This window comes from Triturus cristatus, chromosome 11 (genome assembly GCF_964204655.1).
Source record: "Triturus cristatus chromosome 11, aTriCri1.1, whole genome shotgun sequence".
In the NCBI taxonomy this organism is placed as follows: Eukaryota; Metazoa; Chordata; class Amphibia; order Caudata; family Salamandridae; genus Triturus; species Triturus cristatus.
This window is the reverse complement of record NC_140594.1, coordinates 96,758,669-96,902,847: the sequence shown is the minus strand read 5'-3', so window position 1 is coordinate 96,902,847 and position 144,179 is coordinate 96,758,669. Positions and strand designations below refer to the sequence as shown.

Sequence of the window (144,179 nt, the reverse complement as noted above, 5' to 3'; positions counted from 1 at the left end):
AAAGTGAAGCGATGGCTAAATGTCTTTTTCCTAAGTAGCGCATGCGCGCTGCGTAAGCGAGACCTAAAAATCATTTTTAGCATCGCAAGTGGTCCGATCTGCAAAATCAGGTTGTTTGCAAAAGCAAAAATGCTTTTCCTGATGTACTAACATCCAAATTGCAGTTCTCCAGAATTGCAGTTTTGGCGTAGAAATCGCTGTTTGGAAAGGGCGTGTTTAGGGAGACCCTTCCAAATAGCGATTTCTAGTGTTATGTATCAATGTTTAGCTAACTCAAAGTTTATAGCAGTGCATTTGTAAATGGGAAGGGGATCCCTGCGGTATCTTATCTCCTTTGTGAATACTGGAAAAATATTTTTAGGAGCAGGTAGAGGTCCAACAGACATTTTCAAGGAACACCCTGGCACTCACAATATCACAGGTTTCATTAGAAACAGTAATCTGTCAATCTGACCCCAAGACTAATAGATGAAGCGAGATTCCTCATAGCACAGGAAACATAACAAGTATAGTCATCTATTCCATTAATGATTTATTTTTTGTATGTCAGCTGTTAAATGGTAGAGGCAGTCGCAGTCGATAACCTTCCAAGTATTGCCCGGCGGTAATCGCCCCTTATACTATTCGATATTTAACCAACAAAGAGGCAGGCGCTGGAGACTGGAAGGCAGGAAACAAAGGTTTATTCTCTCCGGAGGAGGACACATCAGATCAGAACGCAAGGTATCGTCACGAGGTGCTCTAACCACATCTCTGAGGCCTGGCCTCTTATACACAGGTTTATGACTTTATTGCAGGTTTATCATAGATGGCACATTCTTGAGATTGCTTTGATACATGAAAGAACATCCTCGGAATCCCCACTTCGAGCTCGTTCCCACACATATCTACAGTGGAAGTCCCCACCCCACCCACAGTAGGAGATGGCTATCACACAGCTGGACATTCCGTCAATTCCTGGGGGTGTGTGCGACTGGTCGGGTTTCAGGGGGTAGGGGGGCCTTGATCTACTGTAATCCCTTTGATGTGGGGTGTTTCCCTTACAGTAGGGGCAATAAACTGCATCCGCAGGGCTAGGTGATGGCCTGGGATCGGTTCGGACAATCGGGCGCAGAGGAAGGGGGTTATCAAAGAGATGTATGACCATGTATGGGGTGTCGGTCAGGCGTGGGATGTGGTTCCATGGCAGGGTCGCGCAGAAGGAGAGGGTTTATGGCCCGTGTATGAGAGAGCGGGGGTGGCCGGCACGCGGGGGGGATGTTCGCAGCGCCAGAGGGACGCGTTGGCGATCGGCAATGAGCAGGGAGAGAAACCAGGATGCCTAAAATGTCTGCCGTGCGTTTTCCCCGTGTGGCGCTTGGGGAGAGACAAGATGGCACAGATAATGTTCAGTTACGAACTAAATTTCCACAGTCCTCCCTTTTAACATATCTCGCCAGCTTGTTTAGTTCGGATCTATCCCCATAATACCACGAACTTTTATCTCGTATAGAGCTTTCATATGTTCTGCTTCAAAGTTCAGAGTTTTAGGGCGGACAGGAATAATCTGACACATTTGTACATAATTACATGTAGTTGATGGGATAGGCGAGGAGGCAGTGCATACAAAATTACATCAGCTGCGTCACATGTCAGACCCGGAGATAGGAGGAGGGAAGCTTGCTTGAGCACAAACATGATACCGTAAAGTAAAAAATGTTTCTGGCAAAACAAGGAATATTTCGCACATTACTTAAGGCCTAGACTTCGTGTGGATCAAAAATAGTCAGCATAGTCATGTGCACGGCTGGTGTTATACAAGTGTCATTATACAAAGTTAGAGTTTCTTAACTATCAGTGTACAGTTGGAAGTGACTGATGCAATATCATGAAAACTCGATTGGAAGATAGTCAATACGAAAGCGGTTGGGAGAGGAATTCAACTTAACATGAGTTACAGTCAGGGAAGGGAGTTCTTCTTTCCAGTGTCTTATTATAACGAGCCATCACTGGTAAGCTCTTATTGTTCTTCTTCTTTTGTTGGCACTGTTGAGCACCGGCGGTGGAGCTAAGGTCCAGCTCAAATCCATATTATTCGCGTTGCAGGGTGTGACCATTCTTTGCTCTTGGATCACAGCCCTGTTCTGTCCGGTCCCTTGACTGGTCTTATCATAGGTACCTTGAGACGGGGTACCCGCTTCTCATTCTTCTCTTGTCAAGTCAAGTTAAAAGAAAATAGGGGTGCTTTGGGAGGCCGAGGGGAGAGGGGGTGGAGTGGGATCGGATCAAAAAGCGGACCAAGGAGAGCAGAACCTTTTAGCACTGGGCCCATTAATCGGGCTCGGCGGGCTGGGACTTCAGGCATGAGTTGATCAGCGAGCAGGGGGCTTCGGGATAGCCCTTCTTTCTATCGCTTTCCATGCTGAGAATGGTGCCTCGTCCCGCATCCCTTTGCTCCGTGGCTCCCCCTTGGTCGATGCCATAGATGTTCCATGATCCGCAGCCAGGTTGTGCGTCACGTCCGACCCCTCTCTTCCGACGACCGCATGTTATCTTTGAATGAGCACAAGAGAAACAAAATCTTAGAGAGCTGGTAGGGAAGACATTTACACACTTCATTCTCTCTCCCAACCACCGAGTAGTCGGGAAAATGCTTTTATCGGTCGCTGTATGATTTGATGTCTATTCACTCTTGTGTCGGTGTATGTTACTAATTTATTAATCATTGCTGCGGTACAGGTTTCTGTGGGTGTACCTGCAAATTTCCCTCGTCTGGCCTGCTAGGTGTCGATTCCTGTACCTTATAATCGTGGCAGGAGGCCTGACATCTGTCAACTTTTTGGTCTATCAAAGTTTGAACCGGCTTCTCCGGTAGAAACTCGTTCTTCTAACACAAGCTCTGTTAATTCACATTTTTTTTTCTCCGACGACTGCTAAGTTTATGAAAAGTGCGAGGTGCTACTGTCATGGGTTCACAATGTCTATTTTCGGGGAGGGACACAAGCTAAGGACAATAGGTAACCCTCATTAGTTTAGACGACGTGTCTTCAGAAAATAAAGTCATCAGCTGTACTGTTCTAAATACCCTGGGACGGCTAGTACAGAACTGGAGCTATTCTGGGAGGATGGGGTGCTTAGATATTCTAGTTCTGAGCAAGTGGGCGGGGCGATTCTGAGCGGGGAAGGGGGTGTCGTTAAAGCTTCTAAAAACGATAAACCACTGACATATAGTCCCCGAGGTGAGGGCCAGATTGGGGGACATCAGTCGTCTTACCTGTCCTTTCTTTCTCAGCCAGTTAAGGTCAACGTTTTACAGAAAGGAGAGGTAGTATCGCGGTAGAATGCGGTCGTTTTGCTTCTGTCAATTTGTTTGAACACTGTCGTGTTTAAGGCCAATTATACATATTCTGAGGAGGTATAGTGTCGTTAATTTATTCAAAAAGAAAAAGGGGGGCAAGAGAGCCTTCGGCGGGGGAGGGAGAGAGAGAGAGAGAGAGAGAGAGAGAGAGGGAGAGAGAGAGAGAGAGAGAGCGTGAGAGAGAGAGAGAGAGAGAGAGAGAGAGAGAGAGAGAGAGAGAGACGTGCGCATCAAGTAGGCTATTTGGTATACGTACGACATAAAACGAGAGAGAGAGAGGCATGTGTACGATAATAGGCCACTTGGTGCACACACAACATGGAGTAGCACAGGTCAGTTCTATGTAAGAAAACACAAGCGGTAAAAAGACATAAATTTGGCGATCACGTACACACAAATACCGGATAGGGCGTGACAGTATATACATCGAGCGTAGAAACTTAAGACGAGGACACAGAGCTACGTTGAGTATGGGGACCTCTCCTTTCCTGTCCTCTTTCTTATGCATGCTGCGTTTTTTTTTAGTATTTTCCGTAATTCATTTTGGGGGGGTGTCGGACTTTTCACTCCCCTCCCTTTGATCGATAGACAAGCACTTCAGGCATGCGATGACGTTCTCTTCCAGCGACCCAAGCATACACATTCATACCGTATAATCATGGCACATACGCACAGTCATACCATACAGTTTTTCACGTTCCCAGTGGTGGTCTGCACTTCGCGCACCATCCCACAACGTTTGCCTATGTTTTTCCCTATATTGAGCACGGTGCGGTCCATGTTCACTCCTTTCTTTCTAGTCGGAACTCCGATGTGACCTACAGAGGAGAAAAGAGGGGGGTGTGTAGGCAGCATTCAAAGTACGTTAGCGCGCGTAGACACGAAAAAGTTCTACTTACCAGGTACCAGGGTGGTTGCAGGGGCGGATAATACCACAGACCTACTATATCCTTCCTTTCGACTATACAAGACGCTCCATTTTATTAGTCTCCTAAATTTGGGTTCCCTTGTCGTGCATTTGTTTCTTAATCGGTCGCATATTATAGGGCAAGGTACCGTACCTTGCATTCGGCAGATACCTTAAGCTATAGTCAATCGTTTTCTAACAATTCTGAAAAGGGCGTGATGGGTACAAATTTCATTGATCCGAAGATTCAGGTAAAAAGAAAAAGGGTCTACATTATCTGCCTTCTACTGCCTGTTAGTAACAGTCATTAAAAAAACCTCTACCAACCTAGATGATTTGTCATGACGCTGATTCCGTAATTCCTTTAAGAAGCCCTTTATTTAAAACAATGTCAGTATACAAATACGGGCCTACAACCGCTACAGGCCGGCCACGGTGTGAGAGGCGTCGAGTATCATGAGCAACACTACTTTAGCATAAAATCAGTACCCTCCCCGTCCCTCCGACCACCATGTGTGGAAACATCGCATACATATCTTTTTTAACATAAATGTCAAGTAACCGGGACGCCATAAGGCGTTGCAGGCCCCTCCTACATTGGCGCCATTTTGGGGCGAGGTCGGGTGGGTCCAGTGCACAGTCCCACTAACTAGCTGCCGGACCAGAATCCCTTTCGGTAGTTCGAGAACTTTCGTTAGCGTCAGCTTGCGTCAGCATGGCGTCACCGCGGTCTTGTAGCAATGCCGTGGTCCGTCCTTGGGGCGGGACAGCAGGCGGGTTCTTCCGCCGACGCCTTGAATCAGTCTTTCTTTTACGGCACCAAATGGAGGCAAGATGGCTGCCGCCCGGGGCAAAGACAAGTTAATGTGGAATAATCAAGCAAATAGCGGCGGTTGCCCCCACCGGAAGTCCACGGGAGTCGAATGTCAATGACTCCCGCAGAATCTGCAAAGCTGAGAGGGCGTTTTTCAAGGGTGGGGCCCACGCCCGAGCAGACAAGCTTCCGAGTCCAGAGCCGTCTTTTGGTGGGCCAGGCCTGAATCTGAAGAACCGACCGCCAGAGTCCAGAGGCAGCAGCAGCAGCATCTCTTCGTTACAGCCACCGGGGTGGGTCCTCCTGACCACTTGGCTGCGGGGGCCCACTTCTTGCGTCGGACGCTAATGGCAACCTTGGTGCAGAAAGGAATCCGTGCTTGGGTGGTCGTCCGGCAGGCGAGACGTAAAGGGCTGTCTTGCTGCAGCTGACCGGTGAGTGCAGGGGTGCCTTCTCAGCGGGACGGCGAGTGAAACGGCAGGGGTGCCTACTCAGCTGGTGAGCCTCCACCTGGGGAGGCGGGGGAGGCCCGTCCGCGTCGCTTCCCCCCCCCGCCAGGGCACCCTTCGTCATGCAGAAGAGGAGAATGGGAAGACCAGTACAACTCCACCTCGGCGCTGCCAGACCAGAACTTTCTGGACACCACCTCTATGCCGTCCGGATCTCGGCACGTCGTGTTGCCTCCGGCCTATTCGCACAACACCCGCCACTGATGCCGCCTCACAGGCCGATGGATTCCGCAGGCCCTTTTATAGCCCAAAGTCGACCAAAAGGACCGCCCAAAACAGGCCAATGTTGCAACTTCGAGGAAGGAGAGGCGAGGACGGTGTCACACGGACGTAAATGCTTTGGGATGGAGGTTGCAGCAGACTGTCATGTAAATAGTTGTTTAAAAACGTGTTTTAACTTGTTCACCCTGTCGGAATGTTGTTATACCTATAAGTTATTAAAATGTTTTAATCATACTACTTTGTTGGAGTGTTGTACGTATTTGCAATCTGGCAACGAGCACAAGGATGTTACTGTGTAATCGGAAAATGGCATAGTCCAATTGTGCGTGATCTAGCCCAGTTCGGTGACGTCGATGGTGGGTATCAGCAGGCTTCCGGTTGTGCAGGATTTTGTCGTGTTTACTGGTGTTATCTTCTAAGTCAAAGGAGATTGGTGCTGACAAGGGGTTAGTGGAGGGTGTTCCATCGAAGCCTATTGAGGTTACGTGTGAGCCAGACAAGGGTGCCCTAGGAATCAGTCGTTTAGATAACGCACTACGTGTCGCCCCAGTATCTACCAGAAATGGAGACTTTGTGCCCAAGACCTTAGCAGTGACGTAAGGGCCTTGCTGGTCAACACGGAGTTCGACTGGATCCCTTTCTTGCCCCTGGCGGTCCTATGCAAAGTCATGGGTGTTTTCGTAGTCGGACTGCTGGCACTGGTTCTGTCGGGGGCGATCAAAGGTGTTTGGTCTGCCTGGCCTATCATTGGCGGTGTCGTTCGTGTACCCTCGTCCCTGTCCTCTACTTCTGGGGTCATATACTATGTCTCTGGTGTCTCTATTTTTGTTCATCTCCAGAAGGACCGGGCACTGGGATTTCCAGTGTCCGAACCCTCTACAGAACGCACATTGGTTCCCGTCTAAGTCTCTTCGTCCAGTGTAAGGTGTAGGTGTATGGTCTCTAGGGGGTAGCTTTCTAGGGGCGGCTGGTTGGTAATTTCCTTTAGGGGGCTCCCTTCCTATGGTCACTCCTTGCAATTGTGCTATCATTACCCTCTTCTTCAGTTCCTTTTTCTTTTTCTCGGACGCCCTATCGTTCTCATTCTTTTGATGTTCGTAGTATTGGGCCATCTGGAGGATAGCAGCGGGTTTGGAGGCTGCCCAACTACTCTCGCTGGTCTGTAGCTTCTGGGAAACTTCTTGTGACAGACCTTCACATAATTCTGGACAAAGAGGTGATGTCCGGTTGCAGTGGTCATGTCCTGGCCACTATAATCGGAAAACACTGTCTCGAATCGAGAGAAGTATTCAGACACATCCTCCTGGGGTTTCTGGCGACAAGCCGTCACTATTGACCAGTCTACCTTTCTTTCTGGGATTAGAGTCTTCAATTTCTGTACGATCTTGTCTGGGAGTTCCAATATGGCTTTTAGGGGTTTTTGTCCAGGTTCTCGCTGCTTATCTATGGTATCGAGTTGTACCCAGGTATATCCGAACGGCTCAGCGTGGTCGACTTTCCGGATTTGCTTCCACACATCAGCCGGCAGACATAACCCGAAGAACAAATCGATATCCGCTAAGGTCATTATGGTTGAACCTAAGGTCGTACCTAGTTCGGTGTAGAAGGCCGTCGGGTTCTTTCTTAAGTCGGGTAGGGTTTTTCTAAAGGTCAAGATGTCTTGTCGGTCCCATGGCTGGTAAACCCAGTTATATACAACCCTTCCCTTCGCATCTTGGTGGTTGATGTCGTCGTGTGTTCCCTGACCTCGTGGGGGGGACCCAGTGGGGGCGGCTTCTTTGATGGGCATCATGATATCAGCCTTCCCTGCCTGGGGTTCAGTCGCTATGGGGGTCTCTGCTTTGGTTGTCTGTCTGTGTTCTTTATGATACCGGAAGACTTCGAGTGTACGAGTGAAGAGGTTCGTCACATCGCCCTCTCCTTCCTCCCCAATGTCTACCTTCCTATACAAGGTCGCTAAGCCTTCGGGACCTCTATCTTGGTACCTATCCTCATAGGCATTCAGGGTGTGATAACAAAGTCGTACGACAAAGTGTCGTCTGCGGTTGTCGGCATACGAGTTATACATGTCTGTTACATACTCCTCACTTTCCTTTCGTTCTACTAGTGTCCTTACTACCTTATCGATTCCGGCTCGTTCATCCTTTGTTAGTCGATTCATTCTGGCGGAATCTTTCTTTCTCATCTCAGGGTCATCTAACGTTATTGCTAACGTTGTGTTCAGTACGAGAGGCTCGGCCGGCGCGGAGGCCGTGAGGACCGAGGCCCTGGTACTGCTTTCACTTGCGTTTGGGGGTTGCGGGTGCTGTACTACAGGTTGGGAGGGGGTGTATGGAGGGGGCATGTAGATGATCGGGGGACCTAATAGCACTTCGTCATTTGCCCGTTGCTTGGAAGGTAACTCAGGGTAGAGCGTAGAGGAGGTCCTAACAGGGCACTGGCCTGATGTTTCAGACTCTTGTTTTAGTTTAGCTTCCTTTCTCTCCTTTATCTCTTCCTCTAACTTTCTAGCGGCAAGGTGAGCTGCCTTTCGTAATTCCCTTTCTACTTTTACTTCTTCCCTCTTTTTCCGTTGCATTGCTTCTTTGCGCCACATGCCGATACTATCAAGCATAGTAGGCGTTGTTTTATTACTGCGTAGAGCTATTTCTAATGCTTCTATTTTATGATCATCGAAGGATCCCATCAGTGGCCACTGACTCTCGGGGTCCCTCTTTGTATATTTATGCCATAGTTTGCTATAAGCTACGGCGACTAGTCCATATTTAGTGAACGTGTCCTTATTAGGGGTGCCCTCCAGTGGAGCCGGATGGTTCACCTCTAATAAAACGGTCCGGGCAGAACCAACTACCAATCGGTGGGGAGAAGATAGGCATGACAGGTTACAACGGGGACAAAAGTCTGCACTACCTATCTTTTCACTGCTTGCAAAGACTAGACAGAATATCTCTATTCCTCGTTATTTGCAAGCAGAGAATACCTCCAAAGAACCAATATCGAACAACTAGTGTTCGGACAATCAATCAATCAATGGGGAGATAAAAATAGGCACGACGGGTTACAATGGGGACAAAAGTCTGCGTTACCTACCCTTCACTATTTGCAAAGACTAGACAGAATATTGCTATTCTACGTTATTTGCAAACAGAGAATATCTCAAAGAGCACTATTCTTCAAAACAATCAATGTTCGGACAATCAATCAGTGGGGAGATAAAAATAGGCACGACGGGTTACAATGGGGACAAAAGTCTGCGTTACCTACCCTTCACTATCTGCAAAGGAAGAGAGAGTATTTCTACTTTTCTCCGTTTGTAGACAGCGAATATCTCAAAGAGAACAATCAATAAGCAATACTGGTATTTTCAATCAATCAATCAATCGCTTCGCAATTTGTCGTGTTTCACGACCTTACCCAGACCGTATGGACAGTTTCTCGTCTTCTGCCTCCAGCGCCCGATCGTCCTCTACTCTCCGTATTTGCCGCGGCACTCCTGATGGTTCCCAGTCAGGACCGTAGATCACTCGAGAGAGGTCTGCTCGGAACCAGTGAAGTTCGGATGATCGGCTGCCAGACGAGGGTCTATCGGGCAGGAGCTCTCCCGATCGTTGCAGTCGTTCACTTTGTCGTCAGGACCTCTCCCACTGGATCCACGTGTCGCTGATGGGCCCCACGCTTGGGACGCCAATTGTTAAATGGTAGAGGCAGTCGCAGTCGATAACCTTCCAAGTATTGCCCGGCGGTAATCGCCCCTTATACCATTCGATATTTAACCAACAAAGAGGCAGGCGCCGGAGACTGGAAGGCAGGAAACAAAGGTTTATTCTCTCCGGAGGAGGACACATCAGATCAGAACGCAAGGTATCGTCACGAGGTGCTCTAACCACATCTCTGAGGCCTGGCCTCTTATACACAGGTTTATGACTTTATTGCAGGTTTATCATACATGGCACATTCTTGAGATTGCTTTGATACATGAAAGAACATCCTCGGAATCCCCACTTCGAGCTCGTTCCCACACATATCTACAGTGGAAGTCCCCACCCCACCCACAGTAGGAGATGGCTATCACACAGCTGGACATTCCGTCAATTCCCGGGGGTGTGTGCGACTGGTCGGGTCTCAGGGGGTGGGGGGGCCTTGATCTACTGTAATCCCTTTGATGTGGGGTGTTTCCCTTACAGTAGGGGCAATAAACTGCATCCGCAGGGCTAGGTGATGGCCTGGGATCGGTTCGGACAATCGGGCGCAGAGGAAGGGGGTTATCAAAGAGATGTATGACCATGTATGGGGTGTCGGTCAGGCGTGGGATGTGGTTCCATGGCAGGGTCGCGCAGAAGGAGAGGGTTTATGGCCCGTGTATGAGAGAGCGGGGGTGGCCGGCGCGCGGGGGGAATGTTCGCAGCGCCAGAGGGACGCGTTGGCGATCGGCAATGAGCAGGGAGAGAGACCAGGATGCCTAAAATGGCTGCCGTGCGTTTTCCCCGTGTGGCGCTTGGGGAGACACAAGATGGCGCAGATAATGTTCAGTTACGAACTAAATTTCCACATCAGCAACGTATTATTTTAAATACGAAAACACAAGGGCTAGGACATATCAATCATGCATTCGCATAATCCTAAGAAATTTCTTCCATGATGTCCCTCTTTCAAAGAACAAACGAAAAACAGCAATGCTCGTTTCGTCACCACCGTGACTTTCTCAAGGCTCCAAGGACAATAGTAGAGAGAAAAAATCATATAAGCATTTCTCAGTTTCCAGAAAATTTACAAAATGTAAAACCTTTTTATATCCACATGGGACAATATATACCTAGAATCCAGTGAGAGAAATAGATATAAAAAGTATTGCAAAAATTGTGCAACAAACCGTTTCAACCAAAGTGAAAAATAGAGAAAAGATGAAAAGGGAGAAAGAAAATGAGAAGACCCGAAACCAACCGACAAGTGAACATGTAAAGAAGAGCACAGAAGAAAAGACAAAATTCGTGCTTCATATTCTAATCTTTAAAATGCTTAAGATTAGTGACAAATCATTGGGAAGAAAAAATGTTTAGCTCTTATTGCCAACCAACCAATGTGGTAACCATACTGTGGTCATGTAGAGGAAAATAATGAATTGGAACAGTAACCTTTACGTTGTCCAGATTAATACGGAGAAGTTCAACAGCTCAAAAGACGTAATGCAAATAATTCCTAAAAACAGCATTTAATGCTTGTAATAAATACAAATATATTCATCAGTAAACATCAAAAAGATCTAAAGGACACAGATATCTCTAATGCTTATAAATATGTGTGGGTCGCTGATTTAGTTAGAATAGCTCACTTTAGAAGTAGCAGTGTCTCATTCATCTTCGGTCTCCGTTACCTCTGATGATAAAGTAAGCCAATGTCCATAAGGGTTTCTAATAATACGCTCAGTGAGAGAACATTGCTCAAATTAATTTCATGAATAGTGATTTGTGTCTTCAGGGGTACTGAATGTGAATCATTTTAGAATTAGCAGGTGGTGGTGAATCAGTTAGCTTTTTTTTATTGGAAAAGGGCTGCTGTGTAACCTTCATTTCTAAATTGGACATAATTGAGCCTTGGGGCCTGATTATGAGTTGGACCGCCGAACCCATGGTTGTGGTGCAGTGGCAGTCGAGGACCATCGCATCAGTGGTCCGACGGCTGTATTACAAGTATGGCGGTCAGACCATTTTAGGACAACTGCAACCACCAAGCATATTACGAGTTTCCTCACAGACATTGGTCTCATTGCGGTGTCCACATCATGAAACTGCTGGTGGTGAAAAAACAGGCGGCCCCTAGATGGCCCCCTGTTGCCTCTGGCCATGGGGATGCATGCAGGGGTGCACATGGTGTACCCCCGTCTGCATGCACACCCAGTTCCTACACGTCATGGACTTAACAGTGCGTGCCGTGCAGGAACTCGCTTTGGCGTTTCTATTGTGAAGGACTGCCCGTAGACAAGAAAAATACTGGTAATCTGGCACCCGACCCACGGTCCAGTTTGGCTGTGCAGGAGTGGGGCGGTGGCGTTCCGCTCCACTTTCGCACCAGCAAACTCGTGATCAGGCACTTTGTGTGAGACAGCAAGATCCTGAGGGCAGCAGCTCAATGTATTCCTTAGTGTTAGAAATGGGGTCTCTAGTTGGCAATAGCTGGCCACTGTCCAAGTAGGGACCCTTCTTCCTAAGTCAGAGTAAGCAGACTACACGCTTTGATAACCCCTGCTCAACCCTGTGGTAACGTAGCACGAGCAGCTAGGCTTATCTCAGAGGCAGCGTGTGAAGCATTTATGACCATACACTGTAACACAATGAAGAACACTACAAAGGGACGCCACACAAGTAGTTATAAAAAATAAGTATCTTTATATATCGACTTAACACAAGACCAATAACAGTAAAAATCCACAATACTAGTAAATAGGGTTACTCTTAAATGCTGCAAAAATAGTTCAGGGTGTGCAAAGAGGAGTTCAGTTCAAGGCAGTGGTCTCTGCGACCCTTTTACTCACAAGATACCTGGATTCTGTAGCAAAGCAACAAAAATGTCGCTAAGGAGTTGTAGCGATGATTTTCCTTACGCTAACCAGCGATGCGTTGAATCCTTGACGCAAGGGAGGATGATGCGCTGGTTTGTGGGCAGGACAAAGCGACAAACTTCTGCACGCTAAGCCAGCGATGCGATAAAATCCTTGCCGCGAAGGGAGGATGATGCGGAGAGCCTTTTGCGTGTGCGATCTCGTTGCGATGAAAAAAAATGGCGCTCCGCGAGGGAGCGACGATCCTGATGCGATGCAATGCAAATGGCGCACGCTCAGCGTCCGCTCTGCAATGTCGTGAAGCGATGAACTCAATGCGATGATCTTTGGTTAGCGAGCGCTTTCAGGCCCGCCAACATGCAATGCGATAATATTCGGGTTAGCGAGCGTTTCAGGCCCGCAGATAGGTGATGCGATGATCTTTGGTTAGCGAGCGCTTTCAGACCCGCCAACATGCAATGCGATAATCTTCGGGTTAACGAACGTTTTCAGGCCCGCAGACTGGTGATGCGATGATCTCCGGTAGCGAGCACTCGGCGGCAGCAGAGCAACAATTTTTCTTACGCTCTCCAGCTGCAGCGGCTCGCTAACGGGCGTTTATAGTTTCTATTTGTTATGTGTCGTGTTTTGGCCACGACCTTGGGAAGGGTGGTGCGACTATTGAGGTTATTGTTTACGTGGACCGACATAGTTGGGCAGCATATACCACAGAGACCATTCGACTGGCTGGGCATGGGGGTGGCAATTTGTGGGAGATGGAGAAGACACCACATGGGATCGTACTGTTCTGGAATGATAGCCAGATATAATGTTTTAACCTAGAACATGTTGGGGATGGCTACTCGAAAATAAAACCAACAGACTTATGCATACTTGACACATAGACAGACACACATTGCATAGTTGCAAGAGACTCACATGACGGCAACAAAATGGATCCAACACTCTAAGCGATGGAGGGGAAAAACAGCAGGCAACAATTTATCTGCATATGTGATGGGGGTCCTGATTTGAATCTTACGTACGGTCCCAATGGTAATTCCAAGCCATCAGGTGGACGCAGAAGGAAGGTATGTGACCACTGAAGGCACTCTAGGTGGGGTGAAATCTTGAAGGTGGCGCTGTATGCCCCTAACAACAATCATACACAGTTTTTCAATAGCCTCCGAAACAATATAGTACAAGATTTGAAAGTGCCAAGTACATATGGCGGGGACATCAATTGTGTGCACAATGTGTAGGCCTGGGCTAAAATTCCCTTCCGCTCGCGGAAATTGCGATAATTTGACATTTTCACGTTCCGCGGAGAGCGCGAAAATGTCAAAATTTACGCGATCCGCATTTTAGCGGAAATTTTTTGCTTGCTCGCGCTGTAAAATAATACATTTTCGCGTGCGCGCGATCGCATTACCTGAATCCCCGCGTTCGCCAACAAGTTTTCCCGATCCGGTCTCGTTCTCCACGAGATGTTGGATTGTTGGTAGCCATTTGCGCTGTCTCGCGACAGTTCGCTCCCGCAGTAACGTCATTCGTCGCGCGATCAGGTCTTTCCTCTCGCGATCATGCACTGCGAGACAAATGAAAACAAGATGGCCGCGCCCGCGAGCAACCGCATGGGTTAGTCGGCGAGCCGCGACCACGCAGAAAATACCGCGAACGGGCGGGAAAGAAACTTCTGCATCTTCGCAATTTTTCCGTGTGTTTGCGGAGATTTTTAACATTTTCGCGATAATTTGCGAAAGTGAATTTCGCAAATTCCGCCCACCCCTAACAATGTGGCACTGGACTAGTCGATTCTCCCCACTACTGGGCCTGGCAAGCATTAAAGCCCCCACCTCCCTCAGAGAGTGGGTACAGGGTAGATAGTTACAAGACATTTGGCATAACATGCACCGTAGACAGCGGGAGACTCACATTACTCCCATGTACAACAATCACACACTTGGATTGACATGTTGTTCTGCAACACAGCAACGGCTCCTCAAAGACTCACCACTGAGTGCCTTGGTCACACCCTCTCTGACCACAGTCCTCTAAAAATGGTGGTGCAATGGGGTGAACGCCGTGCTCCAATACTCACATAGGGACTACATACCCAGGTGCGACAGAACACCACCCCCGAGCCATGATAGGAAGGGGCATAGTTCAATATTTTGAGGAAAATGAGGAGTCAGCATTGGGGGGTAGAATGGGCAGTGATTTGTGGCCTATGTATTAAATCCCAGTTAGGGGTTAAGACCAGGATCCAAACTCAACAACCCATTTGAAACATACTATGCGGGAGGAATGTGAAGAAGTGAGAGCTGATGGGGGGACAGGAACTCAGATTTCAGGAAGGAACAGATTGGGCAGGCTAGATTCCCAAACCACAATCAGAGAGCGGCAAGGCCTGTCACTTGTTTACCTGGCTTCTAAAGGCAGACCTGGACAGGACTCTGTTGGGAACTATAAAGTCCCTGAATGGAATCATGCTATGGATATTAACAAGGTGTTCCTAGACATCTATAAAGCACTTTACACTGCAGTGTCCAACAGTGTGCCCCTCCCGGCCTACGTTGAGGGGATTCCAGTACCACACATTGATCTGGTATAGTGACCAGAGGTGAACAAACGATTCACAAACAACGAGATTCAGATGACAATAGATTAGATAGCCTGGAATAAAAATCAGGGATGAATGGCTTTCCGGTGGAGTTCTACTCCCCCTACATGATTAAATTGTCACAGAGGTTACTGCAGCTGTACCGAAATGCTATGGAAGGAGCAGTCTGTCGAAGGACCATGAGAGAAGCCCTGATAGTAGTACTCTTGAAGCCGGGCGTGTGCCTCTGGAGGTGAGCTCGTATAGAGCCCTCTACCTCTTAAACATCAATTGCAAATTATTGGGGAACGTTATAGCCAATAGACTGATCCCCTGCGTAGCCACCCTAGCCTACCCAGACCAGAATGGTTTTATCCTGGGCCTCAATACGTTCCTGAACCTGTGATGATTATTCCACCTGACATCGGAGGCACCCCAGGAGGGTTGCCATACAAGGCGATGTCACTTGACATTGAACAAGCTTTAGATACACTGGGATGGCCATACCTGTTGAAGGTGCTAAAGAGAAAGAGGTTGGGGTGAGACATTATGCAATGGATTCAACTCATTTACTCCAATCCGAAAGCCAGGGTCCAGACAGGGGATGAAATCTCAGACACCTTTGATATACGTAGAGAGACTAGGTAGGGCTGCCCACTGTTACCGATAATATTTGTCCTTGTCATGGAATCGTTGGCGACCTTAGCAGTACAAAAGAGGGTGGTGATGGACGGAGTATCAGAACCAATCAAACACTCACACCCAGACAACAGATCTGGGATTGATCCATCACCGTTCTTTAGCCCACTCTGCCACCCCAGTTCAGACATGGCCATATGCAAATCAGTCTGACCCTGTGCCTCATGGGAACAGTCCAGCCTGAACTGCCAAGCCATGCCTTCCCTGGACCGGAAACAAGCTTCCTAGGACCGTTTTCTGACATTTCAGCCGTCTTCAGCCAGGCTTGCTTGAATCCAGTGGCAAAGTGAGCAAGGGACTCACGTCTGAGCATACCCTGCCAACTTATGGCGAACAAAGCAGTACAAAAGAGGGTGGTGATGGACGGAGCATCAGAACCAATCAAATACTCACACCCAGTCAACAGATCTGGGTTTGATCCATCACCGTTCTTTAGCCCACTCTGCCACCCCAGTTCAGACATGGCCATATGCATTGGCGACCTTATTCAGACATAGGCAGCTGGACTGGGGGTGCTGAATGGCAACTCATGGGAAGTAGTGTGCCTGTACGTGGATGATGCTTTAATGTACATGTGTGATGTGCAAAGAGATTTTTACCTTGTAATAAAACGTTTGAATGAATTTGGCCCCTTAATAGGCCTGAAGTTTAATTGCGCAAATAGATGCTAGGTTATTGGAAGCAGAAAGGGAGATGCTGCCAAATGCAGGCCCAAACTAGTGGCCTGACATGATCTACTATATGGATGTCAACGTATATCATTTGGACAAAGCAACCTCACAAGGGAGACAAGGGGAAGCGCTCACAGGAATATACCACTCTGGCCTTCTGGAAGTCTATGCCTCTCTCTCCAATGGGCAGGGTGTCAATTACTAAAATGTTGGCTCTGCCCTGACCATTGTACCACTTCTTGGCACTCCCAGTAATACTACTGAAGAGTTTCCTTAACAGCTTAAATAGTCTACTCTCCAAATTGATATAGGGGGACAGGCAGGAAATGGGTGGCTCGTTGTAAATTGTATAAACACATGGAAAAGGGAGGCCTGGGTGCCCCACATTGTGAACTATACTACGCAGTAGCCCAATTGAAATGTCTAATAAGATGGCTGTCAATGGTTCTCAGCCCAGGGAAGACACTAATAAGGCAAGACCTGGAGGGACAGTCGCTTCTTGAGTGTCTGTTGTATTCTCCCAACCAGGTGTATGTATTGGGTGCAAGTTGGACAGAGTCACTAAACACTGTTGGCACAAATTAGTGCAGCCCAGAGGGGGCCCCCGCACAGTACTCTCTCAGTCTTACTGTGTGGGCACACCTGGAGCTCCACAAAATAGTGAACCATCTTAGTACTAGACCATGGACATCAGCAGTAATTACCATCATAGTGGACCTATACTCACACATCATGCTTGGGACATTTTTTACATCATGACAAGTGATAGCCGTCCACCCACTGCCGGGCAAAAGTCAGTTGAGGGCCTGGTTATACAGTGGGCCAACCATGGTGATGTGACGATGGCATGTGCACTAATATAAGATTGACGTGTTACCAATCTGTCTCTTTTAAACCCAACAATAAACAAGCATTGGCATAGCCAAAAGGTCTCACCTTTCGGACCTTCTAAGAGTTTAGCCATGCAACAGTTGATGTTGTTGCACCAAGGATATTGTGCTGCATAACTAAATACTTATAAGGTCCCAAAAGCGAGACCTATTGGCTATGCCATAGGGTTGTTTTTAAATTGATCTTTGTGGGACGATTTTTTGGGGACCGGGCATCTGCTCCAAACCTACTGAGGCGAACTTGTAAATGGGGCCACATCTATAGAGCAGCCATAATTATTCAGCACAGCCATAATGCAGAAGGAACCACCCCATATCATCACTAATGTAAATTACTCTGGGCCTGAATGAGGATTCAGAGGAACATTTGAACAGGAATGGTTTGAGAGATCAAAGGTCAATAGTTCAATTGGTACTCTCCACACTTGTAACACGAGATTCCACACCCCGGAGCAAGAAGAGAGAAAACGGAGGCTGTCCTAGAATGCAATTAGTCACTCACATGGGTCAAATGGGATAAAAAAGAACCAGGCTTCTCCAGATACCATGCACATTGAGCATTGAGATCTGTGTGCACTGAACCAAGAGGAGAGCTCTCAGCAATCTAATCCCTTGTGCGGCGCAGTGGCATGATATGGGATGACCGTTAACCTTTACCGCAAATATAACTAGAAATACTGATACAATTCTGGCATAAGTCTTATAAATACTATTTGTGTCCGGTGATGATATTATTAGCAAATAATTAGTTCAGGAACAGCTGTTTAAATGCTTTGATTAATCAAAACAGGAGTCGAAGTTGGCAAAATGCTTGCCAAGGAAATACATATTATCTGTGGAACGAGGTGAGATGTAACCAGATAACTGGCACAAGGTGGGGCAATGAGGGGCGCAAATGCCAGCAAGGGGAACGTTGGCACAAGGCTAAGAGAAACAGCTGAAGCCAAAGGGAGGTGTAGGCTGCCCAGAATGGAGGGAAAGACAATACTACACGGCTGCCACAGCACCCGTGGGAGGGGCAACATACGCCCCAACCAATGAGGACAAGAGTCTCTATAACCAAGGAAATGAGGCGATAACATTAATTTTGCTTCTGACGTCGACCTCACCAACAGTCAGGAAGATAGAACGTGGAAAAGAAGGATCAACCAGCAACAGCGGAGAGGATTGTGGAAAAAGGAAAGTAGGAGAGCCCAACAAACACAGATGATTCACCCTGAAAGTTATAACTGCATCACTGCTAAACATCCCACAATGGCAGAGGATTCGGTATTCCTACAGGCTACAGCCCTAGAAATAATCCTGGCAGACAGATGTTAGGAAGCTGGTGAATTAATAATACCACTGGAATTTAGGGAACTCATTAAAATAGACGAAAGCATATTATGCAGAATCAAGCGCATTTCATCTCCCTGAGTTTGGGAATTTACTGACTAGGAATGCACAGGTGAAGAGTGCAGGTGTGCAGCACGCCCTGAGCAGTAGATTCCCTCATTGCCAACTTCCGATCATGCACTTCTGCGCCCCACGATGTGGTATGAGGCGCTATATATGCAATTACATTACAACGCAATTGCTAGGGAAGAAGGTGTGTGTAAACAGAAGATACTGTAGATGTAATCGTGCTGAGTGTGTGGGCAAGGGAGGCTGGCAGTCACGGACGCAAGCTGCAGTCAGCTTCATCGGGAAAGTGATACATCTCATGAGTGGTACAACATGGCTTCTACCAAGGTTCACAAATAAAGAGGAACAAGCGCGCACGCGCTTCGCGCAGCATCAGGGGGAGGGGAGAGAGGAGGGGGCCTGCGTCGGTTTCCCTTGCGGGAGCGAGCAGCAAGACGCGATAATTGCTAACATATGGCGCCGCTGCTCGCTCCCGCAAGGGAATTGCCAAACGTGCATGCGTTGCCATTGAAAGCAATGCAACGCGTGCACGTTTTTGCCTGCAAAAGTGAAGCGATGGCTAAAGGTCTTTTTCCTAAGTAGCGTATGCGCGCTGCGTAGGCGAGACCTAAAAATCATTTGTAAACAAAAGTGTGTCAGTTTCTTGGGAAAAAAAAACCTGTTTGCATTTATGTAAATAATCTTATATTTTCCTGTTTTATTGGGTGACGTAGGCCTTTAACATTTCAAAAAGCTATTTTTAAAGTATATCTATTTGCCGTTGTAAAAAAATATATAGAACAGTATAAAGAAGAGGCTAGAGGATTTTAGCTGAATACAATAAATGAACAGAGTAAGTCGCACATATATAACAATAAACAAAACATACAAGACAGACAAACCAAAAATAACCCTATGGGAAGAACACACTAATTGATCCATTGAGACTCCAAAGGTACAATCTGTGATGGAGACAGGAGGCAATGGTACCTGCTATAGAAAATGAAAGTGGTTACAAGAGTGATATGGCTGAAAAATATCATGCGCCAGTCATAGAAGCTTGAGAATCCATTGCGAATGGAGCAAAAATTCCAAATCAGCAATCAAGTTAGCTGGTGAAGAGAAGGACCTAAGGTTATATGTATGAAGCATTTTTACCATCGCAAGTGGTCCGATCTGCAAAATCAAGACGTTTGCAAAAGCAAAAATGCTTTTCCTGATGTATTACATCCAAATTGCAGTTCTCCAGAATTGCAGTTTTGGCGTAGAAATCGTTGTTTGGAAAGGGCGTGTTTAGGGAGACCCTTCCAAATAGCGATTTCTAGTGTTATGTATCAATGTTTAGCTAACTCAAAGTTTATAGCAGTGCATTTGCAAATAGGAAGGGGATGCCTGTGGTATCTTTTCTCCTTTGTGAATACTGGAAAAATATTTTTAGGAGCAGGTAGAGGTCCAACAGACATTTTCAAGGAACACCCTGGCACTCACAATATCACAGGTTTCATTAGAAACAGTAATCTGTCAATCTGACCCCAAGACTAATAGATGAAGCGAGATTCCTCATAGCACAGGAAACATAACAAGTATAGTCATCTATTCCATTATTGATTTATTTTTTGTATGTCAGCAACGTATTGTTTTAAATACGAAAACACAAGGGCTAGGACATATCAATCATGCATTCGCATAATCCTAAGAAATTTATTCCATGATGTTATAATGGTCCAGTCCCTGTTTCAAAGAACAAACGAAAAACAGCAATGCTCGTTTCGTCACCACCGTGACTTTCTCAAGGCTCCAAGGACAATAGTAGAGAGAAAAAATCATATAAGCATTTCTCAGTTTCCAGAAAATTTACAAAATGTAAAATCTTTTTATATCCACATGGGACAATATATACCTAGAATCCAGTGAGAAAACTAGATATAAAAAGTATTGCAAAAATTGTGCAACAAACCGTTTCAACCAAAGTGAAAAATAGAGAAAAGATGAAAAGGGAGAAAGAAAATGAGAAGACCCGAAACCAACCGACAAGTGAACATGTAAAGAAGAGCACAGAAGAAAAGACAACATTTGTGCTTCATATTCTAATCTTTAAAATGTTTAAGATTAGTGACAAATCATTGGGAAGAAAAAATGTTTAGCTCTTATTGCCAACCAACCAATGTGGTAACCATACTGTGGTCATGCAGAGGAAAATAATGAATTGGACCAGTAACCTTTACGTTGTCAAGATTAATACGGAGAAGTTCAACAGCTCAAAAGACGTAATCCAAATAATTCCAAAAACAGCATTTAATGCTTGTAATAAATACAAATATATTTATCAGTAAACATCAAAAAGATCTAAAGGACACAGATATCTCTAATGCTTATAAATATGTGTGGGTCGCTGATTTAGTTAGAATAGCTCACTTTAGAAGTAGCAGTGTCTCATTCATCTTCGGTCTCCGTTACCTCTGATGATAAAGTAAGCCAATGTCCATAAGGGTTCCTAATAATACGCTCAGTGAGAGAACATTGCTCCAATTAATTTCACGAATAGTGATTTGCGTCTTCAGGGGTACTGAATGTTAATCATTTTAGAATTAGCAGTTGGTGGTGAATTAGTTAGCTTTTTTTATTGGAAAAGGGCTGCTGTGTAACCTTCATTTCTAAATTGGACATAATTGAGCCTTGGGGCCTGATTACGAGTTGGACCGCCGAACCCATAGTTGTAGTGCAGTGGCAGTCGAGGGCCATCGCATCAGTGGTCCGACGGCTGTATTACAAGTATGGCGGTCAGACCATTTTAGGACAACTGCAACCACCAGGCATAGAACGAGTTTCCTCACAGCCATTGGTCTCATTGCGGTGTTCACATCATGAAACTGCTGGTGGTGAAAAAACAGGAGGGCCCTAGAGGGCCCCCTGTTGCCTCTGGCCATGGGGATGCATGCAGGGGTGCACATGGTGTACCCCCGTCTGCATGCACTCCCAGTTCCTGCACGTCATGGACTTAACAGTCCGTGCCGTGCAGGAACTCGCTTTGGCGTTTCTATTGTGAAGGACTGCCCGCAGACAAGAAAAATACTGGTAATCTAGCGGCCGACCCACCGTCCAGTTTGACTGTGCAGAAGTGGGGCGGTGGCGTGCCGCTCCACTTTTGCACCAGCAAACTCGTGATCAGGCACTTTGTGTGAGACAACAAGATCCTGAGGGCAGCAGCTCAATGTATTCCTTAGTGTTAGAAATGGGGGTCTCTAGTTGGCAATGGCTGGCCATTGTCCAAGTAGGGACCCTTCTTCCTAAGTCAGAGTAAGCAGACTACACCCTTTGATAACCCCTGCTCAACCCTGTGGTAACGTAGCACGAGCAGCTAGGCTTATCTCAGAGGCAGTGTGTGAAGCATTTATGACCATACACAGTAACACAGTGAAGAACACTACAAAGGGACGCCACACAAGTAGTTATAAAAAATAAGTATCTTTATATATAGACTTAACACAAGACCAATAACAGTAAAAATCCACAATACTATAAAATAGGGTTACTCTTAAATGTTGCAAAAATAGTTCACGGTGTGCAAAGAGGAGTTCAGTTCAAGGCAGTGGTCTCTGCGACCCTTTTACTCACAAGACACCTGGATTCTGTAGCAAAGCAACAAAAATGTCGCTGAGGAGTTGTAGCGATGATTTTCCGTACGCTAACCAGCGATGCGTTGAATCCTTGCCGCAAGGAGGATGATGCGCTGGTTTGTGGGCAGGACAAAGCGACAAACTTCTGCACGCTCTTCCGGCGATGCGATAAAATCCTTGCTGCGAAGGGAGGATGATGCGCAGAGCCTGTTGCGTGTGCGATCTTGTTGTGATGAAAGAAAATGGCGCTCCACGAGGGAGCGATGATCCTGATGCGATGCAATGAAAATGGCGTACGCTCGGCGTCCGCTGTGCGATGTTGTGAAGTGATGAACTCGATGCGATGATCTTTGGTTAGCGAGCGCTTTCAGGCCTGCCAACATGCAATGCAATAATCTTCGGGTTAGCGAGCGTTTTCAGGCCCGCAGACAGGTGATGCGATGATCTTTGGTTAGCGAGCGCTTTCAGGCCCGCCAACATGCAATGCAATAATCTTCGGGTTAGCGAGCGTTTTCAGGCCCGCAGACAGGTGATGCGATGATCTCCGGTAGCAAGCACTCGGCGGCAGCAGAACGACGATTTTCCTTACGCTCTCCAGCTGCAACGGCTCGCTAACGGGCGTTAGCAATGATTTTCAGCACTCTCTCCTCCACAGTAGAACTAGAGGCCCTGGAACTCACAGAGGCCTCACCTGCAGATAGAAATCCTTGCTGGGAGGAAACAGGAGGCTGGTGGTGGAGTCTGATGTGCCTGAGACTCCTGCAGGAGGCTAGCTCTCGTCTAGCCCTTGGGTGATTGCTGTAGCAAAAATAAAAGTTCCTTCAAAGTCCTTTTCCTCTTCTTCCAAGTCCAGTAGTAACCACTGCAGGCCAGTCGAAGAAACAGCACACAAGCACAAGGACAGTCCTTCTCCTGCAGATGCCTTCAGTTACCCGGACAGAGGTTCTTCTTGTTGTCCAGGAGCAATACAAATTGTAGGGGTTTGGACACAGATATTTATACCCCAAAATTCTTTGTTCTCAGAAGCTACAAGTCACTGAACCCAGCCAGAACCGGTTCTGCCCAGTCCTGGAGCACTTTGTTTACCAGGGTGCATCCTTCCTTTCAGAAAGAGGGGCTCTGCCATCAGACTCACAGTGGGAGGTGGAGCCAGCATTCACCTTGCCCGGCACAGCCCTATTCAGGTCCAGGAGCTACCCCTCCCCATACTCCAATGCAGATCTCTCTATTCAACCCAGGTCTGACTCAGCCTGCCCTGTCCCTCCAAAACCAGACAGCCAATACACATAAGAGCAGAGCACACTGAAAGGCTTAGGCAAGAAAATACCTGCTTTCTAAAAGTGGTATTTTCAAACACAGAATATAAAAATAAACTTCACTAAAAGATGTATTTTAATATTCTGAGCTCAGGCATACTAAATTCGTTTTTCTACCATGTTCTGTGGGTCAGTTAGGACTATAGAATGTAATAGCCAAACCTCCCATTCTGGCCTATGGAGAACAGGTAGCCTTACAGTAGTGAAAAGCGAAATTGGGTGTCATTCACTACCAGGACATGCTACACACATCAGAGCATGTCCTACCTTACACATACAATGCACGCTACCATAGGGGTGGCTTACATGATGCCAAGGGAAGATTCAGGGGCTGGGAAGTGGGTGGACTTCACAGCCAAGATGGCAGTTCTGGACTTCACACAGACACTGCAGTGGCAGGTCTGAGACACACTTTACAAGCTGCTTCTGTGGGTGCCCGCATTTGGTTTACCAGCCCTGGGCACACACAGGCCACGCTACTGGGGACTAACAGGTAAACCAAATAAGCCAATCATGGATATACCAATTCACATGTCATCTTTACACAGGGAGCATTCGCGCTGTGGCACTGAATGGCAGTGGCACAGCGCCCAGAGCATCTATTACCAGCAAAAACAGAGGAGACATAGCGAAAAATGGAAGGGAGACTCGCCAATGGTGCCAGGTCTAACACTTAGAATATTAGTCAAGTGACTGAAAGCATAAATGAAATAGTTTAAGTTTGCCTGCTAATATCAGGGTACACCTTTAAGGTCTACGGGACAATATAGAAGGCAACACCTTTAAGAAAAGCCAAGAGAGTTGCAAATCTGACTTTTCTCCTCAGGCAAGCCCTCCTCTCATCCAGTCACCTGACAGGAGCTGCTGTTGATAATAGTCCGTCTCCAGCTGTATAAAAACACAGAAAACACCAACAATCTGCAGCTAGGAGCTTCACAGCAGCAGAAACAGCAACTAAGGAGTCCAAATTGCCTCAAAGTGGTGATTTAAACTTGTCACAGCTTTGGGCTTGGAACAGGACTTTAAATCTGGCAACACTGCATGCCCCACTTCTCTCCAGTCAGCCTCAGTACAAGAGCGGCACAGGACACTTTTCTCTCTCCTCCAAGCAGTGCCTGCAGCTGGGCTAGAGGCAGACTGCTGCCAGCATGGTGAGTGACTGGACACAGGGTGGTTGTGTCTCTGCGCACAAAAGGCCGGAATACCATCCTCGAGCGTTCTGTATCTCAAAATGCGACAGTATGTCAGAGCTAGATGCCAGATGCTGTCTCCCCCAACCCCTTATAATATCAAACGCAGGACTTCCACCTGAAGCATTCAATAACAATAGGCGGACACTCTGGCTAAGATATGCTTTCCCTTTTCAAGTCGCATGCACAGGACCTGCACTTGTGGCCTTATGTTAGATATGCCCCATTCCTCGAGGGCATTGACTTTTTAGAAGCGGTGGGCAAACAGTTATAATAATTAACATTTCTTTCATACCCATTTGTCATGGCATGCTGGTGTCAAGTCCTTTTCTTGTGTTTGGCCCTACTTTGGAGCATGGGCAAAGTAATTGTGTCCATCCATTGTCCTCGTTTTTGGAGCTACTTTTTTCTTTGTGTTCAAGCACTGCATATGAGTACTTGAGTTTTCAGTCCGTCTCCCATATCCCCATCCATGTAGCTTGTATTGCCACTGCACTCTATGCCACTGCACTCTAGTGTGCACTGCTTTACTGTATGCCATTGAAATGTAAGTCACTGTACTCTACTCCACTCTACTCTACGCAATCATACTCTATGCCATATTCCTCTACTCTGCACTGCTCTACTCTATGCCACTGCACTTTACACACTGAACTCTATGCTACTGCACTTAATCCTACTCTACTCTACACAATGGTACTCTATACCACAGCACACTATATGCCACTGCATTTTATGCCACAGTACTTTGCACCACTCTACACCACTGCCTTTATGCCATGCCACTTTACTCTGCAACACTGCACCCTACGGAACTGTAGACTGTGCAACTGCACTCTACTCTGCACCACTCTATGTCATTTCACTCTCTACCACTGCAGTCTATCATACTCTACTCTGCACCACTCTACTCTGCGCCACTGCATTCTACTTTGCGCCACCCCACTCTAAGCCACTGCACTCTATTCTGTGCCACTCTTTGCCACTGCACTTTACACCACTGCACTCTATGACACTCTACTCTGCACAGCTCTAATCTACATCACTGTACTCTATACCACTGCACGTCATGCCACACCAGTCTATTCCATGCCACTGCACTATATACCACTTTACTTTACTCTTCACCACTCTATGACACTGCACTCTACACCACTGCACTCTTTGCCTCTCTACTCTGCACAAATGTAGGTCACTGTACTCTACACCACTGCACGCTATGCCACTCTGCTCTACTCTGAACCACTGCATTCTACACCCCTCTACTCTATTCTGCACCACTCTACTCTATGCATGTGCACTTTATGCCACTGCACTCCACGCCATGGCACTTTACTCTGTAATAGTCTACTCTGGGCCATTGCACTTTATTCCACAGCAGTCTAGGCCACTCTATTCTGCGCTACTCCACGCCACTTCACTTTAGACCACTGCACTTTACGCCGCTGCACTCTACGATTCTGTATTCTGCATCACTCTACTCTACACCACTCTACTCCATGCCACTGCACTCTACTCTGCACCACTCTACTCTAGTCCACTGCACTCTGTGACACTCTACTCTGCCTAGCTCAACTCTCTTCCACAACACTTTACACCGCTGGGATTTCTGCCACTGGACTCTACAACACTCTATTCTCCACCACTCTACTCTATGCCACTGTACTCTATGCCACTGTACTTAATGCCACACCACTGCACTTTATTCCACACCACTCTACTGTTTGCTACTGCACTCTATGCCACTGAACTTTACGTCATTCTACACCACTGCACTCTATGCCACTTCACTTTACACCACACTATTCTATTCTATGTCACTGTACTCTCAGCACCCTACTCTGCCACACTCTATGCAACGGCACTCTTTGCCACTCTAGTCGACTCTGCACCACTCTACTTTGCACCACTTTATGCAACTGAATTGTACTCCAAGCCACTGCGCTCTTTGCCATTGTACTTTACTCTGCATCTCTGCACTAAATGCCAATGCACTCTACACCACTCTACTCTTCACCACTCTGCTCTACGCTACTGTGCTCTAAGCCAACCTACTCTCCTCTACACCACTATTCACCACTATACTCAGTGACACTCTACTCTGTGCCACTCTACTCTGCGGCACTCAACTTGACATTACTGCACTCTACTCTACGCCATTGCACTCTAAGCCACTCTACTCCACTTTGCACCACTCTAACCTATGCCACTGCACTCGATGCCACTGCACTCTACACCACTGCCCTTAGCACCACTCTACTCTATACCACTGCACTCTACGCCACTCTGCTCGCCTCTGCACCACTCTATTCCACTGCACTCTACCCCAGTGCACTATATGCCACTCCGCTCTGCACCCCTGTACATCACTGCACTATACACCACTACACTCTATGCATTCTACTCTACACTGCACTCTGCTCTGTATCACTACTCTTTGCCACTGCACTCTAATCCACTTTATTTTCTGACAGTCCACTGTACTTTACTCTTTGCCACTCCACTCTACTCTATGCCACTTCATTCCATTCCATGTCACTCTAAGCACCCTACTCTACACCACTCAACTCTATGCCATACCACTCCACACACTGCCACTCTACCCCATTCCACCCCCACACAATGCCACTCTACTGTATGCCACTCTACTCCACCCCACTTCACTCTACGCCACTGTACTCTAAGCTAAGCTACTCTACACCACTCTAAGGCACTCTGCACCTCTCCCTCTACGCCACTCTACTACATTTTACTTTACTCCATTCACCACCACTCCACACCACTTTACACCATGCCACTCCTCTCACCGCCATTCCAATCTATACCTCTCTAGTCTACCACACTCTTTCTATCCATCTCTACTTTACTCTACTTTATGCTAACCCACTCTACGGAGCAGAGATGCGGGACCTGGCAGCGGCTAGGTAAGTGTTATTTTATTATTATATTTTTTTTACATTGAAGCCGTGCCCTCCCATCACCTCAGCGCGCCCGCCTTACCACCCACATGCCATGCTGGCCGCTACTGAGTCAGGGTGGAGAACTCAGCACATAAAAAGATAAGACTGGCCTATCTTATTTTGTGCAGAGTTCTCCGCCTAACTGCAGTCATGAAGTCGTAGTTTGTGAATACTGATAAAGAGTAAGCTCACACAAAAGTGTAAGTTTACCTTTGTGAATCAGGCCCCTTGTCTTTCGCTTACCTCTGCTTGCAAAGTGACTCAGGTGGAGGCTAGGCCTTTACAAGGACCTCGTCCCTGTCTGGAGGCCTCCTGTGGCACTGATTGACAGCCTACATTTCCTCAGGTGAAGGTGAAAAAGAGGTGCGGCATTTGGTAAAGGAGAAGCAGTGGGTGTCTCAGGACTGAGGACCAGAGGTACTAATCATTTTAGGTCGAGCCTAGACAGCACATGCGCTGTAGCAAGACCTGAAGTAAACAGAATATAGAGGGTAATCCCGCCTGCCGCTTGGCATTGGGTCACTCTTGCGTTGCTCTGCTTAGCTGGCTCATTATTGGCTGTCCATGCGAAATGTCACTTCCGTTTTGTCTGATGCAGCACCGCCGAACTACAGTTTAGTTACGCTGTAGGTCTCTTTTGTTTTGGGACTACTTCATCTTCTCAGTGTCCGCGGCCTCGTAAACAAATGCTTGTTGTTTATTGAGTCGGGACAATGGCAGTCGCTTGTTTGTATTCAAGGGCGCAATAAGAGCTTTCACTTTAAGAACAGCTGCAGTCCCTAACCCCACTCGCTTCATAAAGTGAAAGCGCCCACGGTGCGCTGCAAATACAAACAAGCGACCGCCATTGCCAGCTAACAGACAAGGAGCTTGTTTGTTTGGTGATGTGTGTGCTCACTTTTCAGACTTTAACTTGTAACTGTTCAGTCTGGACACAATAGGTGTTCAGTTCCGCCTGCTGTACCAAGATATGTAATTTACCCCGGATCATACAGTGTCGGCGCATGAAGAAGCCGGGACTCGTACTTTCATTTCCTGGTTCTGCTGCAAACCTTCTGATCGCTAGAGCACACAGTGCTGTTGTAGTGGCCCCAGGGCACATTCACTATGTTAGAGGCTGCAATAATCGTCACAAACATTTTGGCGGCACCTATGACTCATGTGAGGATGCGCTTCCGGCTGCAGATGCGGCTATAATGAATGGTTAAATACTAGGCCTGGGCGAAGCACTACGCTACGCTCGCGTAGTTTGCGAAGTTCGCGCTACTTCGCACTACGCGAACTGCACGTAGCACAGTGCGAACACGCGTAGCGTAGTGTTGCGTAGTGCTGCGGTCATTTTTTGCTTGCTCGCGGTCCTCAACGTCAAGTTGGCGACCGCGAGCAAGCAAAATGACATCCTGGTGAGACTTTTTCCTTGTTCGCGATCGCGAGCATGGAAAATAAACCTCCCGGCGAGATTCCCAACGCGAGAAGGTCAGGTTTCTCATTGCGAGGGGTCGCGTATGCTCGCGACCGCTCGCGATGAGAAACTACCAGTTCGCGTTGAGAAAGCTGCAGCTCGAGGAAAAATCTACTCGAGCAGCAGAAAACTACAGCTCGCACTGTGCAAGATGCCATTTTCAATGGTTGCACAGTGCCGGTTGCTTGTCCGCACTGTGCAATCATTGAAAACAACATCTTGCACAGTGCGAACATGTTACTTCGCAGTTCGCGAAGTGCTACGCGTAGCTCGCGTAGTGCGAACTTCACTTTGCGTAGCTTCGCGAAGTGCTACTTCGCGAACTACGCCCACCCTTATTAAATACTGGATGAGCACTTTAAACGCAGCGTCTAAACGAAATCTCCCACAGGCGCATTGTATGCAGATCGTGTGCATAGCTTAGCATGGATTGCTCAGCGGGTCATGCGCCGCCGGCAGAGATCTTTCTCTTCTCTTGAATTGAATCAGTTTATCTTAAAAAAAAACTAAAAAAGCAGTGAATTATAAAATTACATTTAAGACGGGCTCCATTGTGGTCCACTGGCACGGAGTCATCTGGTCGTCACCCTCAAACTCTTTTGTCTGTAAGTATGCGGTTTAGAAGTAAAGACGCACTGTGTTCAAAATTCAGAAAACAGGTGTACGGCGGTATGCATTTACAGACGAGGAAGGTATGCATTTTCAGATAGAAAATCCTTTTAGGTGTAGGGTTCGCAGGTTTGCTCATCTTCACTGCCTCTCTGTGTCACTGCATCGTTTCTAAGTCAAAGGCGTCCCTTCCATCCCGTTTCTGTTCATAGCTCCACCACACTCATCTAAGTTTACATTACAAAAATACTACCATAACTAATTTTAAGGTGTACCAGTCTACCCATCTCATGCTGCTTGCAGGTGTGCTAACCCTAATTACTTTGAGGAAACAGTTTTTCAGCAGTAAATCATTTCCATGTCCCAGATGTGCTGCCTTAACCCACCCCCCGAGTCACGTATGAGCACCATCAAACCATGGCCAGGTCCTGGGTGCCCCATCGTAAATCATTTCCGGGTGACGGGTACATTTCGAGGTGCTGTGCACTCCCATGCCCCACCCACGGTGAAAAGTGTACGCGATAACCATTTTCAGATCGCGCGTTTCCTACCATAGGTAAACCTACACAAATAACTCGCGGGACACATATTATGTGAAATCGTTTCCGGCCAACATAGACCTGTTTGATTGATTTATGCGCAAGCCCTCGGGGCTAGGCTTTCCTGGTGGATTTTTTGTTTTAGTTTGTTTTTTGCCTTGAGCGGCACCCTCAGAGCATGAGGTGCATAAAGTTTCAGTGCCTGCAATAAAGTTTATGGCACTCAGCAGCCATAGCTACCGACCCGGGAGCTGGGGATCCGGGTTCGAGTCTTGGCGTCGACAAAGCATCCTGTGATTCTGAGCATATCACTTAATTGCCATCTGGATGCCCCCACCGGTGGTAAGCGGCGCTATATACATCTGCCCATTCATTTCCTTTACGTGCAATATAGGTGAAATGATTCAGATCATTCGGCTGTGATAGAGCACAGGTGGGTCGAATTTGTGCGTAGTGATGCAAAGGGCGATTGTGGGATGAATGTGCTCTAACAGAGCCGGGTACGTGCTGCAGCAAAGCGGAGCTCTAGCCGTGGTCTCCACTGTAATGCCGGGACTGTCGCTTAGGCCTCTAGGCTGCAAGACAGTAGAGGCGGCTGGGGGCTCTGAGATCTGTGCTAACATATTATTTAGCAACCCAACTCTGTGCTGTAAGTCTGAATGTCGAGGACAAAAAAACTGTCCTACAAAAATAATATTGCTAAATATTGAGAACCAAAATATCACGAAGGTAAGTATATATAGATAAATGCAGATTTACTATTCCTAATTCACATCTCTTAAAGATACATAGATCATCAGGTTACATAAATGAGTTAAATACAGTCAGCCTAAAGTGAGTTACCTTTAAGTACTTACCATCCTGATATCTTGGCAGTCCATATTTTGGCCGCAATACTTTTGTAGGACACCATTTCTGTGATGGTTTTCCAGTCGTATGTGACTGTAGCTAAGGTGAGCGGTTGTCTTTGTTCTAGTAAAGAGGAGGTGGGCCGGATCTTTGGGACATTGTTTATCTGAGTGAGCCTGGCCTCTGGGATGGATCCGGTCAGATGAGTGGCCTGAGCAAGCTGCTGTGCTGTATGCAGATTCAGTGCAGAACAAAAGGGCTGTGGCTTATTAAGGGAGTGCGCAATGAGGCTGTAAGTAGCGAAATGTAAGATAATACAGCCACAAAACATTGATACAGGGATTCCAGGATCAGTCGCTGTTCCTGTAAGTTCTCATCCTCACTTGGAAATAACAGAATCCACTTGTACCTTTATCAAGGTGTTTGTTATATCATAAAGAACGCACTTTAAAGTCTTATTTGTACAAGCGCGGACATATCATTTAATCAATGCAAACATGCACATATGTTGTGGTGCAGTGTAGGCTGTCACCGCAGACACTCATCTGTACCCTTGATAAGTGTAAAGACAATTGTGAACTCTAATAAATATATACAGTATGTGCAGTAAGTTCTCTTATGCTAATATGAACATTGCTTGTGAGTTTCACGTACAGTGTATAGAAAACTGCATCCCATTCCCTTTCTAAAGCCGAGTTGTGACGTCACTACCTACGTCTAGTAGGACAACTACATTCCTATCCTAGTGTACCGTTGAGGAGCAGGGCCACAGTGTCTCTGCCAGAGCAAGGTGACAACTGGCTGGCAGGTCTTTGAGAATAATTACAACTGCTGGTTAAACAGATTAAGGAAGAACAATATTTCATCTCTTTCCTTTGAACTTTTTTCTACCTGGAAATTGACTTTGCTTAACCAGCCATGGAGCATAGGCCTAAGGAAAACGCTCATGTGGCCCCCTGAAGCAGAGCCTACAGTTTAAGACCCTTTGGGGCATATCAACAACAACCGGCCATAATTATCGCTAAGCGCACTTAGCGCTAGAATAATTATCGCCGGCTAGCGTGGATTTTTATCGCTGAGATAGCGTGCTATTAGCAACGCTTATCTCATCAGCGATAAAAATCCTAGCGCTAACTGACTAACTTGAGATTATCCAGCGATATCACGTTGGCTTGTTGATAGGGTCTCACAAACTTAGCCATGATATCCACCTTCCATAGGATATCATGGCTAAGTCAGTCCTGAAGCAGGCGTAAGGAAAGTAGCGATAACAGGGGTTATCGCTACTTTTCCTGCCGCTATGCTTCATAGCGTGGGGCTTAATGAGAGGAGAAATGTCGCTTGTCATGTCAGGTCAGGAACGCCCACTTTGCTGCAAAGCTGGGCGTTATGAATCCCCACGCTAAAGCAAGGTTTCACGCGTTAGCGTGACCTTGCTAATTAGGCGATTAAATTATCGCTGCTTTTCGGCCGAAAATGGCTGCTAAAGCGGCGATCATTTATTATCGCCTCCTTGTAAATATGCCCCTTTGTTTTTACACGGAATGGGATGGGGCCGTGGCCCGGGTCTGCTTAGTAATGTTTTTAGAAGGTGTCACCCCTGGAGGATGTTGAGAATCGAGGGATCAGGTGAGGTTGGTCAGACAGAAAATTGATAAACACCTTTATTGTAGTGCTACCCTGGCTAACCACAGTGCTTCGGTGAACATTCAGTATGTTAGAGGCTGCAGTAATTCTTGTAGAGCCGAAAAAAATCGTCACAAAGATTTTGCCCGCACCTTTGACTCGTGCGGAGACGTTACCGGCTCCAGATGCGGCTAGGATGAATGTTTAAATACTGGATGAGTACTTTCAATGCAGCCTCTAAACGAAATCTCCCACAGGCGCATAGTATGCAGATCCTGTGCATAGCTTAGCATGGACTGCTCAGCGGGTCATGCGCCGCTGGCAGAGATCTTTCTACAACCGCGAGTCACAGATTCAATTTGTGGATGCATTAATAAATCCTTCAACCATCTGAGCGCGATACGATGAGGCTGCCAACAAAAAGGCAGTTATCACCGAAAAATTGCTGTTAGTGTGGGAGAATTATAAAAAAAAGTGTTAGGAAATCACGATGAAGGATACAGCTAAAGTGGCATTAAGACACGTACGCAAAGCAGCCCCCCCCCAAGAACGCCTCTGCCCCCCCAGGTCCACTCACAGCTAGACAAGCATAACGTTTTTTTTCAGTGCTTCTCGCAGGCCTGGGACCTTTCCGTTCTTATCTTAATTCCTTCACTTGCAAGATAACCCCTTACGGGCAGTTTAAAGTGTTCAGTGAACGAGTTTATTTTACCTGTATTAGCGCATAATCTGAACTTTATTGCTTTTAGGTGCTAAGGCATCGAGAAGAAATACAAGTACACAGGCTACGCCATCAAGCAGGCGGGCAACTAGAGCCAAATTTCGGGGGGGAGGGGGACTGAAAAAGATTTTTTTTGGGGGGGGGCTAAGTCTTCCAGCCATAGGCAGAGTGGCTGTAAGAAGGGGTGAAAACACAACAAAAGCCTCATTAAAGAGTAAATGGTCTTTTAAAGACCTGTGAAGTACTCGGGTCCGGCTGCAATTAGACAGACGCCAGCCCGCGAGGCTGTCTCAGCCCGGCTGACACACATGAGGGGGGGGGGGGGGGGGGGGGGGGCTGAAGCCCGGTGAGCCCAATGGGTGTTGCGCGCCTGCCATCAAGTGGTTGGGACTGCCCTTGAATACGTTGTACAGGGTTAGATACACAGTGTGGGGTACTGAGGTAAGTCGGTTGAAAAGAAAGGTACCATTCAAGGCATAATAACACCAGGATAAAATACACTATGACGTAAACTTTACAACACAGGATAGACGTAACAGAGCGACCAACCAAAAAGGGAAGCAGTGTAGACCAGGGGGCACAACTCGCAGCTTTCACAAAGGAATGCACACCCGAATGATAACACCAGTCACAGAAATAGACCGACCCCGTCCACAACTGCGCAATGTCCGCCTGCAAAGCGCAGAAATACAGACAGGTGTAGAAATCCCACGGTGAACCCTAAGAAAAGAGCAATGTTGTATTGGAAAACCTTTTAAGCAATAATGAAATTATGTGTTCGTGATCGAAGACTGATGTACATTTGTCAAATGCTATATGGAGAACCTGTATGTAGAATGTCTCTGAATTCTAGCCAACATTGTATAAGTACATTCACCACTTGCTTAGAAGCAGTCTACGAGACAGACCACCACCCCTAGCTGTCTAGGTTCACATATAGGGCCTCATGTAGGTAGCGAAATACCGGTCGGTAACGGCCGATTTTCGGTAAATATGCCGTTACCGACCGGTATTCAGACAAGTGAGATGTAGGAGTCCAAAAACCACTTTTCGGTAAATATGAGGCGGTAAATACCGATTCATAGTTACCGAATTCTAAAATACCGATTCATATTTACCGAATACATTATTAACGAATCGGTAAATATGAAGTGGTAAATATGAAGTGGTAAAAATTTAAAATGACATGTAGGAGCAGTCGGTAATTAAGAAATCCAGGAAAATCGGTAAATAAGAGTCGGTAATTAACACGGATGGAAAGCAGGTGGTAACCATCAACAATGCACATAAGCAATCCCAAAATGCAACAGCGTGGACAACATGGCCGCCATGTACGTCATTGCAAGGCGCCTACGTCTACAGGCAGCAGGACTGAGGGTGTGGCGACGGGAGGAACAAATCTACAGACAGCGCATCACACTATTCCAGCTGACTGATGCAGAGATACATGAGAGGTACAGGCTACACCCCGAAACCATCATGGACCTGATAAGGGACCTGCACCCACTCCTGGACCAGCCAACAAGAAGGGCGCACGCCATACCACCACATGTGCAGGTGCTCTGCAGCCTACATCTACTGGCATCCGGCAGTTATCAGGTGGTGACAGCTGCGGTGGGTGGTGTATCCCAGAGTTGCCTGTCCCGTTTCTTCAGGAAGTTCCTGGATGCCATGATGCAGAGAATGCACCACTACATAAGCTTCCCAAACACACAGGCTGCACTGCAGAAAACAAAAACAGACTTTTATCACATGGCACAGTTCCCCCATGTCATCGGCTGTATTGATGGTACACACATCCCAATCTGTCCACCAGCTGATACAGAGCACATCTACAGGAACAGGAAGTCCACCCACTCCATCAATGTGCAGGTGATCTGTGATGCAGGGAACATCATCACAGATATTGTTGCAAAGTTTCCTGGGAGCACCCACGACTCTTACATCTTCCAGAATAGTGGGATCTACACACGACTGAGAGCCGGCGAATTCGGAGAGGGATACCTGCTGGGTAAGTAACAGTGACGCCCCTTGAAACCTGCAAATCAGAGTGTATAGAGGCATGTAACTGATGGTTCCCCTTTACTCATCCAGGCGACAGTGCATATGCATGCCGTTCATTCATCCTCACTCCCTACCTACACCCAGCAACCCAGAGTGAGAGACGATACAACGTGGCCCACAAATCTACACGCAATGTGGTGGAGCGCACGTTTGGACTACTGAAGAGCAGGTTCCGCTGCCTCCACAAGAGCGGAGGCGCACGCCAGTACAAACCCATCACCTGCTGCAAGATAATTGCCACTTGTGCAATGCTGCACAACCTTGCCACGAAAAAAGGTACAGATGTGGAACTAACATATTTTGAGGACAACGAGGATGAGTCAGGCCAGCCAGAGGGCAGCGCAGCTAGAGTGCCAACTGCAATCGATGGGAGAGAGAGACGGGCAGAGATCACATGCAACTATTTCTGAGTAAGTGAGGGGACACAGCGAGTTGTGAGAAGTCATGACGTAGTTTAATGTGGCACCACGCCATGAACACATGAACAGGCCAATCTGGCAATATGCCATCTATACAATGAGTATGTCCAGGGTTACGTCACCCAATGGCAAGTGGATAAGCAGGGCCACATCAATGTTTGCGCATACGCGCTGCAGTGGTGGATTGCACGGCCTGTGCATCCTCACTAGAGCCAACCCCAAGCCGCCTGCTGCTCCTGCGTGCTTTGGGGACGGGGGGTGTGATGCTGCTGCTGGTGTCGATGCTCTCCGCAGCATCCCCTGCAGCAGTTGTCGACGCCTGACTAGTCAATAGCACCCCTAGTGCACTTGTCACCTGCACCATCCCCCGAGACAGGTCGCTGCAGCACTGTGTTAGGCCCTCCTGCATCGTCACAGAGCGCCGGCAAAGTAGGGAAGTCGCAGTTGCCAGACGGTTGAGTGCCCTGCTGGTAGTGTCCCTTCTCTGGCGTTCCCGGCGCCGTGCTTCGATGTCAGCATCTAATTTGCTGCACAACTGCTGGATTGACTGGGACATGTCCCGAATGCCCGCAGCCATGCCGCCAATGTTTGTGTCCATGTTGACTAAGCTTGTCTTCATCACCCGCATGTGCCTCTGGACTGACATGACTGCCTTTGATTGCAGGCGCTGTTGCTTCAACATTTGGCCCTCGAGCCCCAAGAAGACACCATGGCCGTCAGTGGGTGCTGGTGGACTCTGGACACGCGACCTGCGGCGCCCTCTTGCTCCCGTCTGTGCTGCCTGTGAGGTGTGGGGCACAGTGGGATGGCTCCCTTCCTGGGGCCCGGTGCGGTCTTCTGGGCCCATGCTGTCGTCTGACGAGGTGTCTAAGGCTCGTAGCCTGGCTGCTGGACGCCTCCTCATTCTCACACCTGCAAGCGGAGATGTGGCCGGTGAATCGAACATGAGTGGCGATGCTGGCTCTGGTGGTGGTGATGCTGGCTCTCGGTGAGGTGATGCTGGCTCTGTGTGCGGCGAGGCTGGCTGCGTAGGTGGTGCGGCTGCAAGTGGGCCTGCTCCCTGGTCTGAACTCGTGCTGGCTAGAGGTGATTTTTGTGGCCGGTGTGCCGTCTCCCCTGCAGCATGCCCTGTACTGCATGATGTCACATCTGTGGACAGAAAAACAACATTGGCTCAGTGTCCCCGAAGGGCTGCATTGCAAGCGTCACAATAAATCATTTCACATTCCAATCTGTCCTCTGTCTCCTTGTGCCTCGAGTGCGTGACATGCCTTGTTGCCCTGTGACATTTACGTCATGGTTAGTGTTGCCCTGACTACATCTCCCGGAATGCATTGCCTGTCTGCACTGACACGTGTGGACTGCAGTGTGATTCTCGTTTCACAATGGGAGATGTGGGATAGGGGTAGGGGAGGCTACATTGCTGTGCTTTCGTCTTACCTTGCTGTGTTGCGGCTCTGGCAGAGCTGTCGGCGTCCCCAAGACCCACGACGCTCTCTTGCTCGAGTGTGGCCGCCACCAGCTCCTCCAGTTCGGTGAGGGCAGGTGCCCTGTTGGTTCCACCTCCGGTCTGGCTGGCCTCCTTCTGGATGTCGCCCATCTTCCTCTTGGTCACAATCCTCAGGTCATACCAGCGCTTTTTGAGGACCTCAATGTCCCTGTGGGTCACTCCCACAGCATTGACCTGCGCCTGGATGGCCAGCCATATGTTGCGCTTTTCGGCCTCAGGCACTTGCAGGGATTGCCTCCCAAACAGCTTCTGGTGCTGCTTCACCACCTCCTCCACCAGCACCTGGAGTTCCTTGGGGCTGAATTTGAGCTTCCTCCTCCTTTCCCCTCCGTCTTTCTGTGTTCTCTGGCTGGACATGCTGTTCGTTTCCCGCTCGCACATGCAACTGCTCCCTGCCTCTCCTCTGCACTCCGAGCCTCTCCAGGGTCGGCTAATTATGTACACCTGCCTGGGTGTGGCCACTTCGGCTAATTGTGTACACCTGCCTGGGTGTGGGCAGTTCCTGGTTGGGTGGGCTGTCGTTGCACAGGATTAGCTGTTTCGTCAAGTCATGTGATGTTATTTACCGAATCCGTACGTACCGATTCGGTATTTTCCGATTCGGTAGATACCACCTCGGTATTTTCCGAATCGGTAATTATCACCTCGGTATTTACCGAATCGGTGAATTCCGATTCGTATTTACCGAATGTTACCGAATCGGTAACTGTTACCGAATTTTTACCTACATATAACTTACCGATTCTAATTTACCGATTCGGTACGGCTCGGTATTTAAGAACCGGTAAAATTTATTTACCTACATGAGGCCCATAGTGACATATTCATATGGATATTCATGAAGCTACAGACTTTTTCACCTTCTCAAAACTTTTTTTTTTTTTTTACAATACTTTCAATTATGTGTCTTCCAAAACCGCAGCTAGCAGCACCAAGAGGCCTTTCGTATTGTGTAGTGCACACTGTATGCTGCGCTCTCTAACTTCCGAATGTGAATCCAGCAGTGTAGCTGTCAGTGTGCAGCCGGTGCAGTGGCACCGAGACGAAGGGGTTTGAAAGGCCCTTTAGTGCATTGCATCCGCTGCAGTTAAAAACAAGCATTTGAAATGCAATAGGTCTCGCATTTACACAACTTTCAGCTATTGGCATTGAAAATGAAAATACTTTTCATTTATGTTTTAAAAAACGAAACATAAATAAAAGGCATTGTCATTTACAATGGCAATAGCTCAAACTCTTGTAAATGCGAGACCTATTGCATTGTAAATGCTTGTTCTAGTTGCAAGCGGCCAGATTTGCAGAATCCGTCCTTTTGCGATCAGAAAAATGCTTTTTCAAATGTGCAAAATGCAATTACTGAATCAGATTTTGCAATTACAATTCGGTATTTGGAACGGGTGATTTTAGGGCTCTCCTTCCAAATACCGAATCATTATGGTATGCATTACTGTTTCGCAACCAAATGCCAGTCGCAAAACAGTTGATCATCAGCTTAAAACTGGAGGTAACACATTTGAAAAGAGGAAAAGGTCCCTTAGGGACCTATTCCACTTTCAAAATGTAAATAATAATATTTTTTTAAGAGAAGCCAGTGGTTCCTCAGACCACTGCCTTCTCTTAAACAAGCATTTTTGCAATGCAATAGGTCACGCCATTGGGACCTTATAAGGAATTAGCTATGCAGCACATTATTGTGGGTACTGCAACATTTACTTTTTTACTGTGCATGAAGCAGTGAAAGGGTGCAGTACCACAGGCTTTTCACTATGAGTCCTTTGGGACCTCTTTTGGCAACATAAGGTACTGCATCCTGCAACATGGTTAGGGAAATTAGAAATGCAATAGGCAGCACTGTCTGGAGGTCTTAAAAAATATGGGTCTGGTTGAACTAAGATGGCTAACAGAATGGTTTTGTTGTGGTGTATTGAGCAACATGATATGTGATGTTCGGTCCCCAGTGTTTACTAATGTGGAGTGAACATTTTTTATTTTTAAAAAAAGTACAGGGTTACGAAAATGTACTTATTTTGTTTTGTTCATTTTGCCTGAGAATAAGTGTGAATTTAGTTTTTGTGAAGTCCTAGGATGCTTAATGAAAAACAATTGAACTTAGAAATCATTCTGATCAAATGTGACCGAAAGATAATCCGGTTTGGATTTTAACAGTAGCCGTGAAATGACATTTTTTAAACTCTGCAGTAAACTTTGCAGTACCAAGCAAGATCAATGCTTTTTAAAGGCAATGCATTTTTTAAAGTCACGAGGTGAGAGATAAAGTTATAATGTTTCCTAGTACAGAGGAGCAAGCTGTTGCAAAAAGAAAAAATACTGTTGGACGAGCTGCACTGAAGAAAAGAAAGGCACACGGCTCCCATTTGTTCAAGATCAAGCATGGAGTGCTGTGCTTGTGTCCTTTTGAAACAGCATGCTCCTCCGTACTAGGAAACATTATGGGCCCAATTCACAAAAGTAATCTGAGACAAAATCCTAACTGTACAACTTTCGGTTTTCACAGAAGGCATTTAGGAGTACTAAAGTTAGGATTTTGTCTCAGTTAAACTTTAGTTTGTCTTAAGTTTAATTTAAGACTAAAACTTAAAATTCGTCGTAGAGTTAGGATTTTGTCTCAGATTACTTTTATGAATCGGGCCCAATAACTTTATCTCTCTCCTCGTAACTTTGAAAAAGGCATTGACTTTAAAAACCCTTGCTCCTGCTCGGTACCGCAAAGTTTTAAAGTCCAAGCATTTTTTAAAGTTATGAGGTGGGAGATAAAGTTCCAATGTTTCCTAGTACGGGGGAGTAAGGAGTTGCAAAAAAAGAAAATACATTTGGGCGAGCCCCGCAAACTATAAGTTATGCACACGGCCGCCGCATTTGTTTTTACCACTCTGAAATAGTCTTTTATCTTCTTTGCGGGCAACATTACTGAATGTGTTGAAGATCAAGCGCGGCATGCAGTGCTGCTTAAAAAAACATTATATTAAAAAAGACTGTTTAGCGAGCTGCACACAACAGAAGAAAGATGAGCAGCCACCATTTTTAAAGTGCGGCGTGCACTGAAAGATACAGTGTATACGCCGGCCGTGGAGCGTGGTGGGTAGGGAGCTCTAGGAGCAGCTAGAAGAAAGTCATGAACAAAATATTGCTCACAATCCATAAATAACACATACTAAACAACAACACATGTGACAGGGGCAGTACTTATGGGTGGTTACAAGAGTAAACAAGCATTGGCATAGCCAATAGGTCTCGCTTTTGGGACCTTATAAGTATTTAGTTATGCAACTGTTGCATGGCTAAACACTTATAAGGTCCCAAAAGCGAGACCTATGCTTGTTGAGAGCGGGTCGGATGAGGACGCACATTATCACAGTGTGGTACAGGCCAGGCGCGCAACCCCCTCCCCCGTGGTGTGTGGCAGCCCGGGATGAGACCGCTTCCCGGCGCACACACAGACGCTCCTGAGCACTTCACAGGTCTTTAAAAGACCATTTGTATGTTAATGAGGCCTCGCTGTTGTTTCACCCCTTCTAATAGCCCCTGCGGCTCCACTCTGCCTATGGCTTAAAATATTCAGCCCCCCTCCCCGAAATTTTTCCTTAGCCCCCCCCCCGAAATTTGGCTCTAGTTAGGCCTCTGGTACAGGCGCTTGTTTTCTCCGGCTCTCTGAACACAGGAACATGAGCGGAGCGGTTTAAAAGCCACCCTCTGCCTTGCCTTTCCCAGGCTGCACAGCAGGATGTAATGAGGGGGCGACTCCGTGTCCCATCAGCCCAAGCCAGACTCAATAGCAGCCCGCCCCTGGGTCTCATCACACATGTGTATATGTAATATTTACTCACTCACTCATTATTTCCATGCACTGGCACTTTGTCCTTAATTGCACCAGACGTACAGAAAGTAATGACTCAGGAGTCCACTTGCCATCAGTACGATTTTGTAGCTTTTAACCGTTTCTATACCGGTGACATCTGCTTCATTCTCATCTGCGTCGCGCGAGCTCGTTGGTAGCATTAAGGACAATTATTGAAGGAGTCTGGTGTTTAGCGTGTGCTTTTGTATTTTTCACTGCGCGTTCTATAATCATGTAATGGTTTAAATTAACTGTATCGTAATGAATAAATACAAGAGCTATGAAATATATGCATATGGGAAAGTGACCTTAAATATTTTTGGTGCAGTCCTTTTGAAACCGTGATTCGGCCCGACCAAAACAGTCCTATTTCTATGTCGGCGGCCGTCCAGGTTGTTTCATTCTGAAAATCCGGTCACCTCATGCTAAATGCTCATTATGTGGGGTGCAAAGCTGGCCTTGTTTCCAGTGCGAGCATGGTACTCGAGAGTCTGTGGCTGTAATGTACTCGGCAGTGTTTTGATTTGTTAAAAAGTGCCAGGGCACTCCTCACGAGCCCTTTGCAACGTGCACTTACCCATTCATTGCCCCTGCCATCTCTGCCAATGACAGTGCCAGCACAATTACTAGCAAGCCCCCAGAGCTATAAGAATGGCATGGGCGGCAGGTATTAGCCATTATTAATGTATATTGAATTAATAAACAACAGTTGTTGTAAATAAGAGAGACCGTGCCACCAGGCGACTGACTCTCATAAGCATAGGTGTTGACAATTAAAAGCTGGTGTTGAGCACACAAACCACCGGATGAGCTCCCCCGTGTAATGCCAGCTGCTGCAACAGGGGGAGGGACGGAGTCTGAGGAGAGAGAGCAGAGGAGGAAAGAGCAACAGAGAACCAGTCTGCCAAGTAGGTGCGAACGTTAGATTGTAAGGATGAAAGGGTTGGTTAGGTGTGGCCCAAAGAAGAATTAGAGGGTAAGTTTCACTTGTGCGGCCGCTAAAGTGAAAGTAATCATTTCGCGGGCGCTTTGATGTTCGCAGTGGCCGCGCGGCTCACTGAGAACATCAAAGCGCACGCGAAATGTACACGCAGGCTGCCAAATGGTGCGCGCGCCCGGCGCACATGCACTGTAGTTGGGGGCCTGAAAAGCTTTAGTTTGCACTTCCAAATCCCCGTTTTCTATAGCTCTCGCCAGAGCAGCGCTAAAGCGCTGGCTCAGGCGAGACCTAAAAAGGAGGGACTACTGAATATACAAAAAAAGATTGTTTTTTTTACAAAAGACAGTCACAAGAGGCAATTGAAAACATGGACAGTATATGGGAAGAGCTCAAAGCTCAGGTCCTGAACACAGCATGCCTCGTAGAGACAGCTCAAGTGCTGCCTAGACGAGACACTTCAAGGTTTCATGCTTTTTCTTTTTAAACAGCATCCTGTTTTCTTTTAAGGAAAACGGGCTGCAATGAAAAAATAAATAGCTTTATTAAAAAGCAATCACAGGTATGGTTGTCCACTGACCTCAGCAGGTCACCATCCCATTGATGGCTGTGCTTTCTAATGGGTCGCAAACTACCGCATTAATATTATTGAGGTAGGTCCATTTGTGACGCAAGGATTCCTTAAATGAAACTCAAATTAGTTTCATACATTAGGAATGAGGATTTCCTAATAGCCATTCGGAGAGAATCGCACTTTGGAAATCGATATTGCTAACTTCTGCACATCTGGCCTTTTGACCTCTACATTTGCTTGGTTGGTGAAACAATCCTACTGAAAAGAATGTTGTGTTCTGCGGTGCACTGATGGAAAGAGGATGGCCTTGATTGATGCGACCGGGGCCACCAAATCTGGGTCACCAACAGATCTTTGCCCACCACTAGTGATAAAAATTATCCCTGATGTTATTGATATTAATCTTACTGCTATTTCTAATTCCATGTACATGACTGGACTTTTTCCATCACTATGGAAAAAGGCTTCAGTCCTTCCCCTGTTAAAAAAGCCCAGTCTCAAGCCTGAGGATTCAATAAATTATAGAAAAAAATCATGAACCAGCAACCGATGGCCTTTATCCAAAATAACCACCTACTGGACCCACCACAATTTGGTTTCAGACCAGGCCACAGCACCGAGATGGCATTATTCAAATCCACTGATTAGATCAGGGCTGGGCTGGATAGTGGAGGAACTGCAGCCTGGTTCTCCTCGATCTTTCGGCTGTATTTGATATGGTCGACCAATCTGTCTTAATTCACTGGTTGGAGAATGTAGGTTTAATGAGTAAGGCTTTCGCCTAATTGAAATATTTTTCTTGAAGGAGAACAAATAGTGGCTGGAGATCCAATTGCATTGAAGGAGCCAGGTTCCATGTTCAAGATCCGCTCTTGAATCTGAGGTCGATGGGACTATTTGTCAGCATGAAAGCGTGGCGGGGAAGAGAAATTGTTAGCCAATCAAACATTTCAGTTCCAATTTACCATGACTCCTAAGAATCACAGACTCCCAGTCAAGTTTAGTTTGTTTATTACAAAGCCAAAAGCAGCTTGACGTACAGGCATCTCAAAGTGAGGGTGTAGAAATACATTGGAACTAATGCAAAGCCAAATTTAAGGATGAAGTTAAGGCTGTGCAGAAGGCACAGGATAATCAGTTTGAGAATCAGGATACAGAAAATAACAGAGCAGACATCAAGATTCCCCTTCATTTGAAACAAGAAGAACAGTGACACAGGCCCTCGTCAGCAGCAGACTGGACTACTGCAACGCACTCAATGCAGGAATCCCAGCCAAACACCTACGACGACTACAACGCGTCCAAAACGCCTCCGCCCGACTGATCGTCAACGTCCCCTGCCGCAGCCACATCACCCCCCACCTTAGAGACCTACACTGGCTCCCCGTCGACAAGAGGATCACCTTCAAGCTCCTCACCCACGCACACAAAGCACTCCACAACGCCGGACCAGCCTACCTGAACAGCAGACTCAGCTTCTACACCCCTACTCGCCAGCTCCGCCAGCCTCGCCCTCGCCGCTGTCCCCCGCATCCAACGAACAACCTCCGGCAGCAGATCCTTCTCCTACCTTGCCGCCAAGACCTGGAACACCCTCCCTACCCACCTACGGCAGACCCAAGACCTACTCGCCTTCAGAAGACTCCTCAAGACCTGGCTCTTCGAGCAGTAGCACCCCCCCCCTCCCCTCAGCGCCTTGAGACCCTCACGGGTAAGTAGCGCGCTGTACAAGTACTCTTATTGATTGATTGATGTAGTCCGCTGGGTTTTCTGCCTTTCCCGGTTTGTGAATGATGGTGTAGGTGTAGGTGTAGTCCTGCAAGCGGATCCCCCACCTCTCGATCCTTGGAGGCATCTTTGCTCGTGGGTTGCCGAAGATGGTAATTAAGGCTTGATGGTCAGTAATAAGTGTGAAGTGCTTCCCATAAACAAATAAATGGAAGTGCTCGCATGCCCACACGACGGCCAGACTTTCCTTCTCTGGTTGCGAGTACGCCTTCTCCGTGTCGGTGAGGCTGCGGCTGGCATAGGCTATGATGTGACGCTGGTCTCTTTCATCATCATACTGGGCAAGAATGGCGCCAAGGCCCACGGGGCTGGCATCAATGGTGACTTCCGTTTTCTGTTTTGGATTAAAGTAGGCCAAGTGGGCGGAAGAGCTCACAGCACCCTTGATCTTGTTGAAAGCATGTTCGTATGCCCTGGACCAGTGAAATGGTTGGCCTTATCTCGTTAGCTCTCGCAGTGGATAGCTGATGGTTGCATAGTCTTTAATGTATCTGGCACAATAGCTGGCCATGCCCAGGAATGACCGAACGTCAACATCACGAGGTTGCCGGGTGTCAGCGAGCACTGAGACTTTGTCGGGGTCTGGTCTCATGCCATCTTTATAGAAGATGTGGCCGTAGAACTTGAGGGTTGACTTGTGGAATTCACATTTGTCTCTGTTGAGTGTGAGGTTGGCGTAGAGAAGGGCATGGCACACGTGGTCTAGGGCTTTGTCATGATCTTCGCGTGTCGTACCAAATACGAGTATGTCGTCACTATAGTTGAATGAGTTGGGAATGTGGTAAATCAGTCGCTGTACAGCTTCTTGAAAGATTTCCGCCGCTGACGAGATGCCAAAATTGAGGCGTTTATATCTGAAGAGTCCTTGATGGGTGGTATAGCTTGACTTCTCATGGAGTTCGAGCTGGTGGTATGTTTTGTTGAGGTCTAATTTTGAAAAGACCGTCGCTCCGTTCAGGCGGGTAATCATGTTGCTGATATGAGGTCTGGGATGTCTTTCCCGTTCTATGGCCGTATTCGGGGTGCGCATGTCCACGCACAGGCACACTTTGTTTTCATGACCTCGTTTGGGTACGACTACCACAGGCGACACCCAGGGTGTAGGTCCAGATGACTGTTCTATGATGTCCGCTCTCAGCAGGTCTTGAAGCAGGTGGAATGGTACTTTCCTTTAGTGTTGGGCCACTGGCGTTACTTGCTCATTGATGTGTGATTTAACTTTGACATTGGCTAGTTTTCCTAGGCCTGAGAACAGTTTCGGGAATTTGTTGATCATGTCAGGCGAGTCATCTACTTTGAATAAGAGCTCTACCAGCCTCAACGGTTCCACTGTGGGTAGGCTAAGTAGACAGTCGGCAGCTTCGGGGCCTTCTATGACATGAATTTGGGCCTGAATTGACCTGTTCTTGTAGGCTAGCGTTGTGGGATACCGTCCTAGACATGGCAGTGGCTCCTTGGACATTCATGTGTAGACGAGCACTGCGGCCGGTTCTAGCTTCGGTTTCGGGCACATCTTTTCATATTCCGTTGTGCAGATATAGTTCAGTGACGCTCCCGTGTCCAGAACAAACTTGGCAGAGTGTTTTCCCATTCGAATATCTAGTCGGGGGTATTTCTTCAACCTGTCTGGGTCAGCCACCATGTATACATATTCATCACTGTCTTGTGATATGGGAGTGAGTGAGGACGATTCTCTCGATGTCGACCGGTGAGATCGATACGAGGCGTGGGACTGGGTGCTGGACCTGGACGAGCTGGTTGACCGGTCTCTTCTTCCATGTACTGCCCTTGAGTGGTGGTGTATCCTGGCGCTTCATCTGACTGGCCTGGTTTCTTTATGCCGGGTTTGGCACATAGCTTCGAAGTGATTGTCCCTCCCGCATCAGTGGCATTGTTGACCCATGGCTGGGCAGGTGCCGGTGTGTGGCTTTTCCAGGTCGCAGCGGTAGCAGTGCGGTGGTTGTTTCTGGGTTTTACTTGTTCTGGTCCCACCGTGGGACGAATTTGTGGGTTTGTCAGACCTCCGATGATCTGGCCGACGTCTTTTTTCTGTCTGGGATTGAACTCGGAGGGCTTGTTCACGTTTTTCTGTTTTTCTGGCTTCCATTTCCTTTGCATGTTCTTCGGCTTGATCATTTATGCGTGTGAGTTCTTCAATGTCGTCAACCGAATAGTGTTTTGTGAGTAGTCGACGTTGCAGTGTTTCGGACTGGTTCACCGACGAGCTCATCACCTCCAAGAAGAACTGCCGCTCCCTGGAGAACACCTGGCGCACCAATCAGACCACAGACAACATGACGGCCCTCAAACACGCCACCCGCAAACACCTCCAACTGATCCGCGCCACAAAGAAGACAGCCTTCAAGGAACGACTGGACAACAACACCCACAACAGCAAGGAACTCTTCAGCATCGTCAAAGAGCTCTCCAACCCCGGGGCCGGAAACAATGACATCACTCCCTCGCAAGACCTCTGCGACTCCCTCGCAGCCTTCTTCCACGACAAGATCGCCAACATTCACAACAGCTTCGGCCGACCAACCACGAACCCCACCACCGAACCGATGCCCCCCACCGCCACCCTCCGCACCTGGACCCCAGTCAGCACCGAAGACACAACACGCACAATGAACACCATCCACTCCGGATCCCCTACGGACCCCTGCCCACACCACACCACATCTTCAACACGGCCGACCACATCATCGCACCCCACCTCCGCGACATCATCAACGCCTCCTTCAACACCGCCACCTTCCCAGAGTGCTGGAAACACGCCGAGATCAGTGCCCTGCTGAAGAAACCAACTGCAGACCCCTCCGACCTCAAGAACTACCGCCCCATCTCGCTCCTCCCGTTTCATGCCAAAGTCATCGAGAAGACCGTCAACAGACAGCTAGCCGCCTTCCTCGAGACCAACGGATCCCTTGACCACTCGCAATCCGGCTTCCGAGCCAACCACAGCACGGAGACCGCCCTCATCGCAGCCACAGATGACATCAGATCCCTAATGGACAACGGGGAAACTGCGGCCCTCATCCTCCTGGACCTCTGCGCAGCGTTCAACACTGTCTGCCACCGCACCCTGGTACAGCGCCTGAACAACACCGGCATCCAGGAGAAGGCCCTGGAGTGGATCACCTCATTCCTCGCCGGAAGAACCCAGAGAGTCCGCCTCCCCCCGTTCCGGTCAGCGGCCACCGAAGTCATCTGCGGCGTTCCACAAGGGTCATCGCTCAGCCCCACCCTCTTCAACGTCTACATGAGCCCCCTCGCAACCATCGCACGTCAACACAACCTCAAAATCATCACCTACGCCGACGACACGCAGCTGATCCTCTCCCTCACCAGCGAACCGGACGCCGCCAGAGCCAGCCTACACGAAGGGATGAAAGACGTCGCCGAATGGATGAAGAACAGCCGCCTGAAACTGAACTCAGACAAGACGGAGGTCCTCATCCTGGGATCATCACCCTCCGCCTGGGACGACTCCTGGTGGCCCGACGCCCTGGGAGCCACCCCCAAGCCAACGGACCACGCACTCAAACTAGGCTTCATCCTGGACTCCTCCCTCTCGATGACCAGACAAGTCAACGCCGTCTCGTCTTCATGCTTCAACACCCTGCCCATGCTTCGAAAGATCTTCCGGTGGATCCCCACCGAGACCAGGAAGACGGTCACCCAGGCCCTCGTCACCAGTCGGCTGGACTACGGGAACGCCCTCTACGCCGGCACCGCCGCCAAACTCCAGAAAAAACTCCAACGGATCCAGAACGCCTCAGCACGACTCATCCTGGACATCCCCCGACACAGCCACATCTCCGGACACCTGAGAGACCTGCACTGGCTCCCCGTCAACAAAAGAATCACGTTCCGACTCCTCACCCACGCACACAAGGCCCTCCACGACCTGGGCCCCAAGTTCCTCAACAGTCGCCTGACCTTCCACAAGCCCACCCGCCAGCTCCGCTCCGCCAGCATCGCTCTCGCCACCGTCCCCCGCATCCGCAGAGCCACCGCCGGAGGAAGATCCTTCTCCTACCTGGCAGCCAAGACATGGAAATCCCTCCCCATCCACCTCTGGACAATGCAAGACCATCTCGCCTTCAGGAAGCAACTCAAGACCTGGCTGTTCGAGCAGTAGCGTCGCCACCGTCCCCCGCATCCGCAGAGCCACCGCCGGAGGAAGATCCTTCTCCTACCTGGCAGCCAAGACATGGAACTCCCTCCCCATCCACCTCCGGACAACGCAAGACCATCTCGCCTTCAGGAAGCAACTCAAGACATGGCTGTTCGAGCAGTAGCGTTCCCCTCCCCCCCCCCCAGCGCCTTGAGACCCTCCGGGTGAGCAGTGCGCTATACAAATGCCTATGATTGATTGATTGATTGATTGACTGGCATCCTTCGATTATGCGTAAACAAAGCGCGTCTTCAGTGTCGAAATTGTCGAACTCGCAGTATAGTGCCAGACGCTTTCGTCGCGAAATGAAATTGCCCATGGATTCATCGTGTTCTTGGGATGCAAGATTGAAGGTGTAGCGTTCATAATCTAGGTTACGTTTGTGGAGAAATTTCCTGTTCAGAGTGTCCTTCACGTCTGTGTCTGCCCGGGGCAATTCTTTGATTATTTGTCCAATGTCTTTACCCACTAGGTTTCTCAGTGCTATAAGTTGATGGTCAGGATCATCTACTCTTGAGCCTCTCATAAAATCTTCAAAATCTTCTATCCCGCTCTTCCACTTGGGGCCCATGCTGTTTCCTGAAGTCAGCATTAGAGGTTTGGGGGGACACAGGAACGATACCCCCATTAGTATGGGCCCGTGTGACGCGGCTGAGGCTGGACCTGGTGTTGCATTTTGCGTGGAGTCGGGTCGAGGGACATGGTGATGTATTGCTATCTTCACTGTCCCTCCTGATTCTTTCCACAGCTTTGCAAGGCCTCAAAATCTCTTTTGGCGGGCTCAGGGTGCTTCTCCTGTCCTTTGCCTGACTTCAAAATGGGCGCCGGGCTGGTGCCAATGTCTTCCTATGGGGCACGCCTGACTTTAAAATGGCCGCCGGACGCGACGTCTATATGCCAGTTTGGGAGGTGGGGAACTCGAGTTCTTACCCCAGTGCTGTGCACCTTTCATATTTCGGGCCTCAGGGACTGGCCTCTCAGGATGTCCTTGTCAGGGCTGCAACGCTGAGCTGATCGGCGGCCGCTCGTCCACTTGGCTACCTGCGTGCCTCCTTCTGTAGCTGGACGCTCTTCAGACGCTGTTCGTCACTTGTGTGTAGCTGGTGGGTGTCCTCACATCTCACCCTCGTCGCCAGATCTAGCGTCGCACGCTTGAAATAATGCGCCGACACGAGCTGCATGTCATGCCTCTTTATTTGACTTAAACAATTAGAATGCTAATACTGCCCTGAAACTAAAAATTCCATATTATTCTGGAACACACATTTTGAAAAGACGAAACAAAACGTGTCACGAAAATATATTTATTCTATTGTGTGATTTAATCAATATTTTAATTATCTAATTTATAGATTTTTAGACCACAAGAAGTTCAAATACTTAAAATGTAGAATTGTTTATAGCTAAGCTTGCTGCTTCAACAAGCCACTCTGTGGTCCTATTATTGTCAAAATCGTTTTTCTTTCTATGTGTAAATAAACAAGCCTGTGTGATTGTATGAATGGATTTGAATGTATGAGACTTGTTTATGAAATGTTAGTAGTGAATGTTTAACTGTTTTGATGTAAATATTGTATAAACCAATTTCTCTAAATCCAGTTGCTTCGACAACAGGAAGGTCTAAAAATCTATAAATTAGATAATTAAAATAGATAATTAAAATATTGATTAAATCACACAATAGAATAAATATATTTTCGTGACACGTTTTGTTTCGTCTTTTCAAAATGTGTGTTCCAGAATAATCTGGAATTTTTAGTTTCAGGGCAGTATTAGCATTCTAATTGTTTAATTCATTACAGGCTCAGCTTAACTGCTCACAGCCTACCTCCAACATTGTTCATGTCTTTATTTGACTTGGCATATATCTTAACTGTCGCACGCGCTCGCGCTGCCCCCTCTCATTCCCTTCCTGCCATGCCTGACCTGGAAGTCCTGGACATGGTCAGGCATGGCGACACGACAACCTGGGAGCACCGCCTAAAGGATCAAAGGAAGTAAAAAACCTCAGAATTACCATGAACTCAAAGCTATCAATGAATGCCCAAGTGGACAAACTAGCAAGATCAAACTTCGTTACTATAAAGATTCGGCGGCATATCTTCTCCCACATGGGATTTCCACACAAGGCCCAGGCTACTATCTCTATTGTTCTGTCTAAACTTGATTAAGCCAACGAAATCTACCATGGATAATCTTTAACAACTATGAAAAGACTACAACGGATTCAGAACTCGGCAACCAGAATACTCTTACATATAAAGCCACAAGCCCACATCTATCCTGCCTTGAAAGCCCTACATTAGTTAGCGGTTGCCAGAATATCCACATTCAAACTGCTTTGTATCACCCACAATCGATACATGGAACAGGACAGCTCTTCATCAGGAATAAAATCACCAAATACATTCAACAAAGGAACCTCTTCTCTAGATTGGCAGCTCGCCTCAAAATCCCACCATACAAGAAAAAAACACCATAGGTGGCACATCCTTCTCTGTTCAGGCAGCCAATCATTGGCTCTTTCCCACATAACCACCATGCTCAAACATAAATATACAGCATATCCCTCTGTATATGAGCATTTGTTTGGACTATAGATGTGTACCCACATGTGTTTTGCTTTGTACAAACGTATATAATAAATGTTTTTAAATATATAGATATTCGTTAGCTCTGCTTAACAAATGTACATATTACTTATAGTTGTATTATTCTTTGTTAACATATATATAGGTGACTGCATAAATAAGTAAATCTTTTATCTTGACTATTTATCTATAATTGCTTCACTATTAAATAAAACAAAACTCAAAATACAGCATCACTTGAAAGTATGAGTTTATTAAATACGACTTAAATCAACATATATACCTTACCTGTACTTATGTATCTTTATATTTATTACTTTGCTTATAATTCACCCTATACATCTTGCAATATATCCTCTACCTCCACTCAGGCTCATCTCAAACTTCATTCTACTACTCTCTCCAATGTACTACCCTATTTCTCACCCTATACGTCTCTCAATATATCCTCTACCTCCTCTCCCTCAAGCATCTCAAACCCTGTTTCACTACTATGATCCCCCCAAAAATAACCCTGGGCGTAGTGCTCCGCTCCGCCCGCGGAGTGTGCGTAGTTTTGCCTACTTCGCGGTCCGCAAAGTAGGCGTAGAGCAGGCAGGATACGCACATGACACGGCGGAGCGGAGTTGCCCGCCACCCGCCTCCCTCCTGCCCTCTTTAAATGCCCTTTTAATGTTCAAAACTTTTAAAAGCAAGCTCAAAGTAATTAAAATAACTTAACTGAGCTGCGGCGTCCCGGGGCTCCCTCTTCCTTCTCTATCGCCGACTTCTTCCTCACAAATGCACCCGCGCATGCGCATTTGTGAGGAAGAAGTCGGCGATAGAGAAGGAAGAGGGAGCCCCGGGACACCGCAGCTCAGGTGATTTATTTTAATTACTTTGAGCTTACTTTTAAACATTATAACTGCATTTAAAAGAGGGCGGGAGGGAGGCAGGTGGCGCGTAGTGGGTCTACGCGGAGTGTGTGGGGTGTGCGTAGATTTGCCCCCACTCCGTGATGCTCCGCGTAGCCCCACAACGCCCACTACGCCCAGGGTTACAAAAAAACCTTTCTAGACTCTTCCTTCCTTTACCCCTCCTTGCATCCTCTCACACTTTTTCTTCTATTCAGATCCCCCAAACAAACCTTTCTAAACCTTTCCCTGACTCTTTCCCCTCTAACTCCTCTTTACTCATCTCTAAACTCCTCCTACTGCTATGAACTCCCCAAAACAAATCTAAACGTTCAAGACCCTCCCCTCTTCTATATCTCAACTATTCCTTTTCAATCCAAATGACAGACTAACATATCCACTGCAGAAATTAATTTCATATTTCCTTATATATTCCCCACTAATCCTGTTTGGGTTCCGGATTGATGTGCTACCTGCCGAAAAGCTCTTCAACACCTTATCAGGGTTTGCAGGTGCTTCATAAATGCAAAGCCTTCCCTCTTCTATTCCTCCACTATCCTTTTTCAATCCAAATAACAGACTAACATGTCCACAGATCCAATTAATAACATATTTTCCTATACTAATTCACCACTAATACTTTTTGGGTTCCGTAGTAGCCTGCTACTTGTCGAAAAAGCACTTTGATGCCTCATCAGGGGTAGTAAGCGCTATATAAATGCAATTACAATTTCAATACCACATCTTCTCCTTTCTAGGCTGCCAGTGTTTCTGTAGCTGATTCCGTCATCGCCGCGAACAAGGAGATGCACGGGAGTGGAGATGGATTGACAGACATGAAGAAGAGGAGGAAGGCTGTCTTGTTATGCTTAAGCCCTGACCTAAACACCATCACCATTGACGAGGGAAAGCAGATCCTCATAGGCGACTGTGGTGGAATTGACGATGTGTACAAGCACTTCCTCGACATGCTTCCGAGAGACGACTGTCGCTATGGCCTTTACAATGTTTCATTCGAGACCAAGGAAGGGCAGCACGAGGGTGTGCTTTTTATCTTCTGGTGAGTCTGTCTGACAGATTGTGGTCTAGAATTTCCTGGCGCCCCAAAGCCTGATTCATCCTGGGTTTATTAATCGGTTGCAGGTTGTTGGTGATAGGCCTATTTGGTGATGGGCAATTGTGAAAGCCAGATGAGTTGTGAAGGCTAGCATAGGACAGAATTCTCCAACATCTTTTGTAATAAGAGCTATGTTTAAGAAAACCATCCCCACATACTTTTATTAGTGTTGAAATAGTAAGCATATAAGGCAAGGTTACATTAGTGCCCACCCCATGCAGGATTATGAGTCACCTCCATGCATCAGACTGGATGGCCAGTGGTAATGTAAAAAAGCTTTATCAATTTGGATTGCCTCTATATGAGTAATAACTAGCAGCTGTAGCTGCAATCACCCTGACACTAAGCTAATAATATGAGTGATGTGCCTCCCCCAACACACTGGAGAGATGAGGAGGTAAGCAGCCGTACACCCTCCTAGAAAGAGACTGTTACCACAAGAAATACACAGCTACAGGTAGAAAGCCAGTCAGTCAGTCAAAAAAACTTTATTTCGGCCATACAGCCATAAAAGCACATAATTATAACAATACTTGATTTACAAGGTTTATAGTGCCCGACAATTAAATATTACAATGATAATACTGAAGACCATTAAAACCGTGGACGATATACTAAAATGTTATAACTTATTTTCGAACCCCACTACTACTCCACGCCTTTTGATTGACCATCCTATGCATCAGCTGTAGCCAGGTTATCTTGTTAGCAGGGGTAAAAGACATTAGAGACAGTAAAATATAAAAACAAATTCTTTTAAAAAGATAATTTAAAAATAAAACATTAAAATTAGTAGAAAAATATCAAGCCAATTTCCCTAGTTGGAGATATTTGCAGATACAAATAACTGACAGTTAGTAAAAAGGCACTGTTGAATATTATCCAGCTTTTTTCCCCTTTATAATGCCTCTATGTATGCACCACATCGCGAATAAGAATTTCGAGATTGCGACTACGAATAATGGCTGTGTCTCATATTTCAGTAGCCTAAAGACCTCGATGTAATTTCTAAGCCCCAGATTCCTACAAAGTTGGATGACCCACTTGAACCTAGACCTTCTGTAGGCAGGACAGAAAAGTATAACATGGATTTCTGTTACTTCTGTCAGAGTGCACCCAGGACAATCTAGTTTGGTGGCTCCCTTCCATTTGTTTGTGAATGAGCGGAACGGGAGCGTCCCGTGTCTAAATTGTAAAAACTATTTCTTTGCCATAAAAGGTTGGATACTGTCAAGGGCCAACTCCAACTTGTAATGCTGTTTGGTATCCAGAAACCTAGAGGTCAGGCAGCAAGAATTCATACTCTGGGACAGGTGAGCAAATTTGTATGCTTTAAAGGCGAGGGCTAAGAATTTTTTAGCGACGGAGGGGCAGGTCTCTTCTGGTGTTAGCCACACGTTTGCCCTTCCTATTGCATGACATGTACTCCTAATATAAGACAACCATGGTCGGTTCCCAGCTCCAAGTATGGACATAACATCCTTCAATTCCTCCCTGTACGTTTCTAACTCGGGCGTGCTCCATAAGCGACGCCAGAATAGAAGTGGGCGGGAGGCAATTAAGTCGGTAATAGGGCCAATGCCCAGATCCATCCTTAGTGGGGTTAAAGGAGTACTTTTGGGAAGACCCAACAGCTGCCTGATGAACGTGTTCTCTGTTACATATAGAATGTCAGACGAGCAATGTCCCCAAAGTTCAGCTCCATAAATTGAGGCTCCCCTTGCTTGGATCTTATAAATTTCAGCTGGAGGACCCACCACCTTTTGGGTGCAATTTCTATGTACTTTTAAAATGTTCCCTATAGACTGTGTTAATTTAAGGTTGGCTTTCTTGATTTGGGTCCCCCAGTCAATCCTATCATTCACTGTGAGGTCAGATAATCAAAAATGAACACCCTCTCTAATGCCCAGCCTTCCATTTGGGGGTGTGGGCAATTACTGGTATTGTCATTGAAGACCATATATTTTGTTTTCTGGAGATTTATCTCCAAATCCCTCTTCCTACAAAATTGGGTAAACTCTTCTAATACCCGCTCCATACCCTTGGGTGATTTAGACAGGAGCAGCGTATCATCCGCAAACATTAAAGCGGGTATTTTGCGGTTCGCTAACCTTGGTGAATTTATATCCTTCACTGCCAGGACGGTTTCAATTAGGCCATTTAGAAAGAGGGAGAACAGAGTCGGCGCTAGAACGCATCCCTGTCTCACCCCTTTCTCTACGGGGAAGGGAACTGTCAGTTCCCCTTTCTTACCATGTCTAATCCTCGCATAAGTGCCATCACGTAAGTGCTTCAGCTGTTGGCAAAGGTATACTGGTACTCCCATATCATGGAGTAGGCCCCATAGCTGATCGCGGTTCACCATATCAAATGCGGATTTGAGATCCACAAAAGTTAGGTAAAGACTGCCACCCTCCAAAATTACAGTTTTCCAGTATATCAATTGCAATCGGAAGGTCTGGTCAATGGTCGAAATTTTTGACCTAAAGCCAGCTTGTAAAGTAGTTAAGATATTCATCTCTTCCATCCATGATTCCAATCGACCTAGGAGAACCCGGGCAAATATCTTTCGGGTAACATCAATGAGGCTTATTGTCCAATAATTTGCTGGGTTGAGGGGTGAGCCTTTTTTATATATAGGAATGGTTTCTGTGCCATCTGATCCGTAGATTGGGTGCCCATACTGTTTGTTCATTCCTAAACAGATCGCCAGGGATTCTATCCAGCCCTGGTGCCTTGTTTGGTAGCAATTTAGCCAGCGCCAAAAAAACCTCTGTCAATGTGCAGAGAGGTGGAGGAGTGTTTAGGGGAATTCGTTCAATAACTGGTGCCCTTGCAACTACATCTCCTTCTAAAGGCCTTAAATATAAAGATTTAAAATGGGATCTCCAAGCTTCTTCCCCCAAATTTGGTTCGATTGCTGAGTTGCCTTCGGATTTACCAGTTTTTACTAGGTTTCAAAATCCTCTCATATCTCTATCATCTAAAGCTTTCTTAATTGCTTCCCATTTTTCAATCTCCCACACTGCTTTGGCTTCAGCTAGGGTTTTTTTGTAGTGCGCCCTAATTACTTTGATACATAGATTGTCCTTATCCTTAATCCCGGATAACAAAGCGCATTTAGCTTGCTTACATGCTTTGTTATACCAGGGGTGTTCGGTCTGGGGTCAGACCTATTATTATTTTTCCCATTGTAGAAAAACTCCGCCAAGTTTAAAAACAAATCCTGATAATTCTTACCAAACGCTAGCAGGGATTCATAGCCTCGGCTGTTTTCTGAGATATCAAATGCGTTTTCTAGAAACTGTATAATTTGTTGATAGAGGGAGGACATTTTTTCAGGTGCTTGTATAAATGTTCTCCATTGTACTCTCCTACCTCCTTCAGTTGCAATTAAATTTGGGACAGATTGTAATGACATACCCTGATCAACCTTGGGCTGGGAACATGCTATATCTAACACCAATGGGTTGTGGTCACTTTCACATCGAGGTTGGACCGAAAAGTCCAATATTCTATACCATATCTCGACATCTACCAGGATATAATCAATTATGGAGGACTGTCCCGGTTTATTAAATGTAGGATTACCTGGACTGTCGGGGGGAGGCGACCATTACATGCCCTAAGCAGATGATTAAATGTAAGAGAATTCATTTGGAGAACAAGGGGGGTCCACATTCTGGTATTGCCCAGGCCGAGTCTTCCTCGCTTGTAATGGTCGTAGTTATGCCATTAAGAGGTTCAAAATGACAATTGAAGTCCCCTTCAATAATTTCATGTACGGACTCAGGTAGAGTAGGAAGGAAGGAGGCCAAGCAGTCTAAAGTCTGTGAGGTTTGTCCCTGCCTCACTGGGCGAGAATAAATATTAATAATAGCCTTCTTTGGAGAGTTGTGAAAGGAAAGAAGAATACATAAGATATCCAGAGAATGGGTATCTACCATCTTGATTGTGCAACCCATGTGTATGCCAACCCAGATACAAAGGCCCCCTGAGGGTCTCCCCGTGGGCCCCTGAACGGCTGGGATACAATATGCAACATAACCTACTCTATACAATGTTGTCGTTGACCATGTTTCCTGGAAAAGACATAGCTCATGTGTATCTATATAGTCTCCCCAATCTGGGAGTTCCATTTTAGAAGTAAGAACGGCTATGTTCCAGGATAAGATCTTAGTGTTTTGTGATTTCTCTACCGTTCTAGTCTGTATATGCAAAGAGTCCCCCTCCTGTTGTAAAGCTTGATGTAAAATCCCCGCCCGTCCCAGTGTAATACGGTAATATTCCCCAGGTGTTTTAACAGGAGCGCCACAGATACCAACTACAAATGTGGCCTCATCATCTTTCTCAAGAGGCTGTTCTAGGAGCGCCAGGCTTTCACAATTTTGGGGCTCAACTGGCTGGTTATCCATGCGTTCCTGATGATTAAGGTAAGGGTTTAGTCAATCAACCAGGTCTAGAGGGCTAAATCTGGGGCTAAATCTGTTACTGACAGGAATATTGAACGGCGAAATGGTTTCAAGTCCCCAGCGTGTGTTTAATGGATTCTTGGTCTATGGTCTCATTTCCCACTTATTATACACACTTTCCATTCTCTCTATCACTGGACTAGGAGGATAAAAGTAGCTCAGGGGAAGTGTATGGATGCCACTTGTCTCCCTGGGCGATCTCCATCAGCTACATGTAGAAAGCACAGTTTGTGTTTTTGCCTGAAAACAAACATTCAGTTTGTCACACTTAATATGCCTGCCCAACACACAAGGTTTATCACTCAAATATCCGCTTTAGATATATTTTCGAAATTAAACCAGTTTTCTATTGACATCAGCATATGGTTTCTACAAATACATATTTCTTGAATGCAGGCTTGTCAATTTTGTTGTACATATAGGAATTCAACTAAGTAAAGTTTCTAATATGGTAGGCTGGACTGCTCACAGAAGAGCTGAATTTATGTCGCTCAGGAGGTCCTCGGAGAAGCCTGGCATAGGGTGACTATAGAAGAGTGGCATCTCTTTAGCAAGAGTTTGCAATGGCCATTGCTGTGCCCAGGTAGAGAAGGTCATGGTTGTACGAGGTGACTAGCAGATGGATTGAATCCTTAGATTGAATTGCTGGCTTTGGTCTTCAGTAGCCTTATTTGGCAAGAAAACGTGATGAGTAGATGCAACAGGTCTGTGGTGTTAGATATCAGTGGCCCATAGTCAAGTTGTGATCTATGAAGTTGTGATTCTGTGTACTATCAGATTGCATTTATCAAATGCATTGGAGGCTACTGTACTCAAACCTCTGCCAATGCATTGGTATCCACCCTGTTCACTTCACTGCTTCACCTGTTGGGGTATATAAGAAGCTCTGCAGGAATTACTTGAATGCGTAGAGATGGCTACCCTGACTACTCTTGATCACATTTGAATGACTTCTGTCCTCCATTATCTTCCTATTTTGCACCTCAAGGAGCACCCCCCCATCAGCCCTTGATAGCTTTCAGTCACTGCCCCATCAGCCCTTGGCAGTTATCAGTCACTGCCCCATCAGCCCTTGGCAGGTATCAGTCACTGGCCCATCAGCCCTTAGTAGCTATCAGTTACTGCCCCATCAGCCTTTGGTAGCTATCAGTCACTGCCCCGTGAGCCCTTGGTAGCTATCAGTCACTGCCCTGTCAGCCCTTGGTAGCTATCAGCCACAGCGCCATCAGACCTTGGTAGCTATCAGTCACTTCCCAGTCAGCCCTTGGTAGCTCCCAGTCACTGCCCCATGAGCCCTTAGCTATCAGTCACTGCCCCATCAGCCCTTAGCTATCAGTCACTGCCCAGGCAGCCCTTGGTAGCTGTCAGTCACTCCCCCATCAGCCCTTGGTAGCTATCAGTCACTGCCCCGTTGGTAGCTGTCAGTCACTGCCCCGTCAGCCCTTGGTAGCTATCAGTCACTGCCCCGTCAGCCCTTGGTAGCTATCAGTCACAGCCCCGTGAGCCCTTGGTAGCTGTCAGTCACTGCCCCGTCAGCCCTTGGTAGCTGTCAGTCACTGCCCCGTCAGTCCTTGGTAGCTCTGCTGCTTTCAGCTACTGACTCATCAGCCCGTGGTAGCTATCAGTCACTGCCCCGTGAGCCCTTGGTAGCTATCAGTCACTGCCCTATCAGACCTTCGTAGCTATCATGCACTGCCCCATCAGCCCTTGGTAGCTATCAGTCACTGTCTCATCAGTCCTTGGTGCTATCAGTCACTGCTCCATCAGCCCGTGTTAGCTATCATTCACTGCCCCATCAGCCCTGAGTAGCTCTGCTGCTTTCAGTCACTGTCCCATCAGCCCTTGGTAGCTGTCAGTCACTGCCCCGTCAGCCCTTGGTAGCTCTGCTGCTTTCAGTCACTGCCCCGTCAGCCCTTGGTAGCTATCAGTCACTGCCCCGTCAGCCGTTGGTAGCTATCAGTCACTGCCCCGTGAGACCTTGGTAGCTGTCAGTCACTGCCCCGTCAGCCCTTGGTAGCTATCAGTCACTGCCCTGACAGCCCTTGGTAGCTGTCAGTCACTGCCCCACCAGCCCTTGGTAGCTATCAGTCACTGCCCCGTCAGCCCTTAGTAGCTATCACTCACTGCCCCGTGAGCCCTTGGTAGCTGTCAGTCACTGCCCCATCAGCCCTTGGTAGCTCTGCTGCTATCAGTCACTGCCCCGGCAGTCCTTGGTGCTATCAGTCACTGCCTTGTGAGCCCTTGGTAGCTGTCAGTCACTGCCCCATCAGCCCTTGGGAGCTCTGATGCTTTCAGCCACTGCCTCATCAGCCCTTGGTAGCTATCAGTCACTGCCCCGTTGGTAGCTGTCAGCCACTGCCCCTTCAGCCCTTGGTAGCTATCAGTCACTGCACCGTCAGCCCTTGGTAGCTATCAGTCACTGCCCAGTGAGCCCTTGGTAGCTGTCAGTCACTGCCCCGTCAGCCCTTGGTAGCTATCAGTCACTGCCCCGTCAGCCGTTGGCAGCTATCACTAACTGCCCCGTGAGCCCTTGGCAGCTGTCAGTCACTGCCTCGTCAGTCCTTGGTAGCTCTACTGCTTTCAGCTACTGCCTCATCAGCCCTTGGTAGCTATCAGTCACTGCCCCATCAGACCTTCGTAGCTATCATGCACTGCCCCATCAGCCCTTGGTAGCTATCAGTCACTGCCCCATCAGCCCTTGGTAGCTATTAGTCACTGCCCCATTAGCCCTTGGTAGCTCTGCTGCTTTCAGTCACTGCCCCATCAGCCCTTGGTAGCTCTGCTGCTATCAGTCACTGCCCCATCAGTCCTTGGTGCTATCAGTCACTGCCCCGTCAGCCCTTGGTAGCTATCAGTCACTGCCTTGTCAGCCCTTGGTAGCTCTGCTGCTTTCAGTCACTGCTCTATCAGCCCTTGGTAGCTATCAGTCACTGCCTCATCAGCCCTTGGTAGCTATTAGTCACTGCCCCATTAGCCCTTGGTAGCTATCATGCACTGCCCCGCCAGCCCTTGGTAGCTATCGGTCACTGCCTCATCAGCCCTTGGTAGGTCTGCTGCTATCAGTCACTGCCCCATCAGCCCTTGGTAGCTCTGCTGCTATCAGTCACTGTCCCATCAGCCCTTGGTAGCTATCAGTCACTGCCCCATCAGCCCTTGGTAGCTATCATGCACTGCCCCACCAGCCCTTGGTAGCTGTCAGTCACTGCCCCATCAGCCCTTGGTAGCTATCAGTCGCTGCCCCATCAGCCCTTGGTAGCTATCAGTCACTGCCCCATCAGCCCTTGGTAGCTATCATGCACTGCCCCACCAGCCCTTGGTAGCTGTCAGTCGCTGCCCCATCAGCCCTTGGTAGGTCTGCTGCTATCAGTCACGGCCTCATCAGCCCTTGGTAGTTCTGCTGCTATCAGTCACTGCCCCATCAGCCCTTGGTACTATCAGTCACTGTCTCATCAGTCCTTGGTGCTATCAGTCACTGCTCCATCAGCCCTTGTTAGCTACCTGTCACTGCCTTGTCAGCCCTTGGTAGCTCTGCTGCTTTCAGTCACTGCTCTATCAGCCCTTGGTAGCTATCAGTCACTGCCTCATCAGCCCTTGATAGCTATTAGTCACTGCCCCATTAGCCCTTGGTAGCTCTGCTGCTTTCAGTCACTGCCCCATCAGCCCTTGGTAGCTCTGCTGCTATCAGTCACTGCCCCATCAGTCCTTGGTAGCTCTGCTGCTATCAGTCACTGCCCCATCAGTCCTTGGTAGCTCTGCTGCTATCAGTCACTGCCTTGTCAGCCCTTGGTAGCTCTGCTGCTTTCAGTCACTGCTCTATCAGCCCTTGGTAGCTATCAGTCACTGCCCCGTCAGCCGTTGGCAGCTATCACTAACTGCCCCGTGAGCCCTTGGCAGCTGTCAGTCACTGCCTCGTCAGTCCTTGGTAGCTCTACTGCTTTCAGCTACTGCCTCATCAGCCCTTGGTAGCTATCAGTCACTGCCCCATCAGACCTTCGTAGCTATCATGCACTGCCCCATCAGCCCTTGGTAGCTATCAGTCACTGCCCCATCAGCCCTTGGTAGCTATTAGTCACTGCCCCATTAGCCCTTGGTAGCTCTGCTGCTTTCAGTCACTGCCCCATCAGCCCTTGGTAGCTCTGCTGCTATCAGTCACTGCCCCATCAGTCCTTGGTGCTATCAGTCACTGCCCCGTCAGCCCTTGGTAGCTATCAGTCACTGCCTTGTCAGCCCTTGGTAGCTCTGCTGCTTTCAGTCACTGCTCTATCAGCCCTTGGTAGCTATCAGTCACTGCCTCATCAGCCCTTGGTAGCTATTAGTCACTGCCCCATTAGCCCTTGGTAGCTATCATGCACTGCCCCGCCAGCCCTTGGTAGCTATCGGTCACTGCCTCATCAGCCCTTGGTAGGTCTGCTGCTATCAGTCACTGCCCCATCAGCCCTTGGTAGCTCTGCTGCTATCAGTCACTGTCCCATCAGCCCTTGGTAGCTATCAGTCACTGCCCCATCAGCCCTTGGTAGCTATCATGCACTGCCCCACCAGCCCTTGGTAGCTGTCAGTCACTGCCCCATCAGCCCTTGGTAGCTATCAGTCGCTGCCCCATCAGCCCTTGGTAGCTATCATGCACTGCCCCACCAGCCCTTGGTAGCTGTCAGTCGCTGCCCCATCAGCCCTTGGTAGGTCTGCTGCTATCAGTCACGGCCTCATCAGCCCTTGGTAGTTCTGCTGCTATCAGTCACTGCCCCATCAGCCCTTGGTACTATCAGTCACTGTCTCATCAGTCCTTGGTGCTATCAGTCACTGCTCCATCAGCCCTTGTTAGCTACCTGTCACTGCCTTGTCAGCCCTTGGTAGCTCTGCTGCTTTCAGTCACTGCTCTATCAGCCCTTGGTAGCTATCAGTCACTGCCTCATCAGCCCTTGATAGCTATTAGTCACTGCCCCATTAGCCCTTGGTAGCTCTGCTGCTTTCAGTCACTGCCCCATCAGCCCTTGGTAGCTCTGCTGCTATCAGTCACTGCCCCATCAGTCCTTGGTAGCTCTGCTGCTATCAGTCACTGCCCCATCAGTCCTTGGTAGCTCTGCTGCTATCAGTCACTGCCTTGTCAGCCCTTGGTAGCTCTGCTGCTTTCAGTCACTGCTCTATCAGCCCTTGGTAGCTATCAGTCACTGTCCCATCAGCCCTTGGTAGCTATCAGTCACTGCCCCATTAGCCCTTGGTAGCTATCATGCACTGCCCCGCCAGCCCTTGGTAGCTATCATGCACTGCCCCGCCAGCCCTTGGTAGGTCTGCTGCTATCAGTCACTGCCCCATCAGCCCTTGGTAGCTCTGCTGCTATCAGTCACTGTCCCATCAGCCCTTGGTAGCTATCAGTCACTGCCCCATCAGCCCTTTGTAGCTATCATGCACTGCCCCACCAGCCCTTGGTAGCTGTCAGTCGCTGCCCCATCAGCCCTTGGTAGGTCTGCTGCTATCAGTCACGGCCTCATCAGCCCTTGGTAGTTCTGCTGCTATCAGTCACTGCCCCATCAGCCCTTGGTACTATCAGTCACTGCCCCATCAGCCCTTGGTAGCTATCAGTCACTGCCCCATCAGCCTTTGGTAGCTATCAGTTGTGGACCATCTGCCCTCCCTGATGAGTCCCAGCTGGTTACCAGAAGTCACCTTTTGCTGCTCGCCTAGACTCCTGACCTCAGAGACACAGGCCGCTCTCAGTGGGGCATAGCTGAGGCTTGGCTTCACTGCTTTCATTGACTGCTGAAGGTCCCTTTAATATTTTCGCCACAGGCTGCTTCTGAGCTGCTAAAAGACTGTCGTCTGGTGGACGGGTTTGATACCGGAAATGAATCCCTCCAGTTTGCCACCCTCCCTGTGAAGTGGCACACAAGCCCGTGCTTGCTTGTGTGTGAAGCGGCAGCACCCAGATGTGTACTGGTACAGTCAACGAGCCAGGCAATTGCTGTGCTGTCCTCTCACCCGGTCTTTGTAGCTGATTTTTTCATGAGACCTAGTTAAATGTCCGATAACACAGCCCAGAACTATATTATCTGCGAGAATGATTAGAACTAGTCGCCTGGAACGCTGAGGCAAGTTGAAATGAGGTCTAAGCTGGTCCTGCCCCTAAATTGGGTGCAAGTCCCCTAAATGTTTGTGAACCAGTGGATGTTGTACCAAGTTGTTTGCTCGATTATTACATTTTTCCCAATTGTATGTCTTGCATGTTTATGCCTTTGGGATTCAAGGCAGCAGTCTTTGCACAAAGCGCGTGAATGTCCAGAGCTGGTCTTATTTCAACCCTCTGCCCTTTTCTTTTCAGGAATCCAGACAGTGCCCCTATGAAGAATAAAATGATGTACGGTGGCGCCAAGGAGGCATTGAGGATGAAGCTTGAAGGTAAAGAACAGTTCTAGCTTTGGTGTCTAGCTAGTCGGGAAGGTGGCAGTGGAGAAGATGGACTTGCTTACTCATACTGAGGGTTGAGCTCTTTCTTGACCATTGATTTTGTTTGGATGTAAAAGTCTAAAATCAATCTGTCCTAACTTAATTGTGTACTGGCCTTTCTCCTCAGTCACCCTTATCCTTTCTGCTGGTGAGACAACTCGAGGTATGGGAATACTCACGTGACTACAGCATTTATGTTGTGAAAAGGAGCCCTCAGGACTCTCACGACTAGTACGTGCATAAAGCTCATGGCTGCCTGTTTGTTTTTCAAACCTCCCAAAAAGACTGGGGGGCATGCACGTGTTTGTTGTGGGGTAGTGCAAGGGAGTTTTTCCAGTGCTGGATCTCTTCAAGGCCCCAGTGCTCCCTTCTGGGTTGCCTCATTATTGTGTGACCTCATTAGTGATGTCACACATAGATGAGCTTAGGAGGATTCCCTAACCCCTTCTGTGTTCATCAAAGGATCAAGCTGGTGAGTCTGCCTGTAGGAGGTGGGCATGGGCAGCTGTTACTGCCCCAACTCTCTCTATAGCCATGGGCACAGACTGAGAGCCTTTTCCGGCTGGTGTGAGAAATCCTGGTGAGCAGCACAGCTCCTGCCACACACCGAGAGAAGAAATGAACCAGCATGGGAGGATTGGAATGCAATGCATAAGGATTGTTTCTAGCTCCTCCCCCCCCCCCTTTACTCCCCTCTTCCAATTCGGTTCCATATTGCTTCTTCGACTCAAAATGTTTCTGTCCAAAAATGCCTCGTGAGAACTAGCTACATTTGTGCACAAAATGAAGACAGACACTTTTTGGATGTTTTCGTGAGATAATTACAAATCCAGTATCTGCCTCCTTTCTGGTACCCAAATTTGTGCCAAGAGAAGAACCCAGATGTTTCGTTTTTTTTTCTCGTGGCTTAAGGAAAAAATACCAGCAGCATCTGGCTCTTTGCTGGGGCACAGGCAGGTTCCCTGGCAAGGAGCCAGATGATCTTTCGACGGCTCTGGGTGCCACCAGGAGCCAGACGTGCTGTGGCTATTTTCTTAGCCTAGGAAAAAAAAAACTGCGTCTGACTCCTAGGTGGACACAAACACACTTTGAGTGGGAGGTTCGTGACTTTCCACGCCACAGGTGGAGCTGATTTCATTTTCTGTCTCTCGAAACCGTAGGAACTGACCCACCTGTATTGAATTTATTCTGTTGAAATAGAACAGCCAGCTCCTGACCTCAAAACATCTGTTTGCCAAAGAACTAGCTGTATCGCCCATATGCAGCTACACATTCTAATGAGGTGTTCTAGCCGTTTATTAGTATGTAGGGGATGATAACGCCAGATTCTTATCTTATTTCACCATCTCTTACCATTCTTAAGAATCCTCGGCCGACTGGACCTTTTTACCTGCTGTGAAGTGTAAAGGGGAGAGAAGCAACTCATTCAGATTATTAAATGACCAGTCAATTCCGACACTGAAGAATCACTAACTCTGAGTTAAAGTTTAGGGGATTTATTACAAAGCCAAAAATAACTAGACATACAAGCACCTCATGACGAGGTTAAGAAAGTACATGGGCACTAATACAAATTTTAATCCACGCAACAACCTAATTCGATGAAGAATAAAAAGATTAAGGAACTCTAAAAACATCGAACAAAAGATAACTGCTCCAATTTCTAAATCAGTCTTCAAAGAAATTAATTAGTTTGTCCCTACTCGACCGCTAAGGTGGTATCCCTACTTAGCATCTCCCAATGGAACAAGAAAAGGTGTCAGCGCGTGAAGACTTCCTAAGAAGTACACTCACGTTGAAAGGGACAGAAGCCAAAACTACTGCTTCATCTCTAAGTCTCCTTCCACAGTATCGATCTCTTCCTTCTACCCTCATATGCCTCTTCTCTGCCGCTCATCCCTCGGGGCACTGCCCCTAATACAAAATGCACAACCTGGAAGACACGCCTCCGTAACACCTCTTCTGGCTGGACACCTCTTGAAGGTAAATTTCCACTAAAACCTGTATCTCATCCAGAAACAATTGAAACGTCCTTGGGTCCCAGGCTCCTTCAGCCCCAAAAGTATCGGCTCCTCATTATCTGCATTACTGGAGACCCTTTTTGCAAACTCTCCTCCATACCTAACTCCTAAAACAAAGCTTAGTCTTAGCTAACAAGAACGGTGTCCTTACACCTGCCATAGAAGCATGTGAATGGAAAATCTTTCCCTGCACATGAAATTCGCTGACTATCTCCAAATGAGAGCCTTCCCAGGGAAAGTATACTTTGGCCTGCCCAATTCAGCTAACATAAGGAACGCGAGTAGACCTTTCATAACAAAACACGGACATTCGTTTAGGCCTCTATACACAGAGAACTACACACATTAATAAACGTTGCATCTGTAAGCACTATATTTCATTATATTCAATATATAAGTAATCATTCCTACACGTGCAGACTTTAATATAGTGCACATTTAAATCTAATGCATTACATTACACATGAGCAATTCATTAAGCATTTGCAATGAATGACAAAGTTATAGAATCACATTTAAATGTCACTTTACTTTCTCGGGTGGCATTCATTTCCCAGCATGACAATCACATTTTCATTGTTACTCATACAATACTAATGATCAGTTTAGTACCACACTTGATTATATATGGGTGCGGACTACTCATGATTATGATGCACCCCTACAATTTTCAAAAACTCATGGCGCTCTATCAGGTACCTAGGGCCAGATGTACAATTATGTTTCTATTTGCAAAGGGACCGAATCTGTGAATTGGGCCGTTTGCAAAGAGCCCTATTCTGCAATCGGGCCGTTTGCGACCAGAAAAATGCTTTTCTAAATGTGGAAAATGCAAAGTGCTATTCTGTAACTTGGTACCGAATTGTATTTTGTATTTGCAATTCAGTATTTGGAAAGGGCGTGTTTAGGGCGTCCCTTCCAAATAGCGAATTGTTATGTTATATATTACTATTTTGCCACTGAATTTTGGTCGCCAAACAGTAAAACTTTACCACCCTTCCTTCCCCTTTGAGAATGCAAATAACAATATCTTTTTTAAGAGCTTGGTGCTACTCTTAAAAAATGAAACTTCAAGGTTTCACTATTTTCTTTTTAAAAGCACACCGTTTTCCTTCATGGAAAACGGGCTTCATTTAAAAAAAAAAAAATATATATATATATATATATATATATATATATTCAATGAAAAAACCAAAGGTTTCACACATGTTATAGTTAGCTGGACATTTCACTCGTAAAAAAACAATGAAATTCCCCCGTTATAGTTAGTTCATGTTAGAAGGTGGTTCTGACACTATGGGCCGGCCGGATTTTTTGCTTTTTTGAGCACCTAATTGTTGAGCTTTTACTGTGGGGGAGCCTCATAAGTTGGGACTCACCCACAGTGAACTCAGGATGTAAGAGACTGCATGGGGATTTTACTGGTGTTCCCCTGGCTTGACCAGGCCACTGCGCAGCAGCTGGAGTAAGGGACACCGGGCTGGTTACATGCAGACACATGTGTACATGCGTGTGCACACGTGTACGGGCTGCGCAGGGGAGATTCCTAGAGTGCGCAGTCCAGGAGCAGCTACAAAGTGAATGGTGTGGCAGGACTTATGCAGTATTAGGTGGTGATATGGAATAGGCTTTATACGCTGGAAAGAGACATGACATGCCAGGGAAAGTCAGTGTGTTTTACTGTGTTTTCACTTCATTATTTCCCTAAGGGAATGTGGGGCCCATGGCTAAATTAACTTCCACAAGGCCTACAGTTTCCAGACATGCACTAAAGTCCATTGTATTGGAGGTGAAACGAAGTATTCTGCAGAGTCCAAAGTCATATTTGTACTGCTTTTGGGTCATCCAGAACTGTCATATTTCTGTGAGCCAGCCAGGACCAGACCCAGGCTGAGGGCTGACCTCAGCTGGATGGATTGATAACCTTTCTTCCACAAGCAAGGGCCTCCTCTCCCTGAAGAGAAGATGGGAGGGGATGCAGGTTCATCAATTAGCAGCTGTCACTGGGTGCCAGGCACCAGGCTGCACAAGGAGGGAAGGCAGTGTGGGGGATGAGGCTTCAGACATGTGTCCAGAAACCCTGGACGACGCCATTATTGAACAAGCTCAGAGGCTGGACAAGAAGGAGGGAGCCGGGGCAGGGACGTGATGTGTAGCTGTTTGATAGGACCAGCAGAGAATTCCTGCCAGCCCCCTACTCAACTTTTAAAAAGTGCTTGCATAGGAAGAGAAGGGCTCTCTGGGGTGTGCTCGGCTGAGGCTGAAGGTGCTGGAGCCTGGCACAATGGGCAGTTGGAAGGAGAGACCCCCTGACTGCCCCCAGGACCCTATCAGCACCAGAAGAAGGGCCCAGGACTGGTGCACAGAAGCAGGGGCCTCTGCGCAGGGAGAACAGAGTCCCAGAAGGAGAGCCTGGCGAGAGGCTGGCGCAGGGAGCCAGTGAGGACAGCACCCTGCTGAATCAGAGCCCTGAGGGAAGAGGAGAGTGTTCCCAGTGGCGGGGGCTGGTAAAGAGGAGCATGAAGTGCCCCATAATGCCTCGCCAGGAATTTGGAAATCTGCTGTTTTGGTGCTTTGTGGCCCCCAGAGGAGAGGGGTCACCCTCACTTGTGAAAAGGGAAAAGGTGCTGGGGGAGCCGCTGGAGAGGCCCAGTCTTCCCCCCCACAGCACGAAGAAGTCTGCCATTTTGGTGCCCAGAGGAGGGGGTCACCCTCACGTGTGAAAAGGGGTGCAGGGGGGCTGCAGGAGCCCCGCAGTCTCCCCCAGCATAAAGAAGAACAGTCCACCCCTAAGTTTCACGGGGCATCTGAAAGAATAACCCCTTCAGGACTCAGCCAGCCTTTAACACCTTCTAGGCTGGAACTTATGTTCTACAGCTGAGGGTGTACTATGAAGTGCATCACGGATTGAAGGGCTGAGTTGGGGGATGTCTGGAGAAGGGCATCCCCTGGAGGTGAAGTGGTGTAATTGCACCGAAATGAATTTACTATCGGTTATTTCTTTTTAGGTGGACTGAAAGTCACATGTGTAAAGTGAAGTATATGTGTAAGGTGATGTTAAGCTAAATGGAGTTATGTTGCTGGACCTTCCTGCTAGGGGGTCTGGCTGTATTTACGTAATCCCATGTTTTTACCTGTTATTCCTTTTAAAGTGAGAAGGAGAAGTGTAGTTGCCAGGAGTACTTCTTTTGAAGGGACTGTAAGTCGCATGTGTAAGGAGATGTCATAAGCCAAGTGGGGCTATGTTGCCAGACAGTCCTGCTAGGGTGTCTGGCTGTATATGCGCAATCCTGTGATTTCATCTGTGATGCCTTTAGAGGCTGTAATTGCAATGCATTCAAATGATCAACCAAGGTGATGAGTACTGTCATTCTAAAGTGTGCGTAAACATGGATTCTTGCTGCTGCGCTTAGGTGAAGACCCCAGACTGCTAGCCCTTAAGATATAGAGGTGCATACTTTATGGTCAGTAGGAGATGCTCAGTCAGGGTCATGTGTCACCAAGGCAGGTTTACCCCTTTTTAATGCTTGTTGAGGTAATGGGGTGGGTCGCCACTGGGATGGTGCCAGTGCGCAGGGCCCTCGCTCCAGGTTATGTTCAACTAACTGCATTGAGGGCAAGTTGATGTGCATACATGGGAGTGGTGGTACTAGACCCCACCCCCCCCCTGCGGGAGGGGTGGAGATGTTATGCAATGTCACAAAGTAATTCCAACAGCTTATGTATATTTGTAAATTGGTGCATAGTATTGAGTGGTGTGTGTGTTTAATAAATGTACTCTTACTTTTATAAAGCAAAGTACAGACTGGACAATCAATTATTGAGTGTTATTTTTGTGCACCTGCAAATGGCGATTACTAGCCCATACCACCTCCCTTGAGTAAGCCTCAGACTGCTCTGCAACGCTACCCTCTGAGAGTCAGGCGCTACAATTGGGTGTTTGGTTCCCAGTGAAGGACAAATGTAGTCATGTTATTTGTGTAGGCCTCACAGATGCTGCCTCGTTTTCCAACATTGGTGTCTAGCGGCGGGAAACATAGTATCCCATTCCGGTGTGCATTTATAGCATTTGATAAGTCCAGTTTTGCCACACATAACCTATGCAGCAATGAGCAAATGGAAGAGCGCAAGGCTCTGAGAAAGGTTCAACGTTTTGGTTATGTGAACTAAATGTATGGGAAAGGAAAGCCCCGCGCCCATATGTGTCATGTGAAGTTATTATGGTTTAAATGTAAGCTGTATTGATATGACCGCGCTATGTTGATTATAATGTGCTAGCGGGATGGTGCTTTCCAGGAAATGATTGCATACAAATGTTCTGAGCCATATTGTACACATTTGAACCCTAACACTACATACACTACACCTGCATGAGGAGGGTGTCTCCTCAAGAGATAGGGACAGCAACTGATACCTACATCACAGGTGGGGGTGTAGGGGTGGATTGACCTTCAAGGGGGACAGGAGAAGTAGGGGTCCTGGGAGGTTCCCGCACTTTTTAAGGGCAGGGAGGGTTTCCTAAGGAGGGGCCCCAGATATCCTTCCCCCACTGGAAGTTTCTTGCTAATGGCGCAGGCCAAAACCACTGGAAGGGTGGGGCAGGAGGTTTCTTTACCCCGGGTAGTAGCGCCCCAGGGGTTCCCATGGTGGGGGACCCCAAGAAACTTTTCCCAGAGTGGGAGGAGGGTGTGGTAGAGTTGAGTGTCCGGCAGGTCCCCCAGGTTAACTGGTGGGGAGGTGAGCAACCCAGGGGTGGCCCCTGGTAGTGGGTGGCCCCCAAGGAGGGTAGTTCTTGAGTCATGGTGTGTAGTGGTAGCCCCTAGGTACCCTAGGTGGGCTAGGTAACTGACCCAGTGGAGATCTGAGTGGGGGCGATGTGCTCCCTAGTTTCCAGGGGAAGGGTTAGTGGTGGAACCTATAGTGGTGGCTGTGGCGAGGCCTAGCCGGTAACCAGTCAGGTAGGTCCTGTGGGACTTGGACCCAAGGACCAAGAGCATGGGGGTGTTCCCCCAGCTGGAGGCAGGAGGTGGACTTCTGTCAGGTAGTACCACCCTGAACACAGGTGGGGCCTATCTTAAGTGAAGGGACCCTGTGTTTCGTGAAGGGGTGGTGCAGGCCTAGCCGGGATCTTTAGGGTCCCTGGCTGAGAGTGGTAGTACTACCCTGAAGGCAGGTGGGGCCTATCTTAAGTGAAGGGACCCTGCTCTTCATAAGGGGTGGTGCAGGCCATCTAGGGACCATGTAGGTCCCTGGGCGGTCTCCCAAGGCGCTGCAGGGAGACCGGGGAGAGCCATGAGAGGTGGGCCTGGGTCTAGCTAACTCGGGGCCCACAGGCTCTCTAAGGGTACTCCGGGAGGAGAGCGCACCTCTCGGAGGGAAGGGTACATAGGCCCTGTTCTCGCAGCGGAGAACAAGGAAGGGGTCTAGGTTCCTGGGGTAGTTTCCGGGTGGAGCTACTGACGGGGGGAATGAGCTGTAGGATGTCTGATGAGGCACCCTCAGTGTTCCTCCCTGGCACTGCCAGTGTGGTGGTGAGGCCGGTCTGAGGTCCTATCAGGGAGCCAGGCCAGTGGCCAAAGGGTGCTTTTCTGTGTGGGGAAGCACACGTGGCTGTGCTTTCTTTAGGGAAGACAGTCATCCCGAAAGGGTGGTGGCAGCAGAATTACCTCAGCGGCAGGCTGTGGGTGAGGGTCCAGAGAGATTGCATCTTTTCGGTGCAAGGACCAAACGGAGAGAGGGTACTGGTTGGAACAAACTCTGGAAGGGAGACCAGCTAGTGACCCAGGGGATGGGATTTAGACCTATCCCAGAAGACCGCATCGGTGCTGAGGCACTGGACCCTTGTCCAGAGAAGTGGTAGGCATAGTGTTGCATGCCCAAGGGCAAAGGTGAGCATAGTTAGGCTGAGTCCATGTAGACCATGAGTGACCTAGAGGTATCTAACCTAGAGCCCGGAGGGTTCTTAGGGTAGTCTGGGATCCCTGTCATGGGTGGAGATTTCATGGATGGGAGGAGTAGGTGGTCTAAGCGGATAACTGGTCAGTAAGGGGGGTCTGGTCAGAACCCCTTATAACTAGTTATCGCTGACTACGGGAAGTATACCCATGTAGAGTGGCTACTTCTTCCCTGTAGGAATCAGCTGGGCGCGGCGTGTGTTAGAAGGTGGTTCTGACACTATGGGCCGGCCGGATTTTTTGCTTTTTTGAGCACCTAATTGTTGAGCTTTTACTGTGGGGGAGCCTCATAAGTTGGGACTCACCCACAGTGAACTCAGGATGTAAGAGACTGCATGGGGATTTTACTGGTGTTCCCCTGGCTTGACCAGGCCACTGCGCAGCAGCTGGAGTAAGGGACACCGGGCTGGTTACATGCAGACACATGTGTACATGCGTGTGCACACGTGTACGGGCTGCGCAGGGGAGATTCCTAGAGTGCGCAGTCCAGGAGCAGCTACAAAGTGAATGGTGTGGCAGGACTTATGCAGTATTAGGTGGTGATATGGAATAGGCTTTATACGCTGGAAAGAGACATGACATGCCAGGGAAAGTCAGTGTGTTTTACTGTGTTTTCACTTCATTATTTCCCTAAGGGAATGTGGGGCCCATGGCTAAATTAACTTCCACAAGGCCTACAGTTTCCAGACATGCACTAAAGTCCATTGTATTGGAGGTGAATCAAGTATTCTGCAGAGTCCAAAGTCATATTTGTACTGCTTTTGGGTCATCCAGAACTGTCATATTTCTGTGAGCCAGCCAGGACCAGACCCAGGCTGAGGGCTGACCTCAGCTGGATGGATTGATAACCTTTCTTCCACAAGCAAGGGCCTCCTCTCCCTGAAGAGAAGATGGGAGGGGATGCAGGTTCATCAATTAGCAGCTGTCACTGGGTGCCAGGCACCAGGCTGCACAAGGAGGGAAGGCAGTGTGGGGGATGAGGCTTCAGACATGTGTCCAGAAACCCTGGACGACGCCATTATTGAACAAGCTCAGAGGCTGGACAAGAAGGAGGGAGCCGGGGCAGGGACGTGATGTGTAGCTGTTTGATAGGACCAACAGAGAATTCCTGCCAGCCCCCTACTCAACTTTTAAAAAGTGCTTGCATAGGAAGAGAAGGGCTCTCTGGGGTGTGCTCGGCTGAGGCTGAAGGTGCTGGAGCCTGGCGCAATGGGCAGTTGGAAGGAGAGACCCCCTGACTGCCCCCAGGACCCTATCAGCACCAGAAGAAGGGCCCAGGACTGGTGCACAGAAGCAGGGGCCTCTGCGCAGGGAGAACAGAGTCCCAGAAGGAGAGCCTGGCGAGAGGCTGGCGCAGGGAGCCAGTGAGGACAGCACCCTGCTGAATCAGAGACCCTGAGGGAAGAGGAGAGTGTTCCCAGTGGCGGGGGCTGGTAAAGAGGAGCATGAAGTGCCCCATAATGCCTCGCCAGGAATTTGGAAATCTGCTGTTTTGGTGCTTTGTGGCCCCCAGAGGAGAGGGGTCACCCTCACTTGTGAAAAGGTGCTGGGGGAGCCGCTGGAGAGGCCAGTCTTCCCCCCCACAGCACGAAGAAGTCTGCCATTTTGGTGCCCAGAGGAGGGGGTCACCCTCACGTGTGAAAAGGGGTGCAGGGGGGCTGCAGGAGCCCCGCAGTCTCCCCCAGCATAAAGAAGAACAGTCCACCCCTAAGTTTCACGGGGCATCTGAAAGAATAACCCCTTCAGGACTCAGCCAGCCTTTAACACCTTCTAGGCTGGAACTTATGTTCTACAGCTGAGGGTGTACTATGAAGTGCATCACGGATTGAAGGGCTGAGTTGGGGGATGTCTGGAGAAGGGCATCCCCTGGAGGTGAAGTGGTGTAATTGCACCGAAATGCATTTACTATCGGTTATTTCTTTTTAGGTGGACTGAAAGTCACATGTGTAAAGTGAAGTATATGTGTAAGGTGATGTTAAGCTAAATGGAGTTATGTTGCTGGACCTTCCTGCTAGGGGATCTGGCTGTATTTACGTAATCCCATGTTTTTACCTGTGATTCCTTTTAAAGTGAGAAGGAGAAGTGTAGTTGCCAGGAGTACTTCTTTTGAAGGGACTGTAAGTCGCATGTGTAAGGAGATGTCATAAGCCAAGTGGGGCTATGTTGCCAGACAGTCCTGCTAGGGTGTCTGGCTGTATATGCGCAATCCTGTGATTTCATCTGTGATGCCTTTAGAGGCTGTAATTGCAATGCATTCAAATGATCAACCAAGGTGATGAGTACTGTCATTCTAAAGTGTGCGTAAACATGGATTCTTGCTGCTGTGCTTAGGTGAAGACCCCAGACTGCTAGCCCTTAAGATATAGAGGTGCATACTTTATGGTCAGTAGGAGATGCTCAGTCAGGGTCATGTGTCACCAAGGCAGGTTTACCCCTTTTTAATGCTTGTTGAGGTAATGGGGTGGGTCGCCACTGGGATGGTGCCAGTGCGCAGGGCCCTCGCTCCAGGTTATGTTCAACTAACTGCATTGAGGGCAAGTTGATGTGCATACATGGGAGTGGTGGTACTAGACCCCACCCCCCCCCTGCGGGAGGGGTGGAGATGTTATGCAATGTCACAAAGTAATTCCAACAGCTTATGTATATTTGTAAATTGGTGCATAGTATTGAGTGGTGTGTGTGTTTAATAAATGTACTCTTACTTTTATAAAGCAAAGTACAGACTGGACAATCAATTATTGAGTGTTATTTTTGTGCACCTGCAAATGGCGATTACTAGTCCATACCACCTCCCTTGAGTAAGCCTCAGACTGCTCTGCAACGCTACCCTCTGAGAGTCAGGCGCTACAATTGGGTGTTTGGTTCCCAGTGAAGGACAAATGTAGTCATGTTATTTGTGTAGGCCTCACAGATGCTGCCTCGTTTTCCAACAGTTCAGCTAACTATAACTCGCGCGCCCGCAATGCACTGCTGATGACGTCACATATTACATCACTCATGACATGGTCAGTGACATCACTCATGACATCACTGATGACATCTCAAATGACATCACTGATGACATCACTGATGACATCATCCAGTGAATGTGTGTGTTTCTGAAAATTAAATATGTTTTATATATGTATATCTCAAGGTCGATGGAAGAATAAATGGGTATATAAGTGTCTAAATGAATGATTTGTTTTTGAAAAATTGATTGTGTAACTGACTGATTAAGTGTATCATAGTGAATACATGGCTTAGTGAGTAATGTTTAAATATGTAAATATCTGTATCAGTCTCTCACTTTGTGTATAAGTGGCTGCATGGGTTGGTGAGTAGCTACATGAGTGTTTATATAGATTATTAGTTGGTTTTTTGAGTATCAGTATGAGTGTCTGAGTGTCTGTATGGTTCGGTGGGGGGTATTACGTAGTGCATAGGTGCATGAATGAATGACTCACTCTTTGTATGTGTTGAAGACAGCATGTGTGCAGGACTCTATGGGTGGATGAGTGAGTGTATGGGTGTGTTAGTGAGTGAATGACTGTCTCAATAGTGTCTTTATGAGTAATATGTGACGTCATCAGCAGTGCATTGCGGGCGCGCGAGTTATAGTTAGCTGAACTAACTATAACGGGGGAATTTCATTGGTTTTTTACGAGTGAAATGTCCAGCTAACTATAACATGTGTGAAACCTTTGGTTTTTTCATTGAATTTCTAAGGTTTTTTAAATGCTAATTCCTAACTATAACGTGTGTGAAACCCATGGTTTTTTCAGTGAATTTGCAAGGTTTTTTAAATGCTAATTCCTAACTATAACGTGTGTGAAACCCATGGTTTTTTCAGTGAATTTGCAAGGTTTTTTAAATGCTAACTTTTTTTTTTTCTTCTATTTTTTTAAACATATTTTTATTTTAATTTTCTATCCTTTTTTAAAGACTATGGCTAAATTTTTGAAATTCTATAATATGTTTTTTTAATATATTTTATAAAATAAAGAGGTAAAATTTATTAGCAATACATTTTTTCCTTTTTTTAAAATTTTTTTTAGTACGCGTACTGTAAGCTTATGGTAAGCGTACGGTTTACGCAATGTCCGTAATTTATCTACGCTGTTTGCGTATAGTTACGCAATTTGCGTAGCCGCGCGTACTCCGCGTGGGACGCGTACGCGTGTACGCTACACGCGCACGTTACGCGGAAGTGTCGGGGAGTGACTGTTATGCGCATGCGCGCAAGCGGATGTCTTTTTTACGCGCATGCGTACTTTTGCCGTAAGCGTACCGTAAGCGTACGGTAGGTCATGTGATCATGAAACACAACTTTTGATTGGTTGAAACTACTTTCATTTCTAGAACTCTCCTACACCACACCCATTCCCCTCATTTCTGCTTGTGATCCCTTAGGAGAAGGAGCTGGGTTGTCTTTGTGATACGATGGCAGAACAGCAGAGCCCTTCTGAGAGTGAGGCTAGCACTAGCAGCACTACCTTGAGGCAGAGAGCGAGGAAACAAAAGACCTCTTATGTATGGGATTATTTTACTTTTCCTGAAGGCCAGCAAAAGGTAAATGCACCCTTAGTAACTTGTAAGCTGTGTAAGCGTGTACTTTCAAGAGGTAATCCTGACAGGAAGTATTCCTTTGGGAATCATACCATGATGAGACACCTCAAGGATGTACACAGAAGGACACATGCTCGACTTACTGGAGGTAACCCTTCAGAAAGTCAACCAAGCACATCCACAGCAGCTCAGCCTGGACCATCATCTGCAGGGCCGAGTCCTTCTTCTGCAGGTCAGGTGAGCCCTTCATCTGTGGGGGGAGCATCTCCTTTTGCTGGCCCTCTGGAAATTAACCCTCAATTTCTGAGGGTTGATATTCGATGCGCCTCTTGTCATGATCTAATTTGTCATAGGGAGACCAGTGTTTCCCTAGTGAACAACAAAATAGATCAGCACACTTGTCGCAGAGACTAATTTTCCCAATCTTTCTTTCCTCTGTCCCTGCATGAACACAACGGCTCTTTTAAGAGCCAACCTTATCTTTCATCTTTTTTTTATATATGTTTTGAAAAACTTTTTTTTTTTTTTTTACCGTACGCGTACGGTGCGCGTAATTTTTTTTTTTTTTTTAAAAACACTAAAAATCAATTATCACATTACAAGGTCCTTGAGAGACTACAATTAAAAACTGAAAATGTGATTGTGGAGAAGTGGAAAAAAGGGACCATGATATTTTTGACTTACCATACCCACTCAAAAAAATATTTATTCATTTAATTTTTTTTTAAATTGCATTAAAAATGGTTCTAGTTTTCGAAAATTATCTATCTCAATCATGACATCTCTGCCTGTAATTCCTATATGCACACAGAGTCATGTTTTCACATTAGTCACAAAACGAAATTTCTTTGCCAATTTGAAAGCACACTTACTGCTCTTTTTTTTTGGCAAGTGATAATCACTTTTACAGACTGACACATTATGAATCCACTTTTCAGATTTTTTAAAAAGCCCATGTCTAGACTGCTTTTTCAGACCACCACCATGTGTATCCTGGGTGACTGCCTACATACCAGCAAGGGCAACCAGCCTTAGTGATGCTGAATGTATTTGCATTACAGACTGAAACCTCAAACCCCACTCGCTTGTAAATACTGTGCATGATTATACATGGAAAGCAGCTGGGTGTGTGCTAAGAGTCTGCTTCTGCACCAAAAAATCGCTCCCCCTTTTTCCTACTAATGCAAATATAAAATTACCAGAGTTGTACACAATAAATCTCTGCCTATATTTCCCAACATGTGTAACCTGGGTGACTGCCTACATTCCAGCAAGGGCAACCAGCCTTAGTGATGCTGAATGTATTTGCATTACTGAGTCCAACCTCAAACCCTTAAACTATTCTTTTTTTATACCAATACACCTTAATTTATCGTGAAAACATAGTCCATATTATTTTACATGTTCCTCACATTTAAATTTCTCCCAAAACAGAAAATAATAAACACAACTTCAACAAAAATAATTACATTTCTATTATTCATTTCTTAATTTACCATATACATCTCCTCTCAAACTCTAAACTCACCTTTAAAATTAGTTAGTTGTGAAAGAAATGTGGCACTCAAACAGCAGATTATCAGAGCCAGGATCTCTGTTCTCTACACCTCTCTCCTCTCAGCAGAACCAGATAATGGCAAAGTTTCCCTCTATTTTTCCACACATATACATGTAAGTTTCAAATCTCAGTGCTTCCCCCTTTTTTTCAAATGTAATCACACATTTCTATTGGTTGAAAACCCAACCCTTTTCCAAAAGTACCCTTCCCTGAACTTGACTTCTGCCTAGTACCCTTCCCCCAACTTGACTTCTGCCTGCTACCATAGCAACAGCTCATGGAACACTGCTGTGTGGAGTTAGGTCAGAAGTTCGCCAAACAATGTTTCAATTCCACAGAGGAAGAGTGCTTGACTTTTCAAACCTTACAGCAAATCCATAGTACTGTTCTTTGGTAACACATTTTTCTGTACCAATACAAAACATGCTTCTATAAATTTACACATACAGCCTAGTTTTTAGTGTAGAATGGTATGAAACAGCCAATCAGTTCTTTTTTTATGAAAAAAATATGTATGCCTCCATTTCCAAACTGTCTTTCATTTCTTGTTACCATTCTACAGAATTACACCTCCTGAGTGCATCCAGTTCTCCTTTGAAGATGTTCACAGTGTGGATTGTAGGGCACAGCTATGTCTTCTGGAGTGAAAAGTTTGCAGAGAAAACAGGTATTGTGAGAGACCTTGCTTTGCCAAATGTAGACATTAAATGGATTGGTCAGAGAGGGTTAAAGTGGCACCAATTGATGCCATTGGTGAAATCCTTCATGCAAATCCAACACCCTGACCTCATAATAGTGCACTGTGGTGGCAATGACCTAGGCACTTTGACTGGGGTAGGTCTGGAAATGCTTATGAAGGACACCTTTGCACAACTGTTTTCACTTTTCCCTAAAACTGCCTTTGTGTTTTCCAACATATGCCAAAGGCAAAAATGGAACTGGTCGAATCATTTCTGTCCGCAGATTGACAAAGCAAGAAAGCACGTCAACAAATCTGTTTCTGCTTTCCTCCGTGACTATGGTATGGGTTCCATTTACCACAACAACTTGCGTTATGACATGCAAGACATTTATAGAGGAGATGGTGTGCACTTCAATGATGAAGGGAACAGAGTCTTCCTCTTGAACCTTAGACTCTGCATCGGTACTTACTTGTAGGTACCACTAAAAAATAACTTCATAAACACAACGGCTCTTTTTAGAGCCCCCTAATATCTAAACTCTTAAATCTGCATTTCATTTCTTTTTTTTTTTTTTTTGTTACCGTACGCTTACCGTACGCGTACCCCGTGATTTTTTTTAAAATCAATAAATGTTTTCTTTGTACTTTTCTGTCCTTCTTTGACCCCCTCACAAATGTAAGGGGGTCTGTAACTCTCCTCCTTGCCCCCTTTTCTTGTTATCACTCTTTTTTTTCTGAGTGAAACACACGAAATGGCGGCCGCCGCTTCCTGGTTTCGGCCGATTCGAATGTTTACTAAGATCTAAGAGCCAATCAGAATCGCACGCCACCGTACGCGTACGGTAAGCGTACCGTAAGCGTACCGTAAGCTGGCTCAGATATATATAGTGATTTAAAGGCTATTTTCTCAGAATCTACTGAACAGATTTACACCAAACCTACAAAAGGCACTTCCTTTACCTGAGGACTACCTCTCTGCCAAATTTCTAGTAATTCTGTTCAGCCGTTCGGGCTGTAGCCCTGTCTAAAGGTCCTATGGAAAAATGCATGGGAAAAACGCGTTTTGGGACCCCCCTTTTATCTCAGCCCCCGCTTGACGAATCCCCCCGAGACTTTCAGGATAGGAGCGTAGCGTAGCGCCCCACCTATTTTGAGAAATTCGCGAGGATTCGTCGACCGGCGCCAAAGTTATTCAAAATAGAATGTTGCGGATTTCCTATGGAAACGTGGTCCTAACTATAACTACCTACTGGCGACCGCCAGTAGGTAATATATATATATATATATTTATATTACTTTATTAAAAAGCATTCACAGAAATGGTGGTCAGCAGGTCACCATCCCTGTGATGGCAGTGATTCCTACCTCTTTTATATTCATGAGGTTGGGCAATTTGCAACCCAGTGGAAACCCTAAGTGAAACTTACTGAGTTTCATACATTTGGAAATCGGTATTTCTAATTTTTGTACATCTTGCCCCAAGTTCACACTCTTATTTCAGAAACTATTTCAACAATATTTCTTCTACTTTTTTGCTACACCTAGAAGTACCCCAGTCAAGTCACCCGGCGTGTAGCAGGACCGGATCTTTGGAAAATCTGGAAGGTGTCACCTGATGTTCAGGGCACCACTGACTAGCTGGGTGGCTGGGTAGTACAGTTCATAGATCGCCTGGCACCCTCTTCCCTCTACCTCACTTGTCTGAGGCAAATGGCGCATAGCACCACCCTACTCCTCCTTGAGTTTGATTAATTCTACCTCGGCAGTGCCATTTCTTGAATATTTTAGGTGGTAAATGGACCGGAAAATTAACAAAGAGGGATACTTGGGAGTGCTTCCATTTTTTCCAATGAGATTGTCTCAATGAGACAATGGGCGAATTTTCCAGAAGACCACACAACCTCTTAGTGGCTATCTCCTTTCTTACACTACCCACATATGATATGATACAGCCCTGCTACTGCTCCTTATGCAGCCAGTTCCACATTCACAAAGCTGATTACTGGAAAAGGATTTCTTTTATCACAACTCTGCACTGAACATTTGATGCTGGTCCACTGTGGAGCTGAATCCTTCAGACCCATTATTTAATTACAGTAATAGTTGGTGTATAATATTGCTTGGGGTCCTGTTGTCAGTAATAATACCCCTTCATTTCTCATTTTATTAGCTAAAGGCTTTATGGCTGAAGCAAAAATCAGGGCTGAAAATGGGCAACCCCTTTGTTCTCCTTCTTTATCTGATAGTGCTGGGTTCTCATTCTGCCATTGCATACTCTTAGTCATTTGGGCATATGCCAGGAATATCATTCCAGGTTTGAGGGTCCCAGTTTTGTGTTCCAGCTCCCAAAATAACAAAGGTCAACACCATGTCAAATGCCTTTTTCAGGCTGAAAGCGAACATTGTCGACTGACTGCTTAGGGGTCCCCTAGCACACTGAATTAATTGTGTAATGCTGGGAGAAGTGCTACATCTAGGTGTACCTCGGTTTTGGTCCGCATGCGCTAGCGATGAGAGTTTTGGAAACGTCTTATTAGCCGCGGCGTTTCTCAGTGTCTTCTGATCCAAATGTAAGAATGGGGAGTCGATACAGCTGTTGCCAAGTGCATTTCAATAACTTGTGGAGCTAAAATATACACATAGGTGATATTTTATTAGTGAGAAAAGACATATGTGCTGGTTGATTTACCCATGGCTATTGCGGCTTTTTAACTTCTGCACAGTTAAAAGGGTATCAAGAGCCTCCCGCTGTTCATGAGTTGGCAGTGGTATAGTATCCAAATAGTTGCTTGTATTTGGGAGATATCATTTATTTTCTGATAGCTCAAAATATTAATTAGTGAATCTTATTTCATTTCCTTTGGTGTATTATTTCGCTGATTATTCATGGAGTCCCTTTATGAGCTTGTCTTACTTTTGCTAGTTTTCCTGATCTGCCTCCCACTCTGGGTATTTTTAGTTCTCTCCTGCAGCCAGTGCATGCGCTGTGGCTGCAAGGGGCATTGTTTACTATAATGGCCTTGGAGCCTGCCCATTGCTTACCATTTGTTGGCATCACTGTCAATCTATCTTTCTGATTGCTAATTGGTCAAAGCCTGCTGAGCTTCACTTCCTTTACTTTCTCTGGAGAAACACAAATTAATTAATCTTAATTGGCGTCTGTCCGCTGCTGTCATTGAGGTACTATTTCTTCTTCCTCTCTCATTCCATATTGTCTGTGGTGTCCCCCCCAAGTCATCATGGAGCTAACTGATTTTCATCTGTAGAATATCTTTGCTTTTTCTTTTTTTTCTTTATTTGAGTTTTTCCCCAGATCCAATGAAAATAATAATGCACATGTCACATAATTATTGTCCCGATACATTAACTAGCAGTCTAGATGTTGTTTCTATAACAATATTTAGGTAGTTCCCATATTTATTGAATATTATATAAAAGTTGATTCGTACGTGTTCATAGGATTGGGTTGGTCAATCAGTCAAACACGCTTTTGTTAAGCGCTACTACTCACCTGTGAGGGTTTCAAGGCGCTGGGGGAGGGGGGTTTCGCAGGTTCCAGTCCATCAAGGAGGGGGTCTGTCGAAGAGCCAGGTTTTGAGGTTTCTTGTGAAGATGGGGAGAGATGTTGTCTGTCTGAGGTGGAGAGGGAGGGCGTTCCAGGCTTTTGCCGTGAGGAAGGAGAAGGAGCTGCTGCCTGATCGTCTCTTTCTGGTGCGGGGGACCATGGCATAGGAGATCTAGGCTGATCGTAGGGTCCTTTGGGGTGCGTGGAATTTGAGTCGGCTGTTCAGGTATGCTGGTCCGGTGTCGTGGAGGGCCTTGTGAGCATGGGTGAGCATCTTGAAGGTGACTCTGGCTTCGATGGGGAGCCAGTTGAGTGTGCGCAGGTGTTGGGAGATGTATGCAAAACACGTAACCTCTGACACCATAAGTCCAAATTTGTTTTATCTCCAGAAGGATTTTTATTTATCCCTGGGTTGTAACTTAATACATTAAAGCATTTTTTGAATTTGTTTTTCTCCAAGACATGTTAGCCCTATGCAGGACGGATTAGACAAGTACCTTCTTTCCTTAGTTCTTCTATTTTTGGATTCCTACCCCTGTACTCCGGAACAGAATCATTCCCCTGTTTTTTATCGGTGTTGGGAGATGTTTCAGTGTCTTGGCAGGTTGAGGACCAGTCTTGCGGCGGAGTTCTGCATGTTCTGTAGCTTGCGTGTGAGGTTTTTGTTTATTCCGGCGTAGAGTGCGTTGCCGTAGTCAAGTCTGCTGGTGACCAGGGTGTGAGTGACGGTCTTTTTGTGTTCAAGGGGGGTCCATTTGAAGGTCTTGCGTAGGAGGCAGAGGGTTTGGAGGCAGGATGACGAGACGGCATTGATCTGGCGGTCCATTTTGAGTTCGGAGTCCAGTAAATTCCCAGGTTGTGTGTGTGGTCCGTGGGGGTGGGCGGACTTCCGAGGGGGGGGGGGCAACAGGTATCTTTCCAGGCGTCGAGGTGTGGGCCCATGATGAGTACTTCTGTTTCTTTGGTGTTTAGTTGAAGGCAGCTGTTTTTCATCCATTTTGTGACAGCTTCCATGCCTTCTCGAAAATTGTGTCTGGCGGTGTTGGGTTCGTTGGATAGGGAGACGATGAGTTGGGTGTTGTCTGCGTATGACACAATGTTGAGTCCATAGGTTCTGACGATGGGGGCGAGCTGAGCCATGTAGACGCTGAAGAGCGTAGGGCTGAGGGATGACTCCTGGGGGACTCCGCAGGTGGTTGGTGTAGGGTCTGAGAAAAAGGGGGGGGAGTCTGACACGCTGCGTTCTGTGGAGAGGAAGGAGCGGATCCAGTCGAGGGCCTTGTCTTGAATCCCTGCTTCGTGGAGTGTGCGTATTAGGGTGTGGTGAGAGACTGTGTCGAAGGCCGCTGAGAGGTCGAGGAGGATGAGGGCTGCTGGTGGGAGCTGTAGTCCATTAGGAAGCATTTGAGTCTGGAGTGACTTCAGTGGCGTGGGCTGCGAGGTCACATTCGCAAATGGTCCAAAATATTACAAAGGTGTAGAGGTCAGGGCGAGCAGTGTGCAGTAAAGATCAGCGAGTGTATTGCAGCATGTCAAGTTGGTAAGCCAGTCCGTTGCCTTGGGAGATGCCCTTCTGCTCCAGCTCATCGCTACCCATCTTTTGCCCAACAGTAAGGCCAAGATCACCAATTTCCTATTGGGCTTGGGCACTAATTTCAGATAATCCGGTCCACCAGTCTGGTCATGTCTTTAAGCATTTGTAACAGTTCCCACCATTAGCAAGAGACACAGGCATTCCCATGCCAGGTGCATGAACCACACCTCCCGGTAATGAGCATCTGTCACTATGGGTGTTATCTCTTCCACCACATCTTTACAGTGTGAGTAGAATATAGGAACGTTGATGTAGGTAACTGGAATGTATGAGGTCGTGTCTTGCATTCATTGATGCCTCTTTGGTATGCGGACAGCAATATTCCCATTGTTATCTGTGATTGCACGCCATGCGACCAGTGACCTTGGGATCTATGTACTATTTTTGGCATGTTGAGAAGGTTTGGCGCGTAGAGTAGTGTGATAGTGTTTTTGACCTCTAGATCGGCAGTCCACGGGTTCCTATGCATAAGTCTGAAAGGCTCTTTCACTGATTCTCCCATTTGTAAACATATCTAGGGGAGTGGATGTGCCTTTAGCTAGGTAGTCATATAGGGATATGAATTGCCCATCTGTACAAAGATTGCCCATCGAGTAGTGCTTTATACGATTGCTATTTTGTTAGTGACGTTCAGCTTTGGGTTGTTTTGTTATTTAATGTACAGTGAGTACATTGTGTCATTAGCATATAACTTTGCAAAGCTCGACCATGCCCATATAGTACAGGCCACTGTGAGGAGGTCTCTCGATCAGATGGATGTTTTCGTTATGACTGTGCTTAGCTTCCATGGAGCCGCTAGTCCTTGCTCTAGGTGGCGAAGTGGGATCTGTCTGTAGTTATACAACAAATGAGCGGTGAACTGGGACTATGCAAGACAATACTATGCCTCAAAATTGAGTACTGTAAAGACCCCTTGGTGATAGGCTCGCTATAAATTTCTCAAGCCTGTGCGTGACTGTTTGCCGGACCACGTTTGTTTTATTAGTAGTGCCTGAAGCTGAGTGAAGAAGCTGCAGGACAAGGGAAAGGGGATATTTTGGAACAAAAAAAGAGTTTTGGGAGTATTACCAGTTTGATTAAGGCAATCTGGCCGGCAACTGATATGGGATATCAGATCCATTTAGTTTGCGTCTGTTTTTGACAGTTTTTTAATAGTTTTCCCTCATGAGGGTTTCAACATCTCTGTGAACATGTATACCCAGGTATCTTATCAGTTCCACTTGCCATTTTAGGGGATAGTCTAGGACTGGTGCATCAGTGACCCAGATGAAGGGCATTAACTGTGATGTAGACTAAAGTGAGTTATATCCGTTAGTATGGGGTAATGTTGACCATAAAGCGCTTTACCAAAAGCAGGATATCATCTGCATATAGGGAGGTCAAAATGGTGCTGTACCCAGAATTGATAACCCTGTTAGAGTGCACTTCCTTCAGGTGACTTACTAAAGGTTCTAGTGCAAGGGCAAATATTATAAGAGATAGTGGACATCCCTGCCGGGTCTGCGCTGTATGGATATTGTGTTAGACACTAGTTTAACTGCTTTTATTTGGGTAATAGGATTGGTGTAAAGTAAGACTGTCCATTTGAGTACCCCCTTACCCAGCCCCATTCCGGACATTCTATTGAGTCAAACGCCTTGGCGGCTTCGAGAAATAAGGCCACCTCCTTCATCTCCTGTTTGATTTGGTGTAGAACTGTGAAGATCCTGTGTCTGTTGTGGAGTGGCCTGGTATAAAGCTGGATAACTCTAGAATAACCAAGTCATGCAGTAGTTATAGCAGATGTGCTGCCAGGATTTTACTGTCTGTGTTAATAAGTGAGAGTGGGTAGTAGGAACCGCAATCGTTTGCGGTTTTCCTGGGTTTAAACCGCGTGACTGCAAGTGCTTCTCTGATAGTAGACTGGAGTTCTCCCCTATGGATCGCTTTATCATACATTTCTGGCATGTGGAGAGCTAAGAGATCAATTTACTCTTTGTAGAATTCACCCGACAGGCCATCGCTGCCTGGATCCTTCCGATTCTTTAAGTCTTTGACTGTGTTTTTCATATCATAATTGATGAGAGGGGCACATAGAACACGTTTCTCTGCCTCTTCTTTCGAAGAGAGTGTGATGGCATTTAAGTACTGGTATAGTTGTGCCTCTGTGTATTGATAACTGGAGTGGTATAGTTTGTATAGTAGCGCATTCATTCTTTGAGAATTTCCACTGAACCATGGATCCTTCCTGTAGGAATCTAGTCTACCGTCCAGCGTTGATCAATTAGTACAGCCAGGATGTGCCATGGTCTCTCACCATAAGATTGGGCAGTGACATATTTGCACAAACTGTGTATCTCCCTGGCTGCTGCGTCAATCTTTTCTCATAGTTTGTGTTGCATTTGTCGTAGGATGTTACCCATAGTGTATTGCACTTCTAGCTGTGAGAGCTGTCATTCAAGTTTAATGTCGTATGGATTTTAATATGTTATGACTTTTACAAGTGCATTTGCCCACAAGTGTATTCGTCACATTGTGACATCATTTCTAATACGGATGTTTTTTGCCCTGGTATGTTGTTTATCGCTGGTGTTAGTGCTGTCTCTGGTGCTGTGAAGCATTAGATTTAAATTCCCCCCAGAATATCTTTGGTTTGAATCTCTGGCAGACTGTTCTGTTCACTTCTTCTCAGAACAAGTTGATTGTTACTCACTATCATTCTCTATCATGATTTAGTCCTTGGGGTGTCTGCTACGCCTGTTTCAATAAGGCTTTAAACATTTGTAGCTCCACAAAATTGCTTCCACCTCATTCCATCTCTTTTACCCCAAACTGGTAAAATAGATGTTGCTTGTTAACCCACAAACCCATCCCAGTGTAAAATTAACAAACCAGTTCTTGCAGAAGTGTTGTACATATTAACCGTCTCCTTCATTAGATCAAAGGCATCAGATGTTTACATAGATTATGGGTCAAACTAATTGGTCACATATTGTATTATAATTGCATTTAGGCAGCACAAGGCTGTGAATCGCTATTCAGCGGCAACTCTGGCAATTTCCATACTCCACCTAGCCCCTCCACACAATGCCACACAGTGCTACTCCATGCCACACAGCGCCACTCAATGCCACACAGTGCCACTCCGTGTTGAACAGTGCTACTCCACGCTAGCTAATACATATCACATAGGTAAGACCTACTGGCTTTACAAATGCATATTTTAATCATATGCTCTTAATCTAAGCACCTCATCCACACTACCAGTGATTAACATTTACCCTTCCTTACAGTAGTGTGTGCCCCACTCTCCTGTGTGCTTCTAGAATTTTCAAATCTTTTTTAGAAAGTGGTCATTTCTTATCCCTCATGCTTGGGTTTAATAAAGCATCCTCTGGTTACTAGATTGAAGGCCTTCCACTTTTCATGACTTTAGGCACTATTCTTGTATTTTTTTTAAACTAGTTAGTGGTCATATTCAGTTTGTCACTCCAATTTTAATGATTTCTTGGTACGCCGGGTCATCAAGTTCAGCAGATTGGAAACTTCATGCATCACTACGCTTATCTATTGTAAGCATTCATGGATTATGATCAGACTTTGTCTAACTAATGTTTTCCGTGAATACAGGCCACCAGTTCCAGAGAGCACAAAGTGCCCGATTACGATGTGGTAAGAAATGGCGCTGACCATTGGTCGGAGCCATTCTTACCGCATTGTAATCTCCTGTCTGGAATCATTTCCAACCGACCCAGGGCTGTCGGAGAACCCGCCCGCCACTCAGACCTACAGCAATCCCTCGGCTGGGTCTTTCCGGCCGAGGGATTACGATGGAGCAAGACCACTGACCGCCTGTCCAGAGACCTGCTCTCTCCCCCAGCAGCTCTGCTGTTGTGCCGCTCCCGTTGAACCCCGCTCACCTTAGCTGGTAGGTGTTTGAGGCCCTCCTCCACCCCCAGGCTCCTGCCCGCGCCTCATCCCTGGTGGGCCAGTAGGAGAGCCTTGCTCTTCTGCTGGTCCACTGTTGTCTGTCCTATGTTGTGCCCTTCTTTCTGTCTGTTGTCTGTCTTTTGTTTTTGTGCCAGTAAATTGTCTCATCTTATTTTGTTTTATTTTGCCTGTTTTATACTATTTTTATACTGTTGTACTGTTCCCTTCATTGTGCCCTCTGTGCCTGTTTTCGCCGCCCTTTCCCGCTGCTGCTGCCCCCGTGGTCCCTTCTCCCCTGTCCGGTTCCCATTCTGGCCTTCCAGCTGCGCTTCCCTCCCCCTTCCCTATTTAATGGCGGCCGCTGCGCCAAAGGCAAGCCCTTCTGTGCCCGACCACGACCAGCAGCAGGGACCTTGGTTCTCCGGCCACCCACCGCTACAACTCAGTGGGCCTCCTCTCACTCATCCTCAGAAGGAACAACACCTGCCAGCTGTCCACGCCGAACACGAACCTCGGCTAGTTCTCCTGTCATCACTGCCACAAACCTTCACCACCCTCTGCACCCCCACGGAAGCCGCCCCCACGCCAGACGCCAACATCACCGAAGCACTGAGGTTCATCCTTCTCAACGTACGCTCCCTGCACAGACGCGCTGTAGTGATCTGGGACCTACTCAACACCCTCTCGCCAGACATTGTCTTCTTCATGGAAACTTGGACCAACTCCACCTCCGCCCCGACATCGCCACCGCCATCCCCGACGGATACAAGATCCAGAGGAAGGACTGCCCCAACCGCCCAGGAGGAGGACTTGCCATTGCACACAAGAGCTCCCTTTGACTAACGGCCTCCAGCTCGAGTGACAGCCCGCCCACCACGACCACCTCCATTTCAGGATCCAGACCAGCCCCAAAACAACCCTTAGATGCACCATCGGCTACAGACCTCCCGGACCTCTAACTGTTTTCACCACTACCATCGTGAACTCATTGCGCCACACTGTATTGCTTCCATGGACTACATGCTCATCGAAGACCTCAACTTCCATCTCGACAACCTCAGCAACCCCAACTCTGCCACCCTCCTGGACAACCTCGCCAACGTCGGACTGAGAAAAACTCATCACCACCCCCACCCACAAGGCAGGGCACACCCTCAACCCTATCTTCGCAGGAGGGAACAACATCCACTTCAGCCACACCATGCAACCCCCCTTCATGGACCACCATTGCATACACTTCCATGTTAACAAACCCACCGCCCCAAACCTGCACCCAGCCCTCCATGAAGGAAATGGAGCAAGGTCATTGAGGAGCAGCTCAACTCTATCCTCAACCACGATGGCCCCTCCACCTCGACCAACGTCAACCTCGCAGCCAAAGAATTCCACAGATTAATCACCAACTGCGTGGACGAGCTCGAACCCCTACCTAACCCCGATCGACAGCGCCCCAGAAAGGCCACCTGGGTCACCACTGACCTTAAAGAATCCAGACTCACCTGCAGACGTTGCGAGTAGAACTGGAGAAACAGCAAATCCTCGGAAGACCGTACCACCTACAAAAACACCATGACAGAATACCAATAACAGTCAGATACACCAAAAAAGACCTTCATCCAAAACAAGATACTCGCCAACTCCAGCTCCTACATCTATCTGAAAATCAAGGGCCTCTACGACAACTTCAACAACCAGACACCAGACTCCGAACCCACTCCCTTCTCCAGCAACGCCAGACAGCCCACCATCTTCTCCTGAACCCCAGTCACCACCGAAGACACCGCATCAACCATGATAGGCATCCACTCAGGAGCCCCCACGGACCACTGCCCCCGTACATCATCCACAGAGCCACCGCCGCCTTCCCACCGGAACTACGACGCACCATCAAAGCCACCTTTGAAGCCGCCATCTTTCCAGATGAATGGAAATCCACCTCACAACTTCTTCGGCCAAGCCTTAATCAACTCCTCAAAATAAAGGCATGAATTCACCAACGATGCTCAGCGCATGAACAGCATCTAGTCACATGTACGCAACTTGGCCACGCACACGAACCACTACCTTCAGCTTCCTCAGCGGCGACGCCGAGCACTACTCAATGGATTTTTTCCTCCGCACTCGCGCCCACGAACCTTTTTTTAAAGCGTCAACACTCACCATAAGCATGAGGCACGTCCTTGGACCTCACAATTGTTGTTTTAATGTACGCCAAACCGAACTGCTGAACAAATTTGTTTTGTCTGTTTTTTTTTCTCCTCCTTTTTTTCCCAAATTCATGTTAACAGGCATTGCCAATATATACCAGGCAACTCCTTCTCAAATTCTAGTCCTGATGATGATCCCACAGTATTAGGAGCTTGGGATCGAAACGTCGTCGACTTTCTATTACAGTACCACAATTTTTTATCCACTGTGAAAATGTTTTGTGGTTTCTGCTTGGTTGTGCTTACTTGAATTGTTTATTGGTTTGTAAGCCCTCTGTTTGCTCCAAAAAACCTTTTGCCTGTTATTTTCTTCCACTTAAATCTGACTTCCTTGTCTCCTCCTTTGAAAACTTGGTACAGGATTGTGCCCTTGTTTAATTACTCTTCATTTCCTTATCTCTATGAATACCTTAGAATAAATGTTCCTTTGTCCGGCTGGACTTAGGAAGAATACACATAGGTCTCATTGTAGTCTATGTTGCAACAGCTCTTTTCCAATTCAATTTAGGCTAAGGACCATTGTTCTCTAAATTAAATGATATACCCGTGGTCCTAAGCTACCTTCATCGGGTCCCCCTTGTTAACTTTATTGTCACTTAGCGCAATCGCTGGATTGCAAGGGTTACTTCTACCCCTCCCAACCTACTCTTGGTCGGGCCTACCTAGTATTGTTTTCTCCTCTATCCACCTCTCCCTACCAATTTCTCACTCATCTCTACTTTCACTTTAGAGTATGTCAGCATTCACTCCACTCTATACAGACGACTACATTAAACAACTTTGCTCAGGCCCATCATTATTATCCGACACCTGAGATATACCAACATCATCAAACACCTCGATACCCGATCAACTAGAAAAACTTAAGAAAAAACAAGTCCGCCTGCAACTAATGATTTTGATGCTCACAGAGTACCTCAAAGCAGAAGTTATTCCCCTTGGCTTACAGGTATGCAACATTCCCGGGATCTTTACTGACAATCCCAAATACATATCAAACTTTAGTTATATTGGAACTACCTGTTCACGCCACTGGCTAGTACTGGGGATAGATATTGCCACAGAAACCCTTAAAAATTTGGAATCAGAAATATCAGATATCCTCAATCAGATCCAGGACTCTGATCCCACAGCAGAGGCCAAAAAACTGCTTGAACAGATTGACAAAACTGTATCAGACTTTCAGAGAATAGAGCAGAACAAGAAGGCCAATAAAATCAAGAAAGATATTAGGACCTATAGTGTAGAGGCTACCTACCCTTATTTACAAAAAGACTTTTACACTAATAGATCTTACACCACCCACCAAAATAATCACCCCTGGGGCAGATACAATAGACGTCACAATCTTGTCGGTTTTTCAGATACCTCAGCTGAGTCATCTGATAATTCTGACCCTGGTGAAGGGACCAGCACCACTAGACGTGGAGGCGCCCACCAGCAACCTTTTATAGCCAGAGGCCCTCAAGATCCGCCACAACGCGGGAGAGCCAAGAGAAAGCAACGATGGTACAATCAACCAGGGGAACGGAGAACCCGCAACAACTTCTATCAATGGTAGCCTCAGGCAATCCATCTCTCCAATACACTGACACTATTCCCATTTTCAATCTGTCCAGTTACTCACTAGCTACAGATGAACTTTCTCTCCTTAAAAAAGGCTTATCTTTTGTCCCCACAGTGCCACCTGACTATATGGAATTACACACAGAACTCCTTAGATTTTTCAGGCGTATTCGCCTACAAGCCTTTTTTCAGCTACACCCCACACCCGAACAAATTTGCAACACTCTCTTTCGACCTCCATCTACCTTTTTACCATCTGCAGGAATGATTCCACCTGAAATAGTGACATTTGAAAAAATGGTCATGAAAGACCTCTCCTTAATACAGAATAAAAAGCAATTCATTCCTTTTAATATTTCCTTAAAAGAAAAACAAGCGATCAGCCATCTTAAAACCATTGACACTCTTGTCATCAAGAGCGCAGACAAGGGCGGTGGAATAGTCCTTCAGGAGAAAACAGCTTACATAGCTGAAATTCAACGTCAATTAGACAACAAAGATCACAATATTCTTCTGGCTAAAAATCCAACCAAAGAGATCCAAGAATTGATCCTAAAAAAACCACTGATGGACTTCAAGCCGGTTTTCTCTCTAAAAAAGAGTTCAATTTCCTAAATGTCAAAACTCCACGCATTCCTGTCATCTATACACTTCCCAAAATCCACAAAAACACATCCAACCCCCCAGGCCGACCAATTGTTTCGGCTTGTGGCTCAATTTTGGAACCACTAGGGGCATACGTAGATTTTTTCATCAAAGGTTTTGTCCCCAATACACAAGGCTACGTTAGAGATTCCATGGCTATGATTAATTTAATTGAACATCACCCATACAATCCGACATCTGAAACCCTCTGCACCATGGACGTTGAGTCCTTGTACACCAACATACCACAGACAGCTGCCCTTTTGGCAATACAAAAGACCCTCGACTCACGTCCCCGTCCGCATGCTGTCCCCAGTCACTTCATCTTACAACTCCTTGAACTTTGTCTTACACGCAATTTCTTCTGGTTTGAAAACAAATTTTACCAGCAAATCAAAGGCACTTCCATGGGTGCAATTTTTGCCCCAAATCTGGCAGTGTTGTTTATAGACCAACTAGAAATAAATGTGATTCTCACTGATTCAAACCCTTTTTTTCCTTGTATCGGCCTTTGGCGCAGATACATAGATGATATTTTTATCATTTGGAAACAGAACACAGAAACCCTGCTCTTCTTTGTACATTGGATGAATAACAATTGTTCAGGCCTCTCCTTTACTATCACGACTGACAAAAATTCAATTGCCTTCTTAGATCTCACAATTTTCCACCAGGAAGGTGAACTTCTCACACGCCTATACCGCAAACCTACAGAGCGCAACACATTGTTGAACTACACTAGTAATCACCCTAGGGCCCTTAGGGACTCATTGCCCTACTCCCAATTCTTACGAATTAGGAGAAATTGCTCTTGCAAAACTGACTATTTCAGAGAGGCAAACTATCTTTCGGCGAAATTGAAAGCTAGAGGTTACCCTAGAATAATAGTGAAAAATGCATCAAAACGCGCATGGTATTGCCCAAGGGAAGTCCTGCTGACCCCCAAACCCAAAAAAGAAACACAAAGATTAGCATGTGTGACAACATTCTCTCCAGTCTCAAACAAATTGAGGAAGATGATACTCCATCATTGGCCGATCTTGAATGTAGGTAATCTAGCACTAGAGAAACCTTTGTTCGCATTTAAAAAGAACAAAAATTTGAAGGATCATCTTATCCGAGCCTCCTTTCCCTGTCCTGTCACTGCCTCTACTCTTGATGTTGCTTGGGGCCTTTCCCCCATCATTGGTCATTTCAAATGTGGTTGTTGTAATGTTTGTGCATTTACCATTGAGGGCAGAAGTTTCACTTTCAATAACATTACTTCACTTTGCCACTCTTTCTCTAACTGCAATACATCAAATGTAATCTATCTCATCTATTGCCCATGTCATAAAATCTACATTGGGCAAACCACACAGAAAGTAAAGACAAGAATCTGCCAACACAGAAGCAGAATACGATGCAGGACTCCAAATGCGCCGCTGGTCGAGCACTTCACAGAGGCTAATCACAATGAGGATGAAATTCGCTGGACAGTGTTAAAAGTTCTGAAACTACCACAGCGTGGAGGCAACATTGCCCAACTACTGAACCGAGAAGAACTTAAATCTATCATCACCTATGACTCAATTCGTAATGGCCTGAACAGGACAGAAGATTGGACAACACTGCTTTAAGAACCATTCAAGTAACAATGAACTATCCCTCCCAGCAATCATACGTCCTATACTTTCTAATATTGCTCAAAAGTCCGGTTGTACTTGTTTATCCAAGGTTTTTCAGGGTTGATCATGATGTCCTAATTGGCGCTTCGGTCAATCGCCTTTCACTCTAGCTACAAAGGTAGCCCAACTGAACTATCTTGTTTTGAATCCTACTTTGGTTTTGATAAAAACTTGTTTTTCTAATTTACCAATGTTGATCGTAACAAGTATAACCGCATTGTTTTAAACAGTCACATTCATTTTTCTCCACTCCAATATGTCCCCTGCTATCGTTTCACTTCCTGGCACAGTCCTACCACTATTTCACTCCCTTGCACGGTTCTTCACGTAGTCCTACCTCCATTTTCACTCTCGCGCGGTTTTTAAACCGCACCAAGACCTCAGAGCCCAGTCCACATTGAAGACCACATCGGATGCTATTACACGTCCCATTGAGACTCTGTTGAGGTAAGCGTTCACTGGCCTATTACACCCGTTACTATCACATCACCAACAACGTCCTCTAACGAGCTCCTCCTTTCCCACTGAGCTCGTATCCATTAACGGACAGCCATTGTAGCTGCCGTTCGCTGTTCCATTTGGACGTTCTTGCACTATCCCCCGCAGAGCCAACCCTAGCAGGTAAGCCTGTTTCAATTTATCCCCTGGCTGGACACCTCGTCCCCATCTCCCGTTCCTTATTATTCCTCCTTTTTCCCCTTAGCTCTGTAAACCTTAAAACAAGACGCAGCCATTGTTGCTATTGCCAATTACACACGTGGATGACCGCGTCCTCTTTACTGTTCCATCGGTACTTTATCCCCTTTTTAAACGGTAAGCCGTCAGACCTCATTATCACGACCCTTGCATTTCCCCGTTTCTTGCATTATTCTAACTTCCCTCTCCCTCCCAAATCACAGCGTCCGCCTACTGCTATTGATCGCCCTGCTCAATCGAGCCCTGCTGCGAGATCATTTCTCTCGCCGATACTTTTAGGTAAAATGGTTTATTTCACTGCGTATTGTTTATAAATCCCCCTCACAACTTCTTCGGCCAAGCCTTAATCAACTCCTCAAAATAAAGGCATGAATTCACCAACGATGCTCAGCGCATGAACAGCATCTAGTCACATGTACGCAACTTGGCCACGCACACGAACCACTACCTTCAGCTTCCTCAGCGGCGACGCCGAGCACTACTCAATGGATTTTTTCCTCCGCACTCGCGCCCACGAACCTTTTTTTAAAGCGTCAACACTCACCATAAGCATGAGGCACGTCCTTGGACCTCACAATTGTTGTTTTAATGTACGCCAAACCGAACTGCTGAACAAATTTGTTTTGTCTGTTTTTTTTTTTTTCTCCTCCTTTTTTTCCCAAATTCATGTTAACAGGCATTGCCAATATATACCAGGCAACTCCTTCTCAAATTCTAGTCCTGATGATGATCCCACAGTATTAGGAGCTTGGGATCGAAACGTCGTCGACTTTCTATTACAGTACCACAATTTTTTATCCACTGTGAAAATGTTTTGTGGTTTCTGCTTGGTTGTGCTTACTTGAATTGTTTATTGGTTTGTAAGCCCTCTGTTTGCTCCAAAAAACCTTTTGCCTGTTATTTTCTTCCACTTAAATCTGACTTCCTTGTCTCCTCCTTTGAAAACTTGGTACAGGATTGTGCCCTTGTTTAATTACTCTTCATTTCCTTATCTCTATGAATACCTTAGAATAAATGTTCCTTTGTCCGGCTGGACTTAGGAAGAAAACGCATAGGTCTCATTGTAGTCTATGTTGCAACAGCTCTTTTGCAATTCAATTTAGGCTAAGGACCATTGTTCTCTACATTAAATGGAAATGGACAGAAGCAGACCCCTACTCAAGAAGCCCTCAGCAGATCTCACTGACCACAAGGACTACCGACCCATCTCCCTCCTGCTCTTCTCGGCCAAAGTCACCGTGAAGACTGTCAACGTCCAACTAACGAAATTCAACGAAGAAAACTCCATCCTCGACCCCTCCCAATCCGGATTCCGCAGCAACCACAGCACTGAGACTGCTCTATTCAATGCCACAGACAACATCCACACCCTCCCCGACCAAGGACACACCGCAGCCCTGATCCTACTATATCTGTCTGAAGCCTTTGACACCGTCTCCCACGGCACACTCACCGCCAGACTCCATGACACTGTCACACAGGGAACCGCCTCAACTGGCTCCACTCCTTCCTCACTGACAAAACCCAAATGAACAGACGTCCACCCTTCCTCTCCGAACCCACAGAAATCAAATGCGGAGTACCCCAAGGATCATCGCTCCCCCTACACTCTTCAATATCTACATGGCCCCCCTCACCGCCATCATCAGACAGCATGGACTCAGCATAGTATCCTACGTCAATGACACCCAGTTCATCCCTCACCAAGGACTCCATCACCATCAGACTCAACATCCTTGAGTGAATTTAGGACATTGCATCCTGGATGAGCAGCAGCTGCCTGAAGCTCAACTTGGAGAAGACAGAGGTCCTTGTCCTTGGACCCTCCCTCTCTACATGGGACAATACCTGGTGGCTAACTGCCCTCGGCAACCCCCCCACCCCCACGGACCACGCCCGATACCTCGGCATCATACTCGACTCCTCCCTCTTCATGACCCGACGGGTCAATGCCGTAGCCTTCACCTGCTTCAACACCCTCCGCATCCTCTGAAAAACCTTCAAATGGATCCCCCCTGAATTAAGGAAGACCGTCAACCATGCACTCATAACCAGCAGACTGGACTATGGAAACGCCTTCTCTGCTGGGATCAACAAGTCTCTGCTTCACAAACTCCAGACCATACAGAACAGCGCAGCCAGACTCATCCTTGGTATCCCTCGACATGAACACATCATCCAACACCTGAGTAACCTCCATTGGCTCCCCGTTGACAAGAGAGTAACTTTAAAGATACTCACCCACACCCACAAGTGCCTCCACAACTCTGGGCCCCAATATCTCAATGATAGAATCTCCTTCCACGTACCCAAGAGGAACCTCCGATCCGCCGACCTCGCCGAACCCCCGCTCATCCACGGAGCAAGAACGGGTGGAAGAACCTCCTCCTAATTGGGTAATGTGGACAACTTGGACAGTTTGTCCAAGAAGCCAGCCTGAAAGTGAGTTTCCTGCATCTGGACCCTCCTTTTTATGCAGGTAGGAATTTTACACCTTTAAGTTGCAAAAGTCATCACTCTATATTTTTTGAGAAATCTGTAGTCAAGTGACACCCCAATCTATGACTCTGATCCCGTCCATAGAGGCTGCCCTCTTTTCATTATCTATCCTTGGTTGGCCTCTACATTGTGATGTTTCTATGTTACCATTAACTTTTGTCCCCTGCCATACCCCCAAAGGAAAGGAAAGGAAAGAATCAGCTGGCAGCCCTTAACTTAACACAAAGAAGTTTCCCTTCTCAAGCCCAAGAGATACAGCTGCAATGGAAGGAGCCGGTCTTAATTGTCAGATGCTCAGCCATTCCAATAGTCTTGCAATTATGGTAAGATTATTGTCCTTTCACATAATTCCTCTCAACTGGAGGTTGAACTTGCATGGAGGTAATTGTAGTCCATCTACTTTCCCAGGGTTCTCCACACCTTTGGACCCAAGACACTCCAATTCCTCAAATAAGCAGGTTGGATCATCTTTGAGCACTTAAGCTCTCACTGAGAAGAATATGCATGTAACACAGTAACATTTTCTTCAGCCAAGAAGGTGTGTCTGCCCGAACATCAACATATTAGTCGGCTACGATTTAGAAGTTGCACTCATCAACAATACTTTGCCTTTTTACATGCATTTCGCTGGATGAGCTCTGTTGTGTTAGTTTAATGTTCGTACCACCACTGGATTGGATGGGCATGAATGTAGAGGGCTGCAACATTGTACCCGTTGGGCTCCCTCCACCACGGAGATATGAAACCCCCCATTAAGGTGACCATATTCAGGAGCTGCATTTGTTTCTGAAGTGGAAAAGAGATCATTTGCAAAGGCTCAAGTATGGATCCATTGGTTTCAACATCAGTTTTTTCAGCTACTCTTAAGAGATTCATTCAGCTCACTATCAAATGAGTTGTGTGCTCCCACATTGAAGGCAATAGCTTCCAATATATAATTGGGTATTTCCGTTTTCTCAGTGTCTACATTGTCGAGCATAGGCTTTTCCTGCCCCGTCTGTTGCAGTTGTTCTATATCTTGCTGGGTGTTTGAGCTGTGTACCTTTGGGGATTGATGCCTCCCTAGAGCGAGTGTAAAACTGCTCAATGAGAGATTTTCATAGTGCGGCAAGGGTGCACCATGCAGCTACATTTCACCTCCTATTTGTGGCTGCCTCAGCAGTGTAATCTGTGGTTAAGTTTAGTTTTTTTTTTGCAGAGTTTTATATAGCGCAAACTTGACCCGAATCCAATCAGGTATCAGAGCGCTTTACATAGCACCAGTTACGTTACATGAGGACACACATTCATTATTTTTTTTTTGTTAGGCACAGGGAGATTAAGTGATTTGCCCAGAATCACAGGATGTTCAGCGTCGTTACCGAGACTCAAACCCTGTTCCTCAGGTCCGAGGTCGAGCGCCCTAGCCGTTAGGCCAACTCCTCTCCCCATTGCATCCTAAACCTGAAGCACACTAATCTGAAGAATGTAGTCTCATTGGATAGCTGCAGGTTCAGAGTGCCTTCGAGACTCAATCTAACAAGGATGTGTAGCAGTTCTGATCACTCACATCGGGCCTCCTAAGCTGTGGCATGAAACTTTTCAAATTCCATGTCATTGCGCACCTCCTACATGCCTTTGTGTTAATGAACTTCAGTCTCCCCAATATTAAACATAAGTAACTTTTTTATGCTGTGCTGGATTTCGTTTTTGCTGGCTTAGATGTTTGGGCACTTTGCCACTGCTGATCAGCATCAAAATGCAGGTGCTCCCTGTGTAAATTTGTATTATGATTGGTTCTCCCTGATTTGCATATTTTATTTACTGGTCAGTTCCTAGTTGAGTGCACTGAGTGTGCCAGGGCTGGTAAATCAAATACTACTAGTGGGCCTGCAGCACTGATTGTGCCACCCACACGAGTAGTCCTGAAACGGTAACTCAGACTTGCCACCGCTTTGTCTGTGCGCAATTGTTACCTGCCATGTCGACTTGGCAAGTGCACCCACTTGCCAGGCTCTAACCTTCCTTTTTCTTACATGTCAATAACCTGTGAGGAAGGCCCAAGTGGGCAGGGTGCGGTGTATGTGAAAGGTAGGATATGCCCTGATGTGTGTGGCATGTCCTGATAGTGAAATACTGCGAATCTCTTTTTTCACTATAGTAAGGCTATCTGTCCCCAAAGGAAAGCATGGGAGTTAATTTATAACATCTTATAAATATAACTTACCATTGGGACCAGATAGGAAAATAAAGTTTAGTATGCCTGAACTCAGAATCTAAAGATGCATCTTTTAGGAAAGGTGATTTTTACATTCTGAGTTTGGAAATACCACTTTTAGAAAGTGGCTATTTTCTTGTTCAACCATCCTGTGTGCCTCTGCCTGTTTGTGGATTGACTGTCTGGCTTTGGAGGTACAGTGGCTCCAGGAGTCTGGATGAGTCAGCATTAGGTTGAATAGGCCTGATCTGTATTTGGAGTGGTTGGAGGAGTAGCACCTGTACCTGAATAAGGCTGTGCCTGCCTTCTACAATGCTGGCTCCGCCCCCTGTGGTGTGTCTGTAGCCAAGGCTCACACTAACAAAGGATGTTGTTGTGCACTGGCAGAGTGCCCCTTGAACTGGTTTGAACTGGGCTCAGAGCCCCTTGCACAAAGAGAACAAAGACATTTTGGGGTATATGTATCAGACCCAAAACCCCAGACTTTAGACTACTTCTGGAATCAAGAGGAACCTTTGCCAACAAGAAGAGCTGGAGAAACTGAGGAGAAGTACTGCCCTTGCTCTGTGTCTGGGGTTGGCCTGCAGTTGCTGTTTCTGCCAAGGAAAGAAGAAGGACTTTGCTGTGTGCTGTGTTTCCTGCTTGAGAAAAGTCCACAAGGGCTTGAGTAGAGCTTGCCTCCTGTTTCAAAGTCTCAGGAACACAAAGACTTCACCTCCAGCGCCCCAGAACTTCTTTGCTGAGAGTTCTGACCTGCCAGGAGTGCCTGTGACTGTGTGGGGCCTCTGGAGGTTGTTTCTGCTGCTGGAAAGCAATGCAACAAACAAGGAAGTCGACACATCGCTCTTCTGGTGACAGTTTTCCGACGCAGCGCCTTGGTGCGAGAAAAACCTCCCCGCTGCGCCGCGCCGCTGCTGAAACCGACGCAGCACCTGTAACCGCTGCAAGAATCAATGCATCGTGGGATCACAGCTGAAAAGGTCTATGCAGCACCGCTCGGCGCATCGTTCGCCGCCGCATCCCGGATTTCCAGGCATTGTCCCTGTGCCGCACGTTTTCCCTGACGCATCACCTGCGGATCGGAGTCACAGAACCGACGCATTCCCCTACAGACTGGACCTGACGCATCACTCCCCTGTGTACAGCGGAACTGTCGCATCGCATCCACGAAGGTCTCAGGAGTAGCACCTGTACCTGAATAAGGCTGTGCCTGCCTTCTACAATGCTGGCTCCGCCCCCTGTGGTGTGTCTGGAGCCAAGGCTCACACTAGCAAAGGATGTTGTTGTGCACTGGCAGAGTGCCCCTTGAACTGGTTTGAACTGGGCTCAGAGCCCCTTGCACAAAGAGAACAAAGACATTTTGGGGTATATGTATCAGACCCAAAACCCCAGACTTTAGACTACTTCTGGAATCAAGAGGAACCTTTGCCAACAAGAAGAGCTGGAGAAACTGAGGAGAAGTACTGCCCTTGCTCTGTGTCCGGGGTTGGCCTGCAGTTGCTGTTTCTGCCAAGGAAAGAAGAAGGACTTTGCTGTGTGCTGTGTTTCCTGCTTGAGGAAAGTCCACAAGGGCTTGAGTAGAGCTTGCCTCCTGTTTCAAAGTCTCAGGAACACAAAGACTTCACCTCCAGCGCCCCAGAACTTCTTTGCTGAGAGTTCTGACCTGCCAGGAGTGCCTGTGACTGTGTGGGGCCTCTGGAGGTTGTTTCTGCTGCTGGAAAGCAATGCAACAAACAAGGAAGTCGACACATCGCTCTTCTGGTGACAGTTTTCCGACGCAGCGCCTTGGTGCGAGAAAAACCTCCCCGCAGCGCCGCGCCGCTGCTGAAACCGACGCAGCACCTGTAACCGCTGCAAGAATCAATGCATCGTGGGATCACAGCTGAAAAGGTCTATGCAGCACCGCTCGGCGCATCGTTCGCCGCCGCATCCCGGATTTCCAGGCATTGTCCCTGTGCCGCACGTTTTCCCTGACGCATCACCTGCGGATCGGAGTCACAGAACCGACGCATTCCCCTACAGACCGGACCTGACGCATCACTCCCCTGTGTACAGCGGAACTGTCGCATCGCATCCACGAAGGTCTCAGGAGTAGCACCTGTACCTGAATAAGGCTGTGCCTGCCTTCTACAATGCTGGCTCCGCCCCCTGTGGTGTGTCTGGAGCCAAGGCTCACACTAACAAAGGATGTTGTTGTGCACTGGCAGAGTGCCCCTTGAACTGGTTTGAACTGGGCTCAGAGCCCCTTGCACAAAGAGAACAAAGACATTTTGGGGTATATGTATCAGACCCAAAACCCCAGACTTTAGACTACTTCTGGAATCAAGAGGAACCTTTGCCAACAAGAAGAGCTGGAGAAACTGAGGAGAAGTACTGCCCTTGCTCTGTGTCCGGGGTTGGCCTGCAGTTGCTGTTTCTGCCAAGGAAAGAAGAAGGACTTTGCTGTGTGCTGTGTTTCCTGCTTGAGGAAAGTCCACAAGGGCTTGAGTAGAGCTTGCCTCCTGTTTCAAAGTCTCAGGAACACAAAGACTTCACCTCCAGCGCCCCAGAACTTCTTTGCTGAGAGTTCTGACCTGCCAGGAGTGCCTGTGACTGTGTGGGGCCTCTGGAGGTTGTTTCTGCTGCTGGAAAGCAATGCAACAAACAAGGAAGTCGACACATCGCTCTTCTGGTGACAGTTTTCCGACGCAGCGCCTTGGTGCGAGAAAAACCTCCCCGCTGCGCCGCGCCGCTGCTGAAACCGACGCAGCACCTGTAACCGCTGCAAGAATCAATGCATCGTGGGATCACAGCTGAAAAGGTCTATGCAGCACCGCTCGGCGCATCGTTCGCCGCCGCATCCCGGATTTCCAGGCATTGTCCCTGTGCCGCACGTTTTCCCTGACGCATCACCTGCGGATCGGAGTCACAGAACCGACGCATTCCCCTACAGACCGGACCTGACGCATCACTCCCCTGTGTACAGCGGAACTGTCGCATCGCATCCACGAAGGTCTCAGGAGTAGCACCTGTACCTGAATAAGGCTGTGCCTGCCTTCTACAATGCTGGCTCCGCCCCCTGTGGTGTGTCTGGAGCCAAGGCTCACACTAACAAAGGATGTTGTTGTGCACTGGCAGAGTGCCCCTTGAACTGGTTTGAACTGGGCTCAGAGCCCCTTGCACAAAGAGAACAAAGACATTTTGGGGTATATGTATCAGACCCAAAACCCCAGACTTTAGACTACTTCTGGAATCAAGAGGAACCTTTGCCAACAAGAAGAGCTGGAGAAACTGAGGAGAAGTACTGCCCTTGCTCTGTGTCTGGGGTTGGCCTGCAGTTGCTGTTTCTGCCAAGGAAAGAAGAAGGACTTTGCTGTGTGCTGTGTTTCCTGCTTGAGAAAAGTCCACAAGGGCTTGAGTAGAGCTTGCCTCCTGTTTCAAAGTCTCAGGAACACAAAGACTTCACCTCCAGCGCCCCAGAACTTCTTTGCTGAGAGTTCTGACCTGCCAGGAGTGCCTGTGACTGTGTGGGGCCTCTGGAGGTTGTTTCTGCTGCTGGAAAGCAATGCAACAAACAAGGAAGTCGACACATCGCTCTTCTGGTGACAGTTTTCCGACGCAGCGCCTTGGTGCGAGAAAAACCTCCCCGCTGCGCCGCGCCGCTGCTGAAACCGACGCAGCACCTGTAACCGCTGCAAGAATCAATGCATCGTGGGATCACAGCTGAAAAGGTCTATGCAGCACCGCTCGGCGCATCGTTCGCCGCCGCATCCCGGATTTCCAGGCATTGTCCCTGTGCCGCACGTTTTCCCTGACGCATCACCTGCGGATCGGAGTCACAGAACCGACGCATTCCCCTACAGACCGGACCTGACGCATCACTCCCCTGTGTACAGCGGAACTGTCGCATCGCATCCACGAAGGTCTCAGGAGTAGCACCTGTACCTGAATAAGGCTGTGCCTGCCTTCTACAATGCTGGCTCCGCCCCCTGTGGTGTGTCTGGAGCCAAGGCTCACACTAACAAAGGATGTTGTTGTGCACTGGCAGAGTGCCCCTTGAACTGGTTTGAACTGGGCTCAGAGCCCCTTGCACAAAGAGAACAAAGACATTTTGGAGTATATGTATCAGACCCAAAACCCCAGACTTTAGACTACTTCTGGAATCAAGAGGAACCTTTGCCAACAAGAAGAGCTGGAGAAACTGAGGAGAAGTACTGCCCTTGCTCTGTGTCCGGGGTTGGCCTGCAGTTGCTGTTTCTGCCAAGGAAAGAAGAAGGACTTTGCTGTGTGCTGTGTTTCCTGCTTGAGGAAAGTCCACAAGGGCTTGAGTAGAGCTTGCCTCCTGTTTCAAAGTCTCAGGAACACAAAGACTTCACCTCCAGCGCCCCAGAACTTCTTTGCTGAGAGTTCTGACCTGCCAGGAGTGCCTGTGACTGTGTGGGGCCTCTGGAGGTTGTTTCTGCTGCTGGAAAGCAATGCAACAAACAAGGAAGTCGACACATCGCTCTTCTGGTGACAGTTTTCCGACGCAGCGCCTTGGTGCGAGAAAAACCTCCCCGCTGCGCCGCGCCGCTGCTGAAACCGACGCAGCACCTGTAACCGCTGCAAGAATCAATGCATCGTGGGATCACAGCTGAAAAGGTCTATGCAGCACCGCTCGGCGCATCGTTCGCCGCCGCATCCCGGATTTCCAGGCATTGTGCCTGTGCCGCACGTTTTCCCTGACGCATCACCTGCGGATCGGAGTCACAGAACCGACGCATTCCCCTACAGACCGGACCTGACGCATCACTCCCCTGTGTACAGCGGAACTTTCACATCGCATCCACGAAGGTCTCAGGAGTAGCACCTGTACCTGAATAAGGCTGTGCCTGCCTTCTACAATGCTGGCTCCGCCCCCTGTGGTGTGTCTGGAGCCAAGGCTCACACTAACAAAGGATGTTGTTGTGCACTGGCATAGTGCCCCTTGAACTGGTTTGAACTGGGCTCAGAGCCCCTTGCACAAAGAGAACAAAGACATTTTGGGGTATATGTATCAGACCCAAAACCCCAGACTTTAGACTACTTCTGGAATCAAGAGGAACCTTTGCCAACAAGAAGAGCTGGAGAAACTGAGGAGAAGTACTGCCCTTGCTCTGTGTCCGGGGTTGGCCTGCAGTTGCTGTTTCTGCCAAGGAAAGAAGAAGGACTTTGCTGTGTGCTGTGTTTCCTGCTTGAGGAAAGTCCACAAGGGCTTGAGTAGAGCTTGCCTCCTGTTTCAAAGTCTCAGGAACACAAAGACTTCACCTCCAGCGCCCCAGAACTTCTTTGCTGAGAGTTCTGACCTGCCAGGAGTGCCTGTGACTGTGTGGGGCCTCTGGAGGTTGTTTCTGCTGCTGGAAAGCAATGCAACAAACAAGGAAGTCGACACATCGCTCTTCTGGTGACAGTTTTCCGACGCAGCGCCTTGGTGCGAGAAAAACCTCCCCGCTGCGCCGCGCCGCTGCTGAAACCGACGCAGCACCTGTAACCGCTGCAAGAATCAATGCATCGTGGGATCACAGCTGAAAAGGTCTATGCAGCACCGCTCGGCGCATCGTTCGCCGCCGCATCCCGGATTTCCAGGCATTGTGCCTGTGCCGCACGTTTTCCCTGACGCATCACCTGCGGATCGGAGTCACAGAACCGACGCATTCCCCTACAGACCGGACCTGACGCATCACTCCCCTGTGTACAGCGGAACTTTCACATCGCATCCACGAAGGTCTCAGGAGTAGCACCTGTACCTGAATAAGGCTGTGCCTGCCTTCTACAATGCTGGCTCCGCCCCCTGTGGTGTGTCTGGAGCCAAGGCTCACACTAACAAAGGATGTTGTTGTGCACTGGCATAGTGCCCCTTGAACTGGTTTGAACTGGGCTCAGAGCCCCTTGCACAAAGAGAACAAAGACATTTTGGGGTATATGTATCAGACCCAAAACCCCAGACTTTAGACTACTTCTGGAATCAAGAGGAACCTTTGCCAACAAGAAGAGCTGGAGAAACTGAGGAGAAGTACTGCCCTTGCTCTGTGTCCGGGGTTGGCCTGCAGTTGCTGTTTCTGCCAAGGAAAGAAGAAGGACTTTGCTGTGTGCTGTGTTTCCTGCTTGAGGAAAGTCCACAAGGGCTTGAGTAGAGCTTGCCTCCTGTTTCAAAGTCTCAGGAACACAAAGACTTCACCTCCAGCGCCCCAGAACTTCTTTGCTGAGAGTTCTGACCTGCCAGGAGTGCCTGTGACTGTGTGGGGCCTCTGGAGGTTGTTTCTGCTGCTGGAAAGCAATGCAACAAACAAGGAAGTCGACACATCGCTCTTCTGGTGACAGTTTTCCGACGCAGCGCCTTGGTGCGAGAAAAACCTCCCCGCTGCGCCGCGCCGCTGCTGAAACCGACGCAGCACCTGTAACCGCTGCAAGAATCAATGCATCGTGGGATCACAGCTGAAAAGGTCTATGCAGCACCGCTCGGCGCATCGTTCGCCGCCGCATCCCGGATTTCCAGGCATTGTCCCTGTGCCGCACGTTTTCCCTGACGCATCACCTGCGGATCGGAGTCACAGAACCGACGCATTCCCCTACAGACCGGACCTGACGCATCACTCCCCTGTGTACAGCGGAACTGTCGCATCGCATCCACGAAGGTCTCAGGAGTAGCACCTGTACCTGAATAAGGCTGTGCCTGCCTTCTACAATGCTGGCTCCGCCCCCTGTGGTGTGTCTGGAGCCAAGGCTCACACTAACAAAGGATGTTGTTGTGCACTGGCAGAGTGCCCCTTGAACTGGTTTGAACTGGGCTCAGAGCCCCTTGCACAAAGAGAACAAAGACATTTTGGGGTATATGTATCAGACCCAAAACCCCAGACTTTAGACTACTTCTGGAATCAAGAGGAACCTTTGCCAACAAGAAGAGCTGGAGAAACTGAGGAGAAGTACTGCCCTTGCTCTGTGTCTGGGGTTGGCCTGCAGTTGCTGTTTCTGCCAAGGAAAGAAGAAGGACTTTGCTGTGTGCTGTGTTTCCTGCTTGAGGAAAGTCCACAAGGGCTTGAGTAGAGCTTGCCTCCTGTTTCAAAGTCTCAGGAACACAAATACTTCACCTCCAGCGCCCCAGAACTTCCTTGCTGAGAGTTCTGACCTGCCAGGAGTGCCTGTGACTGTGTGAGGCCTCTGGAGGTTGTTTCTGCTGCTGGAAAGCAATGCAACAAACAAGGAAGTCGACACATCGCTCTTCTGGTGACAGTTTTCCGACGCAGCTGCGCCGCGCCGCTGCTGAAACCGACACAGCACCTGTAACCGCTGCAAGAATCAATGCATCGTGGGATCACAGCTGAATAGGTCTATGCAGCACCGCTCGGCGCATCGTTCGCCGCCACATCCCGGATTTCCAGGCATTGTCCCTGTGCCGCACGTTTTCCCTGACGCATCACCTGCGGATCGGAGTCACAGAACCGACGCATTCCCCTACAGACCGGACCTGACGCATCACTCCCCTGTGTACAGCGGAACTGTCGCATCGCATCCACGAAGGTCTCAGGAACGATGCATCGCTTTGTTTTTGACGCTTCTCATCCCTGTGACTGTTTGGCTTGGTGAACTTTGTCGCAACAACAGGTACTTTGCAAGAAACCATGCATCCATAGTTTTCTAAGGACTCAGTTGCTAAAACCCTTTGAAAGTCATTTTTAGGTCGCACGTAAGCGTACGACCGCTTGTATACTTTAGTATACTTCTCTTTTGGGCTTAAACCCATCTGATTAGTTGGTTGCAGTGTCCTTTAAAAATCCTTGCTTGCTAGTGGTCAGTCCTGCTTCTGTGTCCATCCTTTTCTCTTTCTTTCCTCCCACACAGCAGGGACTAACTACTGTATAATTACACTTTGACGTGTTCATGTGTTCGTTGGGGGACTTTTTTTTCTTGGTTTCCTGCTTGTTTCTGGTAAAGCTTCCCTTTTCATTTGCAGAGCATTCTTGCTTTGAGCTTGCCTTTCCTACAACACTTTCTGTAAATTGGGCAAAAAATCACACTGGTATCTCCTTCACATTTACAACACCCTTGCCCCACTTGTGTTTTATTTTTATTCCTGCATCAGGTCAACTGCAGTGCGCGGTTCTGCTCTTCGTGCTGGGGGGCCTCGCCCTCCAGACCTTTCTGGGGTCGGTCATTTCCTTGTGGTCTGCCTGCTATTCTAAAGGTTCCCACACCCTCTCCTGCCGAGTACATGGCTTCAAGAGACCACCATACCTGCCCCTGCTTTGTGTGATCAGCAATGAGGCACACCAGCGCGCTTTGTTTGTAGCATCACTAAAGCTGCCAAATTCATTTATCACTGTTAATTCAGCTTCAGCGCGGTAGCTGGCACGAAGCATTGAAGCTCCTCCTACTCCTCCTTTTACCTGAGGCTCTCGTCCCTCACCCCTCCCACCATGTTACTTGGTTCAGTAAGGGGTCGCTTCAGAATCCCCAGCAACTCCACAGCATAAAAGAGGATTGCAAAACATCCCATGGAGCTTCAGCTGACATCAGGGCAGCATTCCTCCTCCTAGGGGTTAAAGGAGTCTGGAAACTCCAGGCTCCAGCAGAGGTAATTGAAGGCCATAATAACCCTCGCACTGCGCCTACCCGGTATGACCTCTACCCCTGCTCCCCCCGCTGCACCCCCCCCCCTGGCGATCCCCAAAAAACTTAGCCAACAAGAATGGTACATTTGTGGTCGTTGTTGGCCGCAGTTTTTATTCTGGTTACATACATCTGGCATGACATCGGTCGTATTGGGTTACTTGCGAACTGCCATCTCTTTGGACACACAGCCGTGCCCCCATTCGTAGTCCGTTGCCCCTCCAGTTCGTAAAGTACCCGACCCACCAACCAGGTCTGTTGTTGTTCGTTCGTATTTCTCCTCTGGTCCAATTACCACTGGGACCACCCTTTGGTTGGTCACCCACGCTTTTCTGCGTGTAGGGAGGGGTAGCTTCCTCTTCCCCCGGAGTTAGGCCCCAACTCGCTACCTTTTGTGCCCTGCCGACAGGCCGGGTCTGGGCCGCGAGCGCCGTCTCCGTTTGCTACCCCTCTTCCGTTGGCCAGGCCACATCACCCTGCCGTGCGGCATCCCAAGGTGAGCGGCCCTCCTCCTACACACCGCCCTGTTGGTGTGTCTCGTTAGCCAACCCTCGTACCGTTATTCCGCTACGCTTGTGTTGCTGTCCAGCACTGCGACATTGCTGTATCCTAGGTGTGGGTGGGTGGGATTTGCAGCGACAACGTTGGGGCGCCGCTCTCCCTGCTCCCCGAAGTTAGGAGCCCCTTGGGAGAGCGGCCCCTTATATCCCCCCGACTCTTCCTTCCCGCCGAACAGGCCTACCCCCCCATTGGGGGGTTTGCCTCGTGTCTTGCCCCCCTATTGGCTGCGGGGGGGGTGTTAGCCGCGAGGCCAGCGCGTGGGCAGGAGGGGCTACCACCCGCCGTCTTTGGTCGCCACGGGCGCCCAAAACCGGTTCCTTCCTGTCCCCCTCTCGGCGCGGCGCGGGTTATGGCGCCGGCCCCTTAGCCTCTCCCCCCCTCCGGGGAGGAACGGCGGGCCTCTGCAATAACCCTCGCACTGCGCCTACCCGGTATGACCTCTACCCCTGCTCCCCCCGCTGCACCCCCCCCTGGCGATCCCCAAAAAACTTAGCCAACAAGAATGGTACATTTGTGGTCGTTGTTGGCCGCAGTTTTTATTCTGGTTACATACATCTGGCATGACATCGGTCGTATTGGGTTACTTGCGAACTGCCATCTCTTTGGACACACAGCCGTGCCCCCATTCGTAGTCCGTTGCCCCTCCAGTTCGTAAAGTACCCGACCCACCAACCAGGTCTGTTGTTGTTTGTGAGAAGTTGGCCTGGTATATGCTGTTCACTAGTTCTAGTGACCACCTTGTACCATGCCAAGCAACCCTTATGGTGTGGTTGTAAGTCAACCTTTTTGGACTAGCTGCCCTAGTGGTAGCGTAGGCTAAGCAGTCTTTGAGGCTAAACTCGTGAAACGTGTTAAGCAAGCTGTTTTACCAATAGTAACCCCCTTTTATACCAATGAAAGGACACCACACAGATATATATTCAAAATATATATGTATTTATTTCTCAAAGTAACCCCTAGTCTCTTTATGAGCACAGGAGCACAAATCGTCAAACAAGATTATCACAGAATACACAGAAGTTGCACTTTATATGGATAGGCCCTGGTGGCCACTCGAACCATATACTAAAATAGTGGTATAAGTACCACGAACAGAAAAGGGAAAAGGCCTAGGGCCTCTAGAATCGCTGGGCCTACAAGGAGCTAACATCAGTTAGTGACCAGGAGGTCCACGGGTGGCGTGTGCAGAGCAAATAGTCACACGCGTGCTCCCATAGGTTTCAATGGGTGCGTAAAAAGTACAAAGTTACTGCAAAAGGAATCTTCCGGATGACCTAGGAACTTAAGATTTGGAACACAGGCACTAGAGATGTAATACTACACTTGGGCACAGGAGTGCCAGCTTTACCTCACCCACAGGAAGCGGGTGCATAGGCCTCGAAGTGCGTCGGGTTTCTTCTATCGGTTCCGTGGGGCCTGTAGACAAAAGTGCTGCAGGCGGTCGGTCGGGAAGGGATGCAGTGGATCCAAGAGTGGATCGGAGATGTTGAAGACCTGAAAGCAGAGGGGACAGTGTTCACAGTCACTAGCCAGTGACCAGCGTGGCACCAGGTGGGTACCAGGCGATGTCGGGTGCAAACAGGAAGGAAGGTGTAGCTTGACTCTGCAGCCACGTGGTCCCTGAAGGTCGACGACGTCCAGGAGTCGAGTCACGAGCTGTCCCACGCAGGCTCTCGCTGTCGGCGGTGTCGGCGACTTGATCGAAGCAAACAAACCTTGGCAAAAGCAATTGTTGTAGGAAAGGAGATAAGCTGATGGCTCTGACCAGCAAGGTCAGAGGAACTGCTCCTTTGGAGGGGAGCAAGGGCCAGTCTGGAGCAACCAGACCAGCGGTGCTTGTCGTAGATTTCGTCGCCAAGATGGCCACTAGCCAGCGGGCCAGCAACCGGTTAGGCGCGTCGAGTGGCAAAAATGCAGAAGGGCCCCACGCAGATCGTGGAGAGGCTGGAGGGCTCACCTTTGGTGCAGATGCTGCTCGAGGGTTGGGCTTCTCAGGACCCAAAGCACAACTTGGAGGGAGCCTCGGTTGTTGCACTGGTCAGCTTGTCGTAGTCGTTTCAAGATGGCTGGCTCCACGTGTCTCGGTGCCTCCACGGGTCTCCTCTTTGCAGGGACTGTGGATCGGGCGGTGAGAGGTCTGGAGGTCCAGGTCTTGTCAGTCTCTGGGCTCGGGCTCCGGCGGGAGGCGGCGGCAAAGCAGACGTTGATTCGCTGGATGGTGCTTGCGTTAGCAAGGTGGTCACTCCCTGACCACAGGGGAGATTGGCTTCAGTCCTCTGTGCAGCAGAGCGTCGAAGTTCCCGTCTTCTTCTTAGCTTTAAGTTGATTCCAGGATGTCTGAAGTCTTAGGACACAGCTCCTACCTTTAAGCGGATTCTAGGGGCCGGACTACCTGCTAGGTCCCTCCCTATGGGTGGGACCAGGAAGGGGGGTGGTTACACCCCCAATCCTTTGTCCAGCTCGCCCCAGGCCCGGGACTGGTGTGCCCCAGGACCGGTTTGAACTGGCATATGCACCGAGGCTCCTAGTGAGCCACAGGCATGTCTGGTTTCTTTCAAGCCCTACCTGACCAATACACAAAATCCTGTCTGGGGTGGTGCACGCACCTCCCCTGGCAGGAAACCCTTTGTCCACACCTCCCAAGCTGGAAGGACTCCCAGCAGCAGGAGGGCAGACTTGTGTCTGTGGTGGCAGCATCCATTTTGTGGAGCTGAGGCTATGTCTGATTTTACCCGGGTTTCAGGTACTGTACATGTCGTGTCCCTCTAGAAGGGTGGAATGCTAACCCCGTCGCCAGAATTGGCGAGGGGTTAGTATTCCAATTCGTATGACACCTTACTCGACATGTTTTGATAAAGCCAAACCAAAGATAGCATTTAACCGCGAGGTTCATAATGCACTTAAGAGTATATGGTATGACGATATCTGGAAACAGTAGAAGGAAGTTGTTCCGACCACTGCAGACAGGCTCAGCTCATGCCAGAGCACCATCTCACATGGAACCAAGCACTCTGCCTTCAGGATTGTTAAGGCCTGCCATAGGAGTGACTTATAGGTTACCAGGTGTCCCATTTAAGGTTAGGTATAGGTATACTACACCTAAGTAAGTGGTGATTACACCAACTTACCCCAGCTGAGTGATCAGCCAGTTGTGTCAAATTGTTAGGCCAAGCCTGGGGTGGCACAATACATGCTTCAGCCCTTGGCAGGCCTTGGGTACACCAATGCCCTGGGTACCTAGTGTACACTGGTACAGGGGCTCACAGGGTGATCCAACCAATTGGGTATGTACCTAGGGTACATGGAGTCCATTTTAAAGAGAGAACAGCCAGGCTGAGATCCTGAATAGCAGGATCTCAGGCCAACTAAGTCGAAAAACCAGCTAGACACTAGGCAAAAATTTGGGGGTAACCATAGTCAGATACCCACCTTCCTACACAACCCCCCCCCAAACGAAGGGAGATAAGGCTGACCTTGACCAGGTAAGCCTATATTGCCCAAGTGGCCATATAAGGAGGAACCAGCACTGGCATGGTTACCCCCTGTCTCATGGTCCACTAAGCAATCCCTCACCCTAAGGGTATCAGAGGGTCTCCACCATAGGGAATCTCTACCTTTGGTGTGTCTTGGCAAAGTAAAAGGCTGGTGTTGAGATGGAGTACTGAAGTGAGTGTCCTCAAAGTGAGGCCTCAGCTTCCTCCAACCCCCCTCCACCATGGATGCCTTTCTTTCCTTAACTGAGTTGCACTGTGCTCTCAGGGTCAGCCTCTGGCTACCTAAAGCTGGAGGCTGGGTCCCTTTTGTGGGCTTACTGGAGGGACAGGTCAGGTCTGGGGCCCTAAGGTCCCATGTTTGCCTGTACCCAACAGAATCCCTCTGGGGGAGGTCCCTAACTACCTGTAAAGGAGATCCCTCAGGAATGTGTTTACCCATCACCTGACTAGGGCTACTAGCCAGGCAATCCTCATTCTTTTGATGGGGGGGTTCTTGTGGACAGGGGCCCTCTTGGGGTCCACTGGCCTCCCTGACCTCTGCAGCCCTGGGCTGACTGAGGCAGGGTAGAGAGAGGCAGGCTACCGGCACCAGACTGGGTCCCACCTTGGAAGGGGCCACTGACATCAGAGGCTCTGCCAGGCCAGGCCTGGCTACCTCTGGGGCAGTTCCTTCACAAGGGGTGAGGTCAGCTCCCTGAGGAGGCTGACTTTTCCCTAATGTCTGGGGAGAGGGAGACTTTTCTTCCTCCCCACTACTCTCTGTTTGTGTGGAGTGATCCATAGTTTCAGGCTTCACTACACCTATGTCAGTCTGAGTATAGGCTGAGACCATTACAGCCTTGCCAACCTTTTCAGGGGGGCACTCAGTTTGTGTTTGAGCTGTGACTGTCACAGCTCTGCCAGTCTCTACAGGGAAGTCTGTCTGTGCCTGGGCTGTGGCTACCACTGCCCTTCCACCCTTTCCAGGGAGGAAATCTATTTGGACAGGGGTTGTGAATGGCACAACCCCACTACCCTTTTGTGAAAGGCCTACCATTTTAGAATGGGTGTCTTGTTCAACTCCAGCCCAAGCTGAGAGTTCTAAGTCATTCCCCAGTAAGCAGTCTACAGGCAAGGTTGGGGACACTGCCACCCTTTTAGGGCCAGTGACACCTCCCCAGCTGAGACATACCTCTGCCATGGGATGACTGTTCTGTCTGCCATCAATGTTGGTCACCTGGTAGGAGAAACCAGGCAAAAGCTGCTCAGAGGGAACTAGCCAATGGGCCACCATTGTGATGCTAGCTCCAGTGTCTCTGTAGGCCTCAGCTTGTGTACCATTGATGTAGGGCTCCTGTCTGTACCTACCCAAAGTGTTGGGACAGGCAGTGAAGTTGGCAAACCCCATGCCACCATCACAGACAAGAGTATCTGCTGCAGGGGAATTGGCTAAGCCAGGGTCCCCCTGTGTTCCCCAAGTAAACCCACCCAAATTTTTGGGGGCACTCCCACCACCTGGGGGATTACTGCTGACAGTAATAGGTGGTGTGACAGGAGTAATTGGAGGAACAGTTTTGTTTGTAGCCCTTGGGCAACTGCTGTCAGTTTTCCAATGCCCAGGAGTTTTACACTCATGGCAGTAGGGCTTTTTACCTGTGGTAGAGGAGGGAGCTTGGGACCCACCACCCTGTGTGGAGTTTTGGGGCCCTGAGGAAGATTTCTCTTTTTCTTTATCCCCACCCTTCTCTTGAGGCTTGGTGGTATCTTTCTTTTGGTCACCACCCTGGTTTTTAGGCCTGATCCTGGTCCTGACCCATTTATCTGCCCTCTTTCCCAATTCTTGGGGAGAGGTCAAATCTGAGTCTACCAGGTGTTGATGGAGAAGCTGGTTTTGACAATTACTTAAAATCTGCTCTCTCATCATCAAATTGTACAATCCTGTATAATCAGACACCTTACTTCCCAGCAACCAACCCTCCAAAGCCTTAGTGGCACATTCCACATATTCAGACCAGTCCTGAGTCTGTGTCTTCTGGGTGTCTCTGAACATTAACCTGTACTGTTCAGTGGTTAAGCCTAACCCATCAACTAGGACACTCTTCAGGACTCTGTAATTTCTGACATCCTCTTCTCTAACAGTGAGGAGTCTATCTCTGCCTCTCCCCTCAAAGGAGAGCCATAAGATTGCTGCCCACTGGTCTTCAGGAACCTGCTGCACTTTGCAGGCTCTCTCAAGAGCAGTCATCCATTTGTGGATGTCATCCCCACTTTTGTAGGGGGGCACAATCTTGGACAGGTTCCTATTGTCAAAGACCCTATCTTTGTCCCTAGGGACATTGCTGCCACCAGTGGGTATAGACCCACTCTCTCTATGCTGCCTAGCCTTGCTCAGTTTCTCTTCCATCAGGGCTACTTCTAGCTCCTGCTTCCTGATCCTCAGCTGGGCTTCTTGCATTCTGGCCTCATGTTCCCTCCTCTGAGGGGTGGTCATCCTTCTCCTGGAGTGACCTTGAGAGCCTCTAGAGCCATGGGAAGCATTGGAGTCACCTGAGCGATTCCTTTGCCTTCCAAGCCCTGTGTTAAGTCCACTGGGGAGATCCAGTGGGGTGAACCCACTGTCAGTCCCCAATAGCCTTGGTTTAGCTGGGCCAAGTATAACACTTGGCACTGGGCTAGTTCTCCCTTCATCCTCACCACTGTCTGTATCCCCCTCACTTTCCTCCTCTGTAGTATGGTTTTCATCTAAGGGATGGCTATTGGAAAGGGGTACCTCAGTGGCATCTTCAGAAGGGGGGCCTCCTGTTCCTGTCCCTAAGGGGGCTAACTGGGAAGCTCTCTTGAGCTCTCTTTGATTCTCATCATCTTGCAAGAGTGCTCTGAGCACAGCAGAGGTAGGGTTCTTGGGCTGTTTAAGGCCTCTAAGAGTTGCCAACTGCCTGAGCTCATTCTGATTAAGGGTAGCAAAGATGGATGGTGCCCTCGGGGGGTCACTCTCAACGGAGATGGTTACAGTGGACCCCTCTGCCCCAGCCATTGCTCTTAAGTGTGGGTGGATGTGTTGCAATCTACCTACACTTGGGTTTACCTACTAAACCTATCTAGTAGTTGTAGTCAGGGTGTGCTACTCCCTTTGCTCTACAACAACTAAGTTCAGTAGAACTTAAGTATATCTAATCTTGTTTTATATGTACCTACAGGTACCTATGTGATCTTTCAATTGGTAACCAAGAGATTACAATGGTAAAACACAGCAAGCTCAAATCCAACCGCTGCTCACCAATGTGAGAAGTTGGCCTGGTATATGCTGTTCACTAGTTCTAGTGACCACCTTGTACCATGCCAAGCAACCCTTATGGTGTGGTTGTAAGTCAACCTTTTTGGACTAGCTGCCCTAGTGGTAGCGTAGGCTAAGCAGTCTTTGAGGCTAAACTCGTGAAACGTGTTAAGCAAGCTGTTTTACCAATAGTAACCCCCTTTTATACCAATGAAAGGACACCACACAGATATATATTCAAAATATATATGTATTTATTTCTCAAAGTAACCCCTAGTCTCTTTATGAGCACAGGAGCACAAATCGTCAAACAAGATTATCACAGAATACACAGAAGTTGCACTTTATATGGATAGGCCCTGGTGGCCACTCGAACCATATACTAAAATAGTGGTATAAGTACCACGAACAGAAAAGGGAAAAGGCCTAGGGCCTCTAGAATCGCTGGGCCTACAAGGAGCTAACATCAGTTAGTGACCAGGAGGTCCACGGGTGGCGTGTGCAGAGCAAATAGTCACACGCGTGCTCCCATAGGTTTCAATGGGTGCGTAAAAAGTACAAAGTTACTGCAAAAGGAATCTTCCGGATGACCTAGGAACTTAAGATTTGGAACACAGGCACTAGAGATGTAATACTACACTTGGGCACAGGAGTGCCAGCTTTACCTCACCCACAGGAAGCGGGTGCATAGGCCTCGAAGTGCGTCGGGTTTCTTCTATCGGTTCCGTGGGGCCTGTAGACAAAAGTGCTGCAGGCGGTCGGTCGGGAAGGGATGCAGTGGATCCAAGAGTGGATCGGAGATGTTGAAGACCTGAAAGCAGAGGGGACAGTGTTCACAGTCACTAGCCAGTGACCAGCGTGGCACCAGGTGGGTACCAGGCGATGTCGGGTGCAAACAGGAAGGAAGGTGTAGCTTGACTCTGCAGCCACGTGGTCCCTGAAGGTCGACGACGTCCAGGAGTCGAGTCACGAGCTGTCCCACGCAGGCTCTCGCTGTCGGCGGTGTCGGCGACTTGATCGAAGCAAACAAGCCTTGGCAAAAGCAATTGTTGTAGGAAAGGAGATAAGCTGATGGCTCTGACCAGCAAGGTCAGAGGAACTGCTCCTTTGGAGGGGAGCAAGGGCCAGTCTGGAGCAACCAGACCAGCGGTGCTTGTTGTAGATTTCGTCGCCAAGATGGCCACTAGCCAGCGGGCCAGCAACCGGTTAGGCGCGTCGAGTGGCAAAAATGCAGAAGGGCCCCACGCAGATCGTGGAGATGCTGGAGGGCTCACCTTTGGTGCAGATGCTGCTCGAGGGTTGGGCTTCTCAGGACCCAAAGCACAACTTGGAGGGAGCCTCGGTTGTTGCACTGGTCAGCTTGTCGTAGTCGTTTCAAGATGGCTGGCTCCACGTGTCTCGGTGCCTCCACGGGTCTCCTCTTTGCAGGGACTGTGGATCGGGCGGTGAGAGGTCTGGAGGTCCAGGTCTTGTCAGTCTCTGGGCTCGGGCTCCGGCGGGAGGCGGCGGCAAAGCAGACGTTGATTCGCTGGATGGTGCTTGCGTTAGCAAGGTGGTCACTCCCTGACCACAGGGGAGATTGGCTTCAGTCCTCTGTGCAGCAGAGCGTCGAAGTTCCCGTCTTCTTCTTAGTTTTAAGTTGATTCCAGGATGTCTGAAGTCTTAGGACACAGCTCCTACCTTTAAGCGGATTCTAGGGGCCGGACTACCTGCTAGGTCCCTCCCTATGGGTGGGACCAGGAAGGGGGGTGGTTACACCCCCAATCCTTTGTCCAGCTCGCCCCAGGCCCGGGACTGGTGTGCCCCAGGACCGGTTTGAACTGGCATATGCACCGAGGCTCCTTGTGAGCCACAGGCATGTCTGGTTTCTTTCAAGCCCTACCTGACCAATACACAAAATCCTGTCTGGGGTGGTGCACGCACCTCCCCTGGCAGGAAACCCTTTGTCCACACCTCCCAAGCTGGAAGGACTCCCAGCAGCAGGAGGGCAGACTTGTGTCTGTGGTGGCAGCATCCATTTTGTGGAGCTGAGGCTATGTCTGATTTTACCCGGGTTTCAGGTACTGTACATGTCGTGTCCCTCTAGAAGGGTGGAATGCTAACCCCGTCGCCAGAATTGGCGAGGGGTTAGTATTCCAATTCGTATGACACCTTACTCGACATGTTTTGATAAAGCCAAACCAAAGATAGCATTTAACCGCGAGGTTCATAATGCACTTAAGAGTATATGGTATGACGATATCTGGAAACAGTAGAAGGAAGTTGTTCCGACCACTGCAGACAGGCTCAGCTCATGCCAGAGCACCATCTCACATGGAACCAAGCACTCTGCCTTCAGGATTGTTAAGGCCTGCCATAGGAGTGACTTATAGGTTACCAGGTGTCCCATTTAAGGTTAGGTATAGGTATACTACACCTAAGTAAGTGGTGATTACACCAACTTACCCCAGCTGAGTGATCAGCCAGTTGTGTCAAATTGTTAGGCCAAGCCTGGGGTGGCACAATACATGCTTCAGCCCTTGGCAGGCCTTGGGTACACCAATGCCCTGGGTACCTAGTGTACACTGGTACAGGGGCTCACAGGGTGATCCAACCAATTGGGTATGTACCTAGGGTACATGGAGTCCATTTTAAAGAGAGAACAGCCAGGCTGAGATCCTGAATAGCAGGATCTCAGGCCAACTAAGTCGAAAAACCAGCTAGACACTAGGCAAAAATTTGGGGGTAACCATAGTCAGATACCCACCTTCCTACATTGTTCGTTCGTATTTCTCCTCTGGTCCAATTACCACTGGGACCACCCTTTGGTTGGTCACCCACGCTTTTCTGCGTGTAGGGAGGGGTAGCTTCCTCTTCCCCCGGAGTTAGGCCCCAACTCGCTACCTTTTGTGCCCTGCCGACAGGCCGGGTCTGGGCCGCGAGCGCCGTCTCCGTTTGCTACCCCTCTTCCGTTGGCCAGGCCACATCACCCTGCCGTGCGGCATCCCAAGGTGAGCGGCCCTCCTCCTACACACCGCCCTGTCGGTGTGTCTCGTTAGCCAACCCTCGTACCGTTATTCCGCCACGCCGCAGGGAGGCTCCCGTCTTCTTGCGGCTCCCCCCCCTACGCTTGTTCTTTTTTTTTTTTTTTTCTTTTTTTTTCTTTTTTTTTTTATCTGCAACCTGCCAAGGCCATCGCGCCCCAAAGGTTGCCCCAGAAAATCTTCATCCCTTCCTCTGATAGGTGCACCCCATCTTTGCCATACAGCTCCTGGCGCCCCAGGTGGATCAAGCCGTGTCTGACTGACTCCATGCCGTTAGCACAGCAAAATTTGTGCATCGCAATGTTCAGTTTCTTCCTGCTGTTCTCTACTGCCTTATGGGACTCTGCGCCCCTCCAGTGGCCCCTGCTTACTATTTCAGACCATATGATGGTCGTTCCCCCGAATGCCGCCGCTGTCCTTACGAGGTCGCCCTGCATCGTGTGGCTTAGAACTCTCCTGCCCATGCCTGTCAGGTCATTCCCCCCGAGATGGATGATCAGTATATCCGGGTGCCATGCTGCGTCCGCCAGGAGATGCTCGAGCGTCGTTGTCAGCTTGCTCCAGCTCATCCCTGGTTGCCCCAGCCACCGTATGCACGTGTCTCTGGGCCTTTCTGCAAGCCTGTGGCCCGTCTGCCGCCACCAAGTACCCATCCTGGCGATGAACGAATGGCCCACAACCCAGACTAGCCGGGGGCGTTTTCGTTTTCCTGTTGAACAATGGGGTGCATATCAGATCATCATACGGACCCTGTTTCTCATCATCAAAAAAAATTTATTTATTTTTTTTTTTTTTTTTTTTGTCTTTTCCCTTGGCCTTCCTGCCGCGTGCCACTGACCCTGCCGTGCGGCATCCCAAGGTGAGTGGCGCGACCCCCATCCGCAGCTCAAAGCAGCTGCGGCCTGATATATGTTTTGTAGGCCCTGGACCGCCATCGGCCCATTTCTTGGATTCTTGCCTCCGGCATGCCATGTTGTGATGCTGCCGTTGCCGCGCCGATCCTGAATGAGTGGGGCGCGAATGCTCGCGAGGGCAGCCCTGCTTTATCCAGGGCTTGGCGCATCAATGCAGTAAATTGAAACCTGCTCAGGTTACTCCCGTCCTGATGCTTGAACAATGCTCCCCCGCCAGCGGGGCGCGCCACCATGTATTTCTGGAGGCAGCATACTGCGCATGATCTGTTGTTCTGGATGCACCGCAGCTGCACTACCGCGCCCTTGCCCTCTTGGTCGGTTTTGGACCTTCGCAGCTTTATTTGCACCGAGGCTAGTCCGGGCGTGACGTCCTCTGCTTGAATGCATCGCCCAGCCGGCCCCTGTCTCCTGGGGGCCACTAGCTCGCCAATGCGAAAGGCACCAAAGAACGCCACCGAGAATGCTGCTTGGAAAAGGAGGAGCTCAAAGTCATTCTTCGTGCACCCCACTAAGGCCTCCAACAAACTGCCCAATTTTCCAAAATCTATAGGCCTCCTGCCGTCCACCCTTTTTCCTTCGACCCGCCTCCACCCTCTCATGGCTGCTTTGAGGTACAAGGATGCTGTCGGGTCCTCCCCCGTATGAATTTTTGCGAAATGAGCCATGGCCGCCAGATGTGCCTGTGCCCAGGACCTTGTCTTTTTGCTGGCAAATGCCCACTGTATAAAGCGCTCCGCCGCCGTTCTTGTTCCCTCCCTGTCGGACAGGGACTGGACCCCACCTATTTCCATGACTGTTGCAGCGTACTTCCTGTAGCGCCTAGCCGCGTCGGGGGTAAGGGACTGGTTAACCAGGATTGAGAGGTCTACCCCCCCAGGTCCCACAGTTGCGCTGGGAAAGGTGTCATATGCTCGTCTGCCCCTGGCGCCAGCTCCCTGAAACGGTCCATCTGTGCCCTGGACAGGGCGTCCGCCACCGCGTTGTCCACCCCTGGGACATGGCGGGCCTTCACCTCCAAATTTCCTTCCAGCTGCAATTGAACCAACTGACGCATTAGCCTTAAGATATCGGGGCACCTGGCAGCCCCCCTGTTAATGGCCTGCACCACCCCCTTGTTGTCAGACCAGAGTGTTAGTTTCATGTTCTTTAGCTCCTGTTTCCATATTGTCATGGCCACCACAATGGGGAACAGCTCCAAAAATGTTATGTTGCTTGTGAGCCCTATTCTGTGCCATCTCTCTGGCCACTGCCTAGCACACCACCTCTGGCCAAGAATTGCCCCAAATCCTGCACTGCCCGCTGCATCGGTAAACAGGGCTATCTGCTTGGCTGTCACCCAGCCTTCCCTCCATATGAGGATGCCATTGAAGTCTGCGAGAAATTTATCCCACATACATAGGTCTTGTTTGACCCCTGCTCCCAGCCTTACGTGATGGTGTTGATGTGTGAGGCCTGCCGTTAACTGCATGAGTCGCCGCGCAAACACCCTACCCGCAGGTATAACCCTGGCGGCGAAATTAAGCTTCCCAATCAGCCTTTGCAATTCCATGAGAGTTGCTTTGTTCTTACCGCACAAGCCTCTCACTTCCGCCCTAAAATCCTCTACCTTGTCTCGGGGGAGCCTAGCTGTTCCGGCCTCGGAGTCCAGCTCTATGCCCAGGAATGTGAGTTGCGTGGAAGGACCCACTGTTTTGTTTGGGGCCAGGGGAACCCCTAGCGCCTCCGTAAGCTCCACAAACGCTGCCAACGTGCTCCCACAGATCGGTGACTGGGCGGGACCCGTGAACATGAAGTCGTCCAGGTAATGGAGCTTCCCCCCTTTTGGGTGTCTATCGTGCAGTGCCCATTCTACAAATGTGGCAAACATCTCAAAGTATGCGCATGATATGGCGCAGCCCATGGGCATGGCTTTGTCAATATACAGGTCCCCTTCCCACTGGAAACCCAGCAGATGAAAACTGGAGCGGTGGACAGGTAACAGCCGAAAGGCGGACTCTATGTCTGCTTTGGCCATCAAAGCCCCCCGCCCTGCCATTTTTACCATATCAATGGCGTCGTCTACGGATGCATAGTTCACCGAGCATGCATCCTGGCTTAGGCCATCGTTCACTGAAGACCCCTCTGGGAAGGAAAGGTGGTGGATGAGCCGGAATTGTCCTGGCTCCTTTTTGGGCACGACCCCCAAGGGGGAGATCACCAGGCCCTTTTGGAGGTGCAGTGGTAGGGGGCCCTCTATCCTGCCCAATGACTTTTCCTTCGCCAACTTCTTGGTGACTACCTCTGGGTGCTGTTTAGCGGATTTCAAGTTCTCTGCCCCCCCCAGGGGAGGTGTGCCACTGAACGGTATAACAAAACCCTCTTCAAAACCCTTGACTAATGTTGCTGCGTCTGCTCTATTGTGGTACTTGTTCGCCAGTTTACGCAGTTGCTGAATGTGAATTGGGGACCTGGCTAACTGGCAATCCTCCAGACCCCGCTGCTCTCCATCACTGTTTACTTTTCTTGTCCTTTTTGTCCCTCTTTTGCTCGTGCTTGCCTCGGCAGCTAGCTGACGGGTGGCCACCCCCGCATTTGGAACATGCGTGCAGGAACTTACATGCTGCACCCCACGTGCAGTCCCCGGCATCAAACCTCCAGCAAATTGCCGACGGGCCATTAGGTGGGTTCGGTTTCCCCCCGCCAAACTTGGGCCTGTGGAACGACTTCCCCTTCCCTCTATAGGAGGTCCGAAAGGACTGGTCACTCTTTCCTGCCCAGGTTTTTACCTCTTTGGCCACTAGCATCTTATGTATGAATCCAGAGACATCCTCCTCGTTCCATTCCATCTCTGGATGCCTCTGCATCTTCAACCTAAACCCTTTATCATACTCTAACCATGCATCACCTGGGAATTGCCTTTGGGCCCAATGAATGTTAGCCTCGTATAGCCATAAATCCGCCGCGCAGCGCGGGAATTTCTCTACAATGATGCATGCCATAATGCGGAATGCATCCAACCAATTATCAAAGTTTCGCTCTTTCCTGGCGCCGCGCCTCTCCCTCCTGTCCTCCTCTTTCCTATCACAGGCAGTGAGATCCAACCCCTCCATTTGAACCTCCAGCAAGGAAAAAATGTCTATGAATTCTTTCCGCCATATCCTTTCTTTCACCGCTACCGGGATAAGACTTGCTAAGCCCGTGGCCCTTGTGGTCAAGGACGCAGGACCAGGAGATGGCCTGCCGTAACCTTCGGTGGCCTGCGGATCGCTCGCTGGGGTACCCACGCCGCCAGTGTACCCCCATGCTGCCACGGGTGACCCTGCATCGCCCTGGCTGTTCTGCCCATTTTGTCCCTGCAGTCTCGCCTGCCGTGCCCACCCGGGATCTATCAGGTGCCATGGCAAGCCGGTCGTGTCTTCTGCGCGCTGTGTCTGGGCTTCCCCGACCCCCTGCCCAAGACCCTTAAGTAATAGAGGCGCCATTGATTTAACGCATTCCTGCACAATAGTTGCAATATGCTCACCACTGGTCGTCTTGCTGGGCTCTCCTTCGCTGTCCCCTTTTTGCGCGCCTCCTGCCGGTGGATTCCTCTTTTGTGGCTTCCTTCTGGGCACCTTCCTCTGAGCCAGCCCCGATGTGGCAGACGCCGGCGCTGCCGTCCTCTGCTTTTTGGGCGATGGTGGGTCCACGTCCTCCGACCCCCGCGACTCCGTAGACTCCTCCCCTTCTAGGCCCAGATGAGGCTTCAGCCACTCCCTGCCGTGCACCTCCGCCGCTTCCTTGATGCGCTTGAGGAGGCCGGCAAGCTCCTCCGGCTGCCCTTCTGCCATTACTGCTAGCGGGGTGCAGCCGCTCACTTATGCACCAAATTGATGTGATGTCACAGGCTCCCTTCCACCAAGCCTACTTAGAAGGGTATCGCTCCTCCCGTGCTGTTCGCGCTCAGAAAAAAGGGGGGGGGGGGGGGTGAGGGCGCGTGGTGCGCACGATGCAAATCAGGCCTCTTGCCGTGGCCTATGACCCCTTTCTGGCGTGCTCGCTCTGCCGCTGGATGCACCCGTGACCCGGCGTGTTAGTTATGCCAAGCGAGTTGCTGCAGATGCACAAAATTCACTCTTTGTGACTCGCCCGCTGATAAACTCTTCCGAGGCACCTGTTCGCTACCAGCCCTTCCTCTCCGTGGAGCTCCTTCCCTCTTTTCCGGGTTGCTCTGGGGGCCCTTGTCCCGGTTGGCTGCGTTCTCGCGTCCCGCTGGACGCACCGGCGCACAACGCGCCTGCGCTGCAGAGGCGGAGCCGATACCCGCAACGGGACCGACTGGCAATGAAGGTGCTGCGCAGCCCCGGTGCGTCGCCAGGTAACCAGCCAGGTGTCTCTAGCCAGCCGGGTGACTCGGAAGCTCTTTCCGAGAGCGGTGTCCACAATTAGTCCAACTTCGGGGCTGTGCGCCCGTCCTCCGCCGTCCTGTCCGGTCTCGCTCCCTGGGGTTCCGGTAGGCTCTTCGCCCGGCGGTGGTGCAGGGGTTGTTCTCGGCCGTTCTCCTCTCCGGGAGAGCGGGTTCAGCCCTTGGCAGTCTCGTCCCTCAGCCGCTTGCTGCCCTGGTCGCCGCCGTCCTTCCTCCGCCGGTCCTCCTCTTGCGCTGTATCCCGTCCGGGCAGCACTTCGTCCGTCTTCGTAGATCGCAAACCGTATTTGCAGCGACAACGTTGGGGCGCCGCTCTCCCTGCTCCCCGAAGTTAGGAGCCCCTTGGGAGAGCGGCCCCTTATATCCCCCGACTCTTCCTTCCCGCCGAACAGGCCTACCCCCCCATTGGGGGGTTTGCCTCGTGTCTTGCCCCCCTATTGGCTGCGGGGGGGGTGTTAGCCGCGAGGCCAGCGCGTGGGCAGGAGGGGCTACCACCCGCCGTCTTTGGTCGCCACGGGCGCCCAAAACCGGTTCCTTCCTGTCCCCCTCTCGGCGCGGCGCGGGTTATGGCGCCGGCCCCTTAGCCTCTCCCCCCCTCCGGGGAGGAACGGCGGGCCTCTGCAAAAGCTGTGGGATGCACTTAATCACACAGAAGCGCCCTCCATCACTTGAGTCTTTCGTAATGACATTTATGTAGCGCTTCCTACCCATGACGAGGCGTTGAGGAGTTATAGGAAAGAGACAGTGTCAATAATTGAATGCTCTTCACGAGCATTTGTTGACAGGATCAGAGCACCAAACTTCTCTCTAATGTTCTCTCTAATACAGAACAAGCATTGAAAATGCAAAAGGTCTCGCCTTTGATTAAGTTAAAGTCATTGCTTTGCTAATGGTGTTATATAGCAAAGCAAATGGCTTTAATTTAATGAAAGGCGAGACCTATTGCATTTGTAATGCTTGTTTTATTTTTGTTGCAATTTTATTTAGCGTAGCACAAACTCGAACAAAGTCTGTTGTGCTTTAAATGAGCACCAGTTACACTACACAAGGACACATTCCTTTTTTTAGGCTTGGGGAGATTAAGTGATTTGCCCAGGATCACAGGATGTTGAGTAGATGCCGAGACTCGAGCTAGGTTCCCTAGCTCCAGAGCTGGCAGCTCTGGTCCGAACACCGGGGTGACCGGTGAGCAGTGCTTTGCTTCAATCAGCGCACCCCTCAGGTTCGGAGCTAGGCTCAAACCCGCGGGAGTCAGTCTGCCCTTTCAGGCAGGCCAACTTGTGCAAAACTTTCACCTTTGGAGGAGGGGGCGGGGCTGTGTGCCTATCACAGCCTGAGGCACGTTTAATTATTCACACACCCCCACTATCCCGTTCCTGGGGAGATCTCACACCTCCTGTGCACGCCGGCTGCACCGAGCCTCAAAACAATGAGCTGGAGACCGACTCTCTGCAGGGGTTTGCAGCTCATTGTGTGCACACCCTGTGATAGCGCCTTCTCGCTGCGTGACCCTGTGATAGCACCTTATCACTGGGTGACCCTGTGCATGACCCTGTGATAGCGCCTTCTCGCTGTGTACCTGTGATAGCACCTTATCATTGCTTGACCCTGTGCTAGCGCCTTCTCGCTGGGTGACCCTGTGCATGACCCTGTGATAGCACCTTCTCGCTGCGTGACCCTGTGATAGCGCCTTCTCGCTGCGTGACCCTGTGATAGCGCCTTCTCGCTGTGTACCTGTGATAGCACCTTCTCATTGCTAGACCCTGTGATAGCGCCTTCTCGCTGGGTGACCCTGTGCATGACCCTGTGATAGCACCTTCTCGCTGCGTGACCCTGTGATAGTGCCTTCTCGCTGCGTGACCCTGTGATAGCGCCTTCTCACTGCATGACCCTGTGAAAGCGCCTTCTCGCTGCGTGACCCTGTGATAGCGCCTTCTCGCTGTGTACCTGTGATAGCACCTTATCATTGCTTGACCCTGTGCTAGCGCCTTCTCGCTGGGTGACCCTGTGCATGACCCTGTGATAGCACCTTCTCGCTGCGTGACCCTGTGATAGTGCCTTCTCGCTGCGTGACCCTGTGATAGCGCCTTCTCACTGCATGACCCTGTGAAAGCGCCTTCTCGCTTAAATTCGCACGTTAGAGTGTTTGCAGTATGCCAATGCATTGTAATGGAACCGAGTGCCAGTCTGTTTGTTGAAGTTTGCGTCCCTCTGCGATTCTGAGAGGTTCTTTAGGCGTATGTTATGCACTGGGCTCGGGTGTACAGAACTGTGAATCTGTTAAAGAAAGCTGGTACAGCGCAGATATTAAGGCGGGGATCCTTTATGCCAGCGGCAGCATCAGAGACTCCGGGGCGAGGTGGCCGCACCGACGGTTAGGGGAGTAACAGTGTGTGTCAGGACAGACAGGTCAAGTAAGCAAGGGGATGGAGGAACAACGAGGGGTGGGGGCCAGCATCTCCCTGCCATGCAGATGGCTGTCCCAGAGAAGTATACTTCGAACAGCACCTGCAGCAGTGCCTACCTGTAACCGTGAAGCGGTATGCTTTTATCTGTGCCTGCGTGCTGTTTGTTTAGAATTGTGTTTAATATTCATACAGTTTGATTATTGTTTGTCAGATGTAAATAAAATATCCACCGGTTGTCGCACCTTTACTCAAAAGTTGGTTGACAGTCCTTCTCAGACCCCTTCTGCTTGGATAATTTGTGTTTCAATTCCAATTACATTTCAGCATAATTACTGACCTACTGTTCTCAAAGCACAGTGTCTGCCTCTTGCTTTCTGCCCTGTATTAAAACCCTTCAAGCTCTGGAAAATTGTCTTTAAATGCCATCATGTTAAGTTTAATATGCCCAACAAAACCATTCAGGCCACTTCAGGACAGTGAGTACTAGGTGGGGCCAGAACGCAGTTGGCAGCTCGCCAGCTGATTTACGTCTTGCAAATGGAACTTCGTGTTTTCTCTTTATTTTGCATTTTCTTGGCAATAAGCCTCTTGGACTAGCGTTATCTCTTGTCTTCTGTATTCGGGTTCCTGTATGAGTACTGTAGGTAATTAGCTCTCCTAGACACTGGTGGACAGATGTTTGCTAATGCAGCATTGGAGCGTCTGCAAATGTGTGTGGAGGAAAGAACTTGTTGCCCATCGAACAGTCTTCTTACTGAGCAAAGTAGACTTCCTGACTTGTTATTACAGTACTTTAGGTGGCACTGGAAATAATGTTTTTTTAAAAGGCAGCCAATTAGCAACGCCTCAATTGTCTATGCATCAGAACTGGCATATCTGATGGCCAACTTTGTGGCATAAACCAGCAGCCCTCCAAATACCGGTTGGTGGCCGTGAACTCTTTGATGCAGCATACACTGGAACCTGGATCGAGATGCTGATGGGAGCAGATGAGGATCTAACTAGCCAAGTTAACAATGCAAATGGTGTAAAACAGGTGCCCGTTGGCATTACTGCTTTCTTACCCTTCATCTTCACGACTTTCCACACATTTTGCAAAGTGATGAAAAATGTTCCCCCGTTATGAGGTCCATCTGCGCCTTTATAGGCAGATGTCATCTTGGATCTTATCCAAACAGGCCAACAATGGGAGTTAAAACACTTGGAATATTCTGCAGGCCTGCACTTCTTGAAGGTGATCAACTCCAAGAACCAAAGTGAGGGTGTAGAGGGCCAAAAGCGGGCTCGTTTTCCTTGGAGTTAAGAGTGCAAACACTAGAAAACACACGTTTTGTCATGTTTCTATGTGTAGTAATGTCCCGAAACATGGATTTCACCTCCACGAAGATCAATTAAGCACAAAAGGAATACATCATTTTGGAGGATAAATAATGTTTTTTATAATTTGAAACAAAAGAGGTCCTTTGTTAAAGGAGTTCAGTGCAGCGCCACGTTTTTGGTCCTGGTGGTAGGACAAATGGACTCGAAGTTATGGAATTAGCAGTAAGTAATTGGAATATTAATCAGTCAGTTTCACCCACAATGCAACGTCTTCCCGTGGCTGGGCCCTTGGAGTGGTGGTTTTGGCAGCTCTGCTTTACTGCACCTTGGATTCTGGTTCCAGCAGGAAATTCAAAATCAAATTTCTTTATTCGGCACAGAAAATGGACATGAAAGGTTCATAAAAAAATTACATAAAATCATACACAAAATATAAATCGCCTTAAAAGACGACAATAGAAAAATTCATCAAATACACCACACATATTTCTAATTTCCCCAAAATAATTATGGCCATCTTATTGCACCTAGCCATGCATCACCTTTAGAGCCCTCACCACCAGTGGTTAATTTGTAAAAAAACATAAGTGCTGGGGCTCTCGTCAGTAGATAGCCTGCACCAGCCCGTTTCTCCTGTTAGTGCCGCCTAAAACAGAACCAACTACTAACCATGAAAGTGGGGAGCGGATGTGGTGGTACAGCCAGGGATGCCGACTTCAAAGCTGGGGAGCCAGGTTTGAGTCTCAGCTCAAAATCCAGTCATTTCGGGAAACTCGCTTAGATCTCTTGTGCCATAAATGTCCTTAAGTGGTGCTCATAAAAAGCGCTGGGGTTGATAATTAAGTGCCAGGGCTGAGCACCGGAAACCACTGTCTCAAATTAAGCACTGCTGAAGACTACTCTGAGAAATGCACAAACACTTAAACAGACATCATGACCATTTAAAGGTTGAAGGAAAAACACAGCATCCCTGCACTTATGTAAACTTAGTGATATGAAAATAGGCTCAATAAATAAGATAAAATAAGTTTTATAAAATTGGCAAAAGAGCATAAAGTACATTATGGTCTGGCCAGATGATCCATCACAGGGACAAACTAGAACCGGTGACCCAAGGAGCCACCAGCACCTGTGAAATTCTGAAGCTGTACCACGAGGCGGCACTGAAACAAAACAATAAAGATCTCTCCCACAAAGAGAGTGGGATTGCAAAATAGAGGTCTGGCTTCTCAGGTAATTACAGGGTATGATACTCCCGAACAGTGCTTTTGCTATACTCAATTTGTTGTTATTTACAATGCTAATAGCTTAAATTCTTACTAATGCTTGTTCTTAATACTTATATGTTGGATTTTTGTAGTTTTAGTCTTGTTTAGTTTAGATAACGATACTTTATTTTTCTAAACTGGTGTTGTGTCCATTTGTGGTGTTTTCACTGTGCTACTGTGAGTGTTGGTACCAATACTTTACATTTTGCCTTTAGAATAAGCCTGTCTGCTCGTGCCAAGCTACCAAGGGGGTAAGCAGGGGTTATCTAGAGTGTTTACCCCCCTTACCGTGACTAGAAGCAAGGGTCCTTATTTGGACAAAGGTACCTACCTCTGCCAACTAGAGATCCCCATCTCTAACAATAACCTTCAAAGGTCAATCGCTGAAGTGCAACTCCACTATTCAGCCTCTGCTTGACAAACATTAGCGTCACGAATGATGCTTTGAACTGGAGACAGCCAGCAAGGAACTCCCTAGCTCAGGACCCATAACATGTACATTTGATGTGGCCAACTTTGATTGCCATGGTACCGTTCGGATTTTTACATTCATCCACAATAGTTTTCTGGCTCAATTGAGCTAGATTACAATTGTAAGCTTTGTCTTTGACTGGTTCTAGGTCCTTTCTACCAGTGCAGCTATACATGGTTCTAAAACACTAATTTTAGGTGCTCATTTGTTATGGTGGTGTTTCATTCGTCTGTTCTCCAGCTTTGTTTTTCAAGAATTCATGTGCTTCAATTATTTTGGTGAAGCTGAAATGCTTCTATTAAAAAATAGCACTAAACAGTTCCACTTGCAGGAGCGTGCCAACATGGCAGCGGGAGCAGAGGGGGGGGGGCACACTTTAGCAGGATGGTGATTGACAGAATTGTTTTCCTGATGTGGACCATGAGTGGCATGGCCACACATGCAAAACATTATAAGGTGCATGCATATCTGAAACTTAGGCAAGTACATTTTGCCTGTCTACAAGAGACTCATTTGACGGCTGGTGAACTACAGAAAAATAAACCAAACGATTGAGGGGTGAGGTATATGGTACGACCTACATGGGCTATGACGGAGGGTTAGTGATATGGATAGTGCCCGGTGTGTCGTTTACCACACGCCATACTAGTGTAGACCCAGAGGGACGATATTTAGTGGCTGAAGGGGAGTTAAACAGTACACCTCTGGCATTGGTGGTGCTGTACACCCCGAACACAAATCAATTCCCTTTCTGTCTGTTGCTCATTCCTGCCCTTCTTACAACACTACAAGTCCTGACCATTTGGTGTGGGAATTTTAACTGCGTCCAGCACTTACAACTGGACACGTCACACCCGCCAGTCCCGGGCACACAGGCATCAGCTCGTATTAGGCCTGGGTGGAGTTTGTGGAGTTACGCTATGTGGAACTTCGCGCACTACCCAGAGTACCACAAGCGATGGAGTATGTTACGTCGTGCCATTCACACTGATTTTTGGCACCTTGTGTTTGTCCCAAGCTGTAAAATCAGCATGAACGAGACCACGAGCAGCGCAAGAGGGCGCTGCTTCTTTCTGCCGCTTACGTAGATATTCTACTTGAGCGGCAGCTTCCTCAACATGAACGGTAAGTTTCCCAACACTAGCAGTAGCGACCATCCTCGACCGCCCGCGTTGAGTAATCTTGTTGGGAGGTGGTCTGGAGTAAGATGTTCCTCGCTTGCAAACTAAACATTGGTGAGCGCGTGGGTGGAAAAAACTACAGTGCACTGAGTTCTTTGGAACTCCCATGTGCTACACAGAGTGGGAAAAACTCTGCAAACTTTGCGAGCGGAGCAGAATTTCACACCCGCCTAGCTAATACTCTTATGCGCTGGCAATGGGCTACGCACACTCAAGTAACAGATCTATGGCAAGCGCTGCATCTGTCTGCTAGAGAGTTCTCTCACTAGTCTGGTGTACACTTGTTGCACACCAGAATTGACATAGCCTTTGGTACGAAGGAGGAACGGGGAAGGTTGGTGGGAGCAGAATATCTGGGCCGAATATTGCCTGATCACAATCTATAGTGGATTGCACTGCAGTGGGGAAGCCCACACCACCAGGATTCCCATGTGACACCTGTCATTAGAGGTGCTTCTTGATCAAATAATTTGTGATTGGCTAGGGTAGGTGATACAGCAGTATTTTGCTGATAATAAGAGCACAGCCACGGACGTGACTGTGGAGTGGAAAGCATTTGAGGTGGTCCTGCAGGGGATCTGTCCTTCGGAGGTGGGGGAGGCAAGAGGGTGCACCACAGAGAACTCACACATGCTAAGGAGTGCATTAGGGGCCTGGAAAACCATGGTGTGACAGATGTAGGTGTGAGGACAGCCCTAAGGGAGCTGAGGACGGAATGTAACGTGATGCTCTTGATGTTGGTTCCTACTTGCCACTATAGCTTCTACAGAGGCTAAGTAAAGGTATTGCCATCCCGACTAATCCCCATTTTCCAAACCGTAGTGTACCCTGAGCAGAACTGGTTCATCCCTGCCAGGAACACATTCCTTAACCTCAGACGGTTATTCGGCATTATGGATTGGGACAAGCAAAGCAACACTCAAAATTAGGTGGCATCACATAATATTGAAAAGGTATTTGATACAGTGCACTGGCCTTTCTTCTTTGCAGTGCTTCACAGAATAGGAGTGGGGAGGGAGTTTCAGAGATAGGTGTCCATACTGTATAAGGACCTGTTGGCGCAGGTGCACACTGGTATGGAGATTACAGATATCATAGCTATTCAAAGGAATACTAGACAGGGCTGCCCGCTCTCCTCTATAATCTTCGTATTGGCTGTGGAGCCTTTGGCGTGTTTTTTGCGATCTAAGGGCTCAGAGTGGGGAATAGCCATTGGGCAGAAGACCCATAATGTGTTTCCCTATGCTGATGATGCCCTGATATAGCTACGGATATAGGACGGATAGCTCTAATGTACCCCCGCGGATCAACCTTCTGGATGAATTCTGGGCTATGTCAGGCCTAAAGATTAATTGGGACAAATCATGTGTGCTCCCCTTGATGACACCTTTAGATATCTGAGCGTTGTAGTGTATCATCATGACATGACCTTATAGCTGGCAAATTGGGGAGGGTTCTGATGAAAACAACACATTTGCTGCCATTCTGGACCCAAGTTCCGCTGTCAACCATGGGGAGAATTGCAATGTCCAAGATGTTGCTCATTCACAGACTGTTCTACCTCTTCTCTGCACTGCCAGTGGTGTTGCCTGCTTGTTTTTGAAGAACTGCAGACATTACTTACGTCCTTGATCTGGGGGACTGACAGACACAGAGTGGCCCTATCAACATTGTATGCCCCGCTGGATGAAGGGGGTCCTGAAGCACCTAATTAGCAACTATATTACGCTGTGGCCGAGATGCAGTGGACGGCACACTGTCTGACAGGGCCCAGGGAGCAGGAACGTGAGGATTTGCAGGGGGAACTGGGAGAGCTTGGGATTCTGGAGTCCAGCCACGGGTGCCTCCTGGAAGCAGCAGTGGGGCAGGTGGGGGGAAGGAGTGTGAGGGGATCGGGTTAAAGAAAAACACTTACCACCCGACCGGCCAGCCGGCTGGCTGCCTCTCCTGCATCCTCTTCCTGGCTTCTTGGTAGAAACAGGAAGCACTGGGGCTCCCATGCTCCCCGCAGCCAATCACAACGCTGCAATACAGTGTTGTGATTGATGTGAGCGCCATGATACGGTGCCCAGCCAGGGGCTGAAGGGGTGGGCATGTTCTCCAGGCATGCTGTAATGCAGCCTGCATAGAGAACAGGGAAAGTGCGGATGACTGTTTTGCGTGGCCCGAGAGGGTCGGCCAAACAGTCATTGCGCACTTAGGAGTGTTCTAGCACTCCCACCCTGCTCTGCAGCCCCACCCCGCCCCCTCAAGCAAGCTGCCGCTGCAGGAGGACAAAATAAAATGATAACATTATGTTATCATCATTTTGTTTTTCCTTTCTCTTGCTGCTCCAAGGCAGTGGGGCGACGCTCCTCCGCCTTAGCGGAGGAGGCATCACTGCTGGAGTCCCTGCTGCGTGCAGCATTGAACACCACGGTAGAGCACAAGTTACTAAAAGTTGCCAGGGCATGCTGTAAAAAATATGTTTTGGGACTGGGGTACAAATCCCATACTCCCCTGAATTGCCTAGTTGGTCCTTGCCCTAGACCAGACCCCGGAAAGTGCAATACTCAACTAACTGATGGAGGCTGGGGTGACCTGGTTGAGAATGATCATTGGCTCACATTCAATGATATGGTTGAAACGTATGTTCTGGAATGCTTCCTGGAATTTAGGGACTACCTGTTCTAAAAAGGCAAATCTGGGGAGATCCTCATAAGGTACCAGAGCCAGTCTCCAGTCTGACAGTGTTGTTTTGTGCAGAGCCACCAGCGAAGGGCGATGACGCATATTTACGGGGCACTGCGGGGCCAGATGGTGAACCCAAGGGAGCAACAGAAGGGATGGTGGGAGACGAGACTGGGACTGGAGCTAACCGCAACTGTTTGGAAGAGATGCCTGGAATCAGTACACCCAGTTCAACATCTTACACCCTACTTACGTCATACCACAAAGGGTGGGGCGCATGTACCCCAGGGTGTCCACCGCCTGCCTCCGATGCAATACTCAGGATGCTGTATTCCTACATATGCTCTGGCACTGCGCTGTGGTCACCAGATACTGGGAGGATGTTTTGCTGCAGGTGGGTGACCTAGCCGGGTGCCCCTTCCACTTGACCCCCTGTAGACCCTGTTGAATGTGCCCCCTGCATCGAAAACAGAAACGGTTTTATGAACCTAGCCCTAGTGTTGGGCAAGGATGGGATCACCATGGCATGGAAGTCCAGAGTGACCCCATGGCTGCAATGGTGGAGAGCTGACCGGTTGCAGAGGGCCAGAGCAGAAGTGAGTGAGGTCCGCCTTGTGGTGCCACAGGAGAGGGGAGGGAGGGTATGACAAATGGGATTGTTTTATTGAAAAGTTAGAAAACAATCTGACAAATGGGCCCCGTAGGGGCGGGACTTGCACCTCCATTTATAATATTGCGACGGTTGTAGTGCGGCTGATGGCTGGCTGTGGAGGGCGGGTTTGCCACGGTCTGATATGGCTGCTAAGGCTGTAGTGCCCGAGTGGACTACTGTTTCATTAAGGATGGCTCTGACCTGCGGACTGTACTTGTGTCAAATGCAGTCTGTCAATGTGAGCTCTGGAAAACCTATGATACAATGCTTCGGGAGTGCCCGACTGCCCCTGATCATCTAGTCAATCAATAACTGATTGCTTGCTGGTATTGTTTCGAAAAATGCATTACAGATCATTAAAAATAAAAACTGCATCCACTTGCCTCAGTCATTGAGGTGAAGGCGCTGAGGTCTCCAATCCCAGTAGAGGCCAACAAAGGTTAGACTTGCATCTCATGTTGGGAGAGAGGGAACCGTGGAGAGAGCTTCACTTTACCAGTGTATTCAGCTGAAATTATATTGAAATACTATTTATTTCCTCCCCTGGCGTATCATGGACCTGTCCCAGTTTGTGCATTGCAGCAAGTTGGATTTTGGGTATTCTCTTGGCAGTGATTTTGATTGCACCAATCAGGCGCTTTGGAAGAATAAAGAAGCTGCTCTTTGGGGCTGCTGTGCAGGCTTCTGGAAGATTCTTTTGTTGACAATGAGCACTTACAGTGCCTGTGCTTCTGTGCCCCTCAGGGCAGTAAAGTGACCCGTGCAACACCTGTGCTCCAGAGGCTGATGGCGCTCGAGATAGGAGTCTAGCCCATCACCTCTGTGTGGAAAGGGAAGCTTGATTCTCTGCTAAGCACCAGAAGTCCTTTGTATGGTAGTTGCACTTCAGAATTCAATACATATGTGATCAGTAGTGTTAGTGAATGTTGCATGTGCCTACTTTGTGTTGGAACACCTTTAACAAGAGTTGGTGACTGTCTCCTTGCTCAGGTCTTTGAAAGGAGTGGTGTGCGTGAGGTGTCTCGGCACTGTGTGGATGCTGTGCCTCACTTGCTTGTGAATTGTTCACCCAGTTTCACCGCCAATCACTGTGCACTGACTTACCTTAGATCCAGACGAGATGCCTCAACTTCAGAACTGCACCTGCTCCCCTACGCAGGGATCCAATAGTTGTCCTGGGTGAGGTTCAGGAGGCTGGCATGAGGTGGGGAGGGCAGTGTACCCTGGAGTCATCAAACTAAAGTAATGAAGTGCACTGTAGGATTATGAGGAGTTTTTTGTTGGCTTCTAACTCCTCCTTGGCTGCTTCATATTATTTTGCTCCTGTGCGGTAAAGTTGTTGTAGTTTATCAGAGGGCTTCAGATTCTCTTGAATGTCTAACCTTTTTCATTTCCACATTCTCCTGACTCCTAAATATTCAGTGGCATTGGCAGCCCACCCAGAATTCCAGACCATGATACTGCTGCTCTACATAGTGCAAGAGTCGTTTTGTAAATGGACGTTACAGTAGGATATAGGAGTAATTTTCTTTTTTTTCTCTTTAGGAATCAAGCTTGAAATTGAAGCAAACAAATTAGAAGATTTCCATGATCGCAAAAAATTGGCTGTAGAGTTTGGTGGTGCCGCGGTGGTCAGCTGGGAGGGCAAACCCGTGTGAAGCTGCAGTCTCGGAGCCAGCTGCTGGGGGACCTTCTGCCTTTACCCCTTGTGCTATCTTGCTTTATTTTTTGGGGGGTGCGGGGTGCTCAGAAGGAGAGTTTAAGATCTTGTCAGGTAGTTCTTCTGCTCCTAATCTGTCCCTACCCTTTGCTTGTTAAGAGCTTAATGTCCGATTCCAATCGAACCACCCTAAAGCTAAAGTCAGTCTGTAAGTGATTGCTGTCCAAAACATTTGCTAAACCTGTAGCTTATTATAAAATCTACAACTTACTCTATCCGTGGTTTTCCACAGGGTCGACAAGTAACAACTGGCGCCTTCTGAAATTCCATATCTGAATTTGCTTTACCCATTCCTCCTTTTTCTTTAATGAAGTGCTTTTATCCATTCTTAAGATAGACATTCCTTTGTTTTGTGGAACAACTGAATATTTGGCTTCGACAGTTTGCAAAGAATCTTAGCACATCCCTATAGCATCTGTACTGGCTGAGGTCTTCCCAGTTGCATTCCAGTTTCTTTAATGAACCTTCCCAAGAGCTCATTCCCTCATTACTACTTCCTTCTCCTCATCCCATTAACCCATGCAGAGCAGCTCTGCATAGTGGCAGAATCTGATCAGTCAACCCTCCCTAAATTGCTTCCACATGAACCCCACCCTAACGACTCACCTACCAATGGACAATGACTCCTTGTGGGAATGAGAAAGCACTTTCCATCATCCGTTGTGCCAGTACTCAAAATTAACTTGATTTAAAAACCAACTGGTTATTTTCGTGCATTAATGTATGGCTTGCATAGCGAGACATTCTTAACTTGGTGGTTCTTTTATTTGTAGGGCTGTATCCGTTGCGATGTATTCATCATAAATGTTGGAATGGGATTCCTGATTGTGATATCAATAATGCAGCAGCAATGGCTAAACTTTGAATAAAATTATTAACGCAAAAAGTAGTTTTCTTCCTTCTGGCATGGTGTGTTGGTAGGGTTGAACTAGGTTGGACTGTTTGTGTCGTGTTTAGAGTACAATTTGTATATGGTACACTTCAAGACTGCATGCCCAGTGCCCTTGATAAGACCTCCTAGAATGAAATTTCCATACAGCATCACCAAGGATATCAGCGGTGAGTGGTAAAACTTCAGCCTATATTTATCAAGGTTTTGCATTGCCCTTGCGCCACACAAGGGGACGCAAGGGCGACGCAAAACCCAAATGAGATTTACGAAGCCACGCAAGTCCACCATGCATGGCCCTGCTTGGCACGATAAATCTAGAGTAACTCATGGCAGTGTAAATCGCTGCCTTGATTTACTCAGCAGACGTGCAATGGGCGAGTCGCGGGTGTTCCCACGCATCCACCAATGCCTTCTGACTTATTCCCAGATTTAACAACACTGGTAGACCTGGGAATGCATCAGAATTGTACGCCTCCCAACCAGAGGCGCAACGAGGAGGAATATCTTTATTTCTCTTTGTTGTTTTCTCTTTCTGAGTGTGCTGCATTGCAAAGCACAGTTAGAAAGAGGAAAATGCCTCTGAGGATGGTTTTTGTGCAGGCAGGTGCCACTTCCTGCACAAAAACAATCCTATCTACAATGCAAGGTCCCTTGCACCATGGTGCAAGGGTGCATGCCTTCTCGCTGGGCAGCAGTTTGAGCGCCAGCGCAGAAAGAGCAGGACTGCACCTTATAATGTTTAATACAGTGCGTTCCTGCCCTCTCCCTTTCATGCAGTGCAGCAAGGTGGCTTGCTGATTTGCTTGAAATGTTGATAAATATGGGCCTTCTTATTTATGGCTGTTATTGCCAAATACTCCACCTGCCACGATAGATCGCAGCTCTTTGCCACTTATTACCTCAAGATGTTGGTAGCAACAGTAATCTGATCTCTCGGTAGCCGTTTGCGGAAATCATAAATGCAGGCAAGAAGCTGTTCACGGAATTCCCATGTAATTTCAAATTACTTTATGTCGAACGAATCATAGATACTAATGGACTCTCATTAAAATGTCAAAATGCTCTGCCCTGCTGTGCAAAGTTAATACTTTTGATTGTGTGTCAGCCAGCTCTCTTCATCCCTGAGCCTCGTTGTGTGCAGTTCATGGGGCAGATTTACAAGGCCCTTGCGTCACTTTTGCACTGTTGTTGCGTCACTTTTGTGACGCAGTGGCAGCGTAAAAGTTGCGGCCCATTTACAACGTGACGCATCTAGGGAGATCCGTCACGTTGTGAAGCCCTGCGCCACATTAAACCTGTGTCAGGTTTAACGTATGCAGGGTGGGCGTTCCGTTGCAGGAAGTCCTGTAAAAGTGACGCAGTGAAATCTACAAGATTTCACTGAGTCACTTTTACGTCCATGCTGCGTCAAAACCCTGCGCCTGCTTGAAGCAGGCGTAAGGAGTGATGCAGCATGTTAGGCATAGGGCGCCCCTGAGCATTGCTGGAGTTGCGTCGTGCTTGCGACACGACTCCAGCAATGCGTGACTTTCCCATCAACGGATGCGTCAGAATTTCTGACGCATCTCTCAATCCTTGCGCCATGGTGCGCTGTATTGTAAATACGGCACATCCATGGTGACGCAAGGGTTTTGCATGTTGGCGCTGGGAAAGTGACGCATCTCTACAGATGCGTCACTTTCTTGTAAATCTGCCCCCATGTTTTTGTTCCGCTCACCGCAGCATGGAGTGCGTGGTCAGCCCAGTTTAGCCAGTGGCAGTGCTCTGTTCTTGTAGGATGTGCACTTGCACACGGAAAGTATTCTCCTTGTACAGTTTTACCAAACATCAATCACTGCAGAAGTTGGCAGCCAGTGCCAGACTTGCTGACTTGCCAGTGCTTTTACCCTGACTTTCTGATGAGGGGTAGTGTACTGTAAGTTACATGAAAATGATGTGTGAATTATTGCTTAAAAATAACAGTTCGATGCGAGGAGAAAATATTTCTGTCTTGCAGTGTAATTCAAAACCATCTCAACATGCTTTGAAAAGTGGATGAAAAGTACTGTAAATGCAATATGGATTATATGGGTTGTTGATTGACCTTCTTTTTGTGTTGAGACTTCACAGTATTGTCACACAGATACATTATCATGCGGGCTACTGAACACAGAAGCTGCAGCAGGAGACTGGTTGAGAATGCTAGTCTGTCTCCAGTGAAGAAATAAGTGTTGTACACACTAATAAATTGGATTATAATTGGGTTTATAAGCACAAGGCTGTGAAACGCTATGGGGGAATTTCAGTGGCAATGCGGGCAACTTTCCATACCACACAAAGCCACTCCACGCCACACAATGCCACCACACCACACCCAATGCCACTCCACCCCACCCAAAGCCACACCACTCTACACAATGACACCCCATCCAATGCCACTCCACTCCACTCAATGCCAATCCACTCCACACAATGCCACTCCATGCTTGGTTGGCTTTGTCACTCATTTGCTTGCTTATTGTTTGATACTTGTGGGCTTTACTTTCTCTAGTTTGCCTCTCCCCTGGAGCATGAACACATTACATATGTACTTTCACTGCTCACTTTTGAAGCACTACTGTTTTCTTTTTTGTTAAGCACTCTACAAGAGTGCATGTGTTCTGCTGTCTCCCCCAGGCACTGCTCTTTCACTCTCTACTGCCCCCAATGTTCTTTCTTCATGTCCTTCTTCCCACCGCTCCTCACTGTTGTGTTTGCCCACATGTGCTTCTCGACATTGTGCTTCCCTAACATCCACGTTCCCTCGAGCCCTTTTGGCTCACTTCTCCCCGGCACCCTGCGTGTTGCTTTTCACTGAGCAGCAGTCACATTTCTCGTAGAATGGCACAAGCACTCTTTATTTTTAAAAATAATCTTTTTTATTGATTTTATGCATGTCAAGCATTTCAACACTTGATGGCAACAAACAACCACCGATAAACAACAGAACAAACTGTCTGAGGCAGACCAGCTCAGTCATTGGTACAATATTTCTGTGCCATACCACGTACAAGTAGGTTGGCTGGCATGTGTCCTTACAGAGGGCTTCAGTGCAAGAATCTACTATGTGCTCTGGCCCCTGTGTTGCCTTTACTCCTCCCCTATGCCAAGCCCAGGATCGTCTAGTGAATTTATGAGACTGCATTCTCAGTCTGCCCTCCATGGGCCATATAATTTCGCAAATATTTTGGGCAATCTTGGCCTGGGCCTGGTTCACCAGTTTTTCAGCCCTCCTGCATGAGTCCATACTGTACTCCCCCTCACTCACCATGGGAACCGTAGCACTCCCCCACTTTTGAATCAGGTCTCGCTGCACCACCATCAGGGCCACATTGCAGAAGAGAAGCCAATGGTTGTCTAGTGCCTGGTCTCCCCAGACTGTCAGGGCCACCAGTTATGTGGTGATATCAATTGCCATTTCAAAGAATGATGAGATTCTACGTCGCACCCCCTCCCGGTGTCCCTGTACTCTCGGGTAGCCGCAGATCACGAGCAGTAGTGTACCCTTCTGTCTGCTACCCCGTATGCACAGATCTGTCACCGCTCTACCCATATGAATTAATCTAGTTCTGGTGAAGCATACGGTTACAATGAAGGATGATATGCAGACAGGTCTTGTAAGTAAAGGTTATGGATTTATTCATCAGGTTACTTCTTCAGTCACAGGTTACAGGATGATGGTAAGATCCATAATATGCCCCAGCGGGAGCAGCCTCCTTGCGGCTCAGCCCATCCACTCTAACTGATTCTTCCTCAAGCACAAACACTCTGAACATTTCAATGACATCAACATTGGCTGGGCAGCAAGGCAGAGAACAACAATAGGGAGGATGCATTAACTAACAAGTAGATTATAACACATACCTATGGAGTATCTTCAGCTGAATCTGCCTTTATTGCCACGTCACGGGGGTAGCTGCACACCGGGTCCCAGTCGTCATACTTGGCTTGCCCAGATCCCTCTCCCATTTCCCCTGAGGTTGTCAGGCAGGGCAAGACTATTCTTAGTAACGTGGAGTAGATTTGGGATACTACATGACTTGTCAGGGAGGTCCCCGATACTCTGTACTCTAGTGGTGTCTCATCATGTACCTCATGCAGCACGTCACTACAGCAGTGTATGATGCGTGATAGATGCAGGTATTGGAACAATTGGTTTCCCTTTCATTGATATTGATCTTTATAGTTTGAAAAACGTTATCATTGTACCATCCTGCCACCCACCACCCACCTTTGATATGCTCTGTAAGTCCCATTTTTTGTGGCCCTCTATTGCTCTCATGCCTTTCAGGGTGTTAGAGTCCCAGAGCAGGGTCTTTAATGTTACTTTACATCTCCACTCTAGGGCGCCCGCTGCCCTCTTCCATGTGTTAACCTCCACAGCTGTCAATAGGGGGTAGCAGTGGCAATACCCTTCCCCCAAATAAGTAATGGATATAACTCTCCCGGTCTATCACATGCTGATCGGCCTGCACTGATTTCTCCAGCTGCGAGGAAAATGCCCAGTCATTGATGACTTGGATTTGGGCCGCCCTTTAGTATAGGCGTAGATTGAGGAAGGCTATCCCATCCTCAGTGGGCTTTATGTTTAAAGTGGCAAGAACTATTCTTGGTGTTCCCCATCCCACAACAGGGTCCTGGTCACCTCATCTACTGCTTTGAAAAACCCCTCTTGGACTTCAAACAGGATATTAAAAAACTTTGGTAAATTAATCATCTTGTACAGGGTGGCCCTTCCTATCAGCATTAACTGGAGTCTCCGCCACCAACTCTTGTCCCCTCTATAATTGTCTAGAATTCTGAGGAGGGTTTCCTGAAAGGAGAATTCTCTGTCTGTGGCCATAAAAATGCCCAAATATTTGAACCCAGTCAGCTCCCAAAGTGATGGATAGTCCCACCCCTTCCCGGAGTGCTGTGTGGCAGTGGGTATGCCAGTGATTTGTACCAGTTAATGCAGAGTCCAGAATAAGATCCAAACACTTCCAGAATTTATAGAACTCTCGGCATGGATTGTTCTGGGTCTGCCAGGTTGAACAGCATATCATCTGCCGAGAGAGATATTACGTATTTCCACCCGGGTCCCAAAACAGTTCTTGAAGAAGCACGTCATGGTGTGTCCATGCAGCTAGTGGCTCAAGTACCACTGAGAATAACAGAGGGGATAGCGGGCATCATTGATGGGTGCCCCTGTTATGTTTCATACATGTGCCCGATATAGGCTCAGGTAGCAACCAGAACTTTCACCTATATTCTCCAGATATTACACTACATAATGGTTCTCAGTACTGACCTTTTACCTATTTACGGTAATGCCTAAATGACATGGGGTTTTCTCTGAAAACTAGCCTAATTCATTATGCCTGAGGATTCTTGGAATCACAGCAGGAGTACCATATCCTGCATAATAACTATGTATAAGGGTCATTCCTTCCGTAATCCTAGTCTGACATGACACAGCAAGGCATATCCCTTGGGGGTACCACATTGGATATATAAACACCATATCTTTGCTGAGGCAAGAGAGGAGAAAAGGACTTCCATGCTGACACACTGACGCGAGATGCTGAGGTTCCTGCACGCAGACACTTCAGCTCACAGTGGTCTGACATCCCTTGTGGGGTGTCCATCGTGAGACCAAGACGGGGTCCCACAGTCTCTCACTTCAGGTAATGGGGTTGACTTTATCCTACAGAGATTCTTGGCTGTACACCTACATATATGCTAGATACACTTAGGTACATCTAGTTGGGGTCGCATCGTAGGAGTACGCATTTACCTACTAACATGTATTTTATATACTTGCCTGTATTCATTGTTTTAGCACAATGGTAGAAATTGTTTCTAGTGGCACTGTGAGCTAGCTGGTATACAGGCTAACATACCCGGTGGGGGTGTCTAGAATCTGTACGGACAATAATCCTACAGTGTATGTTGTCGTGCAGATCCTATATAAGTTTATAGGAACTGAACGACAATCCAGTCCAAACTGCCAAGAAGGCCCCACTAGCCTTCACTCTGGACAGTGGGTCCATGTAGAGCAGCCACACCCAAGATAAGTAGCACAAGCCTAATCCCATCTTCTGCAGCATTGCCATCCCATAAGGCCTTTCCAGAGAGTCGAATACTTTTTCGGCATCAAGGAGGAGCATAATGGCTGGTTCTGCTATATGATCTTTGTGCGCCAGGCACCCTGTCAGTCACCGCAGGTTGTGTTTTGTTGCCCGGTATAGCATGATTATTGACTGCTTGGGTGCTATCAGGGAGTCAGTCACTCGCATCCAGCATTTTGAAAAAACATTTGCCAGAGTCTTAGTTTCCAGGTTCAGAGACGATATGGGTCTATAGGAGGCAGCTTCCCCATGTGGCTTCCCTGTCTTATGGATCACTACCATAGTCGCCCATCTCAGATCCCGTGGGAAGGTTCCATCCTGCCTTTCTCTGTAATATATGTTTCTCTGTCGGCCCCCGATCCGGATATATTTGGGAAAATTCTGGTGACAGGCCGTTGGGGCCAGGGGATTGCCTCCCTTTCATTTGGCATATGGTCATAGAGATCTCTATACCTGTGAGCTCTAATTCCAATTCCTGCCTCACCTCGTTGCCCAGCTGTGGGGTTGGGAGATCCCTCACCATGTGACAGCCATGCCAGAAGCTTCTCGCCTTGTCGCCTGATTCATACAGTCTCCCCTGCTGTGTCCAGAATTTAGCCCTCACCTTCTTTTGGGTATGTGCTCTTAAATCTGCCCTTAGCCCCTCGACCTTGTGTCCCAACCTCAGCGATGGGGAAGCCACATATTTTGCCTCCCCCATGTTAGTGCAGATTCAATCTGCCTTGTTTCCCAGTCCATCTCCTTGTTTTTCCCTCACACATGCGCAATCATTTGGTTCCTCATAACTGCCTTGTAGGCCCCCCAGAGGACTACAGCTGAGTTTACCGTACCCTGGTTTACTGGAAGTAGTTGATTGTGGACTCGGTCACTAATGTCCTGGTTTTCATGTAAGTGGTTTCCCAAGGATCGAGTTTCCATTTCCTTTTCAATCCTGGGTGTTTATTTGCAAGTATGTGAGTATGAGAGTGTTATTGCAGCAGAAATGATGGGAGTTGGCAGCATCCCTGCTGATGCTCCTGTACCAGTAGGCAGTCCATCCTGGACATTGGCTGCAAAGCAGTCCTGACGTTATCTGAGGTGTTCTCTCCACAGGGCAGCCATCCCTAAGACTAGAACTGGGATAGATAGAGGTCCATTCATGGTTTCTCCCCCATTGCCGTCACTCTGTCCATCTCCCCTTGCGCTGTCAAATTAGGTCTCCTCTATTGAGGAATATGGTCACCAGGAGTCGTGCTACCCATTCCCCAAGTTTATCCAGCCCCGTGAAATGCAGACCGAGAGAAAATAGCAGAACACCAATCCAAGTTTTTCCCCGTACCACCGCCCCGTCACCACTTTGCGGCTTCCCAGGTCATCCACCCAGAACTAGGTGACCTGTGGTGGAATAGATTTATATGCCAGGATTCCCACTCCCCTGGAGTCCTTAGCGAATCCTGCATGCACCAGTTATTGGTACCTACCTCTGTTCATGAATAGGCAGCAATTACCAACCAAATGTGTTTCCTATAGGAAGATTAAATTGAGACGTGTCTGGATAGATATTTACACACTTTGTTCCTCTTCAATTTCCTGCCCAGGCTATTCACGCTTCATGAGCGTTTTTTAAATGCTAACCTGAGGGTTACCTCAT

At 48.2% G+C, this 144,179-nt stretch overlaps 1 protein-coding gene across 1 annotated transcript; it reads left to right on the top strand.

Annotated features, from left to right (window-relative positions):
• Positions 1–24,400: 24,400 nt before the first annotated feature.
• Positions 24,401–136,410, top strand: LOC146783304 (cofilin-1-like). The gene is made up of 4 exons (XM_085636314.1): positions 24,401–24,653; positions 53,029–53,330; positions 64,173–64,249; positions 135,355–136,410. The coding sequence occupies exons 1-4, from the start codon at positions 24,651–24,653 to the stop codon at positions 135,465–135,467; spliced, it is 495 nt and encodes a 164-aa protein (XP_085492440.1). The 5' UTR covers positions 24,401–24,650; the 3' UTR covers positions 135,468–136,410.
• Positions 136,411–144,179: the final 7,769 nt, after the last annotated feature.

Excerpts from the sequence above, each read along its gene's own strand:
- LOC146783304 (XM_085636314.1), top strand. Across the intron at positions 53,331-64,172 it reads GGTGTGCTTTTTATCTTCTG|GAATCCAGACAGTGCCCCTA; the intron begins GTGAGTCTGTCT and ends TTTTCTTTTCAG. Across the intron at positions 64,250-135,354 it reads ATTGAGGATGAAGCTTGAAG|GAATCAAGCTTGAAATTGAA; the intron begins GTAAAGAACAGT and ends TTTTCTCTTTAG.